General features: G+C 38.3%; 1 protein-coding gene and 1 pseudogene across 2 annotated transcripts; one reads left to right on the top strand and one right to left on the bottom strand.

The window, feature by feature from the left end:
• Positions 1-15,224: 15,224 nt before the first annotated feature.
• LOC142446628 (ribonuclease kappa pseudogene) lies at positions 15,225-15,757 on the bottom strand (annotated as a pseudogene).
• Positions 15,758-34,800: 19,043 nt separating this feature from the next.
• CSTF3 (cleavage stimulation factor subunit 3) lies at positions 34,801-115,388 on the top strand. Of its 2 annotated transcripts, XM_075545926.1 has the most exons (21): positions 34,801-35,001; positions 55,286-55,387; positions 55,511-55,606; positions 83,958-83,990; positions 84,633-84,730; positions 88,865-88,931; positions 89,016-89,050; positions 89,141-89,267; positions 94,270-94,347; positions 98,229-98,391; positions 102,576-102,685; positions 102,969-103,085; positions 103,339-103,413; positions 105,079-105,222; positions 105,759-105,861; positions 108,771-108,840; positions 110,695-110,890; positions 113,306-113,459; positions 114,093-114,187; positions 114,285-114,345; positions 114,706-115,388. In XM_075545926.1, the coding sequence occupies exons 1-21, from the start codon at positions 34,975-34,977 to the stop codon at positions 114,906-114,908; spliced, it is 2,154 nt and encodes a 717-aa protein (XP_075402041.1). In that variant the 5' UTR covers positions 34,801-34,974; the 3' UTR covers positions 114,909-115,388. The 2 variants fall into 2 exon arrangements, with proteins under 2 accessions (XP_075402041.1, XP_075402042.1); XM_075545927.1 differs by lacking the exon at positions 105,079-105,222.
• The last annotated feature ends 4,814 nt before the right edge of the window (positions 115,389-120,202 follow it).

The raw sequence follows: 120,202 nt of genomic DNA on the forward strand, positions 1-120,202 counted from the left end.
CTGGAGTATGCTTCTGCTATCATGGCTTCCTCCGAGGACTCCCGTGTCTTTGTCTGTGCCATAAGGGATACTCAATGATTTTTAAATTTCCTTTCAATTTTACACTTCTTAAACTTGAAACCAGTTGTCAAAGAAGTGAGTTGAGTTTGACCCTAATCATCTCATAGAGCTGAGTTGACCCTAATTCACCATTTGGGGTCACCAGAAAGCAGTAGCAAATAAAAACAAAATAATTTAGTGTAAAAGAAAGTTAGACTAAGGTATATGGAGAATAAAACACAAAGTGGCCTTCGTTGGCTCAGAAATACATATGCTACATCAATTCTTTGTGCCTTGTTAACAAAGTTAACATTAACATTTTATTTCCAAAACATACATCAATCTTTAGTGTGTTTTGCCCTGAATTTATAAAAGGAAGACATCTTAGGATTATATATATTAGAGGGGGGTATTGGAAATGAGATGATCTTCAACGAGATGGATGGACACAGTGGCTGCAACAATGGGCTCAAACATAAGAACAATTGTGAGGATGGCACAATGTTCTGTTGTGCATGGGGTCGCAATGAGTCAGAGCCAACTCAAAGACCCCTAACAACAACATATAAATAGGTGATAGATACACATGGTACAAAATATAAATGGTACAAGACATTATACAACGAAATGTTTCCCTCCATGCCCCTATTCCCCAACCCCTGGGTCTCATGGAGGCAGACGCCCATTTCTTGAGTATGATTATAGAGATCATCTCTGGATATATGCATCAATTACCACTGCCATCGACTGAATTCCAACTCATAGGGACCCTGTGTAGGGTTTCCAAGACTGCAATTCTTCATGGGAGCAGACAGCCTCATCGTTGTCCCATGGAGTAGCTGGCTGGTTTACAGTGAACAGTCCACCACAGTGCCACTTGGGCTCCTTATTAATTAACTAAGATAACTTCATTAGGGTCTAATAAGACCCTTGTTATCCAAGCTTCAACAATAGTCTCAAAGGTTGAGAATAATACTGTTCAGTAGCTAGCATTGGGACTGGGGCGTCCATTACGCATGCTCAGAGGGCTTCTGGCCAGGAGGGGTGGTACACTGGTTGGGCGCTGCACCTGGATTGGCCCACCTGGGCCCAGTGAATTCAATTCAGCCAATGGGGTCGACCAGGGTCATCAACCACGCCTCCCGAGGAATAATTGGAAAAAGGCAGGATCCCGGAGAAGACTGCATGACTTTCCTGAGCAGCTTCTAGGCAGTCTGCACAAGGGGGAGGGTCCCGGTGGGTCCCTGTGTAAACCTGAAACTTCTAACTCTCATAAAACTCACTTGGATCACAAACCAGGCTTCTGCATGAATTCTTTCTCATGTGGAGCCAAGGACCAAGGTATATCTCTCCCCCGAGAGATCTAACAGTACATATTCCCACAGTTGACACAGGATTTACAAGAAGTGGCATTGTGAATCTCAGTGATATCAAAGATTGAATTACGTGCCCAAAATATGTGTCAAGTTAGCTGGGCCATAATTTTCGGTGGTTTAGCTGTTATTGCAGGTGCAATGTGGCAGTTACATCACCATGCAATCACCCCTGCCCACTCCCTGTTATATGATCGGCTGTCATCAATATGTTTTTAGAGGATTGAGGTGGGATGCAACAGCCGTAAGTAGGTCACAGACCTGATGTGCTTGCTATAAGGGAAGTTCCCTTGGGGTGCGGCCCGCGTCACCTTCTGTCTTATAAGAAAGAAAAGGGGACTGACTACCACTAAGAAAGAAGAGCTGGGAGGAGAACTCATCCTTTGGAACGGAGGACCCTGTTCTGAGAGCTTGCTAAACGATGGAGAAAATCAGTGTCTGGACACAGTGATCTCAACGATCGCCGAGCCCATGGTCGCTGAAAGGTGACAAGGATTTCCCCCAGCGCTCAAGAGAGAAAGCATTCCCCTTCAGCTGGTGCCCTGAATGTGGACTTCAGGCCTCCTAAATTGTGAGAGAATACATTTGTTAGAGCCACCCACTTGTGGTATTGCTGTCACATCAACACTAGATAACAAAGACGGTAAATCTTATGGGTATACAGCGCTTGAAGGTGACTTCCAAAAGAGAGGGTGGGGGTGGGGGTTCTCTGGAGAGAATTGTGTTATTCTGTCATCCTCGGGCCCAGAAGAGTCGGGAGCAGTGTTTCTCCTAACCTTAAGCCGAAAGAAAGTCTTCTGAGAGAAACCCTTCTGACTCTGGGTAACATCTACCAGAGTTTGGGGAACATGTTGGCCTGGTGTCTGATGGTCAATGGAAAAATCTAAAATGATAAACTGGGATTTTAAACTTGAAGAGGCAGAGAATGGAGAGAGGCCAGGCTTCTCTGCTATTGAGGTGCCTTGGTCTAAGGGCCAAGTGAACACACAAGCAGAAGCCAGCCTGAAACTGGCAAGATCTGGCGGGTTTTCTAAAGGAACATGAGGCCCCAATGTGGTGTGTATGTTTGGAGTAAACATCAGAAATCAAAGACCGAGGGCTGGAGATATAAGTGACCTGTTGTTAAAAACAAAACAAAACAAAACAAAAACACACACACACACACATCATGAACCGAATCACAAGAATTGCAATGCAAGGTTTCTGGCGAGGGTATTTCTGAGAAAATCTTAAGAGAATTAAAGTCAGAACCTGTATCTGTTACTCATAAAAGCCCCAACAAGATGTACCAATTTTCCTCCAGTAAGATCTTTCCGATTCTTTCCTTTTCGCTCTTCAGCCTTGGAGGAGTTGAACAGCTTAGAGAAGCAGAAGACCAAGGCTAAGAAGCCTTCCACTGCCTCCTCCACCTGTCACCTGAACACACACACACACACACACACACACACACACACACACACACACACACACACACCAATGCTTGAAGCAGAACTCCTGGAGGAAGAGGTGAGCTCCAATTTATAGAGAGATTTGGAATTTCATGTCTCGAACTGAGGCCAGCCCTACAGTCATCTCTGGGAATGAGCTGGAATTTCAATGATTTCACTGGACTTTCCAACTTAATAACAGAAAGGAAGCTACAATTGGACATAAAAATGCTCAGGAGACTTTTCAGTGACCATCAAAATATGGGGTACCTTCCCAAGACTTTATCCAATACTTAAGGAATGGTGAAAAGAAAGAATAAAGTTGCTTTTTATTTATCTCTCATTGAGTGTGATCCATCTAACAGAATTGTGACAGAAGCATATATTCCAGCCATATATACTGTTCCATACTTTCCTTTTTTCTCATAATGTATGTATCTTGGTGGCCGGCCCTTATGGGAATATATATATATATATATATATATATATATATATATATATATATATAGAGAGAGAGAGAGAGAGAGAGAGAGAGATAGATATACTTTAAAAATTTAATAATTAGTTTCTTTTTAACAGTTTCACCAACATACAATTCACACATCATACATTTCAATAGCTCAATCTTCATCCCTTTTAACAGCTGCAGAATAGACCATTCTTAGTGCACAATAATTTATTTGAACATATGAGAGATTTTGGGGTATTGTCAATGTTAGCAGTTCTTCATCTGTAAGAAAAAAAATACATTAATGCTTCTGCTATACAAAAACACAAGTTTTCTAATTATTTCTGTTTCATGTGACTAATCTTTCTGTTTTAGATCTTGGTAGAAAATAATTTCAAACCCTCATTGCTAAGCTTCACTGTCCATTGAATGATTGTCATTAGTGTTTGAAAGCTGAAAGTGAAGGAACAGCAATTATACTTCAGTGTTTTGGAACATCATCCACCTGTTCCAGATGATACTTACTACCTAGGAAACTAGAATGGAAACCCGGCAGCACATGGTTAAGCATGCAACTCCAATGGACAGGTCTGTGGTTTGAAGCCATCCAGTGATTTTGAAAAAGAAAAAAAAAGCCTGACAATATGCTTCTGAAAGGACTACAGCCTGCTAAATCCAATGGTGTACTCTTACTCTGTCACACAGGGTTGCTATGAGTCAGAATTGACTCTATGACATGCAACAACTACAACAAGGTAGAAGTGGATCGATTATTTTTAAAATCACTGCTTAGCAAACACTTTTGTGTTTAGTATCTATTAGGCATAATTCTAAATTCATTATTAATGTTTGCTCGTTTAATCCTCAGAACAGTCTTAGGAAGGAAGTACTATCATATCCCTGCTTTACAGATGAGGAAACTGAGGTCTAAAGAAGTTAAGTAACTTGATCAAGGTTGTATGGCTAGGAAGTGACAGCCCAAGTATTTGAACGTGAGCCATCTGGCTCCAGAGTTCATGATCATAATCAGTACAAAAGGCTGTCACTCTATAGGTGACTACAAATCTATCATATCACTGCAAGATGATGAAGAATTATGGCACACTTTCTTAAAACAGAGCCAACCATCAAAGCCATAACCTTGACCACTATCATTATTAACAAACCAAAAAATTGGTGATGAGTGCACTCTACACGGAAGGTATCACTCTGGTGTTGTGTAGAAAGAGATTAATCTTGTCCTTGAAAGGGCTTAATCGAATTTCTCTGATGAGTCAAGGAAATTGCCATGGGCAGCATTTTATGAAATTACCAGGCCAGCCAGGGTGTGGGGGGGGGGGAGGTGTATAGAGGGAGGAATGGACCTGAAAATTAAGTCCAAATTGGGGTCTAAGATGACAGTTCAAGCTGCTTAGAAATAGAGGAGTTTCTAATATTTGAGGTGGTTCAAAGCATACTGAAGGAAGACTTCAAATCATTACCTGGGTGAGAGCTTATGGGCTGGCCACAGATTGTTACCAAGTAGCATCTTGTATGTATGTGCTGGCCACAGTCCATGAAGGCCAGACCGTTAAAGAGAGAATATCATGCTTGCTCAGCTCAAGACTGGGAAATCCAAGGCTTGAACATACTACCTTCCACTCTAGACCATGCCTTTTCAATAAAATTCGATTGAAATTTATAGACATGATAAGCTTATCTTGATACGAATTCAGCCAAGAAAAGTCTAAGCCAGGAAGGGAAAATTCTGGTGCTTACTGAGGTCACTGTTGCTGCTATTAGGTGCCACTGAGTTGGTTTAAGCTCATTGCAACTCTGTAGGTACAACAGAACAAAACGCTGTCAGTCCTCTGTCATGCTCACAATCCTTGCTGATTTGAACACCTGTTGTCACCACTCCGCAAGTCAAGCTCATTGAGGGCCTTACTCATTTTCACTGACCCTCTACTTTCCCAAGCATTGCGTCCTTCTCCAGGGATTGGTTCCTCCTGAAAAATATGTCCACAATACTGGAGGAAGTCTCACCATCCTCACCCCTAAGGAGCATTCTAGTTATACTTCTTTCAAGACAGATTTGGTTGTTCTTCTGGAAATCCATGGTATATTTAGTATTCTTCACCAAAATCATAATTCACAGGCACCAATTCTTTTTCAGTCTTCCTTATCCATTTTCTAGCTTTTGCATGGAATATGATTGAAGATACCCTCACTTGGGTTAGTCATGCCTTACTTAGTCCTCCAAGTACTCTTTGCTTTGGTGCCCTTTAAAGAGGTCCTGTATAGTGAATTTGTTCAATGCAATACATCATTGAATTTCTTGACTTCTACTCTCCATGGCATTGATTGTAGATTCAAGGAAAATAAATTCCTTGACTATTATCTTTTCTCTTTTTACACAATGTTGTTTATTGATCCCGTTTTGAGGGTTTTGCCTTATTTTGAGGTGTAATCGATCATGGAGGCTGTAGTCTTTGGTCTTCCTCAGTAAGTGATTCAAGTGCTCTTTGCGTCCAGAAAGCCAGGCTGCGTGATCGGAATATCACAGCTTATTCATGAGGCTTTCCCCGGTCCTGGTGCCATGCTCCTCTTGCTCTAGTCCAGCTTCTAAGACTGTTTCCTCAGGATTTAGATTAAATAAATAAGGTGAAAGAACACCACCCTGACACATCTGTCCTGATTTTAAACCACATGGTGTTCTGCTCCCTGTCTGTAAATGAATGTCTCAGGTCAGTGTAGCCAATGGGCGATGCTACTCAATGGCACTTCTGGTGGCAGCAACCCCTTCTTTGGCAGCAGCCCAACATTTTATGGTTTATTTTATGCCACAGTCACTGGGTATGCAGCAAGCAGTCGCTCTGAAAAGTTGTGCTTGCTGAAATGCAGAGAGCTTGAGTTTTGTTCTTTATGTGACCTAAGGGGAAGTCAGGCACAAGAGGATGGCTGGGTCTCCCACAAAGGACATGCTTAAGACAATGGCAGAGACAGCTGGGTGGTAGGCTGTTCAATATTCTGCCTTCTTCAGTGAGTAAACCACCTTCATGCTTATTTTCATAGACACAAAGGAAAGGGGGAAACTAAGAAAGTAGGCCAAACCACAGCTGGTCTTAGGTGAAATGGGGTGGGGTGAGGGATGAGCCCCAGGAAATAGAGCAGATGGTGAGAGTTGTGAGGTGTGGCGGTATGCATACTGTCTCCTTTGGGAGCCCACTCAAAATAAGAAACTGAAGAAAGTGACCTGGAAGTGGGGAAAAACACCTGGCACTTATTTCTTGACAGCCTTGCCCATGAGGTGCCGGGATCACACCCAAGGAAAACATTTTCTTTTGATGTAGCAGTTTCCTTTGTATTATTTATTTATTTTATTTGGGCTCATACAACTTTTATCACAATCCATACCTGCATCCTTTGTGTCAAGCACATTGGTGCATTTGTTGCCACCAGCACACTCAAAACATTTTTTTTCTACTTGAGCCTTTGGTATCAGCACTTCGTTTTTCCCTCCAATTGAGGAAATTAATTTGTCTGATTAAGTAAAATTAGTTCAATGTAAGTCATGACGATGTTGTTGGTGGAATTGTTTCAAGTTCAGTTGATTTATTTACCCCAGTGGACTCTCCAAAGTGGAATATGATTAAATGCCATTGAGTATTTAATCATATTCCACTTTCCTTTGGGTCTTAAAGATTTACAGTCTTGGAAACCCTAAGGAGCAGTACCAGTCTGCCCTGGTTGTTATGAATAAGAATAGATTCAGTGGCAACGCGATTATTTAGCTTGGTTTGGTTTGGTTTGGTTTGGCTTGGCTTGGCATATACTTGCAAGCTTTTCACTAGAAATTCACCAGGAAAGTTCAAACATGGTTTTCTCTGTTTAAAAGGCAGTTGATTTTCAATCGATTTTCTTATTCTGCTACATGTATAAAATGTTTGCCTTCATTTTAATCATGCCCAAAATAAGCTTCTAAAATTAAAGCAATGAAAAGACAGGGAGGGGGAAGGGGGAAAAAAGGTGATAAGATTTGTTAGTTTTACAAATAATAACTCTTGAGATTTATAATTTAAATTGTTTTTAGAATTTACATTTCAGTGTTTTATTCCTGTTGTAATTGGCTCATTTGCTTCCCAAGAACGCTACATATAAAGTTTAGGAAAACAGTATACGCCCACTACCGTGATTGAAAGGAACCCTCGTTGCTTAATGGTTAGAAGAACCCTGGGTTGCTGATCAAAAGTCGGTGAGTCAAACCCAGCAGCCACTTCTCTGGAGGAAAGTGGAAGCCTGCTTCCAGAGACTGAGCGCTTTGGAATCCCTGTCAGATCATTGATGGCAGCAGGTTCCGTAGCTTTGGTTTTGATAACTGTCTTATTCTGTATCAACTTGGAAATATAACACTGGCCAGCACACATTTTGGTGCTTCAGATGTTAGGCTTCTTTCTGGGTATATTTGACCTGCTGATTTCGAAAATGGAACCCGTTCCCCTATAAGGTCTAGTTTTTTGAGATACAGAACATATGCCACATACCACTCTTCACTCTGCTTGCCCATAAAAGTAGGATATTTTAATGTAGTGTTAGCTATCCTGAGCTAGAGAAAGTGCACACTAGATTTACTTTAGGCAGTTTGTGTTGTACTAACTATTTAAGTCAAGTTATAGTTCACATGGTGTCCTTTGATCCAAGATATATTTGAACAGTGCAAATTACATGAACTTGGAATTTTCCCCAACTATCACTTCACCTTTACTAGGAATTAGATAGCAAGCAGTTCCAATTGGTTTTCTTAAAAGGGGCCATAGATAAGAGTTCCTGTACAATAAATAAAGAGCCCTGACAGAGTAGTGGGTTATGTGTTTGACAGCTTAACCACAAGTTCAGCTATTTGAACCCACCAGCTGCTCTGCAAGAGAACGACGAGACTTCCTGCTCCATAAAGATTTACCACCTCAGAAACCCAGGGGAAATTCCATTCTGTCCTATAGGATCACATGAGTTGTAGTAAACTAACTGGTAGTGACTTCAGTACAATAAATATAGATTCCAATGTTCTGGAACCCTAAGCTGTTCTGTCAGAGTTCTAACTCCTTTATTAAAATTAAAATGTTCCAGTCTTGTTATAAGGTGGCATAACTTGTCTGCCTGTGAACAGAAACTCTTAAAAAAAGTTAAAATTTTTCCTATGAAGAATTTTGGCATCAACCACACTTCTGAAATATTTAACATGAATTATCCATTGACTTCTATATATAAAAATGTGTTCTGAAATGTTTACTGCATAATTTGAAGAAGAAAAATTTAGCTCTTCAAAATATTTATGAAAATTTCTATGAAGTCTTACATTTTTAGCACTCGATTTCACTCACTTTCCATACATGTGCCTATTCAATTTTCTACTTTCCATTCTTTTCAAGCTGTATTCTGCTGTGCAGTATTCACCCTGTAGTGTCTAAATATAGACTACACAGCCTCTCAGACCAAAACGAAAAACCTGCTGCTATCTAATCAACTCTAACTCATAGTGACCCTATAGGACAGAAAAGAACTGCCCCTTTGAACCATTGACCTTTTGACTGGCAGTTCAATGTGTAACCAACTAGCCACCATCAGTCCATATAAAGCTTTCCTTGGAAGTCCCTAAATACCTAATTCTTTTTTCAAATACTGTCTTAGCTTTTGTCTCATCCTGTAATTTGCGGTCTTAATTCTTCTCCTATGTAAAACTAGGATGACCAATCTACTTTTCCGAATTAGTGCTCCAAATAACCCCAGGAACAGGCCTTTATAAAAACCAAGACACCAAGAAAAAAAATTTTTTTTATTGAGCTCTGTAAATTTATTGTTTTCAGAGGCAACCACAGTAAGTGATGACAAAATCACTGTGCATTGTTTTGGTATTACATTAATCTATATTGCATCTAACAAATTCAAAGAAATGATAGAGATCTAAAACTAGACTAAAATTCCTAGTAAGGAAAAAATATCTGTAGTTTTTGCCCTTCAATGAATCCCACATGTGTTTATCGGCCAGGCTGGCACAATAAACTATCTCAGTTTTCATCATGAAAAAAAATACTTAGGGCCTCTTTATGTGACAGCTAATTATATTTAAGTAGATTTGTCTGATAAATCTTTGGCTTCAGAGTCATCCAGAAGGTTTTATCCAAAGTCCTTGTAAGGTCACTTCTAGGCACAGTAAGATTTCTGAAGTATTCCTAGATTTCTAAAAAGAAGTTAAATATAGTGTAAAAAGCTGACATACATGCAACTACCTATTTAATTGTTCCTGTTGAAAAAGTCTACATATTCTGTTACCAAAAGTCCCTCTAACTAGAATTTAAAATGGAAATCTAAAAGAAAGCCATCGAAGTTGCTTGGCAATTACCTGTTGGAAGTAGATTTAAATAATATCTTTTCAGCTGCTTAGCACAATATGAATTATTTTTACAAATGAATTCTGCTCAAAATAAGTGTATTATATTAAGGTGCAAATATTCCTTAAGTACCTTCCCCCCTGCCCCCCTTGGATAAATTTACCCTCTCTGACAAAGAAGTTCTAAAATGTGGCAGGTGGGTGATATGTGTAGCCTTACAACCTAAACAAAGTAAACTTAGGAACAGATTTTAAAAAATAGATTGTTTTCTAAGATACTGCTTGCCTACACTAGCCAGCTGAAGGCTTTAAATAATTTAATCCCTGCAACAACTGCCAGCTCCAACTGGAAGCTTTAAACAAGGACTAAATTCACTGAGGACGCCAACAGGTGCAGTCTAATCGTGTTTTCTTGAATCTGCTGCTGATCTATGTTTGTGCATTTGTAGGACACCATATTTTTAAATTCAATAGAACACTCAATAAATTAATCCAGGTGTCCTGGTATTGTTCCATCTTCCTCTAACATATTACCTAAGCCATTCATCTATTTTTCTCCCAGAGAAGACATAGCAGAACGTGGGGTTGTTTGGCATTGCTTTTCTATGCAGCAGCATTCTTACTACAGTTTTAGCTTTGGAAAGCAAATTAACCAATGTTACTTCTTCCAATCAATATTGCTTTCTATCCAACTGATACTTCCTGTGTGAAAATTTACTGAGAACTATTACGGTTGCTCAGATGTTTTTGTCTTTTACGTACATGTAAGCAGTTTAAGAATGCACTTGCCAACAGTCTACTCATATATATTTAGGCCTGTAATCCATGTGGAGTTAATCGTACATAGTATAAAGTAGGGGTTCAACTTCATCCTTTGCATGTGGAAAACCAGTTGTTCCACTTCCATTTGTTGAAGAAACTATTCTTATTGAGTGCTCTTGGCACCGTTGTAAAAATCCAATTGGTCATTGATGTGTGGATTTATGTCTGGACTCTTGAATCTCTTACATTGGTCTATATGTCTATCCTTATCCCAGTAGTACATGGTTTTAATTATTCTAACTTTTAATAAATTTAAAACTCATGAGTCTGCGAACTTTGTTCCTCTTTTTTTTCAAAATTGTTTTTTCTAGGAACACCATTATGACCTCATGCTGATGGGCTCTCCTGTCTGGATGATTCCAGGTGTCTTATCTTGCCCCTGAGAAGACTAATAAGTGGGTCTCTAAAGGATTTGTTTGTTTGGGCTAAGCCGAGTAGTGTGTAGTCCTTTGAAACTGGCTTCTTTCATTTCACATAATGTATATAAGGTTCAACACCCACACTTGTTTGTCAGTTCATTGCACTGTAGCAGCTGTGGTGTTGCCGTGGTCATGGAAGCTATGCCATGAGTATTTCAAATACCAGCATAGTGACCCCTGGTAGACAAGCTTCTGTGGACCTTCCAAACTAAGGACAGGCAGGGAAGAAGGAAGAGGTGTTCCGATCCTGAGAAATTAGCCATTGAAAACCTCATGACTAGCAGCAGACACTATCTGACATGCTGCCAGAAGATGAGCCCCTTAGGTGGAAGGCACTCAAAATATGTTGGGGGAGAGCTGCTTCCTTCAAGCAGCATGGATTTTCATGATGTGAATGGGCCAAAGTTGGGGAGACCTTCATTTCTTGAAAGCATGACTTAAAATGAGAATAGCTGCAAACATCCATTAATAATCAGATGGTGATATGTATGAAAATGAATCTAAGAAAATTGGAAGTAGTGAAAAATTATACGGAACACATCAAGGTCAATATCCTAGGAATTAGTGAGCTGATATGGTCTCTTATTGGCCATTTTGAATTAGCTAATTATATGATTTACTGTGACAGAAGTGCCAAATTCAAGAAGAATGGTATTGTGTTCATCATCAACAATGAATATTTGAAGTACCATGGACTGCCAAAAAAGAACAAACAAGCCTTTCCTGGACCAAGTACAACCAGAATGCTCCTTAGAATTGGGGATAGTGAGATTTTGTCTCATGTACGTGGACACGTTATCAGGAAAGACCAGTCCCTGGAAAAAGACCACATGCTTGGGAAAGTAGAGGGCAGTGAAAGAGAGGCAGGCCCTCAACGAAATGGACTGAGACTGTGGCGGCCACAATGGACTCAAACATAACAGTGTGTGGATGGCACAGGTGTTTCATTCTGTGATGCATGGGTAACTATGAGTTCAAGTCAACTCCAGGGCACCTAACTATAAAACTTAAGACCCATCCATACTGTTTTGCATATCAGTAGTGTGTTCCTTTTCATTATTATGTAGTATTTAACTGTATAAATGTGCCACAGTTCATTCATCCATAGCCAGTTGAAGTACATTCGTTTTCAGCTTTTAGAAATTGTGAATAAGGGTACTATAAATATTTGTGTATAGATTCTTCTATGGACATACATTTTTATTTCATTAGGGAATATACTTACAAGTGAGATTGGTGGGTCATCTGTTAAATGTAATGTTTAACTTTTTAGAAGCAGCCTATTTTCCAAAATGGCTGTCCTATTTTTGCCTGCTCACTAACAATCTAATGGTTCAAACTGTATTTGATGATGTCAGGTTATTATTTTGTAACCATTCTAATAGATGTATATGGGTCACTGCATTGAAATCCACTTGACAGCAATGGGTTTGATTTTGGATTGGTATGGTTGTGTAGTTGTATCTCATCAATGGCTTGAACTTGCATTTCATGTGCTTATTTGCCATCTGTTAATTTTCTTTGCTGAAGCATCTGCTCAAATCTTTTGTCCATTATAAAATTTGATTTTTTTCTTATTGTCAAGTATTTAGAGTTCTTTATATATTCTGGATATACCTCCTTTATCAGATATGTGACTTTTAAGTATCAGTCACCAGTCTGCTACTTGTCTTTTCATTCTCTAACAGTGTCTTCTGAAGAATGAATATTTTTAATTTTGACTATGTCCAATTTTAAAATATTTTCTTTCACAGATTATACTTTAGCATAATATCGAAGAACTCTGACTAACCATAGATCAAAAATACTTTCTGCTAAAAGTTTTATCATTTTATATTTATATCATTGAACTATTTCTTATTTAAGGCATGAAGCAGAGGTCAAGATTCAGTTGTCTATGAATGTCTGACAGTTGTCGCATCACTTGGTGAAAAAGTTAAGCTTTCTCCATTGCAGCACCTCTATACTTTGGTGAAAAAACAGTTGACTGTACTCGATGTGGGTCTATTTCTAGATTCTATTGTGTTCCTTGGTGTGTGTGTCTATCCTTTTGTCAATAATAAACTGTCTTGATAAATCTTGAAATCAGTTAGTGTGTGTTCTCCAACTTTATTCTTTATCCAAATCAATTTTAGAATTGACTTGTCCATATCTATTTAAAATTATTTTGATATTTTGATTGCAATTGCTTTGAAAGCATAGATTGATTAGGGAATAACTGACAGTTTCATATTTCATAGTTTAACAGTCTTAGCAAGCTTTCCTCCATCATTTTCATAGTAGTATCCTATGGTTTAAATACATTCATGATAATGAAACTTAGAATTCATTTATACTTTTTAAAAAGATAACTTAGTAATTAGACATTTAAGTCTATACATACCTTCTGGAAGGCGAGACTGCATGTTACTTATTGAATCCACAGTATATAGAGAATTAAAACTATGGAGTAATACTTGTGTTAGTTTGGTGAACTAGAGAAACAAATTCATAAAGATACTCGTGTATATAAGAAAGAGCTGCATGTACAAGAACAACTGAATATTGAGAAAATATCCCAACCCAGATCAAGTCCATAAGTCCAATATTAGCCCATATGTCTGATACCAATCTAAAAATTCCTCTTCAGAAAGCTGATGGTGCCTGGCTATCAAAAGAGATAGTGACTGGGGTCTTAAAGGCTTGAAGATAAACAAGCGGCCATCTAGCTCAGAAGCAACAAAGTCCACATGGAAGAACACACCAGCCTGTGTGATCGAGTGGTCCCAAAGGGATCAGTTACCAGGCATCAAAGAACAAAAAATCATATCATTGACTGCACACCTCCATGATAGGTTCGCTGAAGACAAATGGGTGCATAAGCAAATGTGGTGAAGAAAGCTGATGGTGCCCGGCTATCAAAAGAGATAGTGTCTGGGGTCTTAAAGGCTTGAAGGTGAACAAGCGGCCATCTAGCTCAGAAGCAAATAAGCCCACATGGAAGAAGCACACCGGCCAGTGCGATCACGAGGTGCCCAAGGGACCAGGTATAAGGCATCATGCAAAAAAAAAAAAAAGATATAAGTGTGTATATGTATATATGTATATGTAAGTATGTATATATATATATATCATATTAAATGAAGGGGGAAGTGCAGAGTGGAGACCCAAGGCCCAAGTGTCGACCAATGGAGATCCCCTCATAGAGGGGTTTAGGAGAGGAGATGGGTTAATTAGGGTGTGAGGTAGTATCGATGAAGAACACAGCTTTCCCCCAGATCCTGGATGCTTCCTCCCCCCAACTACCATGATCCGAATTCTACCTTGCAGGGCTGGATAGGACAGACGCTGTACACTGGTACATATGAGGGTTGGAGGTACAGGGAATCCAGGGTGGATGATACCTTCAGGACCAAGGGTGTGAGGGACGATGCTGGGAGAGTGGAGGGTGAGTGGGTTGGAAAGGGGGAACTGATTACAAGGATCCACATGTGACCTCTTCCCTGGGAGAGGGACAGCAGAGAAGGGGGGAAGGGAGACCCCGAATAGGGCAAGATATGACAAAATAACGATGTATAAATTACCAAGGGCACATGAGGGAGGGGGGAATGGGGAGGGAGGGGAAAAAAAAAAAGAGGACCTGATGCAAGGGGCTTAAGTGGAGAGCAAATGCCTTGAGAATGATTGGGGCAGGGAATGTATGGATGTGCTTTATACAATTGATGTATGTATATGTATGGATTGTGGTAAGAGTTGTATGAGTCCCTAATAAAATGTAAAAGAAGAAAAGAGAAAAAAATGATTAGGGCAAAGACTGTACAGATGTGCTTTATACAATTGATGTATGTATATGTATGAACTGTGAAAAGAATTGTATGAGCCCCAATAAATTGTTAAAATTAAAAAAAATTAAAAAAAAATTCCTCTTCAGACTCACGAAACACATGTAATGATGCTGAATACAGGAAGATCACAGGCCAATGGGGGAAACGTCTTATGGATCCAGTGGCAGTAGAAGTATCTCAGCACTGGCAGGGGTCTCCAGGTGGTTCCTTCAGCTCCAGGGCTCTAGTGTAGCTCCATGTGTCTTGTCAACAAGAATGTTCTCGCAGGGAACATGCATGTATCCCACCTCCAGTGTGCTAGTTATCTCCTTAGCACCTCCAGATGAGGTCATCAAGTTATGGCCTGATTGAAGACTAAACTCCACCCTTTTCCTCTTAAGTCTTGACTTGACAACAGATTGTATAACTACCACAGCCAGACGCTTCATGCCTTTATCCGCCCAGTTTTAGGTATCCAATTTCTATCCCACTTACATCAACCCAGTGCTCTGAGTATATAGTCATATTCTTTTTTTTGAGAGAGAGCAGTTTCTCTTTATTGTGGTATAGGATGAGGCGAGAGCGCCGGGCACTGGGGAGAACAGGGAAACCCAGCCCTGCCGAGGGTGCCCGTGGGTGGGTCTCCGCGGGGGGCGGTCTTCTAGCTGTAGAGCGGAGACAGGGAGTGTGTCCTTCTATCGCACCATGTATTCCTTGCGCTTGTTGAGCCGAACTTGGCAGAAGGAGAAACCTCCTAGGAGTAGGTACAGGCCCGCGGCGATGAAGCAGTTGTAGCTCACTTGCTCATAGAGGTGGTATATTTTCTGGGGGCCGTTCTCAAAATCTTCCTCCGAGAAGGGGACATCCTCAATAAGGACCGCGGAATGGACATTGAAAAAGATGCCGAGCATTATATGATCACTCCCCAGGCGCTGAGGACGATGCCGCAAGCGGCCAGCTTGGGCCCACAGCACAGGAGCGACGCCATCAAGAGGGGGCCGGGGATCGCCTGGACGCGGGCCTCGTGGAGAAGCGGGGACCGAAAGCCCAGGATGCGCGGAGGAGAATCCAGCTGGGCTGGGAGGCTGGCCAGTCATATTCTTTAACATGAACAATCTTCATTCCAGTTGGAACTTTGTGAAGTCCACATCCATAAGCAAAGTCAAATCAGGACAGGCCATCCATAAAGTTAGCAGCAATATGTACCAGTTCACAGGCTCAAATATCTTCTCTTCATCTGGTAGGGTTCTAGTCAACTCAATGTGGGCTGCCTCACTTAGTCTGAAAAGGGTACCCATTGGTCGCCTTGCATTTAGACCATGGGCCCATCACAAATTCTCTACAACCCTATCCCCTAGTGCTAGGTCAAGAAATTCATACCAGTCAGCCCATTCTCGTCTTCTCCTCTAGTTCCTGTAAACCAGGGCCACAGTGTCAGTGGCCAGAATCAACCTGTCTCTTTATTGCTGCATTTCTCCCATTTCCACTCACCAAATGAATCCAGGTGGTCCCCTGGCAAGCATTTCAGCTTGCCCACAGGTTTCTTTAACGTTCAGTCCTAGAGAGTTTTCTTCATGGTTCCAAATTTCTTCCAGCCTCCCGCATAAACCACTCAAAAGTCCAAAGAATTTCTTTTCGTTCTTTAGTTTTCAATCTGTCAACAGTCCATTATGCAAGTCTCTTGGAATGCAAATGTCTTGAGTACTCCAAAGCACTGGGTGGGGCTTATATTTTCAGAGCCTTCTTTGCAGGCATGTCCAAAGCCCATTTAAAGATCAAATTTTTAATGGCGCAAGGAAAGTGGGCTTAAAAGCTATTTTCATACTTTCCAATAACAATTTCTGTCAATCATTACATCAATAACAATAAGCAGAAGAAATCAGAATTAACAAAGTAGAACCAGATACTAAATTCTTAAAACAGTCAAGTTCAATCCTAGAGACACTCATGTATATAAGAAAGAGCTTTATATACAAGAGCAATTTAATACTGAGAAAACATCCCAGCCCAGTCCAGATCAAGTCCATAAGTCCAATATTAGCCCATATGTCTGATACCAATCTATCAGGGGGTTATGGGGCAGCAGAAAGGGGAAAAAAAGAGGTGATACCAAGGGTTCAATATAAAGTAAATGTATAGAAAAGAATGAAGGCAACATATGTACAAACATGCCAGATTCAATTGTATGAGGCCCCAATAAAGTGATTTTTAAAATAATAATTCCAATGAAAATAAAAGTGAATTAGAATAGGAACATAGAATATCGGTATTATGTTAAAAAGTATGAAAACTATCTTTAGTGAGCTCTTAAGTAATTGTGAGATGGTTAAAAGAAAGAAGTAATTGTATTTATTTTTGATATTACATTAAAGTTACAGGTGTCAGTAATGAACTGTAATTCACTCTAATTGACTGGGTTTTCTTTGTGATAACTCGAATCATACCATTATTTTAAAAATAGATGTAGAAAAAAATTCTTTTCAGAAAAAGCTTCATGTAATTTTAGAATATAAAATAAAAATTTAAAAATTAAAATTAAAAAGCACCACATTACTTTTCAGATTGTTTTCAGGTACAAAGACATAGTGTACCTAGCTTGTATATTAATATCTACCTACCCACTCAAAAAACAGAGGAATAAAGAAAGATACTGATTCAAAACTAGACAAAAACCTTCTGGTAGAACTCATTAGATTTTGTTTGGGTCATTTATTAAAACTATGGGTACCTTTGTTTGACTCCAATAGTCAATAGGCTGGGATGTTGGTTAGGATTTGACTTTAAGGGAAAAAATTCATTGCAAAATTAAGTATTTTACTGAAATAAACAAAAAAAGAAGCACTCACAATTTGCTTTATTCTGTATGAATGTTTTTGTTGTTATATGGAGCTAAGCTGATTTTGACTCATAGTGGCTCTATGCAAAGAGAACAGTAAGCAATCCTGCACCATCCTGACGATCATTGTGTTTGAGCCACTTGCTGTAGTCTATCTCATTGAGGGACTTCCTCTTTTTAGCTGACCTTCTGTTTTACCCAAGAGCCCTGGTGGCTCAGTGTGTTATGCACTGGACTACTAACCGTGAACATCCATGGTTCAAACTCGTCAGTTGTTCCAAAGACTGATTCCTTTATATACGTCCAAAGCATGTAGGATGAAGTCTCTATTCTCACCTCTAAAGAGCATCCTGACTGTACTTTTTTAAAGATAGATTTGTTCATTCTTCTGATAGTCTTGCACCTGTTGTATCACTATCCCACATCCTTGATAGCCATTCCCCACACACATTCCCCAGGTTTCAACTTGGATGCATAAGAAAATATGAAGCAATTATCTTGCAGTATAGTATACCTCCCTTGCTTCACCTCCTGGGATTTACTTGCACTTAAAGTCTGGTTGTAGATCTAGAAGCAAAAAATGGGTGGTGGGAAGTGGATCTTGAGGACATAAAATAATGTCCTGTAAGGCATCTGCTTAAGGCAGTGATTCTCAACCTGTGTGTTGCGACCCCTTTGGGGGTTGAACAACCCTTTGACAGGGGTCACCTAAGACCATCAGAAAATATATTACTATTTACATTAAGATTCATAACAGTAGCAAAATTACAGTTATGAAGTAGCAATGAAAATAATTTATGGTTGGAACTGAGTAACTGTAATAAAGGGTTATGAGGAACTGTATTAAAGGGTCTTAGAATGCATCAGTCTGGGTAGACTACAAAAAAAATCCATGGACACACAAATGTGTATAAGAAAGAAATTTATATACAAGAGCAATTGAACATTGAGAAAACATCCTAGTCCAATCCAGTTCAAGTCCATAGTCCGATATTAGCCCATATGTCCGATAACAATCTATAAAGTCCTCTTCAGACTCATGAAACCCAAGCAATGATGCTGAATGTAGATCACAGGTAAGTGGATAGAAAGCTTTTGGATCCAGTGTCATTGGAAACATCTCAGCGCTGGCAGGGGTCACTATATGGCTTCTCTATCTTCAGAGGTCTGGTTGCATCAGGGTAGGTGCACCTGGCTTGTCAGCTGCAAAGCCTCCCAGGGAGTGGCAGAGAGATGTGTCTCCAGCCTCTAATGAGGAAATACAGGATTTCCCAGAATTCTCAGAAGAAAGCCATGCTCACACAGAGGTCTCATTGGCTATGATCTGATTGACAAGCTAGACTCCACCCCTTCACTCTTAATCCTCAAGGTGGTATACTAGGTGATATCTTTCACAAAGACCGTTTAGGCACAGTTGGGCTAATCTGATCAAATGAGGGAGGAAGAGATAATGGGTTTGCAGACAAGGATGTAATAATCTCTTCAGATGAGAGTGAAAGGATTGATTTTGTGGACAAGAATGATTCAACAAAAAGAAAAAAAAAGAATGATTCAACAGAATTTAGGGGCTCAATGACCCTCCCTCATACTGATTATCTGCCCATATGCCCTCATCCCAACTTTCAGGATCACATCTCTTTCCAGTCAATGTTCTCAATTTTACTTCAGACACCATTCAAAGAAGGGGATTCAAATGGTGTGTAATTCAGCCAGTCTTGCTCTAAGACTCTGGGTTTGGTTTTTGGTGGTATCGTTTCTGTGATACAAGAAATAAGGCTTTGTTTCAGGATACAAGCAGCCACTTTCAGGTCTTAGATGGGGCACTTGAGCCATCATTCTGAATCTTTTGACTTATCCCTTACTTTCACCACATTGTCTAGCATAAGTAGGGAGGTGGGAAGTGGGTCTTGAAAACATAAACTTTCTTATATTAAAAGGCTTTAAAATGTTCATAGGAAATTATCTTAATTTCATTTTCTATGAACCCCACCCCATCTATAAACCAGTTTATTAGGACACAATCCAGATATCATACAATTCAATAGTTCAGTTCCATGAATTTTTTGAAGTTCCCTTGTAATTCTCATTCAGACAACATGGAAGAGAAATATCAAATATCTAATCACCCAAAGTCTGTCTCTCACAAATGTTTGACCAACCTGGCAGTATTTTATGTGTTTCTATTGCCACTTCATGGCATGGATTTTCAGTGCCTTTAAAATTTGCCAGACTTGAAAACTAAGTCAGAAACCCCATCCTTATGATTTTGTTCCACTAGAACTACTCTTGGTACCAAATGTCTTAGGCTTGGTTCTCTAGAGGAGCAAAATCAGTGATGTGTGTATACATGCAAATATATGTGGAGAGATTTAGTTGAAGCAAACGGCTTCTGTAGGTGAGGAAGATGGTAAATCTTACATCCATGGGTTAGGCACCAGGCTTCTCTTCACTTATATGGTTGTGGTAGCTGATGAATCCTAAATCAGCAGGTCACACAACAGGTTCCTAGCATCAGGAGGTGGTGAATCTCAAAGTCTGCAGATTAGAAGTCAGGGTGCTGGCTCACCTCCCAAGAACCAGAGTTCAGAAGATGACAAGTTAGATGCAGGATCAAGATCACAAAATGGAAGATGATTACATAATATCTGCCAAGTCTCTGAGAATCATGGCCTAGCCAAGTTGACACATTTTGCCTTAACTATGACCAGGTATATGTTATGACCGAGGAAGTTAGCAAAGCTAAATGAGTCACATTGGGATCCAAACTATGACCTAATAAAAAAAAGAGTCCCAACTAAGCATCACAGAGATAGTAAAGACTTAATTCCTTGGAACTTTACTTTGTCTCTTTTCCACAGAACTTTCTCTTTGTCACTGAAGTATGAAGACATTTGCTACTAAACTTCCATCAGAACTCTTCGTACCAGGGCTAGTACATTCCATCCTTCTCTGTACTATTATTAGTACACAAAGAAATGGCCATCACAGAATTTAAGTATTTGTTGCCTCATAAAAGAAATTTTGAAGTCTTTAGATGAAAGTCACACACAGTAAAGTAGTCACATTGTCCTACGGTGTAGAATATTATTGCACCGCTTTACATATGCTACTGAGGGCCCTTTGTGGGCCAGATTCATATGCTGAAAACAGACATGGCATTTTAAATGATGTAAATTTATGGAGATTGTAGATTCTTCAGTTAGAAAACAAGCACACCCTTTGTACAATTCCCAGGATAAAGAATAATAGTGAAACTCACAGAAGCAAAGTTCTAAAATATTCATTATAGTTACAAGATACCAAGTTGGTTTCAGTGAAAATCTGTTTTTGAAAAAGAAGGAAAGCAAAAACATAGTATTCTTCAAAATGTGGTGTTGAAAAATCACTTTGAATTTCTGGTGGCAAAGGGCATTTAATCAGTCTTAAGGTAAAAGGGGTTCATTGTAAAGGCAACTACAACTATTGGCTTAAATTGTTTAGGATTCCAGGCCAAGGCAGTTCTAGCACAGGTAGTTAGCCCAGTATCCACATTGTCTCTCAATCTGTGTTCTTTCAGCTTCACTCTCTTTGAGTATGGAACGTGTATGATTAGATCATTTTTCAAAATAAACTCCTATATTGGGTAGATTCTGACTCAGGTACCCATCTTTAAAAAATCATGGAACAGGTTTTTTTGTTTGTTTTTAGGACAGTAGAAAACAGTATAAAGTCTGTCTCGTACTAGCCTGATGTTGGTGTCAAGTCACCTCCAACTCACAGAGACACCATGCCCAACAAAACAAGATGCTGCTTGGTTCTGCACCGCTTTCATGATCAGAGTACTAGATCAAACAATAAGCTTTCCATTGGATGATTTTCAGCAGATTTCCAGGGCTTTCTTCCTAGTCTGCCTTGGTCTGGAAGCACTGCTGCATCCTGTAGTGGCATAACTTCCAGTGTCATAGGAGCATGAAAGTCACCGGAGGATGACAAATTGACAGGTGGGGGGTGGCATACTAGCATAGGTCCTACATATTTTTTAAATTTAAAAAGTAGTCCTGCACATCACTCAAAATTGTGTATGCCCAATGACAAATGTTTATGACGGTGGGGCAAATGTTATGCTTATTCTATGGTGGAACATTAAAAAAAAAACAACTTAAAAGTAGTTTTTCAAGATAACATGAGATTTTTTTTCCCCTTCAGTTTTCTTCAATATTGTCACAGTGCTTTGACCAACTTAAGAAAGTTTTTGTTACAATATTTAAGAGTGATTATAGCTTCACAATATCCAGATGTTGTTTAAACGGATTATCTTTCCAAATCATTTTAAAGTCAAATAATAGAGTCAGATTAAATGAGGACATATGAAAGGTTTGAGTTTAATTAGCATTCTAATTCAAGATGAACCAAAAGTCATTCCAGTGAGTTTCATCAAGTACATGGAGAATTCATCGCTTGGAAGTGTTATATATACTTTAAAAATAAAATCCCAGATATAGTTGTGTCCTTCTCACACAGCTTTTAAAAATATTTGCCCATCCCTCTACACAGCAGTCGTCATGTGTTTGTTAACCTTTCTTTTTTAGTAAAATATAAAAAGCAGTCTGAAACATTAGAAAAATGTAGCTGTAAGGATGAGGAGGTGGGGTGTGTTGGTGTATTTATAGCAAGTATGTATGCTACAGTAAGTACAACATACACCCAGTCCTGGCAAACAGCCTTTTATAACAAATTTAAAACATGAGCTTATATGCTTTTGAAACTATAAATAACTGTAGAAAGAGCCAAACAATTTTGAGGGAAAAAAACCCACAATTTGTTGTTTAACAGAATTTATTGCTTTATTATCAGTGATTATTAATGAAGTTTTTTCTGATCCCTAATAAAGGACAGAAAATAAGCAGGAGATATATTTACAACTATTTAGAAAGATGGATCAGGCAGAACATGTGCTATTCAGAGTTCTTGAAGCTCAGAGGCCTGGTGTGTACTGGGTTGTGTTGGGTGGCTAACAGCAAGGTCAGCTGTTCGAATCCACCAGCTGGCCCCACTCGAGAAAGACGAAGCTTTATGCTCTCTTAAAGCTTTATGCTCTCTAGCACCTCAGAAACCCACCCATACGAACAGTTCTACTTTGCCTGTAAGGGTCTCTGAATCAGAATTGGCTGGAAGGCAGTGAGCTTCTGAGAGATTGATCATACTAATTGCTCAGCAATTTAGTAATTGCCAGTTATGTTTCCAATTAAATTCTCAAAAGTGAGTTCTTACATTGTAGGATAAATATATTTGGACTCTAGAATTCGAATTAGTATTTCTAGATAGTCTTTGATAAGGAAGCACAGTTTTACCAAACTTGGTAGAAATTGTATTTGTCTGCCCCCTGGGGGAATCATGGATACATTGCAAGTGGGAAACTAGAGTGGTAAAATGAAGTTATTGGGAAATTTACTTTATATTTTCATTCCATTCCTCCAGGAACGTTTTGAAGTCCCCATATGTGTTAATAGTACAGGTACATATTACTGAACATCCACAATACGTTCAGAACTGAACCTCTGCCCTCTGCAATTGTGTTTGCCCTTGGCCTCTGAGAGCCAGCCCACTTGAATTACTATTTTATCCTTATCACAGGCTTGGCTTGTTGCTATCCACTTTCCCTTGCTACCTCCCAGCTAGCGTTTCCTGCCCAGCCTCACAGGTTTTCAACTTTTCCAGGCCTACCTGCTCCTCCAACTTCTGTGCTGTAGTCCTCAATCTTCCTCCTATCAGCCTGACTGCTCAGCAACAGCCACCACTGTGCCCTGAGGGCAGCCGTCCCACAGTGGCCACAGTGACTGGGAAAGCAGCCCTGGCGACTCTGGAGGCATCTGAGCAATCCCTGCCCGAAGCTAGCTCCTTGAGACCTGGAGCTGCACATGGGTTCTGGGACACCCTCCCTACTGCTCCAGGGCCAGCGGGGGCTGGTACTCGGAGAACTAAAGAGCAGATCTCCTGAAGGCCTCAAGTAGAATGCTTTGAAAATGATGATGGCAACATATGTATAAATGTGCTTGACACAATGGATGGATGGATGGATTGGTGGATGGATGGATGGATTGTGATAAGAGCTATGAGAGCCCCCAATAAAATGATTGAAAAATAATTGGATCCTTAGAAAAAAATATATTAACTGTTTTTGTAGTTGTTGTTTAATGGTATCTAATTTTTCCAACAAGAAATGCAATGCTCATAAAATAATACCTGAAAAAGTAATAAAAAACATATTTCTCCTTCTGAGTATTCTATCTTCTCATCTTATACCTAATGATATCACTTTTACCATCACTCTTTTCTTTTTATTTTCTTACTATCTGTCTCTGGAGAAAGAAAATCTATTGTTTTTTATAGGCAACAGTAATAATTTTAAAAATTATTTTTTGTAATAAAAACATTAATTATACACAGTGATGGCAGTCAAAGCCCTGGAGCTGGAGGAGCCATGTGGAGACCCACACCAGCACTGAGATGCTTCTACTGCCACTGGATCCACAAAACTTTCCACGCACTGGTCTGGGATCTTCCTGCACTCAGCATGATTATGTGGCTGCCTGAGTCTAAAGAGGAATTTATGGACTAGTATCAGACATGTGGACAATTATGAGACTTATGGACTTGATCTAGACTGGGCTGAGATGTTTTCTTAATATACAGTTGCTCTATGACTTGGCAAAATGTTTTTACACATAAAAAACATTAATTAATAGGGCAGAGGCTGTACACTGGTACATATGAGGGCTGGAGGTACAGGGAATCCAGGGTGGATGATACCTTCAGGACCAAGGGTGTGAGGGAGGATGCTGGGAGAGTGGAGGCTGAGTGGGTTGGAAAGGGGGAACTGATTACAAGGATCCACATGTGACCTCTTCCCTGGGAGAGGGATAGCAGAGAAAGGGGGTAAGGGAGACTCCGGATAGGGCAAGATATGACAAAAAACGATATATAAATTACCCAGGGCACATGAGGGAGGGGGGAAAGGGGAGGGAGGGGAAAAAAAAAGAGGACCTGATGCAAGGGGCTTAAGTGGAGAGCAAATGCTTTGAGAATGATTGGGGCAGGGAATGTATGGATGTGCTTTATACAATTGATGTATGTATATGTATGGATTGTGATAAGAGTTCTATGAGTCCCTAATAAAATGTAAAATAAAATAAAATAAAAGTTCAGAAAAAAAACAAACATTAATTATATAAGCTCTGATATTAAAAAGAGAGAGAGATCTCTTTACTTGGTACCTCTTTACATACCCTACCTCCTGGAGGTGTAATGGATTACTCATTGGGCTGCTAAACACAAGGCCCACAGTTCAAAATCACCAGAGACTCTGCAGAAGAAAGATGAGGCTTTCTATTCCTATAAAGAGTTAGTCTTTGAAGAAGCACACCAGTTTGTGTGATTCAAAGACGACAATAACAAAATTTAAATAGAACAAAGGGAAAAATATCAGAGCCTAAATTGTAAGCACCAATTTGTATAAGGTTATAGAGGACAGAGGGAGCCCAACATCATCTGCAGACTGTCTACTTAGATTAAGCTGGTGGCAGAGTCCCACTAGCCATGGGCTAGTAATAGGGATCATTGTCATTGTGATTATACTGGATTGAATCTAATACTTGGTCAGTTAACCTCTCTCTTGACCCAACCTGAAATTCTTCTGGTTGCAAATATTTTCTTGCTAGTTCCATAACAAAAATTTCTTCCCTGGCCTTTTAAATATTCACGGTAGTCTTTTCTTTCTTACTCACTATATGTATTATCTTTGTATTACTATTATTTTATCCTTATCACTTCATTTTGTTTCTGTTGGGTTTTCCAGTTTGTGAAGCACAGAAGTAGTAGATGCATAGAGATAAGAACTGGTACAAGGGTTTATAGAAGAAGTAGGGGGGCGGGGGAGATACAGAGGATGGGGGCAGGGGAGATACAGTGGGAGGGGGCAGGGAGCACTAGAGCTGATGGTGATTATACAACTCATTTTAAAAGTGATTTCACCATGGGGGGGGGAAACGAAGTGTTCTAAAATTGATTGTGGCAATGATTGTACAACTCTTCCTGATAAGACTGAACTATTGAATGGTGTGATATATGGATTAAGTGCCAATAAAACTGTTTTTAAAAAGTTACAGTCTGAGGGAGGGGGGAGCGGGGAGGGAGGGGGAAAAAAAGAGGACCTGATGCAAAGGGCTTAAGTGGAGAGCAAATGCTTTGAGAATGATTGGGGCGGGGAATGTATGGATGTGCTTTATACAATTGATGTATGTATATGTATGGATTGTGATAAGAGTTGTATGAGTCCCTAATAAAATGTAAAAAAAGAAAAGGAAAAAAAAAGAAAAAAAAAAGAAAATGATTAGGGCAAAGAATGTATGGATGTGCTTTATACAATTGATGTATGTATATGTATGGACTGTGATAAGAGTTGTATGAGCCCCTAATAAAACAAACAAACAAAAAGTTACAGTCTTGAAATCCCACAAAAGCACTTTTCTTCTAGCCAAAGGCCACTATAAGTTGGAATTGGAAGAGAGAAGCAAGTCCCAAACCCAGCAGAAAAAATTGCACTAGCCCTGAAGGTTTGAAGATATCCCCTCTTTTCTGAGATTATCTAGGTATTAGCTCTGTAAACAGTTACAGTCTCAGCAGTCCACAGGGGATTTCAGGAAGTCAGCATCGACTCTATGGCATGAGAGTTTTGAGCTTTGAGATCAAGGACCTGCTTGTTATGCTCCTTCTGGATGTTGCCCAAGAGTTCTGGATTCTAGGTGGAGGCCCCTCCACCAGTCTTGGCCTTCATCTCTGCCTTCAGGTCCTTTGGGATGGCAACTATACGCCCTGGACCTTTGGTAGCCTCAATCTCCTAATCCATCTGATTGGCAACCCTTTGCTCCCCGGGCCTCTTTCTTCCATCCCTTGTGCATGGCAACCTCACCCTCCCTCTAGCTTTGGGCAGTGGCCCTATCCCTCTGATTCTGTCGAGTACTGATGAGGTCTACTGTGTGTATCTCCTTTGGCTTGTTTGCTGCCGGAAGAATGCATATAGACGCTGACAGCATTCTTTCCTTTCACTCATTCTCTGGGCCCTTCCATTTAAGCCAGTGGTTCTCAACCTTCCGAACGCCGCAACCCTTCATTATAGTTCCTCATGTTGTGTTGACCCCCCAACCATATAATTCTTTTTGTTGCTACTTCAAAGCTGTAATTTTGCTACTGTTATGAATCAGACAACCCCTGTGAAAGGGTCATTTGAGCTTCAAAGGGGCCGCGACCCACAAGTTGAGAACCGCTGATTTTTCTAAGCTAATGGGTTTCGGGAGGGGTCATTGCTTAGCTCCATCAGTCACAGGCTCACTCTCTATAATAAAAAAAATTGTGTAGCCATGCCCTGAGTGAATATTCTAGAACATGTGTGCTTATTTTGTACAACAGACTTTTTCCAGATCTGTGCATTCTGTTCTCATTTGCACACTTATAAAACTAGAGTCATTATGACTCAGAATTGACTCAATGTCAGTGAGTGGTTGGATTTGTTTTTATTTTTTATAAGGTCTGTCTCTTTCACATTTTACTATAAGTGGCAAGGAGAAACCATTCATTTCCTTAAGGAGCTTGCTTAAAATCCCATCAGCCAAGTAATCTAAGTTTATCACTTAGAAATTCTACCTTCCACCAAACATTTCAGGCAAGCTGTTTATCATTCTATAAAAAATACTGCCTTTCTCCCATTGTCCAATCAATGCTCGTTTCCTTCTAAAGCCTTATCAGAATTATACTTAACATCCACATTTCTAGCAGCATTCTGTTGCTGGCACCATATCTATTTTCTAAGACAATGCTTTCTCTCTAGCTTTCCCGAGTTCTTTCTGCACCCTCACCGAATTTCCTTTGATGTCCACAATTCTACCAGTAGTCTCCTCAAAGCTATCTAGACTTTAACTATAAAGTACCTTAAACTCTTCTAGTCTCCCCATTACCCATTTCCTAAATTGTGTCCACATTTTAGTTATTAGAGTAGCATTTCACTTCTTGCTACCAAATTGTCTTAGTTATCTAGTGCTGCTAAAACAGAAGTATCATAAGTGAGGCTTTAACAAACATAAATCTATTTTCTCACTGTTTAAGAAGCTAGAAGTCTGAATTCTGAGCACCAGCTGCAGGACAAGAATTTCTCTCTTCCAGCTTGGAGAAAGGTCCTTGTCTCTTAATTCTGCTTCCTGGATCCTTGGATTTATCCCTGTGCCTTGCCATCTATTTTACACTATCATAGCTCTGCTCGATTGTTTAATATTTTATTTCAAATAAGAGAGTTGACTTAAGATATGCCCTACATTAATCTTGCCTCATTAACATATCAATGACAACCCATTCCCAAATGGAAAGGTGTCAAAAACAAACAAGGACAATGATAATCCAATTAGAAAATGAGAAAACATCAAATTCTGGAGAGGTGTGGAGAGAATGTAACTTTTATACCCTACTGGGGACTGGTAAACAAGTACAACCATTGTGGAAGGCAATATGGCAGTATCTAAAGCAACTGGGACTAAAAGTCCCACATGACCCAGCAAACCTTCTGCTGGATCTATACCCCAAAGGAGAAAGAGATGTTTGTCACAGCACAATTCACAACAGCAAGAACTTGGAAACAGCCCAAGCACTGATGACAGAACAGGCAAAAAAAACTCTGGTACATGCGCAGAATGGAATACTATGCATTCCTAATTCTATGCATCCCATGATGAAATCATGAAGCACCTCATAAAACGGATGGACTTGGAAACCATTATGCGAAGGGAAGTTAGCCAATCACAAAAGGACACATATTGTATGAGAATATTAGTATAAGGATAAACACTAAGACAAAGCAGGCATCTGTTCTCGGGTCACGTTATCTTCCAATCTTGGAGTCAAGCAATGAATGATGTGCCTGCCTAAATAAAGCTTACGATCTCTATATCACTCCCTTGATTGCGCTTCTTAAAAACCACTTCATCAGAGGAGGCCTCACCTCAGCTGAAGTCAATATTTCATGTTGGGGGAAAACCAATCGGTTCCTGCCATATCACATTGTTCCACTGTCATACCGAATCAATGGACACTCCTATAAGGGCATTCAGAGAATCTTAATGGAAATTCAAGTCCAGAGGGGATTGTGGGGAACATGTCTGTCTCAGGGTGATTTCACTTCTATTGATGGATAAACCAGAAGCCATTGGAAAAAATGTTTAACATTACTTATATAGGACCCCGTCCCCATAGGACCCTACATAATGTTCCTTATCAGACACTTTTAACCAAGTCTCTGCCCACCCCTTGGTGACTCACAGTGCATGCTAAAGACAACAGGGTTTTAGACTTTGTTCTTTCAAGCTGCACAACATCCCTCATAGGCCACCCCAGAAGGATCTGATTTGGAAATTCCATTAATCGAACTAGACTTTACCTGAAACACACCTTGTAGCAGATTAAAGGAACTGAAATGCTCTATTGGACTTAAATGTTCTAGTGTGAGAAGAAGGAGATGAATACTACCCCAAGTTTATGGACTCAAATAGCTTGCTTTGAGAGTACCTAATATTTGACCATTTAAGACTACCAAATATTTACTATTCTCACAGTCCTTTGTATTTTTATGACATGTCTTAGTCTAGCAGGCAGAGTTCTGCCTTAGTGAATAAGCACTATTGAAAATTTTGCCCTATCGCCTACCCTCATTTTTCACAGTGTTCAGTTTTTAATCTGTACAAATCAACAATCCATATATCTTAGACTAAAAAGCATCCTATACATGTATATTTCCTTTACAAAAAATATTTTAAACTATATGCCATTAGCTAAATTAATGTAAATACCATATGATCCATGGGATTATTTACAACATACCTCAATAAAATGATAATGCTGTCTCTAAAGTAGACCACAGACATAAATAAACCATAGATATACAAATGGATTTTGAGTTCACACTTAACCATAAACCCTACTCTAGGAATAATTCGTTTTTATGATGTGACCCTGATAAGCCTTCGTAAAACACTCATAGAAGATGTATTATAGAAAATTGTGGTGAAGAGATCAGTTAGATGGTGTCCAGCTATTGGAAAGAATAGTGTCTGGGGTCTTAAAGGCTTGCCTGGAAAAAAAAGCAACAATCTAAGTGAGCTGTTGGCTAACTTCACATGGAAGCACACCATCCTGTGTGATTCAAAACTGTAAATAATAAAATCCAAGACTGAAGTGGGGAATGGTACTAGAGCTTAAAGTCTGAGCACTCGGTATATAGAAGGCTAGGGATGACAGCGAAAGTCCAAAATCCACTGGCAGGGACCCCAATTGGATTAAGTCTCTGCCAAATCCCCTCTAACCATTGACCATGGGTATAAATAGTCTTGCTAGAGGTGTAGTTATGTTAAAATTTAAACACCTTGTCATTTGTTTTTCCTTTTGACTAATTTAAAATTTGTTCTAGTTTTTATTGTTTTCTTTTGGACAAAGAGTTTTTTTGTGTGTGTTGTTTTGTTGGGGCTGGGGTTTTGTTTTTTTTTTAAATTTTAACAATTTATTGGGGCTCATACAATTCTTTTCACAGTTCATATATATACATACATCAATTGTATAAAGCACATCTGTACAGTCTTTGCCCTAATCATTTTTTTCTCTTTTCTTCTTTTACATTTTATTAGGGACTCATACAACTCTTACCACAATCCATACATATACATACATCAATTGTATAAAGCACAGCCATACATTCCCTGCCCCAATCATTCTCAAGGCATTTGCTCTCCACTTGGGGCTGGGGTTTTTTGTTGATGTTATAGAATGTCTTTTAAAAAAACCATTCAAATAAATAAATAAATAAAAACCATTCATGAGAGAGGGGGAAGCAGGGAGGGAGGGGAAAAATGAGGAGCTGATACCAAGGGCTCAAGTAGAAAGCAAATGTTTTGAGAATGATGATGGCAACAAATGTACCAATGTGCTTGACATAATGGATGTATGTATGGATTGTGATAAGAGTTGTATGAGCCCCCAATAAAATGATTTAAAAAAACCCATCTTAGAATATCTTAAAAACCACCTCACGAGAGGTGGCCTCACTCCAGATGGGGTCAGTTTCTTATTTGTGGGGAGAGGGAGAAGATCAATTAATATAACACTGCCATATAAGAGTGTTCTACAGTCATCAACAGACAATCCGACAAGAATAATTAGTGAACCTAACTGGAAAATAGGATCAAGAGGAGTGGGGGACAAGTCTGTATTGGAGAAGGCAATTACACTTCTGATGGTGGGGAAACTGGGTGGGGCATCCACCATTGAGAAAAATGCTTAACCAAGCACTTTCGACCTAGTTTCTAACCAGCTCCTGGTGAACCATGCAAGATTCTGTCCTTTCTAAGTACTCAACACACAGATCACACTAGAAGGACTCAAATTATAAACTCCAATAACTGTGGGGGGAGGTTAGATGCTTACAGACATCCTCCCTGAGGGCAGTTAGTCACCAGACTACAGGGTAGGCCTCACTCCCTGCTGCTGGGGACAATAAACTATTTCTCCCTGAGGCCTATGACCAAGCGTTCACACCCTACCAATAATGGTCTTATCAGTTGAACCAGGTAACAGGCAAAACTGGCTCTGTGACATCCAAAATTAAGTTGCCATCCTAAATCGAGGATCAGCCCATCTTGCCATATGTATACCCCCAATCCCTCCTCTTCCTATTACGTGGATACCCCTAGATCACCCCCTCCCATTACTGTATTACCTATAGCACAATCCCTTCCTGTGACATATGTCTTCACCTGTAATTAGGGGGCTTGCATGTCCCCAGAGAATATAAAAGCTTGGGCTAGCATTAAATATCTATCTCTCCCTCCCTCCATGTGGACCACCAAGAGGGGCTGAGGTGCACGATACCATGAATTGTGTTTGACTCCATGTATTTCAATACTTCTATCTCTCGTGCTCTCTATAACTTTACTATGATCTTTACTTATTGTCGCTGTGCAATTGCGCCTACCAGACCCATAATGATGTGTTAGGGGCTGGCTTCCCTTGTCAAATAAGCCAATTGGATTTTACCTTAAACTCACTTACAGCAGAACTAAGGAACTGGAATATACCCTTGAACTTGAAGCCAAAATGCCCTTGTAGGAGAAGTAGACAATCACCACCCCAAGGTTAGGGAATTGATGGTCATTGGACTTTGGGTGGGTTTGGACCTAATGCTTTGAGGGTGCTCAATAACTGACAACTCAGGAACATCAAGTTGCTGTTTTCACACTCTGCCTTCTTTTGACCAGTTGATTGTGGTGATCACGTAGCCTTTCTTAATATGATTGCACTATGGGCCTCACCTGGCATTTCAGCTTGAACAGTTTGGTTATATATATATATCTATATATGTCTATATGTATATATATATATATAGATGATTGGACTATGGAATTATATGTTAATTATATCTTAATACAATTATTTTCAAAATAAAATTAGAAAGGAGAACAAAAAAGATTTATAGCCTTGGAAACACTACTGCAGGTCAGTTCTACTCTGTCATACAGGTTGCTATGAGTTGAAACCAACTCCAAGTTTATAGGCTTGCTTTTTTAGTAGGAGTGGTTATGTGCGTATGTGTGTGTGGGGTGGTATTTAGTATGCATACAGTATAACTGCTTGCATAAGCCCTATATGCTTTATTTGTCCTTTCCTTATTTAACAACAGTAAACTCAAGAGTAAACTCCATGTGATTGACACATTCCATTGCTCCATCCCTCTCTAAGGAACATCAATACTTTTCAGGATGTTTCCCCCCTAGTGCACTTCTGTCTTTACAAACCTTCCTTGCTCTGGTTTTTTTCTCCCTAGTGGGATAGTTCCTTACCATCGCAAAGTTTCTTCCTTTTCTTGGCTCTTTCCTGTCCTGTATAATATCATTCAAGAGGCCCCTTAGCAGACAGTCCTGGCAATATGCTTTCAAAAGGTCACAACCTTAAAAACAATTTAGAGCAGTCTATTCTGCATACATAGTTTTGCCAGGATTTAGAATCAAAATATACATATACTATCTGTTTTATGCCTCGCATACTGTTTTGTGTTCTGCTTTTTCAATTAACATCATAGATGCCTTTCCAAATCGGCAAAAGTACATTAACATCATTTTACTGACACTCCATGTCAAGATATCTTCAATCGGTTCCTTATTATTGAGTGGTGCCGTGAAGATCTGTGAATATGAGAATATTATCACTTGCTCATGTAGCTGATTATTGGGGGGGGTAAGAATTAACAGGTGGAAAAATGAATAGACTACAAGGAGACTGAAAAGTATCAGGTATTGTGTTAGGTTTTGCATCAACTTGGCTGGGCCAGGATTCCCAGTGGTTGGGCAGTTAAAGCCTAGTAAAGCCCCTATATGATCTAACACAATGCAATCACCATAATGAGTTCTACGAACAGCTAAACAGCCGAAAGATTAGGGTGGCACCAAACACTCTTACTCAGGTCACAGCCCTGATGCAATTGAAAGGAAATTTCCTCAGGAGTTTGACCTAACATTTGTAGAACACTTGTTAAAATTTTGTTGAATCTGGATCCTGCATCTGGTTCATTGTTGTCTGGATCTTGAGACTTTACACAAGGGGCTGCTTGCTATGTTACCTGCCATTCCTAGGGATCATCCATCAGTGACCAGTCATCTGACATGTTGACCTTGGACTCATGCCCCCCTCCCCCACAGTCACAAGCCTGATTTGCTGACCTTGGATTCATCCTCCTCTGCAGCCATCAGCCTGTGGTTTTTCTGCCATCTTCAAAGCCCTGTAGTTACAGGTGTCAGTTTCTCTATGGAATCCAGCTTAAGAAAGGTATATATGGGAAAGTGAAACATTTTACTTTGCCTATAGGTCACTAAAGGGGCTAAAAGGTGTATTAGATCCTTGAAAGGCAACGCTGTTGGTTGAGATTTGATCTCACTAAACCTCTTTGGCAGCTATTGGTCCAAGCACTTCGGCAATTATTAATGTATTTCAATTGCAGGTATCATTATGATTCCCATTTACAAACAACAAAAACTGAGGGAGAGTTTAAATCCCCTAATGAGAAGTGAACTGACTCTAGAGCGCACGTGTAATGGTGAGATGCCAAGCTTAAAACACGAATCTGACTTCCACACCGCAGGAGATGGTGATGGAATGATAAACACATGCTCGCCTGAGTAGCTACACAGCATTAGACTGAAAAAACAAACAAACAAAACCGCCAACAAAAAAACTACCATCAGTTGATTGCAACTCATAGGACAGGGTAGAACTGCCCGTGCGTTTGAAAGACTCGTTAAGGGAGTAGAAAGGCCTGTCTGAAACTCAGGGAGCGCTTAGTAGTAGCCCAACACAGTAGACGACGCCACAGAAATACTTGAAGGATTTATTTCCCAAAGAGGCTCGACACTGTTCACTAATTGGGCCCAAGCAAGCCCGTTCCGTAGAATCCATTCACAGCGACTCTAAAAAGCTGCAGCGTAGGGTTTCAAAGACTGAAATCTCTTAGGTCTCAACCTGTGGGTCGCGACCCCACTGGGGGGTCGAATGATTCATTAGGGGTCGCAGTAGCAAAATGACAGTGAGGAAGTAGCAACGAAAATAATGTTATGGTTGGGGGGGGGGTGTCTCCACCACACGAGGAGCTGTACGAAAGGGTCGCGACATGAGGAGGGCTGAGAACCACTGTAAAGAAGCCGACTGCCTCCTTTGGAAGCCGACTGATTGCTCCATCGTTCTGACACAGAGCGGCTGACGAGATCCAACCACTCACCTTCCCGTCGGCAGCTGAGCGCTCAACTAAGGCGCCACCAAAGTCAACCCTACTGGCACACAGTCGAGTCTGACTCATAGTGACCTTGAACATGAGGTTTCCGTGGGAACCTAGCAGTCCAACGCTACGGACAATCCCCGCAGGGCGGTCCTACAGCGAGCCATTTTCCTGGGAGCTGAGCTTCACGTGAGCGGAAATAGGCGCGGCAATTAAATTCCAAAAGGCGCGCGAAGACCCTGACAAAACAGTTTCCCGCCTCCTAGCTGGTCACACGCAGCTCGGTGACAACCTCCCCGCCCCAGACCGAGCCGTCAGCTCAGGCGCGGCGCCCAGCCCTGAGTCTGCGCACTGAATTACCCGGAGAGGCCGCCTTACCTCCGCCCATTGCCCCGGAAGTTAATACCGGAGTCACTTCCGCCGCCGCCGCCGCCAGAAGGGGCGCAGCCATTTTAATTCATAGCTGAGTGGGCGGTGGCGATTGGTGTTGGCCGGCTGGCTCCGCTGGGCGAGGGGTCACTTTACTGGTTCGAGGGTGGATTTTAGTTTAATTTTTCTTTTCTAGCTTCGCATCGCGGGCCAGTACGCACGTCCGGACCAGCTGAGGCCATGTCAGGAGACGCAGCCACAGAACAGGTGAGGAAAGAGTGATGGGGCCTCGTGGCGACCTCGTCTCCGCGTCTCTGTTCGTCCGAGCACTCAGCCATGTTCGCCTAAGAAAGGAAACGGGGGTCTAGTGAGCCCCGGAGATGGGGTTCGGAAAAATCGTGGGTATGGAGAGCAGTAGCCGCCTGGGAGACTTGAGTTCTTTTTTAACTCCTCTGCTTCAGGCCATAACAAGCAAATATTTGATCTAGACAATAACTGAAAGGCTCTTTCGTCCCATTTTTAGATTCATGGGCATACTCGAGATGGGATGCCTTCCTGTGGTATCGTTTTTTGGTGTTAGGTGGCGAGAAATTGATTTTCACGTGTACTCGTCGGCTTTGAAAAATCTGACAACGTTCCCTCTACCCTCTCCAAAATAATATTGAGCCCAGGAAAGAGCTGGTGAGAGAACGAATTGGGAGAAGCAATCTTTGAGACGAGAGCATGGTTATGCTGAGGCTTATGGGACTTTTGTGGCTCTCTCCGGCTGCTTTTTCTCCCTTGAATGTCCAGGTTTCGTTTTCCAGCAACACATTTCTGGTTTGATAAATCGGGAACGAGTAGCCTTGTTTCAGCCTCTGTAAATAAAAACATCTGTTTTAGTGCTAGATACATGACATTTCAACCTTTTAAAGGTCAAGGTTTTCAATAAATGTTGTTTGTGTTCAGAATTTTGTAGCATTTTCCATTTTTGAATAGGAAACCGATTTGATGAAAGGTGTCGTGAAATATTTTTCCGATCCTGGTGTTTTTAGATACCTCCTACTCACTCCACCCCCAGCCAAGTGGAACCAACCAGCCGGGAAATTTCAGTTTTCTGGAAGTTCCCATTGCTACAGCAACGAAATACACTTAGGTTTTCATATTTCAAGTTCACAGCTTATATATAACACCTCGGCTGTTGGGGAGACTGATGAAATGAGGCAAGTAGTCTGGGTCACTGTACACTTCATTGTGGTGGGCATGTTTTGCTCATGGACTGGTTTCAGTCCTGAAATCTTCCACAGGATTTGTTTACATGCTGTTAGAAGATCCAAGAGTGCAGTCTTAGAACTGTTAAGTCAAAACTGCGTACAGTTTTTCTGGACTAGTGCTTTTTCATCTGGTAGTCAAGGAATTATAATATGTACCGCTGTTTCGCTAAAAGTTTCCAAAATTCGTAGCTGGTTCTTAGCAAAGCCTTGATAATGATAAGATTTAGCTTCATACTCCCTTTCCCCAAGTAAGGTATTTTTGTAGAGAACACTTAGGTCATATTTGTGCTTCATTTTGCATTGCTTCAAAAGGCACTTAATGCTGAGTACATGTAACATCATTTGATGCTAGATGATCCAGTTAACACTGACTTAACCAGACTCACTGCCAAGGAGTGGTTGCTGTCTCATAGTGCCTGCATAGGACAGGGTAGTACTGCCCTTGTGAGTTTCTGAGACTACAAACTTTTAATGGAGTAGAAAGCCCCATCTTTCTCCTTCGGGAGTGTTTGGTGGTTTTGAATAGCAGACCTTGTGATTGCAACCCAGGGCATAACCTTTAAGCTTTCAGAGATCCTCCTCGTTTAACCAGTGAGGGCTACATTTGATGACTTGATTTGGAGTGGCGGCTACTGGGTCTCTTCGTTGCAAATGTTTGCTTTCTCCTTTGCAATTGGTTACTGGCTTGATAGCTTATTTTTCCCAGTAATCTTTCATGTGGTTGATGAGTCATCTTTTGATAAAGCTTGACTAAAATGAGTTACTCCACTGGAGGTAGCAAATGTTAATTTTTAAGAATATCTATGATTCTGTCTGCTGGCTAATGTTTTCATGAGTTTCTTTGTATTTGGTTTCTTTAAACCAACTATCGTTATTTTATAGTCCTTTTTCTTTTAGATGTTCAGCATGTCCCAAATTTTGACTGAGAGCACCTTTATGGGCATCTGCCTTTTTTCATCAATTTAAGCTCTGGTGGCATAGCAGTTTGAAACCACCTCCTTTAGAGGAAGATGACGCTTTCTACTTCCATGAAGATTTTAGTCTTGGAAACTTAGAGATTCTCTGCCCTATAGGATTACTATGAATCAGAATTGACAGGGCAGTGAAAGAAGAGGTACTTTGAAATCTGATTACCAAGGAGTCATCTTCATAGGGACTGTATTTTGGGTAAGCATTTTGATGATAAGTTTCAAATAGGCAGAAGAAAGGACCAGTACAGCATATCTCCATGTACTTACTGATATGATAGCCCTTCAGTAGTTTTCAGCTCCTGGCTAAACTTGTCCTCAGTGCCTTACTTGCTCATTCCACCCTCATTCCTCATTCCATGAAAGCAAATTCCAGTTAGTGTATTCAACTTTAAGGTAATTAATAAAAACACAAAGAATTTGAAATCTCTATATTCAGTGAGATTTCTTTTTTAAGGATCTAGGTTAAGTTCTTGCCAACCATAACATACCGTGTAAATTAAGGGACCAGTTGTTCTTAAAAGAAAAAAATGGTAATTAAATAGTATTTTAGAGTAATATAGTTGAAAGTATTGTACTTGGCTTATGTAAGATAACTGTTGGTAAGAACTTGAGAATGCCTAAAATGACCTGAAATGATGGAGAGGGAAAAAAAACCCCAGATATTTAGAATCATGGATTTATATACCGTCTGTACTCGAGTATAAGCTGACCCGAATATTAGCCGAGGCACCTCATTTTACCACAAAAACTGCATGGAAGAGGCACACCAGCCTGTGTGATCACCAGGTGTCGATAGGATCAGGTATCAGGCATCAAAGAACAAAAAAATCCTATCATTGTGAATGAGGGGGAGTGCGGAGTGGAGACCCAAAGTCCATCTGTAGGCAACTGGACATCCCCTTACAGAAGGGTCTTGGGGAGGAGTCAGTCAGGGTACAGTATGGCAATGAAACACAACTTTCCGCTAGTTCCTTAATGCTTCCTAAACCCCTTTCCCCCATATCTCAATTCTACCTTAAAAATCCGGCTAGACCATGCTAAAAAGGAAGAAATAAAACCATTTGAAATCATTAATTAATAATTAAAATGGAAAAAAAGTGCTGAAAAACTCTCAGCTTACACATGAGTATATATGGTAAGTGGATTTTTTTAGCCTTTCAGTGATAGTGAAGCTGGAAAAAAATATATCAATTGTTGAATAAATTTAATATATCTTAATTTCTAGCCTAAAGAAATGGATAATTTATTGATTCTGTTGCTTCATTTGCTCTCTGAGAAATGGTTGTAGGCAAGGGTTTCTTTGTTAAGCTTTCTGCTGTTGGGAAGAAGTTCAGTTTTACCATGTAGAGAACTACATACTTCAACTACCATGCAGTGTTCATGAAGATTCTAGAATATTTTATTTATGGTTTTTGCAAATGTAGTGATAATAAAACTGCATGTATAGGCTTGCCTCACAACAAACACATCTGGTTTTTATGTAGAATTAGGCTATATTTTTATTTAGTAATTTTTCTTGCTTAGTTAAGCTTTTAATTTTGTTCTTATAACTCTTAGAGTTACTGTACCGCATACACAGTTCTTAACGCTTCTTGAGTTGAAGGGTATGCCTTATTCATCTTTGTATCTTAAAAGACTAGGAAATACTGCTCTGATTCTAAAAGATGTTAAAACAACTGACTGGAGGACCTGATGCCAAGGCCTTAAGTGGAGAGCAAATGTTTTGAGAATGATGAGGGCGATGAATGTACAGGTGTGCTTTACACAATTGATGTATGTTTGGATTGTGATAAGAGTTGTATGAGCCCCTAATAAAAACATTTTTAAAAAACTGGGTGAATTTTACACATCCTCTAATAAAAATCCCTGGAAGGATTAGGAAGGTCTGTTGTGGTATACTGTGACATTTACTTTAAAAAAAATATATCTGGGTTTTGACCTCTTAATCTTAAGGTTTGGAATTTCCCAGGTGATTACAGTTTTTGCCATCAATGAAGACCACCTGAGGGCATTGCTAGTGAAAGGTCAGGCAGAAAGATTCAACCATGAGATGTCCCCACCTCCACTTCAGGAGGGGGGCTGAAGTTGAGTTCAGCAATCAAATCAATCATGGTTATGTAATGAATAATAAATAAGATCCCGATAATAAGCTTTGGACAGAAGCTTCCTTAGTGAGCTTCCTGGTTGGTGAAAGATTGGTGCAGGAGAGTTGGTAGTGTACTGTTGAAATACTGAACCCAAAAGGATAATGAGACTCTACATACAGCAGGTCAGGAGTGAGGGTGGTGAGGTGACTCCCCTCCCACATAAGCAGGATATGTAGAGATAGAATTAATTGATATGTGTCAGAGAACGTTGCCACATTTGAAGAGGCATCCTATATAGATAGATAGCAGTGGTTCTCAACCTTCTTAATGCCGCAACCCTTTAATACAATTCTTCATGTTGTGGTGACCCCCAACCATAAAATTATTCTTATTGCTACTTCATAACTGTCATTTTGCTACTGTTGTGAATCGGGCGACTCCTATGAAAGGGTCCTTCAACCCCCAAAGGGATTGTGACTCACAGGTTGAGGACCGCTGCTGCTATATAGAGAAACAAAAACAAGCTCACTGCCCTCTAGTCAATGATGACTCAGCGAAACCCTGTAGAACAGAGTAGAACTGCACCTGTGGATTGGTGGGTGATTTCAAACTGCCAATCGTGTAATCAACAAAGTGTAATGTATGTTAGGCTTAAGAGTGGGTGCTTTATTGGATAAGAGAAGGGGAATGAATGTGGATGTGATCTTCACTTGTTAGAAAAACATTCAGTTTATACTAGGATTCTTGTTAGGCCTGTGAACTCCGTTTATGTTCATAGCGACCCTGCAGAGTAGAACTGCCCAATGGAGTTTGGAGGCCTAATGTTTAAACAAGACTCCACTGCCAATTGAAAGGTAGTTCGCATCCTCCGGTTGTCCCACAGTAGAAAGCTATCTATTATGGTAAAAGTTGTCTAAAAAATCCTATGGGGCTGTCATAACTGTCCTATGATCCCTAGGGATCAGAATGGATTCCAGGGAATACAATAGCAATCTTTAAGGAAGTGGAGGCTTATTCTAGAATTAATGAAATCTCACATTATAAACTACTGGACTGTGAAAAGCACAAATCGTTAATGATTCTCAACAAAAAGGGGAGGGGTCACTTACTTTGGTTTCTGTTCAGTATGGGTAAACAGTGGAGAGTGGTTTGAACTCACCTGAGGCACTGATCTGGCGATCTGCTTCCAAAAGGTCATTCATGCCATTGAGATTCACTCCACTGCCACCAGCACAGTATTCTTATTAATGGGTAAAGAAAAGTATGATGAAATGCCCACGATGTTGAAATCTGAAACCTGGCTTATTTTATTACATAACCACTAGAATTTATCATCTGTTCCGTGCTAGTAACCATTTGTACTTATATGATTAATCACTTTTAAAACCAAGTTGAATGGGGGGGGGGGGAAGAAGACCAGAAGAATGTTCATGGGACAACAGGGTTCTCATGTTTTAGATTCTTTTTTTTTTTACCCAAATTCTGTTAACAGCCTTTTTCTATCCACTTTTTTCTGTTTACCTTAAGTGATGTTTAGTATAATCCCTGAGGGCAGGGAAATTGATAATGTCCTTTTTTATGGTATTGTGGTTATGAGTTGGGTTGTGATCCGAAAGATTGCCAGCTTGAAACCACCAGCTGGGCTGAGGGAAAGAGGCTTTCTGCTCCCGTGAGCAATTAGTCTTGAAAACACACAGAAGACTACACCCTGAATAGTCTCTGAGTCGACATTAACTCGGTGCTAGTGAGTTTGTTGTTTGTTTGTTTGGCTTGTCTTTGTTCTCTGATATTTCTTGGGGAAACTATTATAAAGTGTAGCCTATTTGGAAATATTTCTTAAGAAAAATTGATTTGTGTTTATAGAAGGAAGCTTTTGTTTTAATCGGTATAGTAGACAGTTCTGTGTTGAGAGGGATTGCTTTCCTTCACCTGCCATTTACATTTAAGTAGACTTTCATGAATGGTCTGTATTTAGATATTTCTATCTTTAAGGCAATTACCAAAAACATTTTATTGTTGTAATCTTTACTAGTAGTACTCTTAACTCGTTAGTTCCCTGTAGGCAGGACCTAGCATAGTTGTGCTCATCTACCAGCTGTAGGGTTGGCACTGGGCACCCACCTACCAGTGAGCTGCTCTCACACAGCGTGAAAAACCCAAGGAGCAGTTTTACTATACATACATGAATACTACGCTCAACAACAGCCGATGGAGCTTAGTTGTAGATTTGAGTCGGCTTTTGTTTTGTTAGCTAGTAAATACTGGTGTGAGCATTGATCTAAAAGGAAGTTGAGTTCCTTACTCTAGATAAACGGAAAGCCCATAATCAGTAAACGTTGAGTAAATCCAGTAGGACAAAACTGTATGTCCTTGTTGACTGAAGTTTGATTTGGCTTATCTAGTGAATTAATATTTCAACTATTCTTTGGTTAGAAGTCCTAATTTCTTAGTTTACAGTATTTCTTAATATAAAGTTTGTAGCTTTTGGTCTCCTTTGGAATGCGTAAGTAAATCTAACAAGTATGTTTCCTCAAGTTAGTCATGGGACCTCCCCTATGTGTTAACAGTATAACTTCTCCATGGGGTTTCTCTGGGCTATAATCCAAATAGAAGCTACTCTCCAGGTCTTTTCTTCTTCCATGCTGAATGGGCTTGAGCCAAATAAGCACAAACCATTTGTTCTACCCAGGGACCGTAAGAAGAAAAATCAGTATTATTTTGGAACAGTTACATTAAGCCTAGATAGGGTCCCACCCCACCACCCCCTCACAATTTGCATACTTGGTAGATTATTTTAGTCAGAAGAGATGTTTGGAGAAAGGTATGTTGCTTTATATTGCAGAATATGTTTAAATTCATTCATTAAAGATAAAAATCAATTCTGTTGTACTGATAAAAGGAGCACAGAGTGAGGATGATCTGAATCCTAATAGGACATGTATTACAGAAAAGGCTGGCTTTTTAAGCTTATGAGTGGGCTCAGTTGTTACTCTAGTAGCACTTCTGTTTAGCAGAGTCTTAGCATAATGTTAGGATTGCTTACCAGAACATCAGAAGTTTGAAAACCACCAGGCACTCCTCCAGAGACATGAGGCTTTCTACTCTCAAAAATCCACATGGACGTTCTTTTTTATAGGGCCATCATGAGTCAGAACAGACTCCACCCATGGCAGTGATTTTGGTTTTGGCAGATTTAATCTACTTTTGATTTTGAAAAAGGTTAACTACCCAAAAAACTTAAGACTTTCGGATATGTAGTATAGTGCATAGAATTCTCTTAATGCTTGTTTACAAATAAACTAAATTGGAATGACTGAGCCACTTTAATTTCAAGAAAACATAACGTTTGTAAAGGGAGGCGGGAAGTGTTTACAGAACCAGTCAGAATCGTTAGTTTGTCTCAAAATGGAGACTGTGATGTGACCCCGCTGCATCACAGTCACTGCACTGCCACTGAATCAGTTCTAGCTCACAGCAACCCTATGCAGGACAGGGCAGAACTGTTCCATGGGCTCGTGGCCGAAACGTCATGGGAACAGAATTGCCTATCTTTCAACTAATATAGGGCTGGTGGTTTCAAACTGCCGGTGTTTTGGTTAGGAGCTCAGTGTGTAATCCCACTACATCATGCCACAAGGGCTCCTTCATAATGTCTTAGGTACTTTGTAAAAGTATAGCCACACCCCTACTCCACCTCCCAAAAAAGATCTATTACCAGAATTTGTAAGTTAGGCAGAGAAACTTCATTTTAAATAAATATCACGTGATTTTTATATATGTGAAAGTTTGCATAACCACTAAGTTTGGCTACAAAAACCTGAAAAATGTTCATGATTAAAGTGAAGGGGGTGGGCAGACTGCAAATAGGCTTTTGATGGTATCTAAACTGCTTATTTCCCCCTGGTACAATAATGTTTCATAGTGGGAAATGCTCATTACAGAGCCACTGTTGAGATGCATCTCTGCTTTTTTATTGGTCGTGCTGAGGAACTTATCAGTTAAACCCTTTAACCTATAGTCACATTCATTCCCATACTTTTTATGTTTATTGCTTGGTTTAAGCTTTCATTGATTCCAAGCCCCCGTCCCCTTTTTAGGTTAATGTCAGTATATTATGTGCCATTGAGTTGATTTTGACAAAATAATCCTATTGGATTGCGTAAAGCAGCCCCATAGGATTTCGCAGGCTGTAATGTTTCTAAAACCACCAGCTGCTGATATGAAAGATGAGGTTTTCTGCTCCTTAGAAGAGTTATGGTTTGGTAAACTCACAGGGTCGGTTCTACCTTGCCCCTGTAGGGCTGCTGTGAGTCACCAGTGAGTTGAGTGGGTGCACTGAGTGAGCAGTGAACAAGCAGACTACCACATCAATTTTTTTTTTTTCAGAATGGCTGGTGAGTTTGAACTGTAGACCTTTCAGGTAGCAGCCAAGTGCTTACTGTGATACCACAGCTCTTTAATTTCATTATAACCCAGAGTGTTGTTTTAGTTACTGTCAGTCAGTTCCAACTCAGTATGATCCCATGCACAGCTGATAAAAATGCTGCCATCTCCGTGGAGCCAGTGGAAGGGTCTGAGGGCCCGGCTTTAGAGGACAGCACTAAAGCTGCAGCTTGGAGAGGGACATGTCTGAATAGAGCACATGGGAGCAAATGAAGGGAGAGGAAGAGAGAGTGGAACACATCCTGGTCCATCAGGCCTGGAGGACGATATCCCCGCTCAGAGCAGCCAATGCCCAGAGTGGACCATATGGCTGGCCCCACTATGAGACACACTGTCCCTCGCTGACCCATGGCCATACAGAGGACAGCACTGGAGACAGTGTCCGGATTGGCCCGATCTGACCCCACCACACAGAGACAAAACACTAAGGGCATGCTGCAGAGCAGCGGCAGGGAGCAGAGCAGGGAGGTCCTGAGGGAGTGCCAAGGATAGACTACGGGGGCAGAGCGTGGCACCCTATTGGACTCTGCTGGAGGACACTCCTAGAGGTCAACAAACAGACTTTGAACTATTTACAGATTTATTTATTGTCATTGGTTCTTTAGTTGTTGCCGTTTTGTTTCCTTTTGTCGCTTTGTTTTGCTGTGTCTTTTTTTGTATATATTATCTCTGAAGGTCTATTTAGATAAGGTAGGCTGGATGAACAGTCTGGACAGATGGTTCAAGGGGACATGGGAGGAGGGGGAGGGAGAGGTGGGGGAAAGGAGGTGGTGTTGACCAACCCAGGGACAAGGTAACAACAAGTGATCCAAAATCAATGGTAAGGAGGGTATGAAAGGCCTGGTAGGGATTGATAAAGGGCAATGTAACCCAGAGAAATTACTGAAGCCTAAGTGAAGGTTGAGCATGATAGTGGGACAAGAGGAAAGTAAAAGGAAATAGAGGAAAGAACTAGGAGGCAAAGGGCATTTATAGAGGTCTAAATACAGGCATGTACATATATAAATATATTTATATATGATGGGGAAATAGATCTGTGTGCATATATTTATAGGTTTAGTATTAAGGTAGCAGGTGGACATTGGGTCTCCACTCAAGTACTCCCTCAATGCAAGAACACTTTGTTCTATTAAACTGGCATTCCATGATGCTCACCTTCCCGACCTGATTGCTGAAGACAAATGTGTGCATAAGCAAATGTGAAGAAAGCTGATGGTGACCGGCTATCAAAAGATATAGTGTCTGGGGTCTTAAGGACTTGAAGGTAAATGAGCAGCCATCTCGCTCAAAAGCAACAAAGCCCATGTGGAAGAAGCACACCAGCCTGTGTGATCACCAGGTGACGAAGGGATCAGGCATCAAAGAACAAAAAAATCACAACATTGTAAATGAGAGGAAGTGCAAATTGGGGGCCCAAAGGCCATCTGTAGGCAACTGGATATCCCCTTACAGAAGGGTCGCGGGAAGACGACGAGCCAGTCAGGGTGCACTGGCGCAACGATGAAGCACAACTTTCCTGTAGTTCTTAAATGCTTCCTCCACCCTACTATCAAGATCCCAGTTCTTCTACCTTACAAATCCGGCTAGACCAGAGGATGTACACTGATTTATAGTTAGGAACCGGAAACACAGGGAATCCAGGACAAATGATCCCTTCAGGACCAGTGGTGAGAGTAGTGATACCGGAGGGTAGAGGGAAGGTGGAGTAGAAAGGGGGAATCAATTATAAAGATCTATATATAACCTCTTCCCTGGGGGGATGGACAACAGAAAAGTGGATGAAATGAGATGCCAGACAGTGTAAGATATGACAAAATAATGATAATTCATAAATTATCAAGGGTTCCTGAGAGCAGGGAGAGAGGGGAAAATGAGCTGGTACCAAGGGCTTAAGTAGAAAGCAAATGTTTTGAGAATGACAAGGGCAATAAAGATACAAATGTGCTTGACATACAATGACTGTATGTATGGGTTGTTACAAGAATTGTACGAGCCCCCAATAAAAGGATTTTTTTAATGCTGCTATCTTCTTGATTAGTTGCAGGACCACTGTGGTGGTCTGTGTGGTCACTACTAGATTGTGAGACCTTTTTTATTAGCGTATATTTAGAGGTTCTCAACTTTCCTAATGCCGCTACCCTTTGATACAGTTAGTTCCTCATGTTGTGACCCCCCAACCATAAAATTATTTTCATTGCTTCTTCATAACTATAATTTTGTTTTTAGGAATAATGTAAATATCTGATATGCAAGGTGTTTTCATTATTACAAATTGAACATAATTAAAGCATAGTGATAATCACCAAAACTATGTAATTCCATTTAGTGAAATATTTATTTTTAATGACAAATAAGTGCAATTTTGTCTGTGGGTAACAGTCTTCATGCTGGGCATGTCGGCGGACCCGTAGAGGAGCGGTGTTTTGGTTCCTAAGACCATCGAAAATATGTTTTCTTAGGTGACTCCTATGAAAGAGTCGTTTGACCCCACAGGGGTTGTGACCCATAAGTTGAGAACCACTGCTGTATTGTCTGGAAGCACCATTAAACTTGTTCGGCTACATAGCAACACACAAGCCTCTGCTGACGAATCAGTGGTAGCTGTACCTGAGATGCATTGGCTGGAATCAAGCCCTGATCTACAGGAGGACAAGAACTACCCCTAAACCACCATTCCCTTAAATAAAACCTAGCGTAACCGAAACCTCAATTGCCCTGAATTGATTCGTGCTCACGCAGCTTCATGTTTGTCAGAATAGTACTTTGCTCTGCAAGGTTTTCAATGGTTGATTTTAAGGAACTAGTTTGCTAGTTCTTTATTCTGAGGTACCTATGGGTGGACTCCAACCACTAACTTTTTGTTGTTGACCACCTATCTCACATGGATTATTGTAATAGCATAATCTCTCTGCTTTTCTGTTCTTGCCTTTTTTCAGTCTTTGCTGCAAAACAGATAGTAATGTCATTAAAACACATAAGTCAAATCATGTCACTTATACACAAAACCTTGCAATGGCTTCCCACCTCAGAATAAAAAACCACAGGCTCTTATATGCTCTGCCTTTCCTATTTCCTGATTGTTGTCTATACTGATCTCTAAATTAGCAGTTACTCTGTAAGGCCACACTGTCTTAGAGTATTAAGGATAAGATTGATTAAAAATATTTACTAGTTTAGGGTCTGATTAATTTTTTGGAGGTGCTACTTTATCTTCCCTCCAAGTTTTACTTATTTTCATGAAATCAAAAGGAAGTTAAAATTTTAGGCTAACTTGTTTTTTTCAGCCCCAATACCATAGGGAATTGCATATTAATATAAAATTGACTATTTGATAGCCACTAGAAATGTCAGGTATGTGTTTTCTGTTCAACTTTACAACAGAGCCATTTCAGTTGCTCTGTAACCATCTAACTTGGAGTCATAGTCTGTTCTATAAGTAAGGGCTGCCCAGTTGTGGTTTTAAGGAAAGGCAAAAGCTGGCCTCTGGTAAGGTTTCCTGTGTTTTTAGTTCATTTGAAATATACTGCATAAAACAAAGTACACCTCTCTGTCCTTCCTTCCAAGGCTTATATTTGGTTGGTATTCACTAAAATTTCTGTTCAGGATTTTTCATTATGAGAGTATGCTATATTTTCTTCATGGGAGTATATTGAATTGCTATTGCTTATTCTGTTTTGTTTTGAGCCCTGGTGGCGCATTAGGGTAGGCATTGACTGCTAGCCACAAGGTCAGGTGTTCGAACCTACAATGCCCTCCTGGGAGAAAAGATGAGACTGACTAAAAGTTTACAGTCTGAGAAACCCCATATAGGATTGCTATGTGTTAGAATTGACTTGATGGCAGTGGACAAATTCAGTTCATTTAAATGGTTCACAATGTGGTAGAGGGATGGTGGTTGGGGAAGGTGTCTGAGATCAAATGTTTTCATAACACTTAAACATTAATGCCTTTTCACTTACGTTCTGTCAAGAATATATAATGGAGTTTTCCAAAGGCAGATAAACAAATAGTGATAAGTATATAAGAGAGTTTAACTTCAGGGAAATGAAAATAAAAATATCCTCAGACCCACTAAGATGACTACTAAAAAAGATAAGTTAATATGTTTTGGAAAATATGTAGGGGCATTGGGAGTTCTCATGTACTGCTAGTAGGAATATAAAATGATTCAGCTATAGAATGAATTAAACATTATTAAACAGGCTAATCATATGACTCAACCACTCCATTCCTAGGTATATACCCAAGAGAATTGAAGACAAGAGAGGGAGGGGCTTAATGAAAAATAAAATTAAAAGACAGTAGAATTTTTCCTTGAATTATTTTAAGCCACCTTGTGTGTTCACGTGTCTTTACAAACTTGTACGTGTATGTCCAAAGCAGCCTCATTTATAACCACTAAAATAGAAACCACTCTCCCATTAGTTGATGAATACCTAAATGTGGGACAGTCATCCAATAGACTTACTTGTTAATAAAAGAACTGAAATGTTAATGCATGTTACCACATGAAACCTCGGTGGGGGGTTGCTAAATGTAAAAGTACATTGATTTCATTTACATGAAATGCTTGGAATAGACAATTTATAAAGACAAAACGTAGATTTGCATTTGCCTGGGGAATTTTAGGTGGGATGGAAAGGGACTTAATGATACAGGGTTCTTTTGGGGTGATTGTTGCACAACTCTGGATGTACTAAAAACCATTTTTAGAATTTGCGTACTTTCAATGGATAGAGTATATGGCTTGTTAATTACAACTCTAAATCTTTTGCTTAAAAATAAAGCCAAACATGTAATGGAGTTATACTATTTCCATGCTTTTCTTCATAGAAAAAATAAATTGCAGTTAGTATTTTAGCACTACAGGAGTGTCGGAAAACAATGCAGAGAGCAGTGGTAGCCCCTCCACAACATTTTATTTTACACAAAAGAAAGTTTTACATCACTGAGTTTGATTTTTCCCCAATTAAAAAAATCCATGCAAAATAGTATTGTTTATATGTGTGTGTATTCTGTACAGCTTTTTTCATCTTAAAATATTGGACAACTCTTCCCAACTTTTCATAGGTATAGTGTCATTGGTAAAGTGTCAACTATACCATGTCAAACTTTTGTTCTACCTCATATTGGGACTTGGTTCCAGAGCAAAAAGTGGACTTTGATAGAATTTCTCATAGTATTAAGGTGTTGGGATGTATGAGCATAAAGCAGCTGGTTTTTTTTGCAAACATGACCTCATTCCATTTGGGTGTGTGACAAATGGGCCACTGGAAACATGCCATCAATTTTCTTAAAGTGACCTATTTCCCTGCTGTGCCAATGGATTCAGGAAATTCTACCATTTTCATCCACAGTGTAGGCCCAGTTTCCTATGGGTACTAGAAAACTTTGCTTTTCCTTTGCTCCTTAGCAAGGTGGTAGGTAAGTAGGCCAGAAGATAAATGTACTCTGAGGCTACTCACCAGGCTACTCACCTGGTTCATAGTTGTGGCAATGATTTAAATTTTAATGTAGGACTGAAATCTGGCCATAACTAAAGAGTAAACTCTTGGCCATTTTGGTAAGCTTCCTTGTTAATTAGTGCAATTGATTGAGAAACATCTATACATCTTATGAATATTTACAAATTAATAACATCCCTAAGTACCCCCTTACAAAAAACAAACACTTTTTTTTTTTAACAATTTATTGGGGCTGATACAATTCTTTTCACAGTTCATACATATACATACATCAATTGTATAAAGCACATCTGTACAGTCTTTGCCCTAATCATTTTTTTCTCTTTTCTTCTTTTACATTTTATTAGGGACTCCAACAACTCTTACCACAATGCATACATATACATACATCAATTGTATAAAGCACATCCATACATTCCCTGCCCCAATCATTCTCAAGGCATTTGCTCTCCACTTAAGCCCCTTGCATCAGGTCCTCTTTTTTTCCCCCCTCCCTCCCCTTTCCCCCCTCCCTCATATGCCCTTGGTAATTTATACCTCGTTATTTTGTCATATCTTGCCCTATTCGGGGTCTCCCTTCCCCCCTTCTCTGCTGTCCCTCTCCCAGGGAAGAGGTCACATGTGGCTCCTTGTAATCAGTTCCCCCTTTCCAACCCACTCACCCTCCACTCTCCCAGCATCGTCCCTCACGCCCTTGGTCCTGAAGGTATCATCCACCCTGGATTCCCTGTACCTCCAACCCTCATATGTACCAGTGTACAGCGTCTGTTCTATCCAGCCCTGCAAGGTAGAATTCGGATCATGGTAGTTGGGGGGAGGAAGCATCCAGGATCTGGGGGAAAGCTGTGTTCTTCATCGATACTACCTCACACCCTAGTTAACCCATCTCCTCTCCTAAGCCCCTCTATGAGGGGATCTCCATTGGCCGACACTTGGGCCTTGGGTTTCCACTCTGCACTTCCCCCTTCATTTAATATTATATATATATACACATACATATATACATATACACATATATACACATACATATACACACATATCTTTTTTTTTTTTTTTGCATGATGCCTTATATCTGGTCCCTTGGGCACCTCGTGATCGCACTGGCCGGTGTGCTTCTTCCATGTGGGCTTATTTGTTTCTGAGCGAGATGGCCGCTTGTTCACCTTCAAACAAACACTTTACTGCCATCAAGTCAATTCTGACTCAGTGACCTTGGCCAGAGGAAAACATTAGGGATGATGTATAGAAAAACCGGAGCCACGATTATGAAATTCCAACCACTCTATGAGCAGATTAAGTATATGGATTTTTAAAATGGGGTTAATAACCTATTTAAGTAAGGATTTTAAAAGGATAATGAATGAAAAAATAACCATATACTGTAATGCATGACACAAACTTTTTTTTCTGTGGTCAAATGTATATAACAAAATTTGCCACTTAAGTAACTTTTTTTTTTCAGCTATCAAGTTTTTTTTTCTTTTTTTACATTTTATTAGGGACTCATAGAACTCTTATCACAATCCATACATATACATACATCAATTGTATAAAGCACATCCATACATTCCCTGCCCCAATCATTCTCAAAGCATTTGCTCTCCACTTAAGCCCCTTGCTTCAGGTCCTCTTTTTTTTTCCCCTCCCTCCCCTTTCCCCCCTCCCTCATGTGCCCTTGGTAATTTATACATCGTTATTTTGTCATATCTTGCCCTATCCGGAGTCTCCCCTCCCCCCCTTCTCTGCTGTCCCTCTCCCAGGGAAGAGGTCACATGTGGATCCTTGTAGTCAGTTCCCCCCCACTTAAGTAACTTTTTAGTTTATAATTCATCAGTATTAATTGCATTCACCTTGTACAACTATCAGTTCTCCTTTTTCAACAATTGTTTTTCAATATGAAATTCAGCATCCTTTGCAAAACTTCTTAGATCTATGGGAATCTCTCCAGATGTCTAATTTTTGGGCCTACATGAACTTGGATGGAGAAAAATAATCATTTTCACTTATCTCCAAAATTCAACAAGTCTTTCCATTATAAATCTGGTTAAGAAACTACACAGGGAGAAGACGAGCCAGTCAGGGTGCAGTAGTGTAGCAACGATGAAACATACAACTTACCTTTAGTTCCTAAATGCTTCCTCCCCCCTCCCCACTATCATGATCCCAATTATACCTTACAAATCTAGCTAGACCAGAGGATGTACACTGGAAATACAAGGAATCCAGGACAGATGATCCTTTCAGGACCAGTACTGAGAGTAGCAATACCAGGAGGGTGGAGTAGAAAGGGGAATCGATTACAAGGATATACACATACCTCCTCCTTGGGGGATGGACAACAGAAAAGTGGGTGAAGGGAGATGTTGGACAGTGTAAGATATGACCAAATAATAATTTATAAATTATCACGTGTTCATGAAGGAGGGAGAGTGGGGAGGGAGGGGTAAATGAGCTGATACCAAGGGCTCAAGTAGAAAGAAATGCTTTGAGAATAATGGCAACAAAGGTACAAATGTGCTTGACACAGTGGATGTATGTATGGATTGTGATAAGAGTTGTACGAACCCCCAATAAAATTATTTTTTACAAAAGAAACTACATTAGTGCTAGCAGTATCTGACTTTTTTTAACTATCAAATTATTATTTACACCCATTTCTATATTTGACATTAGTCTTTGATGTTTAATATACTAATTAGATATTACTATATAAATTGTGTTTTAAAATTTGGAAAATTGTTTTGTGGAGTCTTCCCTAGGCTGCAAAATGTGTCCCCCAAAAGATGAGGAATCATTGAAGTGCCATGCGTAGACCCACTGGGGGGTTGTAGTGGTACAAGCCCCTCAGCAGAGCTTGAGGGCTGAGAATCACTGAAGGACTGGTGGCTTATTTTATTTAGTAATGATTATGATTATGATTGGCCAAACAGTAGAGGTGATCTCATGAGTTTCTCTGCTCTTTGACCAGTTGTGATATATTCAGCTAATTTGGGGGGTTAATTTTTACTTTCCCTCTCAGATTTATTTGAAGTACAAATTTTTAGAACCGTTAAAGGCAATACAGTATATAGATGAGCTGCTTTTAGTTCCTAATAGAATTTTTAAAGTATATTTTATCACTATTCCTGCAGAGACACAACCACATTACCAGTTTCCTGAGTATTCTATAGAAATTGTTCTATGTTGCTAATTATGGATCTGCCTTGGCTATCCTTCTTGTTGTTTGTTGCCATTGCGTCAGCTCTGGCTTGAGGTAGTCATCTTAATAATTGCTATGTTTGTCCATCTACCTCATGGAGAATTTTCCCATGTTTATGCTGGCCAAACATGATGACCTTTTCTAACAACTGTTTCTTCCTGATGATGTGTCCAAAGTAAGCAAGTTGAAGTCTTGACATCTTCACTTATAAGGAACGTTTGTGGAAATGTCAGTTTGTTGTATTGTGGTGGCGCGGATGTGTTGCGGTAAAGGCTGAGAGCTAGCTAGCAGGGTCATCTGTGGTAGACAGGATTCATCGGAGCTTCCAGCCTAGGTGCCTGTGGAGGAAGGCCTGGCCATTTATTTCCCCAAAATGGCCAATGAACAATCCTGTGGATCACAACAGAATCTGTTTCTTTTTAGTGGCTCAAATTCCATATTTGTTCAGCTAGTCAGACTTCTTAAACTCCTTCATCTTATGCAACTATAAGCACCCTAGCAGCTAACTATCTGTTGCGATGGATCTTTGTGCAGATAGCCAGTAGGATACATTTCTAGAAGGGGAATTCAGGGTCAGTTGGTTTTCAGTTTAATTTCTAGAAGGGGAATTCAGGGTCAGTTGGTTTTCAGTTTAATCTCTCTTGTGTTTGCCCCTGTCAACAGTATTGACAGCTTCACATCCTTAGTAATGCAAAGTTCATTATAAAATGCTTTTTTATTAATTGTATTTCCTTTAGTACAAGTGATTTGTATATGTTGTATTCATTTTCTTTTGAATCACTTATTAATAATTTACTGGTCATATATGCTGAAGATATCATTTGATGGATTATGATATGTTGCTCACACACAAATTTAAACTACATAATTTAATCTTCAAAGACTTCTGAAGAGCCTATTCCATATTAAGATAAACTTTACTATATTTCATTCTTCCTTGTTTTGTTTTTAATTTTTAAAATTTTTTATCCATGTAGAAATTTATTATGGTAGAAAAACTAAAGTGTTTAATGCTAGTTTCCCTTCCCCCACTCCCAGGTGATTATATAATTAACCATTTATTAGGTAATCCTCTAACTGATATGAAGTGGCATCTTTTATACGCTAATTTTTCAAGTATCTTTTTGTTTTGTTTTAAACATTTTATTGGGTGCTTGTACCATTCTTATCACAATTCTTACATATACATGCATTGTGTCAAGCACATTTGTACATTTGTTGCCTTCATCATTCTCAAAAGTATCATTTACTTTTTGACCTCTGGTCCCGCCTTTTATTTTTCTTCTCATTTACAGTATCACCAAAGGTTTAAAATTCTGTATTGCTTTATGTTTTTTTTTTTTAGTGTTATCCACTTTTATTATTATTTTTTAAACTTTTGTAATTTTTTTTTAACAATTTATTGGGGCTGATACAATTCTTTTCACAGTTCATACATATACATACATCAATTGTATAAAGCACGTCTGTACAGTCTTTGCCCTAATCATTTTTTTCTCTTTTCTTCTTTTACATTTTATTAGGGACTCCAACAACTCTTACCACAATCCATACATATACATACATCAATTGTATAAAGCACATCCATACATTCCCTGCCCCAATCATTCTCAAGGCATTTGCTCTCCACTTATGCCCCTTGCATCAGGTCCTCTCCCCCCCCCCCCCTGCTTTATGTTTTAATTGGTGCGGCCAGTAGTCCTTCATAAAACTTTTTATCTCCAATTGTTTTTTGAGCAACTTATTTATGAGACTCTTTTGTATCTCACAATTTTGATGGAAAATCCAAGTATTTTAAAACATTTTTCTATCTAAAAACATGTACACATTGGAAGGATTAGCCAAATATTTTTCCCTTCGGTAGAACTTTTTTCAAGTTTTCCCAATGTGAATATTATCAATGTGACTTGCAAAAAGAGCAAAAATAAAACTGCATAGGACTGCTGTTTGCCCCACTTATTCGAGCATCACATTTTTATTGAATGGCTACTAGAGAAATAATACTTGCATTTATGCCTCGGATGCTACTATTTAGATGGTTTTCTTTTAGATTAAATTTCTATTAATAAATATTCTTACTAAAAAAATACAGGTAAAGGCAGAGCTTATCACATGACCACTGCCTGTTTTTAGCTTATTTTTCATTTATTATTTAATTTCTTTTAGACTTTGTTTTAATTATAAAGTTACATTATTTTTGTTCATTCTGTTATGTCAATAAACTTTTCTTTTTTTGTTTTTGTTTTGTCAATAAACTTTTCATATCCCAATTCATACTATACTTTTGTGGTTCAGGGTGAGTGGTCTATAACAGTGTTTCTCAAAGTTATATTCCCTGAAGGAACGGGAAGTGAAGGGGGTGAAAGGGGTGCTGATAACATTGACGACTGTATAACCCTACTGGAGAGGTGCAAACAGCAGAATTATATGTGAATGAATATATTGGATGGTATAAGATGCAGCCAAAAATTAATTAAATAAGGGTTCCCTATGGGGAAGAAGGATATATAAAGGGGAGCTGATGTCAAGGAGTTCAAGAAGAAAGAAAAAGTTTTGAAACAGGTAGCAATTGTACAATGCTGCTTGATGTGATTGAACGATTGTGGAATGTTACATCTGGAAGAGCTCTCAATAAAATGATTTTTTTTTAAACAGCAGCCAGATAGTAAGGAAATTTGAAAGCATGTAAAAGAAAAACATTTTTTACAGTTTTTTTTCCATGGATAATAATTGTTTTTGCTAACATGTAACATTTATTCTTTATAAGTGAACTATTTATATATCCCACAGGAAAAAAATATTCATGCCCCTAAAATTTAGAATATAGAGGTTCTGAGCCGAGAAAGTTTATGAACTGCTTCTATAGTAGTTTTAGTATAAAAGATAAGGGTGTTGGGTAAAGAAAATAGTGTTTTCCTAAAGAATTTTAAGTATGTTATATTTTGTTTTGTTTTGCAAGTGATTTCTGACAAAGTATACATACATTCCAGACAACATAGGCTTGTTTTGTGACAGTTTATTAAGTTCTGTACTGTGACAATGGTACATCCTGGTGGGACCTTATATTGTACTTACCCTGAGATTTTAAAACAGTAAATTCAGTTTGTTATTTTTTTATTTATTTTTTCCCCAGGCAGCTGAATATGTCCCAGAGAAGGTGAAGAAAGCTGAAAAGAAATTAGAAGAGAATCCATATGACCTTGACGCTTGGAGCATTCTCATTCGAGAGGCACAGGTTTAGTGATAATAGGATTACATTTTGTTCTCTATGGGTCCAATCACACTACTTGGTTCTGCAGTAAATAATAATTTCTTAATCCTAATATTGTAAATGCTGTTTATTGGTTTTTAATTTTAGAATCAACCTATAGACAAAGCACGGAAGACTTATGAACGCCTTGTTGCCCAGTTCCCCAGTTCTGGCAGATTCTGGAAACTGTACATTGAAGCAGAGGTTAATATTTTATTTATTTTATTTTTCTCATATAGCATCTGGTGGGAATGACGTGTACACTATAGTGATAGAAAACAAGTTAGGAATTTAGCACAACTAGGACGAGGAAGGTTGAAGTGTCTCTTGCCTTTATTTTGTAAAATAGGTATGAAGGAGTAATTAAAAATGCATTTTTGCCATTTGGGTCTCATACAAGCTGATGATTGTTGCATTTTGGAGTTGCAACAACATTAAAACGGTTTCAATGGTATTGGAGTGCTTTAGCCTTTTCTTTACTCGTCATGTGTCAATTTATTGCCTCCTGTGTCATTTATTTAGAACTCATTTTTCTTTTTATTCCTACTTACAAACTAATATGGGGTCAAATGACAATACAGAAGTATTACCTTAGTTTCCTAGGGTAATTTGAGTGTCTGATGCAATGAAATATACTTAGGTCAAAATTTTAGATTTTAAATTTGTGAAATGCTTGTTTTTTGTCAATGAATGTAAGCACTTCAATAATTTAACGAAAAGTTTTTCTGTAGGATAAAATTTACATTTTGCCAGGAGTAAGCTCACGTGACTCAAGTCTATGCGACCATAATCTAGTCGGTGAATTAAAAATTTTTTTCCAATTTTTTAATCTTGGCATTTGAAGTCAACTATATTTACTTTTAAAAGAGTAAGAACCCCATTCTTAATAATTATTAGAAGGGTATTTTTCATTTTTGAAGACTGGAATTAGTCAAGAGGATAAAGTGTTAATCTTTTGATAACAATTAACATTGATAATCTCAATAATTTTCAGGAATCGGGAGTGAGATGGGAATAATTGATATCCACATTAAGCTAAAAATGACAGCCATATCTTTTAATACGTATGCATTCTTATTTTGAGTGTTTCGTAATATAAAATCTCAACATAATTAAGTATACTGCAGCCTCGTCCTAACATTCTACTATAGTTTTGAAATTTGATAATAATGTGGGTCTGTTTTGGACCCATTTCGGGGTTATAGTCACAGCAGTACTGAATAGACTCTAACACAACACAGTTTGACCTGTGTTGTGCCCCTCAGAATGGACCCAATGAACAGCAGATTTAGATGGAGGCTACAGTGTACTCTTATTTGTGCTATGGTTTTCCATTGTGTTACTTGGACTGGGGGTGGAGGAGTTTATAACATTTGTATGCAAAATGTATGAGTGAGTGAGTGAGAGAGAGAGAGTGAGTATGTGTGTGTGGTGTGGTGTGTCCATGAAAGATTGTATCATGTGGAGTTTGGTTGTACTTTGACCTGTGACCATATCCTAAATTGCTTATTCTCTGGGATCATTTCTTTCCTCGCTATAAATCATCATAGTCGACCACCAGGAAGTTCACCAGGTAAGTGAATAGGACTGTCTGAAGTACGCTGAAGCCAGTGCTGCTTCGTGTTACTCATGAAAGCAAGGAACCTGGATCACCTGAAATTGGTCTCCGTTCCATTTTTGAATTTACAAACACACTAGCTTTTCTGTGAACGCATCAGAATGAACATAATTGGTACCTAATCGTATAGTGAAGTAATACTTTCTAATTAAAGATTCCTATTAACAGTTTTGTAAGTATTCAGGTATTCATGTGTTTTGTTATGCCATAGTTAAATTGAAGTGGCTTTTAGATACTGTTCTGTAGTTAAAAACACTAAAGAGTCTTACTTCTCCCATAATATCCCTATAGGATATAAGGAGTTTGCTCAAAACAACGGGTTCATGTCATACATTTCAGAGTGGCTACTTTGTGGCCTGGCTTAGTTTAGTTGCTAATGTTTACAGTTCTCACACATCCACAAGTCTATGCATTATGTGTAGAGGATATTATTAAAAACACATATGTTTTTTCTTTTCCTGGGTTAGGAAATACACTGAAATTGAGTGTATTGGTGGCTTCAGAAATGAATGAACTTGTTTGCACTTTAGTGATTTGCTCTTTGTTTTTATTTTTTATAATCTCACATTTTGCATTTTGTGATACTTCTGTGAACTAAAGGTTTTTTGTTTTTTTTGGGGGGGGGGAGTATCCCATCAGGTAATCATTAATATTCCTGGAGAAGATGCACAATCTATATACTTTTAAAATCTGAAGTAATAATGTCTTTACATTGAAAGTAACACAGTGTTTAAATAACATGCTTGCACTTTCAAGAATAAAGTTATTCTAATACATTTTGTTGTAACTCAGTACTTTATGGTGGGAAGACTATCACGTTTCATTTGTTTTATATTTCGTTTAAACCAACTTGTGTGACTCCACATACACTGAGGGATTTTTTTCCTCTAACATCTGTAACAAATGAAGTTTGCTTCCCTAAAGAAAAATTTCTTGTTAAGCCTACTTAAATGCTAAACAACAAAAAGGGAGAGCAGTGGTTTAATTTGTTGTTTCTAAACTTGAAACCAATTAAAAATGAAAATATAATAGTTCTTTGAAGTTCATGACACTGGTCTGGTACCACTTGCCACCATATCAGCTTTTCTCATGTGAGGCAGATAACAGAACCTAGCTACCTATCTAAAATTTAGATTTAAAAGAATGTCATCCTAAATACATCTCTTGTGCTTATCTTTTTGCTATAGCATGGCAGTTGTTGTGGGTAAAATTCTCTTGTTTTCTTGAAAGAGCAATTAAGACTGACACATGTTATAAATATGTAGTTCAAAAATTAGCTAGGCCAAATTAGTGGTATATTTGACATAGACAATAACATTTTGTCTCAGATACATGAAATATATTACTGCTTTACTCGCATCTCTGAAACTACTTCACATGACAACAATGTCAAAAGAGCAAAACAATTGGTGTAAAGTAGTATAGTAAGTTAGAGAGTAAATATAACCACTATGCTATGAAAATACTTTAGTATAATTTTTCATTAAAAGCAACATTCAAATACCCCTTTACCCACTTAATTGGCATGTGGCTGTCTTAAATTCAGTAAAGAAATGTTAATTTAAGAAATGCTGGTTTTTAAACACTACAGTAAAATACTCTAACCAAAGCCTTAGTGCTCTTTTTAAGAATCACTTTTGAGAGTGGTCCTAAGTCACTGAAGTCTTAAGTCCTGGGTTTGCCAGGACAGTTTGCACTTTCCTTTTAATGTCTTGTAAATTGCCCTCCCTTTGAAACAACTGAACCAACATACTCATGCAGTACCATCACCACCTCTTGCTTCAGGAGCAGCTTTTAAATCATTGAAACGGCAGAGAGCTTTTTCTTGTACTAAAATTACTAAAATGTAAGGGTAAATAACAACAGTTTGCATAACAGTAGTTTAACTGCACCTTCCATTTAAAGACACACTTAGGAGTAACTTTGGGACTGCTTGTATTACATTACAAAATAGAGGAAATGTACACATAGTGTTGCCACAATCCGTCTCTTCTGCCCCCTAGTAGTTATGTAGTTTGTCATGTAGATAAAAGTAGGTAGAGGGGTAATCAGTGTGACCGACTAATGTGTAAGCCACCATTTTGTTAGAAGCAGTTTATGTTGAATTAAGCCACATATGAAATTTTCTTACTGAAAGATGATGATGTTTTGTGGGATAGCTGAAGGAAAAACGAAGATGGTAATGCTGCTGATAATAGCAACAATGTATCTTGCTGTGTATTAAAGCTGTACTTCTTTAATAAAAGTATATAGAGAATTGATTGCTTCTTATTTAAAAGTTTTAAAAACATGAAGTCTTTTTACTTGTTTTTTCATTCCTTATAACTAATGGGTTTGAAGTATACATACCTGTTTAAAATAACCTTTCTTGGAAAATGGAAGTGAAATCAGGATGCAACAGGAGCGATCTAAAGTGAAATAAATTTTCCATTGTTAAATAATGTTTTAGTATCTTTAAGTAGCAGTTTAAAGTACTGTATTATAATGTTTTATACATATTGAGTCCTGTGATTTTAATATATAGAAAATGCATTATCAAGTAATAAGAATTTATTTTTTATACTTAAGCATTGTAGCTTTTATAAAAACATCTGTACTCTTATTTTCTTAGAGATCTCTTTTCCTGTTTGTAATAAATGTTGGTCCATGTCTGTGTGGTTATTCAGATTTCATTCTAAAACACAATGTTATTTCTACAGTTTTTTAAATGCATGTGAAATATAGAGTTAAGAGTGTAAGCCCAACAGGAGCTAATTTACAAATACAACTAAGTAGTAATTACAATAATTAAATGCTTTTGAAAAGCAAAGGAAATGGTTGCATGTTTACTATTTATAAAGTAGTAAACTTTTAGTTTAGTTGAATTGTCATCTCTTTTCCTCTCCATTTTTGTGAGAAAGTGCTTAGGTATTGCTGCTTTTACTAACATGACATAAACATTTCTACCTTCTGAGGCCTCTTCATCCAAGCCATTTCGTACTAAACCTGTTTAGGATGTCATCACTTCAATGCCAGAGGTCTTTACAGAAATTCTTATGTAAAATGTATCTTAATTTCACAGAAAATTTTATGCTTGTATTTGCATTTCTCTGCTTTACAAACTCAACTATAATCCTTGATAAACTTTTATTGGAAAAAAGGTGGGGGGTAGTTTTCTTCTACCAAGAGTCAGAAATTTCTTAACCCAGCTTTATATTTGCCTCTTTTGTGTAATAGGTAATATGCTCTGAAAATGTAAAAAAGAAATGGAGATTTGTAGTTTTATACTAAAAGATACACAGTGTAAAATAAGACTATTGACTCATGCAATATAACATTTTTCTGTGTATAGTATTTTGAGTGTATACTTTCTGAAATGACACAGAATCCTTAATACTTATTTTAAATAATTTTTTAGTTCTGTCATCATTGAGATCTTAAAAAATGATTTTGGTATGTGATCCCTCCACTCCTGTATACATCCTAAGATGTGCTCCAGCGTGGGACCCAGGAATAAACATGAACACACTGAAGCCCTTATAGTTGGATGCTATTAGAATCCTCCATATTTGCAAATAGAATTAATTTCAAAGCAAAAGCCTTTTTACCATGCTCAACAACTAAACTGTAGAGGAACCATGTACAAATCAGTTGATGTTTCATAAAACTCAGATGTTTTGTAATATGTTCATTTTTTACATTTAGTGTGTCACAGTTTTCCAAGTTATTTAATAATAAAAAAAACTGAAGTAAATGAAAGCCTGCCTTAAGGCAGTTAAGGAAATGAACAGGTCTGAAATATTACCTATGATTCTAAAAAGTTGCACTTTTAATGTGAATAAGGATGCATTTGTTAGGTTGTATGTAATTTGCTTTATAAATCCGTTTTTATTTGTACTAAAACAGTTGCTTTTAGAAACTGCTTAATAAAAAAGTTGCTTGATATAATGGCATAATAGAATGGAAGCAATAGATACTCTCAAATCAGAATCCACACCATTTTGAAAAAATATATTTGCTTTCAGTGCAACTTATTAAGGGTTTCAACTACGTTTTTTTTAAGCTTCAGGGAAGCATAATATGGGTTACATTTTTGCCAATTTGTATGCTTAGAAATCGCAAAGGAATATTTTCTATTCAAAAGTGTTTTAAGTATAAAGAGGCAGACATGAAAGAATTAAAATGTTATTTTGAAATAATTTAACTGTTCAAAGTAGTGAGGCCCCAAAGTTTAAGTTATGTAATGTTTCAGATTATGTGATATATAAAATTAATTTAGGAATATTTGATTAACCTTTTCATGCTAAATTTTATCAGAATCAGATGAAACTGATGTGCAGTATTCTGTCTAGATATTTGTAGGGGGAATTGGTCTTTTGTGGTAGTGGTGATTTTGTCCTGATATCTTGAAATCTCTTTCATTAACTGAACTGTATAAGTTATTTCAAGTATAGCACAAAGCCAGTGTGGGCATTGTGTCAGAACCAGAATTTTAGAGCCAAATGGTAAGATACATTTGATTACCAAACTAGGCTGGCACTGGCTCGATTCTGAATCATAGTGGCCTTGTAAGATGGTCGAAAGAACATGCCTTGCAGTTTTCAGGCTTACAAATCTTTACAAAAGCAGACTGCCACATTTTGCTTCCACAAAGCAAACTGGTGGTGGGTTTGAACCACCAACCCTTGTCCTAGAGACCAATTGCTTTTAACCACTGCCACAAGGGCACCTTTAATCCACTATTTCCCCTTATTTTATACGTACCATGTTTTACAGCCAAAATTTACAAACAGTAAATTACTGTCCTTCATGGGAATCTTTCGATCACCTTTTCCAATGGGCACCTAAGAGCCTTGGTAGCCCAACAGCTCAGCTGCTAAATAGAGAGGTCAGCAGATGGAATCCACCAACTGTATGGAGAGATGCGGCAGTGGACTTCCATGAAGATTGACAGCTGTGTAAACCCTATGTGGATACATGGTGGGCTGCTAACCGAGAGGTCAGCAAATGGAACCTACTGGTTGCTCAGCGGGAGAAGGAATACACCTTTCTACTCCCAGTTACACAGTCTCAAAAACCCACAGGCGCAGTTTTACTCTGCCTGTAGGGTCACTGTAAATTGGTATGGATTCTGGCAGTGTGTTTGATAGGGTCATTCTGAGTGGGAATTGTTAGGTGTTTTGCTTACTCATTCTCCAGAAGATTAACACATTGAATCTACCTCCTAAATGTTTCTAAAAATAAAAGGCAGATTTGTGAAGTAGCCTTCAGGAAATGATAATGAACCCTATTATCCTTATATCAGAGACCCAATAATACCGCATTTTATATTAAAAACTCTAGGTACAAGGTGGTGGTGTATTTACAAGGCAGTGCTTGCTTTTAGCAATTCCACAGTAGAAAAGTTAGTTGCTGCCATCAACCAGACAACCCGTAAGAAAGTTCAAAGTGTGAGGTGTTAGGGATGGAGGGATTTAGGCTGTGGCTTATAAGAATGAAACTTGTGATAATGTAATGAAGCTTTTGATAATTTCTAACTTCTACCCTTGAGATGTATTTTTAGATTGTTACCTGAGAAATGCACTTAAATACTATTGGTCAACTATAGAGTGGAACTTACTCTTTTAGGGGTGAATGGAGTGTTTTCATAAAGAACCATGCATTGCATGTTATTTTTTTAGCCAGATTTCAATTCATTTTTGGATTTTTCACTAGAACCATTTTAAACAAAATATCTCATTTCCTTTGGTATCCTTAAAATCAAAGATACAGTAACTAAAACAATGGTAATTTAAGAATAGATTTTTGAGGCAGTGTTTACTCAACAAAGAGTTGGCTCATTCTAATTTTAAACTGAGAACCTCACAACTAAGTCTCTTTAGGAAGTATTCTTGTCTAAATACCAAAATGACTAAAATGCTTCATAAAGATATTAAAAACTTTCACGTGAGGTCTTCATCTTGTATAACTCACTGCCGCAACCCTATAGTACACTGGAACTTATGTGCGTTTATTGGGGGGGGGGCAGGAAGGCCCTGTCTTTCTCTAAGTTACTCATAGTTTCCAATTGCTGACCTTGCAGTTAGCTCAGCTCATCCACTACGCCACTAGTTCCTAATTTGGGGGGATATTTCCAGCCAAATCGTTTTCTGGTATTATCTATTTGTCTAATTGCATCTATAACTTCTCTTGGCTATTATGTGGCACTTCATTGAATTTTTGAAAGATTTATAGTGCTTGGATTTGGGAAATAGAAAGTGCTTAAACATCTGACATAGGGTATTAGATTATTTAAACTACTTTGTAGTAAAGTACATCAAGAGGGTTTGTAACAGGGTTACAGACAATTTGTCATTTTTATAATGTATCTTAAACTTTATATTGATTGTTTTCTAGGCACACAACTATATACAGACTTCCAATTACACTTTGCCCAAATGGATTCATTTTTTAAGATTTTGTCACAAACTTTGCAGTTATCTTTTTGTCTGAACCATTAAGTGATTGTGTTCTGTACACTGTGCCCTTTTTGTTCGTATTTTTTATCCAAACAGTTCAATTTTATCAGGAAATTTAACAGTGATAAAATACACAACAGCCTATGTGCTGATTTTGTTACGCGACTAGTGCAGTACACTTCCGCCTACTTGTATTCAGTCTAAGTTTATTAATATTATATAATTTATTGTCAGTGTTCTATAGTCTTTGATGAGGAACATTTCTTAGCCTGAATTTAAGTTTTTTTAGTGCGTCCTTGTTAGACTTATATTTGTTAGATGTACTTCTAAAGTACTTGTATAAACTTGTTTTTGGTTGGATGTGCTTTAGATACAAATTAGAAAGTTGAATCTCCTGAGTTCACACAATAGTTGGGATTTGCTTCTAAGGAAAACAGACAAGTTTTAACAATAGCATAGTGAATTATATACTTTGCAAATAGACTCGATGTACATTTTGCTATGCATAGTTCACGGTTCTGTATGTAGAGAACATTGCATAACCATAATGTCATGTTTTATAATAGCAATTCTAACTGAATAGTTCAATATTTACATTTCAAAAACTTCCTGATCCGATCTGTTAGTAAAAGTCCCTACATTTTTGGTAAATAAGTTCAATTTTTAAGGTTTATGCCTTACCAGTCCTTTCTGCTCTGTCTTGGGCTTAGGTTTTAGTTTACTGTACATATCTCATGCTATTTCTATTCCCATCCATTTGAATCATAGGATTTTATTATTCACAATGTGATATAGGAAAGTTACATGAGTTACTTTAGACAATTGTCTTTAGAACTGCCATAGTGTTGGAATGGAGGTGGGAAGTGTTTTTTTCCCCCTCAATAATAGCAACTTATTTAAACTTAATTTACTTTGAATTTTAATATATTTGCATTCAGGGTAGTGTTAAACTTTTTGTGGATTTTATCCAAAATGCACATGTATCGGAGTTTCTAAGTGTCAGTAGGTTCATTGAATTGTTACATTTATATGTACATATTTGAGTAGATTTAAAATTTTACAGAAACATTACATTTCACTAAGAATGAAAGTATGTAGGCAGTATCTTTGAAGGTAAATGTTTTCCAGTTTTTAGAAATTAAAATACATGGAAAATTTGTATTTTCTGATTGTCTCGCTAGTAATAGCATTTATAAAACAATATTGAATGTATTTTGTTTGTTACTAGTGTTTTAAACAGATTATTTGATTAGTCAGTTTTCACTTTGTTTTTTTTTTTTCAGTTTTCACTTTGAAGTGATTTTGAAGTAGGTATGCACAAAGGCTACCTTAGGATGCAATGGTTAAATGATTCAGCTGCTAATCAAAGGTTCACTTGATCCCATCAGCTTCTCCATTAGATATCTTTTGCAAAGATAGCCTTGGAAACCCTATAAGACAGTGGTTTTCAACCTTCATAATGCCACGACCCTTGAATGCAGTTTCATGTGTGGTGACCCCCCCCAAATCAAAATTATTTTCATTGCTACTTCATAACCGTCATTTTGCTACTCTTATGAATTGGGCTATCCCTCTGAAAGGGTCTTCAACCCTTATAAAGGTCGCAACCCACCGGTTGAGAACCACTGCTATAGGGGTACTCTAGGGTTGCAATGCATTCGAATCAAATAGCTATAGATGTGGTTGGTTGTGTTAAAGTAGGCGGTGTTCTACTTGTTTCAGATCTCCAGTTTTTCTAAGAGGAGTGTACAGCTTGCCTAAAAATGAACAGGTAAACCAGTAGCTGGCGCAGTCAAGTGTTCCATTTCTGGGCATAAGTAAATCACACTACACTAATTACAGAAGCCCTGGTGGCTAGGTGCTTTAGCACTGTGCTTCTAGCCCCAAAGTCACCGCTGAATCCATGAGTTCTGAGTGAGCAAAGACCTGAAGATCACCTCTAAAGATTGCAGCATTTGTGCCAGTATGATTGTCCTGTAAGGTCACTGCATGCACAGAAATACTGTGAGCACCTAAAGTAAAATAGGTTTAGTGGAGTTACGGGAATCATTTAGTAGAAGGTTGATAAGTGACTTTTTTAAACCAAAGAATTTTTTTGTATACTTGTCTATTTTAGTATTACATTGATTAGAATTTTGGAATCTGCCTGAAAAAAGTTCAAAACTGCATGAAGAAAATTTACTTCAGGGGAAATGTCTACAGATCTTTCAGGAAAGGCATGATGAAATAATCCATACAACTTCAACATGTGCTTGCTGTCAAATCTTTAAAGTTCGACTCGCGTTTGTTCTGTGTTATTTTATGTAGCACTTTTAGCTATGTGTTGTTAAGTCCTGCTGTTGTCTCCCAACTACAGTGACCCTACAATAGAAATAGAGACTGCTTGGTTCTGTACCATCTTCACAACTGTGCTGTGTTTGAGTCTGTTGTTAAAGACACTGTTGACAATCTCATTGAGGGTCTTATTTTTGCTGGCCATCTGACCCTCCACCAAAGATAACTGGTTTCCCCTGATAGAATCCAAAAAACATGATCTGAAGTCTCACCTTCATTTCTAAAGAGCACCTGTCTGTACTTCTAGTGCAGGTTGATTTGTTCTTCTGAGCGACTTACTATTCGTCATCAACATAGTTGAAAAGTGTCTGCTATTTCTTGGTCTTCCTTATTCATTGTCCAACTCTCCCATGCATGTGAGGTGATTGGAAGTACCCTGGCTTGAGTCAGGTGCACTTTAGGCCTCAAAGTGCCATTGTTGCTTGTTTGACACTTGCAGTAGATTAACTCCGTGCAGTGCTTCATATGATTTCTGACTGCTGCTTCCATGAGTATTGATGATCGTTACAAGTAAAATGAAATCCATGACAACTCTTCAATATTTCCTGTATTTATCATGTTACATATTGGTCCAGTTATGAGAGTTTTTTTTAATAAAAGTATAATACGTACTGAAAGCTGTAGTCCAATGTCCATCAGTTACATGTCCCACTGCCAGAGGGGATTTTGCCTCAGTGACACTTTTAAAGCAAAGTACAACTGTTGCATAGGGTGTCCCAAGCCCAGTTAGACTCCGAGTGACCCTATGGTACAACAGAAAACGCTACACGCTCATGTCATCTTCACAATTGCTATGTTTGATCCCTTTGTGGCAGCTATTGTGTCGATCTTTCTCAATGTGTGCTTTACGTAAGTCTCTGGTTTTTCTGGCCATTTAAACTTGTAAGAACGTAATCTAAATATTCTTTTCATTCTGCATTGATGTGAGAACAGTAACATCAAGTTTTAGCAATAAGGAGTTTCTTGAAAATGGAGTTTTCTTCAAATAAGGGCGTTAAGAATTGTTGGTCCAAGTTGATAATTTCCATTTTAAAGAAACACCTAACAAACACCTGTGATTTCCATACATCTATTTGACAGAAACATTTTGCTCACTAGAACTCAGTTTCTACATTGAAGTTGGGGTTCTTTAATGAAGGTACAAATACCTTACTGTAGTCCCAGTATGTCCTGGAGAAAAAAACTATAAACATTTTCTTTTGGAATTGCTGATTTGTAAAATCAAAAAAATTTTTTTAGAGGATTGCCTATCTGACTGTTAATGGGATATAGTTTATTTTGAGGTACTGATGGTGTGATCATGACAATATTGTCTATACATTTAGAAAAGGCAGACTTTTCAGAGCAGTGAGAGGATGAGAATTATGAGGGAACTAGTGACTCCTGGTTCTTGGTTTACTTTGTCTACTTTCTGTAATCTTCAAAACATTGAGATATTGTTCAAGTGGAAATTGGATAATAGATTTTTTTTTAAGTTGGTAACTTCAGGGATTTATATCTATATTCTTGGTAATTAGAAAGGGGCTTCAAAATGTTTGGGAAAAATGAAGTAAAACAATGGAATTTTCCTTGACTTACTGAAGCATTCTTATATATGTAATATTCCTTTTTATCAGTATTTATAACAAGGTGGGTGATAAATTTTATTTATTTAAAATAGAAATTTTCTATTTTAATCATTTTTTCTTATAAAATTAAAAATGATGTATTTATTTGGCTATGCCAAGAAATTTGGAAAATAGGTACCAGATGATCCAGACGAATGTAGAAATTATTGAGCAATGTTATTTTACATCAAATGCACATAAAGTTAAGCTAAAGATTTAAAAATGGGATTGTAGCAATACATTGATAAGATATTGATAGAAATTTAACTGAGATTCAGAAGAGGGTGTGGTAAACCAGGAGAACATGGAACCAGAATTGGAGATGGACTTATTTAACAACCTGAAATATGCAGGTGACACAAGCTTGTTAGCTGAAAATAAAGCACTTCTTGTTGGAAGATCAAAGATTATAGCTTTGAGTATAATAGATATACACATACAAATACATTAGAAAACAGCACTGGAGCAATAAGCCACATGGAGAAAAGATTGAAGCTGTCAAATATTTCATTTTACTTGGATGCACAATCAATGCCCTAGGAAATGGTACAAGAAGTCAAAGGACATTCTTCCTGCTCTGGACAACTGCAAAAGACCTATTGAAGACTAAGGAGCACCTGATCCAAACCACCCCATGCACATGCAAAGCTGGACAGTGAGTGAAAAAGACATTGATACCTTTGAATTAAGGATCTGAAGAATATGGTTATATATGTAGACACACAATCGACTGCCAATAAAGGGAAAATTTTTGGAAGCAGTATTGCTGAAATGTTCATTGGAAGCAAAGTTGGTGAAACTTCATCTCATGTACATTAGACATCAAAGAAACTAATCCCTGGAGAGCAACATGCCTGGTAATGTAGCCAACACAGAACAGGATCCCCTTGGTAAAATGGTTTATCTTTGTTTATTGGGTCACTATCAGAATCAACATGACAGTACTTAACAAGTTGTACAATTCGGTGCCATCTTTTACATTTGCCAGGTTTTGTAACCTTTAGCAGTGTTTCAAAAAGTGTTCATAGGCAAAAAATTAGTACTCTTTATGATTTTCAATTAATAAAAATTAATGAACTGAATAGCACGACACCACTTAAAGAACAAAAAAAATTCCTGCTTCTTAATCACTTGGTAAATAACTATGTAAGACTCGTGTCCAGCCAGTGACATGCTTGATGTTTTCCACACACAGACATACTTCTACTATATGAGTTTACTTACGTGTTTTGTCTGCTCTAGTGGTTTTCCAAACAGATGTACTCCTACCATATAAATTTACTTTATTAGCTGTTTTGTCTTGTGATAGTTCTCCTGATAACTACTTTAATTTCTTAGAAGTATTTACAAAGGTATTTGCTACCTTCGCCATGGGCTTTATCTAATGGGCCATGCTGTTTAAGAATCCCCAATCCTAGCATACCAGAACTCTGGATCCAGTCTTTGCAGTGCTGTATTTTTTTGTCATCTTACAATACACTTCGTTTACCTCTCTGCTGCGTTTTGTGCATTGGTGCATCCAAAGAACCTAAAATAATTAAATTTCAATATTAAGGGATTGCCTAATTAAAAGGCATTACTAAATTACCTAGCCTCTTGAAGTACACTTTTAAAATTGGTTGCTTCAGTGCTCTTGAAATAGACAAAACAAAAAAATTAATATGGAAGATAAGTTGGTGGATGTAAAACATTTGGGCCTATGACATTTCTGAGACATTTGTACAAAATTTTTGAATTTTCACATTTTTTTAAAAGTTTGTCAAATTCAAGTGAAATCGGCCATATGTACTCTTATTTCCACAGCTTGTGCACAGTGCTAACATCTGATATGTAGAAATTCATTAAAATCAGAGCATTGCAAATAAAATGCTTGTTTTAATCTACAAACTTTACACAGATTTTTAAAGATACTAACCTCTAACTTTGATTTATTAAAAATGCATAATTCCTTGTGATTTTTGCCCAAACTCTTCACTTTGTAGCATAACAAACAGTAATGATAAACTTAAATTGCTGCATGTATTCAAGGTTTCTCAAAAGAATTAAAATCACTTGGGGATTCTATAAATGAGTTACAGGAAATCTAATGAGCTTTATTTTTTTAGCAAAAAGTTTTGATGAACATTTTTTTTACGTTTTAATTGCTTTTTAGGGTAGTTTGCATGTTTTCCCCTAGTTTTAAAAAAATGAGATGGCAGCTCTTTCAACAATTACTATGGATTCTGGACAGAATTTTAGGAACACCCTAAATGCCTTGAGGAACTCGCAGCCTAGTAAAATTACCAGGCCAAACCTATTTGTGTCTGAGGCACGGTAGTGGGGGTTGGCAAGAAGACAAGGAAATAATTGGAACACTTGGTTTTGCTCTGCAAGCATTTTTCAAACTGGGAGAACTTGAACTGCAGTTTTGAATTCCAGGTTCTAGCAACAAAAGTCAATCTAAAGCTTGCCTAAGGTGGAACGTTTCATCCTCTCCCTGTAATTCTGTGTTCCCTGGAGGGAAAGGAGAACCCGAAGTAATTAAATATTCTTCCCCACTTCAGAAGGTTGTGAAGAAGGTTGTTTTGATTTCAGCAAATTAGTTGAATACCTAAGAAGAACAACAGCCGGCCCTTCTTTGTGTGGCTATGACATGCAAATACACATGTTCTGGGTAGTTCAAAGGAAGTCAAGCTATTAACTGGACTAAATTAATGCTGCCAAAGTGCCTTTTCATAGCTTACTCAGCTTTCTGCAGGTGTGCATCTTCATCTTCGAACACAAAACTTCTAACAAATATAACCGTGCATTGATTATTTGTTTTGGAACAATTGTATGTTTAAGGCCCTGTAAGGTTATAGTCAAATTCAGAAATGACAATCAGATAATAGGGCTTACTAAAGAACTATTTCCCTCTTACACAATATGTGTATATCATGTCTTTTGTACACAAATTGATAATGTTGCCAGTAAATATGTCTTGATAGTCATAATAAACACATCACTGGCTTATGTATGTACTGTACTTCCTATCTAAAAAGTTTATAACTGATTTGGCTCACATATTTTAGTATTACAGCATTGTCTGTTTAATTTTCTTTAGAAAATACTAAGAAGTATATCATGACTCCAAGTGCAGCAAAGCCAGTGCTAGTGATAGCAAAGGACCAAGGAGAAGTACCATTTGGAAGTAAAGCAAGAGTAACACGAATGTAGCCATCTGAATGTTACTGCTGGTGACTTAGATTCACTCAACAATTATGATCAGCCTTTAAAAAAATCGCCATGCTGTGAAAGAATCAGCTGAAGGCTACAAGGCCAGGGGGCCTTTATCAGATATGGAGAAGTTGGTGATTGTGTGGATTGAGGACTAAGCATAAAAGCAAATCCCTCATCACGATGGTGGTCATTGCTATGGCACAAAGAACCATTCGATGCTGTTCAAATAACTACTATTCATAGAATCTATCATGTCTGTCAATCATCTGTGAATATACTTATAATTAGGACATGAAGCCAATTGTAGTATAAACAGTTCTACCAAAACTTAAGATACTAGAACTAATAAGTGAGATTAATACCAGGGTCGACATAGATGAAGAGAATTAGATAACTGATGGAATACAGATAAGGTGGAAAATACAAAAGCACAGTTAAAAGACACAAAGTATAAAAAAGTTCTGGAACTAGAGGACATACAATAGTGCAGAGCACTGTATGAAGAAACAAAGGCCAACAACTTTCCAAATAATGGGCAATATGAACAGTTTGAAATTTCTTGTTGAATCTCAACCTGGATTTTTAAAGAATCCTGATACATGGAATGAGACTGTACAACCCTAAAGGCAAAAAAAAAAAAAAAATACATCCATATATGCAGCCAGAGGAAAACCCATGACCTTTCAAGAAACAGATCAACATTTCTCAAAAGCAGCAGTGAAAGCCAAAGGACAGTGGGATTGCCTTTTCAATTTGTTGAAAGAAAATGACTCTTAAAGATTACTCTTAATGCATTTTTCTTCCACACAGTCATTGCATTCTAATGGTTCTCTTCAGGGAAAAGAATTTACTAGAATTATGATAAATGTCAATGCTAGATACATATTTTTCAGGGATGCAGTGGTTAGGCATTTAGTAAGCTTACTAATTTATAAAGGTATTTGATAAGGTTTATTGGTTTGGTGTTACAACTTGTGATACCAAATGGTTTCTTAAGTAAATTCTTTCACTCAAATTATTGCTCAAGTGTTAATTAAAATCTTTTTGTACAGTGTCTAATATTTTAAAGAACACTAACTTACTGAGAAGTGATTATTTGGGTGTGGAGTTCCCAGTGCTTTATTTCTTTAGTTAGTGTCTATCTGAAGACTGTCCCGCTAAGTAAGTTACATACTTAGGTGTACTGTGCTGTCATCTGTTTAGGGCTTACTGTTCTCTGGAGAATGACTGTTCTATGAGATGTTTAGAAGATTTAAAACTAGTCCTTTGCCTTTGATGTTCATTAAATAACACTACAGCTCCATGTATACAAAGCTATACTTTCTTTTGTATATTTTGATGTTTTTGAAATAGTTTGTTTTGGACATTGATAGGGAAAACTATAAATATATTTAAGCATAAAAGAATCCCAAGAAGATTACGTATAAAGTAGAGAAAAGCTTAAATTTTATTTTTAAGTAATTGGTTCAAAATTGAAAGGTAAAAAGGAACCTACAGTGAGAAGTCACCTAGAATCTCCTTGAGCCACTCCGTTCCTTTCCCAAGTCACAGCTTAGGCCATTGGTCTTGCCAGTGTAGGGATGTGTCCTGCCTGTGATGTGTACTTGTACATTGCATCCTGATTGCAGTTTTTTGCTCAACAGTACACTTTAGAGATCATAGCAGTTTTTGCACATACATAGTATTCCATATATTACTTAATCTGTGCCCCGTTCAAAGGTTCTTTCCAAACTTGTGTTACTACAGTGAATACATGTCATTTCCATTTGTGTGGATCTAACTGGATTAAATTCCTGGAATTGTAATACTAGATCAAAGGATGTGTGTACATTTTAATCTTTGTTTTCAATGTCCCATATTTCCACAAAGGTGGTGACAAATTTAACAACTACAGATTGTCCTTCAAAGAACCCTTTTTCCCAGTCGCTTTACACATTGTGTTATCCATTCTAAATTTTGTCTAGATGGAAATTCTAGTAAGGCTTGTATTTACATTTCCCTTATGGATAAGATTATTAGAATATTTCTTCAAATTGAGCTTCTGTTGATTTTTTTTTTTAAGGTGGGACAGGAACAGTACAAAGATTGAAAATCACATTAAGGAAAACTTAAAACTATAGTGCAGTTTGCTATTTTACAGTTCGTATAATGTTGACAAGATGTATTAGCTTGTTTTTTTCCTATAGTAGAGTAGAAGTAAGATAAATACATTCTAAGATAAAAACTTTTCCCCCCTTTATTGTTATGGTCTTTAAATATTTTCCTTTTAAATAAATGTTTTGTGCTTATGTTTTTACTTGTTATGACAAGTGTTTCCCATTTAAATTAGTCTTGTTTGCAAATTATTTTTCTTCTCTTTTCAGTTTTATATTAAATGTTAGAAGACTTAGATAATGTAATTAGAATAGATTTAAGTAAATTTTATAAGGAAATATTTCCTTCATATATATATATGTTTTGCCTTTAATCTCTTGATTTACCCTAGATTTTCTAGAGCTATTTAGTAAAGTCATATATCAGAAAATAATAGGCATCAAAATCAAGACATCTTTCAAGAATCAAATCTTTTGAAGTAAGGCTTCTATGTAAGGGTTATATGCTACTTATTTTTAAGGGATACAATTGAATGACTTCAACATTTAAATTTATAATACATATCCAATGGCTTCTCTATTTTCTACCTCAGTTTTCCTTGATTTTCTACCATCCACAGTTCTGTTTTTCTAACAGTTTTATTGGCACATTCATACACATACAATTCAGTAGTTCAATTATAAAAATAAGCTGTACAATCAATTGTTTTCTTAGTTGTTATTTGTGTAATTTGTTTTGTGACAAAAATATATACAACAAAACATTTCCTTTTCTTATAATGTTCTCCTTTTTAACTTCCTTTGATTAGATATTCTGTGTTACTCCTATTACTTCTCTCTGTTTCTCTCCATTGTAATAGATTTTCCAGAAACCTTTGCTTGTCTGTATTCTCTACTTATGAGAATATATACTTAAAGCCTTAGGCATATATAAACTTTTAAATGATGATTCTCAAACACACTTTAATTCCACTTTCTTATTGAAAACCAGTTGTTAATTGCTACTGATTTAATTGAATGAAACTTTGGTCCCATGTCATTCTCACAGTCATTGGTGTGTTTGAGGCTATTGGTACAGCCGTCATCTCAGTCCATCATATTGAGCGTTTTCCGAGTTTTCCTGATCCTCTGCTTTAGCAAACATTGTATCTTCTAGGATTTGTCTTTCCTGATGACATGTAAAAGTGAAGAAGTCTCATTATTTTAGCTTCTAAGGATCATCCTGGCTGTATTTCCTTCAAGACTAAAATGGTTGTTCATTCTTGTAGCACTCATATAGTCAGTGTTCTTTGCCAACACTACAATTTGAATACATCAAATTGTCCAGTTTTTACATGCATGAAGCAATTGAGAACATTGCTTGCTTGAGCCAGACATGTTGTCAAAATTACATCTTTGCTTTTTAAGCATTAAATGGCTAATTCTGGATCCAAATAGAATGAAATGGTTGACAACTTCAGTTTCTTTCACTATGTATCATGATGTTTCCTGCCCTAGTTGAGATTTTTTATTCCTAAATGTTAAAAGAGAAGCCTAATGGGAGACTAGTGTTTGACTCCCATCAGAAATGTTTCAAGGTATCTCCAGTTTTGGCAAGCAAAGCGTTGTTATTCGGAGACTTCAAGATGTTAATGAGCCTTCCTCCAATCCTGATGCTCCATTCTTCCTGCAGTTCACTGTTGCAGATTATTTGTTTAGCATACAGATTGAATAAGTGAGGTGAAAGAATACAACCTTGCTCAACACTTTTCCAGATTTTAAAACACACAGGATTCATATGAACTCAATTGTGTTCTGAAATTCCCTGTTATGTGTTCCATAATTCTAATAACCAGTCAAATCCCTGCACATGATCAATAAAACACAGGTAAATGTTTTTTCACATATTCTCTGCTTTTAGCCGAGATCCATCATTGGTGATATTTTTATTTCTATGTCCTTTTCTGAATTTGGCTTGGACATCTGGCATTCCTTATCGAATTATGGCTTCAACTGTTATTATTATTTTTTAATTACCTAAGAATTTGTTAGCCTGTGATGTCATGTTAGATTCTTGGGAGCTCATTCCTATTCACAATGATCCTGTGTCCAACAGAAGGAAACACTGCTCTGTCCCCACAAATGTTACGTTTGAGCCCATTGTTGCCACCAAAGGGCAATCCATCTCCTTGATCTTTTTCAGTTGTTAGTGATATTCTTCAATTTTCACATTCCATCTGAATATATTTCTTTGGAAGGGCAGAAGTATGGATCTCTGTCAGTTGCTTTACTACGTAACTTCCAATTTTTTTAAAATGTTCTTTGAATTTTGTGAAGGTTTACAGAGCAGATCATCAGTTTCACACTCAGCAGTTCTTACACATTGTTTCAACATGTCTACTGTAGTCCCTCTTCCTTTCTCTCCCTTTCCTTCTTTCCTTAGCCTCTAAACTTTCACATGGCTAACTACTGCCCATTTAATCTTACACAGGTGTTCATTTTACCGCAGGAATGTGTTCAGTTACAGACCTGAAACAGGACTAAGGACCATAGTTTCTGGGACCCTACCGGTCTCCAGCCAGAATGCCTTGTCTCTTCTGGTTTTGAGTTTTTTCCCCATTCCAATATTCTTGACATAGATACGTGCTTTCAGTGTTGCATGTATGGAAACATCCTAGAAGGTTTTATTTCGGCAGTGCTTGAAGTATAACGTAGCTGGAATATCTCCTGCAGTATCAGTGGTTCTTGATGATATATTTCTAAAATGGTCAAATAGCAACTAGTTCTTTTTGGTATAGTGACTGTTTTCCTTCCCTCTTTTGATATTTTTTGCCCCTCAAATACCAATCATGTTCTTCCTGGTGGGTTTTCTATTGCCAGAACTTTGTATATTACCTTATACTACTTGGTCTTTTCATGCCACCCTATGAAATCTTCTGTTTAGCTCTTTTTATCATTTTGTTTGATTTAGTTACTCTGAGCTTAAAAGTTTCAGTGTCTTTTCAGGTAACTAGCTATTTTGTTCTTTCATGTCACTTCAATGGCTTTTTACTTTATTTATAATACTGTTTATAAGTTCCCTCAAAGCAGTTAGTGTTCAGTATGTCCAATCTATTGTTTTGATAGTCATTAAATTCAGACGGGATGTTTTGTAGGTTCTGGGTTTGTTTTGATTTTCTTCATCTTCATTCTGAACTAGCATATAAGTAATTGATTGATAGTGTGATTCGAAGAGAGCCCCTGACTTTGATTTGACTGATGGAATTGTATTTCTTCATTTCTTTCAATAGAGGTCAACAGCATTATCACAAATAAACTGATATAATCAATTCTATTTCTGTGTAATCCATCTGATGAGATCAAAGTGTATCAGTAGTGTTAAGCATCTCCAATGAGTATGTCAGTTTCACAGAATTATTGGCTAGTACTTCTGCCAATTCTGTATCTATATATATCATTTTTTGAAAATTATTATATTATTTACTTTTCCTTATGTATCATTGAGATGGTTATTCATAATTCAGGTATAAATTGTTTATTATTCAGATCTCTTTATAGCAATCACAACATTTCCTGGGATTATTTCTGCCCCTATGGGAAATACGTGTTATTTTCCCCTTCACTTCCTGATTTCATCCTCTACTCCACCTCCAAGCCCAGGCCAGTGTTACCTCGCTTAAAATGACAGCAATAACCTCATAGCTATTCTTATAGTTTGCCTCGTTCCAATAAACTAAGAAGCCCAACTGTGCCTGCTCCACATCCTCATGACAGAGTGAAGTCTTCCTTTGTCCACGCAGCACTGCCATTCTTCTGCCAGCAAGACCCCAGTGCCACCAGTTCTGTGTATCAGATTTAACTTTCCTTGACTTTTTAGATGCTCTGTAATCAGCCTTTAATCTAACTAACCAAACTGTTCTAGTACATACTCTTTCTTTCCTGCGGGTAGCTTCACTACAAAAAGCACTTTGTTTTCATTTACTTTTTAAAAATATATTTCTTTTGTTTAATCGTTGGGATTTAATGCATACATATATCATTCTGTATTTTAATCATGCCAAACAGAAGTGTAGAGTTGTTACCACAATCACTTTCTAAACATTCTTTACATGAACTCCTCAACATGGCCTCTCTGTTACCCACCACCACTGTATCCCCTCCCCCATACATAGAGCGCTTTTCCAGTGCTTGTTATGCCATTGATTTATCAAACCCGTTTTCCGTGGCCTGGAGCACAGCTGCTCTCTGAAGCTTCTCTTAGTCACGCTGGTTCACATGGGGCTCCCTTTTCTTGAATTGCATAGGGCATGGAGCATATATAAAATTACTTTATCATACATTTTTAAATTTCCCCATATTCCAATAATTTCTTATGTTCTTTCTTGATGTAGGCTCCTTAATAGGGTCCTAGGCCAAAGTCCCACATCCAATTGGTAAGTCCTAAGCACATAACTACATTTTTTTCCCATGAAAATATAAGATGAATGAATACCTGATTTGGTTAGAACAAGGAATCAAAGTTATCTCTATGACACATTTAAGTACGTGAAGTGCTTAATATTTGGCTGACAATAAGTATTAGCCAGTTTGTCAAATTAGTACATATCTATAGGTATACATTTGCCTAGAATTGTTAAGAGAATTAAGAATTACACTATATTTTTTGTAGGAAAATAAGATGTATGGATGAGCAAATAAATTGCCTATAATCTTATTACCAAGATACAAAGAAGAGTCAGACTTCTAAACTTTTGTTTACCTGTTTGACTGCCTCGACTAAACTATACGCTCCCAAAGAGTAGGCACTTGGTTTTATCCATCACCCTGTGTGTAAGGAGCCCTGGAGGCACAGTGGCTAAGCATTCTACTGCAAATCGCGAGTCAGGAGCTTCAATCCCACTAAGCTCTTATGTCCTAGGGAACCACCGTTAGTCCGATTTACTCGATGGCAGTGGACAGTAATGCTATCAGTGAGTCTGCCTTGCAGCAGGAACACAATTTTTTGTTGAATAAAAGAATGAATGTATTTGATTATACCTCTTTGCTTATCTCTACCTTAAAATTTTGGCTAGCTGACATGTATGTACCTCAGTGATTTACAGAGACATTGCCAACATTTTCCTTCAAAGTACTTACTTTTCTGTAACATCAAAGGCCCTTTAGGGAACAGGTAGACAGCAACAGAAGTGTAGATGAAAAAGTATATAAAAAGGTGAATGGAAAATGGCATTCATTTTTAGGTAGGGCTTCATTTGCTTTTGTGTTTAAGGATTGTTATAAACTCTGGATGATTAAAATGAGTTGAGTCAGTTTCTGCATCTCAAGCTCAATTTGTCTTAGATCCCACAACACATTCTGTACTTGATAGAAAATATGTGAGGAACAAATTGGGAATGTGTGGTTGCATCTCTCTGATTACAATTATTGTCAGCAACTTTAAATTTTTTGACATGTGCTGACAGATAGGACTTTGGCCTGCCTCTATTCTAGCCTAGAACCTTCATAAAACTACAAGCACTCACTTATGTCACAGTGGTAGGCACTTTTTTTTCCCATTAGATTATCTTTGTTTTCCTCCATGGAATTGTGCAAATTTGGGTAATTTATCAAATATGTTTTTAATAATTTTAAACTAATTGTATATTTACCAATGATTCTTAAATTGGATGGTGTTAAATAAAAGCAACACTTTTTAACTTGTTATGGGATTTGATTTTTTTCAAAGGAATGTTTTAGGAAAAATAATTCCATTTGAAGAAATCAGTCAAGATGTTATTGATGGGTAAGGATTAACTTTTCTAATGAAAAACTTCTTTTATAGGCATTTACCAACATTTCAAAAAATGTTCAATGACATTAATAAGCTGGGTAGGAACAACTTACTCTTTTGTGAACAATTATACACTATGGTTTCATTAGACCTCTACATAACAATATTCCAAATTAAAAGGCCTGGCTAATCCAGACTGTTAACAACACAGACTACTACAGATAATAAGTCCCCGCCCCTTTTTTTTCTCTGTAGCATCTTTTCATATCTTGGTAAAATTCCCAATGATATAATAATTATATAAAAAATAATTATATAACAAATTTTTATGACAAATGTGTATATAAGAACTATTAGTGTTAAAGCTCACACTTTTGGGGAGGGCGGATAGAGTAGCTGATACCAAGGGCTCAATAGAAAGTAAAAGAATGATGGCAACATCTGTACAAATATGCCTGAAGCAATTGATGTATGGATTGTAATAAGAATTGTAAGAGCCCTCAATAAAATAATTAAAAAGCTCACCCTTTATTTCTCAAATACTTTCTTAAATTAAAAATATATAGTCATTTTATAGAAAACTTTAAAAACAATAATTCAACCACACTTACATATGAAGTAGTCATATAGCTATTTTTAAGATTCCTGGCCATTTAAAATAGCATAACATTACTTTTAGTAGTTTAAAATATAAATTATAGGAGGTGAAAAATTATTGCCATATGATGGGTTTTTACTGAAGATAATTTTATTAATGACAATGATCTGAGAGATGTCAAAACAAAATTCGAAGCACTATCAAAAGATTTTATTTTATAAATTCAAACCAATTTGTTATTAGACAAAGATTTCGCCATACAAATATATAAAATATGTATAAAAAGAAACTAAAGTCTGCTAAATATATTTCAGGAAATTTATGGTGAAGATGTTGTAATATAAAATTAGTAAGCAATACCTAGAATTATGCTCTTTTAAAAAATGTACACATGTGCTAGACACAATGGAAATATGTATAGATTGTGGTAAGAGTTGTATGAGCTCCCAATAAAATGATTTTTAAAAGATAAAGAATTATGCCCTTTTAAAGATGAAAAAAAGCATTATTGTTCAGATGACTGAAAGCAGTGCATTAGTCTCACGTGAGTAAGGCCTCCAGCAAAAGTGCTGTCTGACGGATGCAGTCACGACTCTCTGTTTTGCAATGTCGTAATGCTAAGTTTATACTTTTAGTTCTTAGTCTATTAGTTGGCAGGGCATGATTAGCACCTGAAATGTTCCAAATGCTTTATATTAAAATTTTGGGACAATCATTTCAAGTAAGTGTTATCCTTCCCAGATTGTAGTTGGGTATGAGATTTTGGCCACCAAAGTGCCACTAATGCTACCCTATAATTGAATTAATGAATGACAAGCAATGTCCAGTAGCAAAGATCAGAGTCTCTTCCTGCAGTAGGCAGGATTGTTGTTCTCCATATATATATAGAACTCATACCAGCTAAAGCAGTGAATAATTCATTTGATGTCTGTAAATAAAGGACAATCTTTTGTATAGGAAGAAAAAGATTTTGTACAGTTTTTTGTTGTATATTTCTTACATATGTATATCAAACCCATCAAGTCTACTATTGCTGATAATGACCTTATAGGATAGAGTAGGACTGTCCCAAAGGGTTCTCAAGGATATAAATCTTTACAGAAGCAGATTACTACATCTTTGTCCTGTGAAACATTGTGTCAGAACTGCCCATCTTTCAGATTAGCAACTGGGCACTTTAACCATTGTGCCAACAGTCTCTTCACATGCATTTGGTGACATAATTTAGACTTACATCTGTCAATAAAATCTTATATAAGAAGTACCAAACCCATTGCCATCAAGTGGACTCTGACTCAGGATCTAGAAGAACTCAGGATTTCCAAAGTGAAATTTTTATGGAAGCAGCATGCCTCACCTTTGTCCTGCATAGGAGCTGGTGGTTTCAAGCTGTCAACCGTGTGGTTACCTGGCATTACTTAATGTACAATACCACTATGGGCCCTTATATAAAGTACAGCCCTCTTCCCCCACCCCCACCTTTATTCCCCTCTCCATGACTGTCACCCACCAAGATTAAGTTAACAACTATATGTATGTTCCAGTTTTCCTCCATGCTCATAAAGTTGTATACAAGCATATATACGCAGGAATACAAAGAATTTAGTTTTTCAATAATAGATTTTACTGAACATATTTTTGGTGATCTTATTTCATTCAATAAGTTCTTGTGAGTCCCTCCAATTTACCTCGATAGCTCTAATTTATTCTATTGTGGTAAACATATACATAATAAAACATTTGTCATTTTATCATTTTTACATGTAAGATCCAATGACATGATTTTCAGCGTGTTGTACAACCATCTCTGTTTCCAGATTTCTCCATCACCCTTCACCTCCCTGGCTGTAATCCCAAGTGTGACTCAGGGTAAATGTTACTGTCAGAAGCAGTAACCCCATCCACACTCAGGATTGCACTGCAGAGAAGTCCTTTAATAGAAACTTAGTTTTCCTGAAGTAGTAATTTCCCCTTTCCTCCTTTCTGCCCCTGGAAATCATGAATAAATCTTGGTTCTGCACATTTGCCTTTTTTGATATTTCATAAGTAGTACCATACCGTATTGTTCCTGTTATGAGTGACATTTCACTCAACACAATGTTCTCAAGATTCACCCATGTTTTAGCATGTTTTGGGGGTTCATGCTACATCACGGTTGAGTATGATTGTATGTATATACCACCGTTTTTCATCCATTTGTCTCATTGAATATTTAGGTTATTTCTACTTTTCTACTGTTGTCAATAGTGCTACAGTGAACATTGGTATACATGTATCTGTGTATTCTTTCAAATCTTTGAATTATTTTGAGTATATCGCTAGGATTGGAATTGTTAAAGGTGATTTTATGTTTCAACTTTTTAATAAATATTCTTTATGGATGAATATTCCATGATGTAGAAGCACCATAATTTATGGAATTATTTCTCTAATTTATTGAACATTCACTTTGTTAACTGTTTTTGCTGCTAAAAGCATGTAGTACATGACTGTAGGCTGCCTATACTATATATATCCTGATTTGTTTATCCTGGTGATTTTATTTTATATGAACCATCTCATGACTGGAACTACTGTATTATGAGATGTGCATCTCTATGCAGCTAAGAATTTCTAATAAAAATCATAACCATTCACATTTCTTCTAGCGGTGTGTGGCATCCCTTTCCTGCATCCCTTTAGTAATGTTAACACCTTTTTAAGCATTTACCATTCTGTTAGGTATAAAATGGTGTCTGTTATTTTCTGTTTTTGAAGTTAGCACATTGGGATTTTCTCTTCTGGGAATTGTCTATTTATGTGCTTTCCCAACTTTCGCAATGGGTAACTTTGAGTTTCCAAACCAATTTTAAGAAGTTTCTATATAATCTTGTCACCTCCTTCTAGAAAGCTTATGACTTGCACTCATCTTGGCAATTCTCAACCCAGCCTATTTACCTTTACTGAGCCAAGCAGCAGAATGCAAGTAGGCTTCAGGCTCTGGGTCTAAAAGAAGCGTCTAATGGAAAGGAGTAGGAGGATGTGGACCCATAGAAATGCTTGAGTACCCTCTACTGCCTGCCTGCCTCAAAGGAACATTGATATTAGCCTGTCCTCCAAGAAACAGGGAAGGAATGAGCCAGCTGAGTCCTCCCTACTCTCGAGCAGAGATTTCTTTCTCAATGTTGGCAGAGGAGTGGAGCATCCTTTTTGCTGCCTATCCCTGCTAAACAGTTTTCAAGGTAGAAAAAGAGTAAACTCCTATAAGAACTGTTTACACTGTGCTTCAGTGAACAGACCAAATATATAGAACATCCTGAAACTCAGCAACTAAAAATAAAAGCAAAAACTAAAAAATAAAAGGCCCCAGTAAAGTCTAACTGCTGAAAGAGAACAACTTGAACAAAACAGTGAACATAAGATGCAAAGTTCTGTTTTTTTGTTTGTTTTTTAAGTGTCTCTGGAGGCCAAACTCAATATTTTGAACCAAATAATAGCAATAGGTGAATTGAGGAGTGGTCATATGGAGAATGCAATTAGATCTTGAAGAATTTAGTGGAAGAAATATTTCATAGCCTTGAGGAAAATATCAAAGACAGGTAAAGCTCAGATTTTGAGGCTAGAAGCCGATCCTAACATGAACAATAGCTGTTCTTAAAGAAGAAAAAGGAATAGACGGAAGAGGGGCATTCACTTTGAAAAGATGTCGTTTTTAAATCTAATACCCTAATCAGTAAGTTGAAAGGCATGCTGAGCTGCAGACAGAATTACTAATTATGTTATCTGATGATGACAATAATAAGTGACAATAACAGAATGCTCGTCCTGTGCCACACAGTGTTTTAAGAACTTCGTGTTATTAACTTTCTGAGCCCGCACAATAGCCTTGTGAAATAGGTAGTATTATCAGAGAAAGGCAACAGATGTTGAGTGGCATAGCCAGGATGTGAAGTCAAGATGCCCTATTCCAGAGTACCGATGGCACTGACTCCAAAAGCAGAGGCCTATGCTCAAGCATTTCCATGAAAATATATGAACTCCAGAGGTCAGGAGTAATCTTACAAGTTCCGGAGGAAAGATCAAATTGCCATTAACGGGGAAAGCTCCCATCATGGTTCACTTTTGCAGCACCTTAACGCAGAAAACAGGGAAAGCACTCTGAAGAGAAAAGGACCGTGGTCTAGATTTCTCTAATAATCAAGCTCGTTACTTGCCAGGGTGAATCAAATTTGCTTGTACACTACAATTAAGCAACCGAAAACACTCACCACCTGATGGAAATACTCAAGAAAAGGAAAGGAAAACAATGGTATCTAACCTTGATCTTTGAACAGTATTCCTCCCACCTAGAGTAACTATATGCTTTATCCTTCAGGTTAACTTTCTCTAGCAAATCTTTTCAAACTTCCTAAGTTTCACGTTCCTCCTAAAAATTTTCACTACACTCTTTCCCTCATTTCAGCATTTGCCATAGTTTCTAACAACACCCTTTTGTATATAATGCTCACTATGATTGTTAATTCTATGAGAGTAGGGACAGGTTGTGCCTGTTTCACTATGGTAACTCTAGGGCCTAGCCCAGGTGCCTGGAATATAGTGGATTGACTTACTGACTGAATATGTGTCCTCAAAACTCTCAAACATGCCTTACTGTCCTACGTAGATCATTGTAGGTAGTGGCTTTTGAGGAAAATAAAGCTTTACATTTGTCTTTAGTGGATACACAATGGCCTTTTCAGGTAGCCCTTGTATATATTTCTATATCTGTGTCATGGCTATTTAATAACGATTTAAACACACCGAATAGGGTTTCAACAGAAACGAGTGCATGCCAGTTAATAGGCGAGTTTGCAAGATTGATCAAAAATCTTTTTCAGAGACAGAATTTTGTGTTTGGTAATCTAAAACTGATGATAAACCTCTATTCTTTGTTTCTTTGCAGATTAAAGCTAAAAATTATGACAAGGTTGAAAAGGTAGGATTTAAATATTCTTTATACTAAATGTTGAAGCTGAACTTGGTAGATGCCAACAAGTAGGTTCCAACTCTATAGGATTTTAGGGTCCCTATGTCCAAGAGAGGGAAACACCACCCAGACCTGCGCCATCCTCACAACTGTTATGTGTGAGCCCGGCGTGGCTTAACATGGGAGCGGAAGTCAATGCAAGCAAACAGAGTAAAGGTGTTACACCGAGGGGAAGTAAGGGTCATGATTCCTCACCTTGGTATTCAGACATTGCATCTCCTGCCTTGGAGCACATCTGTCCCTTCCTTACCAGAAGTTCGTTGTACTATTGTACAACATTTTTGTATATTTGAAATTATTTTCAAAGAAAAATGAGGTAAAGGGAATAATTATACTCCACTCACCAAAATAGCAAGAATGATTTTGACTAAACTGAAAGGAGGGCATTATTTGCCCTTGATGGGGGCGGGGCTTCAAAAGTCCATGGAAAAGTTTCAATATTTTTTAATTCCATTTTCCATGACCTTTAGAAATCCCCTTGAATTTATAAAATGGTAAATTCGTGAAAAGAGTGATTTCTTTTTTAATATTTAATTTTATCCATGTACAAATGAGTTTTAACTATGAATTCTAATATTCTTTTGTTTATAGTTATTTCAGAGATGCCTTATGAAGGTTTTACACATTGATTTATGGAAATGTTACCTTTCATATGTCCGAGAAACAAAAGGAAAACTACCAAGTTACAAGTAAGTTAAATCAGAATCTTGAGAATGCAAGTTACCTCCAGACAATGAGGGTGGCTCCAAAAAGCATCTGGAAAATGGAATTAAAAATAATGGAAATGTCCACCAACTTTTTGAAGCCCCTCTTGTAGTCAATCCCACATGAGCTCATGCCTTTTCTTAACTCTTGCTGGGAAGAAATATTAGGGTAGGAAAACCCAGGATATTCTCCAAGAAATCAATAGACATCGAAAATATGCTTCAGAGAAATCCACTGGCATTAGCTTTACTCCAGAAAATGGTATCACCAAAGGACCTCCAGCACAAAATTAGCATCTGTTTTGTTAGTCCGGAGACCTCTCTTAGCGGGGTACACTGCCATTTGTTACTCGAGTATTCTAAGATATCCTTTACAGACCTCTGTTACACAGTTGTCCTGGTCACCATACTTAAATCCACCTGCCTACCTAAATAGTGAACCTTTCTCAATGCTGTTTATTTACTTATTTTAATAGTTTGTATTTTTGTTTAAAGTTTACACAGCAAATTAGGTCCCCACCTAACAGTTTCTATACATACTATTCAGTGACCTTGATTACTTTTTTATACATTGTTATTTCTGTTGCTATTAATCTAGTTCCTTGTTCCCACCTCTCCCTTACCTTCTCATATTTAATTTCTAGTAAGTAATGATCTTATGATCTCTAGATAAATTTTTAGTGCTCTCAAGGTATGCATTTATGCAAATATATTAATATATAACAATAAGGATATAGTTCTATGTACATATATTTGTATGTTAAGTATTTAGGTAACACACAGACATTGGGCCTCTACTCAAGTCCTCCTTCAATGCAAGAAAACTTTGTTCTAATAACCTGGAAGTCTGTGATGCTCACCTTCCTGACACCATCACTGAAGATAAAATGGGTACATAAGCAAATGTGACTTAAAAAGCGGATGGTGCCTGGCTTTCTAAGATATAGCATATGGGGGTCTTAAAGGCTTGAAAATAAACAAGCAATCATCTAGCAGGGAAGCAACAAAGCCCACATGGAAGAAGCACACCACCTGTGTGATCACGAGGTGTCGACGGGATAAAGTATCAGGCATCATAAAACCCAAAACAATCATATATGGATGTGAACGAGGGGGGTCAGAGTGGAGACCCAAAGTCCATCTATAGACAGTTAGACATCCCCTTACAGAAGGGTTACAAGGAAGGGACAGGTCAGCCACGGTGCAGTATAGCGCCGACAAAACACACAACATTCCTCTAGTTCTTTAATGCACCCCCCCCACTATCATAACCCCAGTTCTACCTTACAAATCCAGGTAGACCAGAGCTTGTATACTGAAACAGAGAAGCGCTCCCAACACATGGAATCCAGTACTGATAAAACCCTCAGTAACAGTAATGGGAGTAGTGGTGCCATGAGGTTGGGAGTGAGAAAGGGAACCAATCACAATGATTGACATAACACACACGCACCCTCGGGGAACACACAACAGAAACATGGGTGAAGGGATACAGCAGACAGTGTAAGATGTGAGAATAATAATTTAGCAAGGGTTCTCAAGGGTGGAAGAGGGGGGAAAAAAGCAGAGCTGATACCAAGGGCTCAAGCAGAAAGAAAATGTTTTGAAAATGATGATAGTAACATATGTACAAATGTACTTGATACAATGGATGTATGGCTTGTTGTAAGAGCCCCAATAAAATGATTTATTCTAAAAACAAATGCAAGTCATCTTCAGACATGTGATTCTCATTGCCATTGAGTCAATTCTGATACATACTGACCCCATAGGAAGAATTGAACCGCCCCTGTAGGTTTCTGAGACTGACTCTTAACAGGAGTAGAAACCTCATCTTTCTCCCAAGGAGTTGCTGGTGCTTTCCAGCTGCTGACTTTTCAGTTAGCAGCCCAATGCAGAACTACTACACCAGCAGACATAGGCTTCTAGAAGTTCGTGGAACATTAGAGTGGGGGGCGGGGGGAACCAGTACTCAGAGGTCTCATTTTTTCTTTTATGTAAAAGGTAGCTTGCACGTGTGGTTTTAGTATATAGCGGAAAGAGTATTTCAGGGTAGTAGTCTCAGAGGTTCTGCTAGGCTCTCCCTGTTCAGAAAGTGGGGCCTTTCCCAGCAATTTGAGTTTCCTATATTTTTCTCCCCTTCTATCATTTATTGTGACTCTTATCCACTGCCAAAAAATCCATTGTCATCAAGTCAATTACAACTCACAGTGACCCTGTAGAACAATGTAAAACTACCCCATTAGGTTTTCAAAACTTTAAATCTTTACAAAAGCTTCATCATGCTTCTGCAGACCTGCTAGTGGTTTCGAACTGCTGATGTGGTTAGCATCCCAACATGTAACCCACTACCCTACAATTAATAAAGGTAACCAGGCAACATCGAGTTCTTCTGGTCTTAGGCTAGGAGAGGTCATAGTTCTTCTTGGTTGACATTGGACTAATTTGAGAGCAGCCACTCCTTGGAAGAAAGATGAGGCTCTCTGCTTCTGTAAAAATTTATAGTGTCAGAAAAAGCCCTATGAGTCAGAATCAACTTGATAGCAGTGGGATTTTGGGGGGGTGTTTAGTGTTTAGTCCTATAGCATAATTTCCTCTTCATTTCTTTCTCTTTTGCTCCATAAATGTAGGGATCAATAGTTGTATCTTAGATGACCACTCAAAATCTTTTAGGACTCCAGATACTATCTACCAACCTAGGGTGTAGTACATAAACTATGAATTATGACAAGTGTCTGAGTTGTCCCACAGACTATGGTCCTAGCCTCTAAACACAGTAAACCAGTCCCAATAAGGTATTTGGTTATGTCTAGAAAGCATCTGTATTTGTGCCTCCTTTGTGCTTATATGAATATATATGCAATACACCCCATACATACACACATATATATATATGCCTACAGATATGCCTGTGCATGCACCTCTATATACACATATCTTGCTATGCATATATATGCATACATATATACTTATGTGACCACACACATAGTTTTTGAGTGTTAATTGCTTTTGATGCAATATTGCATGTGTTAGAGCATTTATCAAAAATGTCCTTATTCCTATGTGTTTCTTAGGTGTCATCATTTAATTTGATCAAGTTCACCCACATTTAGTATTGCTTTTTCCATCACACATATAGCAAGTGCTTACCTCCCTCCCCATGTCATCACTGATAATCACCAATGAATATTGATTTCTATATATCCCTATTGTTTTATAAAAAATTGCTACTTGTCTTTTTGGTTTTCTTGATTTCACTCAGCATAATGTCCTCCAGATTCACATACACTCTATTAGCAAAACTTATCATTATTTTTATAATTATATAGTATTTCATTGTATTTACCAAAATTTATTTATCTATTCATCCATTCATGGCACTTAGTTAGTTCCATGTTTATGTTATTATGAAAATACTACAGTGAACACAGTTACGCAATTGTCTCCATGTCATTCTGATTGGATATCTAGATAGCATACCAAGAATGAGATTGCTAAATCATAAGGTAATTCTGTTTCTAGTTTTCAAGGATGGGCCATATTCCACAGAAATGGTACAATTTTACAGTCCTCCCAGCAATAGATAAGGGTTCCAGTCTTCCAGTGTTCACCAATATTTCTTGTCTGTTTTCTTAACCAGTCCCATTTATGTAGGTGTGAGCCTGATACTTTTTTATATAACGCAAACAGGTGAGCACTGATTGTCATAATCCATATTATACTTTTATTGTATTATCTTTAGTGGTCTTATACTGAAAGGACAAACTATTTTCCCCTAACTTTCCCCCCTTAATTAGAGCACTGGATATTTCCATAATTGAATCTTATGAAAGATAAGATTAAGTAACTTAAATGATATAAAGATAAGTAAGACATAGGCCTTATTTTTGATAAAGTCCCATGTAGGAGGGAAAGGAACAAAAACACTTAAACTCATGACACTGATGGGCTAAACATGGAATAATGTCTTTCTCAACTTTCAAAAATATCTTCATATTTTTGTTGTTAGAAGAAGTTCCTCTTGATCATATGATCAGAAGTTATGGTTATGTTTTAGTTGTAGATACATTTTAGCTGCAAATTTGTTTTCATAAAACATCTTTCACCACTTCATTTCAGAGAAAAAATGGCTCAAGCATATGACTTTGCACTGGATAAAATTGGAATGGAAATTATGTCTTACCAGGTAGAGTTACATTTTTAATATATATTCAATACTCAATAGACTTGAAAATAGCCCCAAATATTAACATTTTGTTTTATTTCTTAGATTTGGGTAGACTACATCAACTTCTTAAAAGGCGTGTAAGTATTGTCCTTTTGTTTTTTATGTAAAAAGTTTATTTAACTATAAATTAAATAATATAATTAATGGCAATCCATGTCTAATCTCAGGGAAGCCGTTGGATCCTATGCCGAAAATCAGAGGATAACAGCTGTCCGAAGGGTTTATCAACGAGGTTGTGTTAATCCAATGATCAATATTGAACAACTCTGGAGAGATTATAACAAGTATGAAGAGGTAAATTTAGATCAGAAGTAATTTATTTTATAAACACATAGCTATTTTTTTATCCATGGTGAATTCAAATCTCTCTAGCCATCACACCAGAACTATTTCTAATTTTTTTAAGGTTTTGATACACATTAGTGCTATTTTTCAAAGTAGTCTAAGAGAAAAACAATTCATACAAAACTCTTATTCACTAGTGAACCACATTTACACAGACACACACATACACTTTGTCATTTACCAGGTCTGGAGGATACCTTTATAGAATTGTTTTTGCAGTAGTAATCAATTGCAATGCACCTGTTTCCCCTAGTTACAGAAATGGGATTGCTGTTCTTGTCATTGAATCAGTTCTGCCTTTTGGATACCCCATGTGTATAAAGTTGAAGTACTCTGAAGAGTTTTAAAGAAGCAGATTAGAAGTCTGCCAAGACTGTCTTGCAAAGTGTCTCTGAGGAGCTTCAAGCTACCAACTTTTGGGCTAGCAGACAAGAGCATTTTTGCCACCCAGGGACTCCAGAAATATGATTATTGGCTTGCATTTATTAATTGCAGGTTGTATTTTCTTTCCATTGGCATTATGCTTTAACCCACTGAGTTATTTAGCCCATATAAACAAACTTACATGCCACATAAGTTCTATCATTAAAAGGATATTCCTCATGTCTATTACAATTGAGATGAATTCTTCTATTGTTAGCTACAATCATCTACTGATATAAATTAGATCCAGTTGTTGATGGCACTCGTCAGTCCAACTATATCCATTCTGATTTTCTTCTTGCTGAACTGCCTGTCAAATTACAAACAGAAGGTGTTTATCACCAACATTATTTTTTTCTTGCAGTTCTATCAGTTTTACCTCGTATACTGATGCTCTGTTGTTACATGCATATACATTCAAGACTGTTACGTATATTTGAAATGAATTCTTTTTAATTATGTAATGTCCCTCTCTGTCTTTGATGATGTCCAAAATTAATATCACTAATCTAGCTTTCGTTTAATTACTATTAGCATATTATATCACTCATCATTCTTATTTTTAATCTGTCTGTGTCTTTATATTTGAAGTAGGGTTTTTTTGTGTTTTTTTAAATCATTTTACTTGGGACTCTTGCAGCTCTTATCATAATCCATACATACAGCCATTGTGTCAAGCACATTTGTACATGTTGCCATCATCATTTTAAAAACATTTTCTTTCTACTTGAGCCCTTGCTATCAGCTTATTTCTCCGCCTCTCCCACCTTCCCTTCCTCATGAACCCTTGATAATTTATAAATTGTTATTTTTTTATGTCTCAACACTGACTGCTGTCTTCTTTCATCCACTTTTCTGTTGTCCCTCCCCTTGGGAGGAGGGAAGTAGGATTTTTTTTTAGCAATTCAAGTTTTATTGGCTTATAATTCACATCATACAATTTAATAGTTCAATCACATCAAGAAAAGTTGTACAATAAAAAAAATAACAAGAGTTGTACAGTCACCACCACACTGTTTTAGAACATGCTCTTCATTCTTGCGCTCACCGTTATTAACTTCTCATTTCGTCTCAACCTCCCCTGCCATACCTCCAAGGGACCATTAGTCCAGTTACTGTCTCTATAAATTTACCTACCCTGTGTTTCATATGCAGAAAAACAAGCAAAAGACACTAATAACAAAATAAAACACAAACACTTCAACCAAAAAGAAAAAAGAAAATGATAAAAACCAGAATAAACTTAAATAAGGGAGTTCAAATGATAGTGTGCTAAATTTTAACCTACCTGTATCTGCAACAACCCAGGAAATAAGTTTCTTATACACAACATATGAGATTGCTTTTAGAAGTTCATAGAAAAATTCGGTGTAATCTTTTAATTGAATGTTTAACAGTTTTATTGGCACTCCATCCACATACACAATTCAGTAGTTCAAAACTGAATTTGTCCATGACCTTTCTGAAGGCCTCTCATATTGCTGGGCTTGTGTTTTATTTATTCTTCCACTGCCTTTTGTCATATTTTGAGTCCACTTTCTTTTTTTTTTTTTTTTTGAGTCCACTTTCAAATAACACTATACCACTTCACAATTGTATAGATAGCTTACAGCAAAGTGTTCCCAATTCCTTCTCCCTTCCCTTATCTTATTACTAGCATTCATTGATTGATTGATTGATTGATATGCTGTAGTCAACCAATATATTGTTTTTCTTATTTGACCAAATTGATCAGGTAAGAATAACAAAAATAAAAGATTTTGTTTTTCCTTCATTTATTCTTTCTCTAATGCTCTTCCTTTCTTTATATAGATTCAAGTTTTTGACCTATATAATTTCTCTTCTCTCTGAGGAACTTCTTTTAACATTTCTTGCAAGGCAGGTCTACTGGTGACAAATTCCCTCCATTTTTGTTTGTCTGAGGAAGTTTTTATTTCTCCTTCACTTTTGAAGAATAATTTTTCTGGATACTGAATTCTAGGTTAGTGGGTTTTTCACTTTTCTTTTTTTCTGAGAAGTCTGATGTAATTTTCATTCTTGTTCCTCTTTGGGTAAGATTATTTCCTCCACTGGATTCTTTCAAGATTTTCATTTTCTGCCATTTGCATATGCTTTAGGAATAGGTTGTTTTCACTTATCTTGTTTATTTATATTTTAATTTTATTTATCAGAGTGTTCTCTAAGCTTCATGGAGCTAAAATTTGATATTTTCATACATTTTAGAAAATTCTCAGCCATTATGACTTCAAATATTCTTTATTTCTTTCACTTTGTATTTACATGACATATATAATATGCCTTTTGTAAATTGCTGTACAGTTCTTACATATTCTGTACCAATTTCCCCACCATCTTTTTCTTTTTGCTTTCAGGTGAAAAGTTTGTATCTTCACACTCATTGATTCTTTCCTTGAGTGTGTCTGGTCTTCTACGAGCCCATCAAGGGCATTCTTTCATTCTGTTACCTTTTTTTAAAATTTTTCTAGCATTTTCTTTTGGTTCTTAGAGTTTCCATCTCTCTCTTCCATTAGCAATCTGTTCTTGCGTGTTGTCTATTTTTTCTTTTAGAACCATTAGCATATTTATTAATGTTCCTGTAAACCCTGGTCTGATCATTCTAAACCCTCTGTTAGAAGTGAATTTAATTTTGTTGCCTTGTGTATCTCTTCAGAGTGTGGTTTTTGCCTTTTAGAATCCCTTATATATTTTGTTGAAAGCAAAACAAGATATATTGGGTAAAAAACAACAACTAAGGCTAATAGACCTTTAATGTGAGGTTTAATGTTTTTCTGTGTTAAACTGTGAACGATTTGCTGTGAACGATTTCCTGTAGTTTTTGTCTCATCTGTTGTCATTGGATTTCTTTAGAAATGTCTTCATAATAGTTTGAGTTATCTACATCTTTCGATTTGAATCCCTTATTATATAGGAAACTTATGGATGTGATGATAAGGTATGGAGAAAGGGATATGTCCTATAATTCTGTGGGGTCGCCATCATAATATGTAATAACTAGATAGGTTACTGAACTGTAACCTCACACACATGAACACTGGTTCTGAAACTATTCTTGGGATTTAAAAAATTATTGAGGACCCGAGAGGGTTGTTTTATGTTATTGTTATTAGTCGTGGTGTTTTGAATGTGGCTTATATCTGTCAATATATAATATATTGGAAGTTATTATCACCTGAAATACCCTGAAGTGGTACAGCCAATTTACCCACTCCCAAGTCAGAGGAAGGAACAATTTTCATTGAGAAAAGTGTACAGCAAAGAGGCAACGGCAGTGTGAAACAGATAGTCTGCCGTGTCCTGTTGGAATCTGAATCTATATAGAAACTATACCTTTAATTTTGCAATTTACACTTTGGGGGGTCTTACTTGGGGAGTACTTAAACTCAGCTTTCAGAGTAACCAAGGAAAACAACAGTTGACCATGAACAGCAAACAACAATAAGGTGCTTTAAGTCTACAGCCAGTCTCAGGATGCCTTTGTGGATTAAGCAGGGCCTAGCTTTTAATCACAGTCAGGTAAAAGGGTACACAAAAGAAGATTCTTGGCATTGTCTGGAACTTTTAAGTAACATTCCCTCAGTCAACCGGCTTTTGAACAATGTTGCAAATTATAAAAATTCCATAGAGACTGCTGTAAGTAAATACCTTAGGCTAACTATTTTGTATGGGGGGATTTTCTAACCTTATTAGGTAAAACAACTTGGGTGACAATAGAACTAAAGCATTTTCAACTTGGTTATTCATTTATTTAAAGGGAGAAAATATAAGATGCTGAGATTTTAATGTAACTTACATTTTATTTTGATAACTTAAAAAATCTATTTTCAAAACAAGAAACAGTTCAAAACAAGATTGACATTGTTTAATATGATTGCAAATCTCCTTAATTCCAAATTTAATGGAAGACAGGTATATTTTCATATTTCTTCTATATGTAGTCTGTAATGACACTGAATAGAAGATAGTCTCTGGGAAATTCCACTATCTTTGTATGAAAGAAACAAAGGGGGGGGGGGAAGAAGAAGCAAAGGATCTTAGGGACCAGAAATCCTTAGACTATCCTATTCAAACTGCTAGGCTTAAAAAATAAATTAAAAAAAACAAAACAAAAAACACCTGCTAGCTTAACTGGTAGTATTTATTTTTTCACACTGAACTTTTTTGTTAAGCTATTCAGTCATAGTTGTTAGGAAATAGGCTTTTAAGAGTTGAGGTATGGCTATTTTGTCTACATTATTCTTTATTAGTTGAATTTTGTTTGAAATAATTCTTTTAAAATAATTTTCTATCTTTAAAAATTCCCACTATATATAAATTTACTGCTAAATCGTGATAAGACATAAGCAAGTTCCCCTTGATCTCTGAAGTTCACACTACTACTTAAGCTTTATTTTACTAATCAAAAATATTTCAAAATAAAATGAATAAGGTAGCTATATTCTGCTAGGTACACACATTGCATTTAATTTTAAGTAATGTACGTTTCCCCTTGTTTTGTTTTTCCCATTAGGGTATCAATATTCATTTAGCTAAAAAAATGATTGAAGATCGAAGCAGAGATTACATGAATGCTAGGCGTGTAGCAAAGGTATGGAATGCCATCAGTCCATTTACTTTAATGAGTTTTATTTATGGGAGAGTCTTTTCTGTATGGTGTTACTCATTTTTACAAAACAATTTTGTCATATAATTAATTCATATACCATACAAGGCAGTTGTTTAAATATATTAAAGAGTTATATAATCATTAGTACTATTAATTTTAGAACATTTAGAACATTTCCTTCATTTTGTATCTATTATTATTTCCTTAAACTCTTCCCTGCCCAAACCCAAAGACTATAAATTTAGTTACTCTCTCGAGAGATTTACCCACCTATTCTAGATCTCACATAAAGAAAATCAGTAAAATATAGTTCTTGACTACAAAGACGGAATTGGCTATCCACTTGAGAGGAAGTAGCTGCTGAAAACTGTATGTATGACATGAAAACACTGTCCGATATTGAAGGCTTAGTGAATAGAAGTAGAACAATGTCAGAGATAGTCCCAGAGGACAGGCCTCACTGGTCAGAGCCATTTGAAATATAAGTGCAGAGGAGCTGATTGCTCAAAGTCGAGTCGACAACAGAGATGTGCGTGGAGTAAGCTGGTGGGGGAGCACCTCCGGGACCCTCATTTGCTCATCAGGCACAACTCAAAATGAGAAGAAACAGCTGCAAAATCTGCTAATCAGCAGAACTTGGAAAATTGGAACTCATCAAAACAAAAATGAAGCACATAAAGATTGATATTCCAGGTGTTCGTGAAATGAAATAGACTGGTATTGGGTTGGCCATTTTGAATCAGAAAATCATATGGTTTATCGTGTTGGGAATGACATATTCAAAAGGAATGGATTGCATTCGTTGTGAAATGGACATTTCAAGATCTCTTGAAGTACAGTGCTGTCTGTGATAGGATTCTATTGAGCTCTCTTCAAAGACATCCAGTCCATACAATTATTATTCACATTTATGCACAGCCACTAATGCTAGTGATGCATCGATTCAGTCAGAAATTGATCAGATATGCAACCAAGATGCATTGATATTTGCCATTGGAAAGAGAGTTGGAAACAAAAGAGAAAGAGCAGTTGTTGGAAAAGATGGTCCTAGTGGTAAAAATTAAGGTGAAGATCACATGATCTCATAGCAAATACCTTTTTTCAATAACATAAAAGATGATTGTACACAGACTTCTCCATATGGGATACACAGAAGCCACATTGAACACGTCTGTGTGAAGAGACAAAGGAAAGATCAGTGTCATCTGATAAAATCAAGGGCTGACTGTAACTTAGACCATCCATTGCGCATTTGTAAATCCATGCTGAAACTGAAGAAATTGAAAAGTCTATAAAAGGCAAAATATAGCCTTGAGTCTCTCCCACCAGAATTTCAAGACCATCTCAAGAACGGATTTGCTGCACGAAACACTAATGACAGAAGATTTGCTGAGCTGTGGGAGGACATCAAAAATATCATTCATGAAGAAAGCAAAAAGCCATCAAAAAGTATGATAGATGTGGTGGTGATTGTACAATTCCCCTCGATAATGATTGAAAGATTGAACTACTCAATTGTATGGTATATAAATTATGTACCAACAAAATTGTTGAAAAAAATGAAATAAGAGAAAAAGGAAAGATCAAAGTGTATGTCAGAAGAGACTCTGAAACTTAATCTTAGAATAGCTAAGGAAAATGGAAGAAATAATGAAATCAAAGAGCTGAACAGAAAATTTCAGAGGGCAGCTCAAGAAGACAAAATCAAATACAATGAAATATGCAAAGACCTAGAATTAGAAAACCAAACAGGAAGAACACACTCAACATATCTTAAACTGAGAGAACTCTGAAAAAAATGTAAGCCCCAAGTTGCAATATTGAAAGATTCAAATTTAAGCCCCAAGTTGCATATGGAATGATGCAGGAAGTATCAAAAGAAGATGGAAATAACACAGAGTCACTCTATACCAAAAGAACTAGTTGACATTTCAACATTTTAGGAGGTAGCATGTGAGCATCTCCTTCAAAAGATGTTCAATTTGCACTGGGAGCTAGGCTCCAGGAATTGATGGAATGTCTATTGAAATGTTTCAACAAGCTGGTAAAGCACTCAAGAACGTACATATTTTTGCCAGGCATATGGAAGGCAGCTACTTGACCAACTGCTTGGAAGAGATCCCTATTTGTACCCATTCCAAAGAAAAGTGACCCAACAGAATTAAAAAATTATAGAACAATATCATTGATAGCACAATCAAGCAAATTTTGCTGAAGATTATTCAACAGCAGTTGTAGCAGTGCTTTGACAGGGAGCTACCAGAGGTTCAGGCTAGAGCAGAAGAGGACATGGAACAAGGACTATCGTTGCCCGTGTCAGATGGATCTTGGCTGAAAGCTGAGAATACCAGATGTTTACTTATGTTTTATTGACTGTGCCAAGGCATTTGAATGTATGGATTGATAATGAGAAGAACAGGAATTCCAGAACATTTCATTTTGTGTGCTCCTGCGGAACTTGTACATGGATCAAAAAGCAGTTGTGTGAACAGAACAAGGGAATACTGCCTGGTTTAAAGTCAGGAAAGGTGTGAATCAGAGATATATCCTCTCACCATAGTTACTCAATCTGTATGCTGACAAACATCAGAAAAGCTGGATTAAATAAAGAAGAATGCAGCGTCAGGATTGGACGGAGGCTTCTTAACCTTTGATAAGGACATGACACAGCCCTGCTTGCTGGCAGTGAGGAGGACTTGAAGTTCTTGCTGATGAAGATCAAGGACTTCAGCCTTCACTCTGGACTCGGACTCAACGTAAAGCAAACCGCAGTCCTCACAACTGGAATCATAGGTAACATGATCAATGGAGAAGAGGTTGAAGTTGTCAAGGAGTTCTTCTTGCTTGGTTCCACAGTCAGTGTTCATGGAAGCAGCAGTCAAGAGAATAAAAACCATATTGCATTGGTTAAATCTGGTGCACAAGACCTCTTTAGAGTATTGAAAAGCAAGGAGGTTATTTTGACTAAGGTCACCCAACCCAAACCATAGTATTTTCAATCACCGCCTGTGCATGGAGAGTTGGAAACTGGATAAGGAACACTGAAGAACATTTGAACTGTGAGGTTGGAAAATAATATTGAAAAGACCATGGAGTGCCCAAAGGACAAACCTGTCTTAAAAGCAGTATGGCCAGAACGTTCCTTACAGGCCAGGACAGCGAGATTTCGTTTCATGAACTTTGAGCAACCAGTCCCCAGAGAAGGACATCATGCTTAGTAAAGAAGAGGGACAGCAAAAGAGAGGAAGGCCTTAAAGAGATGGGTTGCCACAGCAGCTCCAACCAGGGGGCTCAAACGTAGGAACAGTGGTGAGGATGATGTTGGACCGGTCGTGTTTTTCCTGTTGTGCACAGGGTCGCTGTGGGTCGGAAACAGCTGGCTGACACTTAACAACAACTAGGACAGCTCATGATACTTCTACCATTAGCAATCTTAACTAAGGATAATTAAGTACCGGGGCTGAGTAGATGACGCATGTGAACTTAAATTCCTCTTAACACATACATTAAAGGACAAATAGAATAAGTCAAATTTGGGAGAAAGTGTGTTTCAAAAATATAAAAAGGATGAAGAGATCGTTCCTACCTCAGATGAAAGAAGTGATTCTTATCCTTGTATCATATCTGTACATCTGAATACTGTACTACTGTGATTTAATAATATAACCCTTAGAAACAGATTTTTAATATAGGTAATTCCTCAGTTTACCTGCATCTCATTCTTAAATAGTTTTTAAGTAATTTTAACAAAGTGGTATTTGCAAAGAATGGGCATTTCAAACCAAGTAGTCCAGACTGAACAATTCCATCCCATAATCTTGTTTTTTCTACTCACCATACCATTCTAAATGCTTATTGTTTAGGAATATGAGACAGTAATGAAAGGTTTGGACCGCAATGCCCCCTCCGTGCCTCCTCAGAATACTCCTCAAGAAGCTCAGCAAGTAGACATGTGGAAAAAGTATATACAGTGGGAAAAGAGCAACCCTCTGCGTACAGAGGATCAGACCCTTATAACAAAAAGAGGTAACAAGTTTAGCGCTCGTGAGACAAGTATATATGTGTATGTCCTACTAGCTCCTGCCATCCCATAGGTCACTGAGGCTCTGGTTTTTCCCTTTAATTTTTTTATCTTTGATTCTTCGTATTAGGTCATTTCTATAGGTGTATATTCATGATCACTGACCCCTTTTTTTTTTTGTGGGTATATATTGGGCTGCTAACCACAAGGTCAACAGTTTGAAATCACCCGTTGCTCCACGGGAGAAGGATGGGGCTTTCCTCTTTACTCTCTGGGCCTTTCTACCCTGCCCCCTAAGGCTGCTCTGAGTTGGGATTGACTTGATGGCAGTGAGTTGTTTGTTTTTAATTTGCTGTTAAGACATCTCATCAGTTTTTCACTTCAGATATATTTTCCTGTTCTAGAGCATCAATAATAGAATTATTTTATTTTTTACAATTCACTTTTATAATGGTCCACATATTCATGATAGCCATCTTTTTCCTTTATGTTCTTGAACATATTTGTAACAGTTGCTCTAAAGTCCTTGTCTGCTAATTCTGACATCTGGCCCTCTTATGGTTGATTTCTTTTGACAGCTTTTCCCTTCATTATGGATTACAGTGTTCTGTTTTGTCACATATCTAGACATTTAATTTTTTTCTTCTGCGTACTCTCCAAATACACAAATGATGTTACAGAAATTCTGGACTTTGTTATTTTACTCTTCACAGTGTTGAGGTTTATTTTAGTTGGAAGCTCAATAACTGACAGGTCACCTGGAGCTTGTAGAGAATTGGTGTTATATTGTTAGGACGGATTTGTTTCATTTTTCTCTAATCTTACAATAAATTTCTTAGTCCTAGGCCATATTTTTTTTTTACTCCCAAGGGACAACCTTTTGTAAATTTTAATGGAAAGGTTGAAAAGTGCTCAAACCTGTTAACTAGACAGAACCCAAATTCTAGAGTTGGTTTCTCCTTTTTAATGAGCAGCCCCTGAAGTCTCTTTCAACCTTTTTGCAGCTCTGTTTTCCACTGGATTTTTGTATCCTTTCTTGTCACTTTGCATTTAAAAGACAGCCAAGGATTTGATGGACTGCCAGATACTCAGCTCTGGTCTATGGGTCTTTTCTGTTGGAGACAGCCCTTTAACTTGGCAGCTGCTGTTTTAAGTAGTAGTTCAGGATGCCAGCCTCTGATATCTGCAGATAGCTCTGCAGCCTTTGATTTTAATCCTAGCTTCCCCCCAAACCGCACGGACTTGGATGGACTTGTATTTGTTCGTAGGTCATCCATAAATACTTGTCCCAAACTGGGTGGAAACAGTATGTGTCTCTCACAGTGGAAGAGGCTCAAGGTCTAGATTAGCATGCTGGCTCTAAAGGACAGGGCAGGAAACTTTTTCTGCCAAAGACTATTTGGATACTCAAAACACCATTCACAGACTGTACAAAATTATCAACCTAAAAATTAGCCTGCTCTATTTGATTGAACATTTTATTAACTTGCCTGATGTGATGGGTAGGACTGCTTCTCTTTGCTGAGGCCTGTGACATTAGCTGCTCTGGCTGATTTCTCAGGCCTTACTGACCCAGCACTAGAGGGGTATTTTCTCTCTATTGGCTTTGGAAGGATAGCACTGTCTCCTTTAGCCTCTGCTCTTAGGCTTCTATTTTTCCCCATGTCTGCTTTTCTCATTTGCTTGTTTAAATCTCTTTTATATATCAGAAGAGGCATACTTAAGATATACCCTACACTAATCCTGTTTCATTAATATAACAGAAAGCCCATTCCTAAATGAGACTGCATCTACAGGCATGAAAGTTAGGATTTACGAGGGTAAATAAGAGTTTTGTTAATAGGGTTCATACCTGCATTGGTTGATTCCAAACAAAATTTATTAAGGTATGTTTCTGTGATCAGTAGATGATGGCATATATATTTTCTCAGTAATACACTTGTCTTGGCCTAATTCCAAACCTCCAAACTCAATGTCTTCAAGCCAATCCCAACTCCTGGCAACCCTGCACGGCAGAATAGAACTGCCCCTCAAGGGTCTTAGACTATAACACGGTAGGAAAGAAGAAACCCTAGTTTTGTTCATGCAGAGCTTCTTGGTGGGTTTGAACAGCTGGCTTAGCAGCTAGCAGTGCATAACCACGATGCCGCCAGGGCTCCTTTGGTCTGGTTAGGGTGCCTTTGAGAAAAAGATTTAAGGAACACAGGGCCTTCCAAGGGGATCTGCTGAGCTAGTTCAATTCAGGGCCGAGAGGTCAGCTCAGAAGTTGAGGAAGGCCGGCTTTGTTTGGTTTTAGAATTCCAAAGGAGTAATCTTGATATATATTCCCATAGAAACTTATTAGGAAGATGATTTAAGAAAACTGAAACTGCATTGGTGAGCAAAAGGCCAGGAAAGTTGTACCAATGTATCACAGAATTCTTCAGGGAAGCGTTAAAGAGATGGAAAATCACCTTCAGAAGCGTTTAGACCTAGGTAGGCGGGGGATATATTGAGGAACAATAGCTTTGCATTTTGATATTTTTGTTTAATAAAGGTTTTATTTTTGTAGCAAAACTTTTTAAAATCTAAACTTCAAAGCTCAAACTGAAAAAGCACTTTTTGGTGTTTTTTTTTTCATAAACATTTTATTGTGAATTGGGTGAAAACTTACAGAGCAGGTCATCGGTTTTACATTCAACAATTCCTACACATTTTATTTCATTGATTACAGTCCTCTCCCTATAACGCAATTTATCTCACATCCTCTCTGTGTTTCCTGTTTCCATCCTTCCTTTAATTGTTTTACTTCCAATAGTAGAAGAGGTTCAGTTCCAGAACTATAGGGTGACTAAGGGCCATTGCCTCAGTGTCCCATCTGTCTCTTTCTGATCAGTAAGAATGGTCTCTTTTGATTTTGAGTTTTGTTCTACCCTTTTCTCCCACTCTATTCCGTGTTAATATGATCCCTGTCAGAGCAATTGGTAGTGGTATCTCATCACTATTTAGTTCTGGTTCCAGGATCATGAAGACCTATGTTCTCATGGTCCATCTACCATTAACTAATTACTTCCCTATGTCTTCAGTTTTCATCATTATTCTTTCCTCCGAGCAATACCTAGTGGTTTCTCACAAGCTTTTAAGCCCCCAGTTGCTACTCACCAAAGTAGGGTGTAGAATACTGTCTTTGTGGACCATGTTATACTAATTGACCTTGATGTCCCCTGAGACCTAATCCTGAGCTTCCAAGTTCAGTGGCTCATTCCCTTAAGGTATTTGGTTATATCTAAGAAGTTTGCATAATATTGGCCTCTGTATATTCCACCACTTGCATGGATATATTTGCTACAAAAGTAAATTCTCAGACACAGCTATCCTGTGTCAAACTTAAGAATATTTGTGGGTGTACTTCCACTGTCCCTCCACACCCATTCATTCAGCCTAGGTATCTATCTGCATCTTTTCAGAGGTCAACAGTGTTGCAGGACAGATTCTCTGTGGACTTTAACTCTTGCACTCTTTCCAGTGCCTTCCCTGCTTCCATCATTTTTGTTTTCTTTTTGTGGCTATACTTTTTTGATTAACATAAGCTTGTGAGGCACACAGATTTGGGGAGATAAAAGTTCAATCCATAATGTTATCAGGCCAATTAACTAGAATGTCCCACCAAAGCATGACTCTAAGCCTCCAAGGACCCATGGGAATTCCCCCACCCAATTCCTCAATACTGCTTCCTTTGCCTATGCTATTCCGTATCTGTCCTTGCCTCCTGTCCCACGTTTCTCTCATCTGACCCTGTTTGTCTCATTTAGGCTTTACTGTAAATAGTGGATCCTTAGTGAACATTGTCTTGGGTGCTGTAGCTCTTAAGTTTTAAGAGTATGCTATAACTCTGTCATGCTGTGTAGCCCTTTTGTTATTCTTGTCTCGCCATGTACTGTAGACTTCTCGGGTACAGAAGTCTTATTCATAGCTATATCCAATAGTGCCTTTATATTCCCAAGCATATAGTTGGTTCTTAATCAGTATTAATGAATGATGGATTCTAGGGTAGATAGTGGTGCTAGAAATCACTAGTTCTCATTTCTGATCATCACTCATTGTTTAGTACCTTGCTGTGGCTAAACATTTAGTTGTAATATTTTTACTGATCGTTTTACAAATCCATATTTATTTTACTCAACTGTCGCTTGTAAATGTTTTCTTCTAGTTATGTTTGCATATGAACAGTGCCTGCTTGTTCTGGGACATCACCCTGATATTTGGTATGAAGCTGCACAATATCTTGAGCAGTCAAGTAAACTGCTGGCAGAGAAAGGGGTAAGTATTTCCTCTTCCCTTTAAGAGTGGGTATTTTTTAATGATTTAAAGTGATGAATCATTGATTTTTATAGAAGTTAAAATCATGGAAAAAGCCAAAAAAATGGAAAAAGCTTTGAAATATTTTAGAAGAAATTCGCATGTTTATTAATATGTACACATACAAAACTTAACATATCTCAGATACACATCAACAAATACAATAGATGTAATTTTATTATCTTTCCTTGCAACTATATTGAAATAACTGAGGTAGTGCTTTCCTTAAATTTTTTTCTCCTAGGATATGAATAATGCCAAATTGTTTAGTGATGAAGCTGCTAACATCTATGAAAGAGCCATTAGCACTTTACTAAAGAAGAATATGCTGCTCTATTTTGCATATGCAGATTATGAAGAGGTGAGTGCAATGTCTTTAACTTATTTACAATTCGTTATTTTAACACAGGAGTGAATTTAGTTTCTGGCTGCTTCTGAACCAGGCATATTGTGTGCATTAGAGATAATGCAGACTGAGTACTGATGAGGGCTCAGCGGTGCTATAATTATGCTCGCAGCAGGAGCCTTTGTGGAGCGCAGACTCTGCATTCCTACAGCTCCAGTCCTGCTTGTTTGTGAGCCTATTTCTCTTCCATCCTTCTCTACCACTTTAGAGTCGCATGAAGTATGAGAAGGTTCACAGTATATATAACAGACTTCTGGCAATTGAAGATATTGACCCTACCTTGGTGAGTAGCCTTTTAGAGTCTTCCCTACCTTTACAGTCAGACTTTTAAACAGTTGAGTTCCATTCAGTAAAAGTCACTCCTGTTGGTGTACAGTTCTGTGATTCTTTATAAGTCATGTGAGCACCATCACAATTGCAATACAAATCCGCTCCATCATCACCCGCTGCTGAAGCCCTCAGGTGGCATATAAGAGTGACCACTTTTGTCCTGAAACCCTGGGTAATTGTTGATCTGTTTCCTGCTGGACTTTTCTTTTTTAATCCACTTTTCACCACATAATTGTTGTCTAATACATATTTTTTTGTAAATAAATGGGGACAGGAGAAACCAGCATCTCAGAAGGACTAGACAGGAACTCTCTTTACCCTGCCTTCTGCTCCATCGTGTGCTTGTCAGCGCCGAGTGCCTGCGAAGTGCAGTGCTGCCCTCAGTCGGAGGGGGCAGACCAACAGGTGGACTCCAGATCCTCTCCAGGCCATTTAGAGCGACCCGGGGTTTTTCCTGTTTCGATTGGGATTCTACTTAATGTATTATTTGTCTCATTGGTTCAGCAAATAGTTTTGTGTTGTCTACGATGCTATTTCTCCAGCAATAGACTAACAAATTGAAAACAAAAAACACCTCTTCCTCAAATAACTGATAGTTAGAATCATAATTTGTGTTAGTCCAGGTTGACCAGAGATGCTCATATAGGTATAAGAGAGAGCTTTATTATCAAAGAGCAATTGCATTCATTCTTAATATCCTCAAGTTGACATGAAATTATATCACTACCACCACATCAACTGTCCTGATTTTCACAAAATGTTGGAGTTTTCTGGGAAACGGGATGTTAGATTTTAAAATCTTGGCAGCTCTGGGCAGACCAAGATGAGTGTTATCCTCTAGGAACTTGCAGGCTCTTCTTGTTTTGGACACTCTATAGGTACTGCGTGTAATACAGCTCATAAGTAGTTTGTTAGTCAAATAAATAATGAATCAGAAAATTATATTATGTAGTCTTCTCTCACGGCCATCCAGTCAATGCTGACGCATAGCAACTCCTGTGGGTTCCTGAGACTGTAACTGTTCACGGGAGCAGAAAGCCCAGTCTTTCTCCTCCAGAGAGCTGCTGGTGGTTTCACACTGCCCACCATGTGGATTGCAGCCCACAGCATAATCACTACACCAGCAGGGCTCCTATGATGTCACCTCTGTGGGCTTTTAAACAGGACACCAAGAAAATGTGAAGTAAAACCTGTATTGTTAAACATGCTTTCATTGAATAAAACATTGAGCTTTCTAGATGTTGGCATTTATTAGTCGAGAGTTTTCCAGTATTTTTTTCTCCTTTGAATTTATTTTTTTGTGTTTTAGAATTAGCCAGTGGCGATACCTACTCTGTTTAAATAAATGCAAATTAACAATGAAGTATATACTTAAAATGGTGAATATTATATAAATCATAGTTCAATAAAAAATAAAACAACAAAAAACTAATTTGCCCATAACCTTACCTCCAGAGTGACTCTAAACCAGGCACTCCTATTTTCTAATTTCTTGGGGATTCAAGATTGCTTTCTTAGAGTGTAGTAATAAAGTAAGCCTGCTTGAACTGCAAGAAAGATCATATTCTGTCTAATAGATAGACTCCACACAGGTGAAAAGTGATCACTGTTTGCACAGGTGTATATCCAATATATGAAATTTGCGAGAAGAGCAGAAGGGATAAAATCTGGACGAATGATATTTAAAAAAGCAAGAGAAGACCCCCGAACCCGCCACCATGTCTATGTTACTGCAGCACTCATGGAGTATTACTGCAGTAAGGTAAATACTGAGACACAAACACAAATAACGTAAATCACTTTCTTCATCTGAGATACACTGCTTAAATGAAAAGTTAGTCTAGTTTGTCCTTAGACTTTATTCTTCCCTTTTGTAAAGAAAAATCTCAGTGTCTATGTGAAATTATATGGTACTTCACATCCTCAATGGCTGCTAATGTTTGCCTATATAAACTCCATATTTTTAACCCTCGTGAATATTTTTTAATAGTGGTAAAATATATATATCAAATACATAACATTTCACATTACAACCAATTTAATGGTTACAATTCAGCAATGTTAAGTATTACGTAGCTCATCCTTATCTATCCATTTCCAAATTTTTCCATCACAATTAATAAAAACTAAGTTCCTATTAAATAATAATTCACTTCCCCCCCCTCCAACCCACTCCTGGAAACCACTAAGCCCTGAATAGTTTTTAATTTTAGCTTAGTTTACTTAATTTGGTTTTAATTCACTGTAATTACTATGTAGCCTATCATTGACATCAATATTTACTCTTTTTACTTCTAGGACAAATCTGTGGCCTTTAAGATTTTTGAGCTAGGGCTCAAGAAATATGGAGACATTCCAGAATATGTCCTGGCCTATATTGATTATCTCTCTCACCTTAATGGTAAGTAGACACTAAAATCTAGAACAGTTACTTAATATTGTGTTAATATAATTCTCTTAAATTATATAGCTGAGTTTTTTTCCTTCTCAAATGTTTCACGCTGTTATCACACCAGCGTGGAACACTTGGTAGGCACCCAAGAAATATTGTGGCCTAGCAACCACACTTTACACTGCGTTCACGTAGATGTTTCCTGACTCTGAAGAACAAGCTTTCCTACATCATCCATCAGCAGTGAGACTCAGAGTTCATGTCCATCTCTGCTGGCTCCTGGCACAGCACACTCCTCCCCCCGAGGTGGACAAACACAACAACAGTCTCTAGCCACCGAAACTGAAAAATAGCTATGGAGTAAAGAAAATGCTTGTGAGCTACTTGGGAAAGTATTTTTAAAAGAAACACTATGTTAGCTTCTTTATTCTGTTTTAATAAGAATTCCTTTATTGAGCTCCTACTCTATCAGGAACCATGCTAAGTCATTAATATAGACATTATATGTATAATTTAGTCTAGCTACCCAGAGTCGGGGAAAGATAATTTCTTCACCAATGATCTGGTGTCAATGTTGATTTAGTGAAAGGTACACAATTATGTGCCATGGAAAAGATGATTGAATTAGATATCAAAAGTGTGTCAATGATTTTGATAGTGCTTCAGGAAAATATAGCATTCTGTATACTTAAATAGTATAAAAGAATGAAACTTAAAAAATGTGGTTTTGTATTTCAGCTTAGTGACTCTACACTCTGGAAAAAGGCTTAACTTCAAAAAGTGAGATAGTAGGGCATGAGAAATTTAAAATATTAAATCAATATTCCCCACCAATTTGATTATTTTAGAGCAGCTACTAGTATGCCTACTTGTACTGATATTCTGCTAATTATATTTGATGTCAGCTTTATTTTCTAAAATCAATAATTAGCCTAGAGAGTTCCTTTTTTATGCATTCACCCCTCCAGCCTCATTTATCCTGTACCTTCCGGTTACTAAGATAGGGGGGTACAGGTGAATAGGTTCCATTCTACCCTCTGTCTGATGAGGATATCAGATGTGTACATAGAATTGTACCATCATTTAGTGTTCATTATAGCATGATATCTGAGTTAGGCAGACTAGCTGTGTAATCCTAAGAATGGTCTACAGAGTGGTCTTCAATAGAGTATCTATCTCAAAGAATTGTAGAGATAAATTAGTTTTTGAATGTGTTTAACTCATGGAATGTAATCAATATTCCATAATTGTTAACTATTAATGATGATCATCACCATGGGAGGATGTGCTGAATATTGCCATCAAGCCCTCAGTCGAGTGCTTTGGGCGCACAGTAAAGGGTGTATCATGAAGTGCTAGTGCGGTGCAGTACAGTCACGGTCGCAACTGGAGTATGGAGCGCTTGGGGCGGGCCAGTCCAAGTTGACATGTGATATACGTTAAATTGCATTCTAGATTCCAAAGACTTATTTTTTTAAAGAAGCTAATTGAAATGCTGATATTAAATAATTTGGACATATTACACAGTCTATTAAACTTTTAAATTTTATTCTTAAATGTAGCCAGCAAAAAAGTTTACATTCCATATGCGGCTTCTCTTACAATTCCATTGGACAGTGTTGTTCTAGAGGGTGTCATAAAAAAGGGAACATGGACTATATCTTGGCAAATGAACAATAGTTAGCCAAGTAGGATAGCCAGTGAACCAGATAGGCAGAGAGTGTAGGTAGCATATACACCAGCAATGGAAAAATTATGTGGAATGCCAAAAATTATGTCTGAAGCTAAACTTGGGATAAACCAAAAGGCATAAAGATGTAAGTTTTACTTATGATTTTTTAAAGTACAGTATGTGAAACTGATGTTAAATCTGTGAATATCATGCCATCTTCTTGGGTTAATTTGTGTATATCATAAAACTGAATCAGTACCTTGAGTCAATGAAATCCAGTCACTCATTGGATTCTTTTCTCTGTTTTCTACATAATAAATTTTGCTCTATATCTAGTTATTTATTTATATATAATTTATACATGTTAAGTTCATCCATTTTTAGGGTATAAGTCAATCCATTTTAGCTTCCTAAATTTACACAAATCTCTTTGAGTTTAGTAAGAAGTGTTATTTTCTCAATTCCAGCTACAAGAAAACCTCCCAGGACTTTTAAGACTTATCCATCTCTCGCCACCATTCTTAATTCATTTTCTACTTGCATATTTACCTAGCAGGCACCCTAGATATGATCTTTTTTTTTTAATAATGTTTGTATAAGAAGTTAGAGTAGTTGAGGATACATGGGCCCAGGGCTTCCAAAGACAAGACTCAACTTATCTAATTTGAGCTTTCCTCCTTCGTATTCAATCCATTGTAAAAATATCAAGAGTTTGACAATTATGATGTGAGCAGATTTATAATTTTTCAAGGCAAGTAGAATAAAACAAAACAAAAACCTCACTTCCTGGAGTTCATTCCGACTCACAGTGATGTGTGAGGACAGAATGGCCGCGGGGGTTCCAAGGCGATGAAGCTGTGGAGAAGACGGCTTTGCCTGTGATGTGCCTGGTAGACTCACACAGCGGCCTTCCACCAAGCAGCTGAGCACTTAAGCGCTCGGCCACAGCGACTGGCAAATGTGAGCCGCTGCGATAGAGTATTTTCCCTCATCAAAAAGTGCAGACTGAACGAGAAAGAAAAAGTCTCTGAGTCTCTTCACAGTCGTTATTCGATAGCAGGCCCAGGTCAAAAACTAAATCTTTTTCATCTCAATTTCCTCATCTAGAAAAATTGGCTGTGGTAGTCGTTACCTTTCTGCATAGACTTCCTAATCAGATTAAGCGAGATAGTGCATGTGCAAACACATTGTTGAATTGTAAACATGAACTTGTTTTTAATGTTTTCAATTACTTTTAATATCCTAGAGGACAACAATACCCGAGTTTTGTTTGAACGAGTTTTAACCTCCGGAAGCCTTCCTCCTGAGAAGTCTGGGTAAGCACTCTGGAGACTTGTCAGCTCCGGCTTTACCACTGGGTTGTGATCTACCATATAGCTTCACACATTCATCTCTGAGATTGGTCTGTGGGATGAATGTCTGAGTACGGCATTCAAGAGAAATTACTCTTGGCTTGAGACTTACTTAAAAAATATCAACTTGCAATATTTCCATACCCGTGTGATTATCATTTTTTATTAAAAGATCATTTTACTGGGGACCCTTACAACTCTGGTTACAAGCCATACATCACTTGCATCAGGCGAATTTGTACCTATGTTGCCTTCGTTCTTTTCTAGACATTTACTTTCTATTGAGCCCTTGGTATCAGCTTGTAGGATTATTTTTTATATTTTGAATAGTAATTCAAATGGTTTTGACAGATACTATAGCAATTTATTATTTAATAAATCCTTCTAGTTACAATTCCTAGAAACTTATATGAACAATTTATAAGAGTTCTGAAACTTTTACCTTCCTTACTCAAGAGCATTTTTACCTTCCCTTACTTAAGTCTCAGAGGCCTGTAGTGGTTACGCATTGGGTTGTGACCTGCATGGTCAGCAGTTCGAATGCACCAGCAGCTCCGAGGGAGAAAGATCGGGCTTTCTACTCCCATCAACAGTGACAGTCTCAGAAACCTTCAGAGGGGTCACTATGAGTCAGCACTGACTCAGTATGTTTAACTGATTAAAGTTTGACTTTATTTTATGACCTTAGTTTATGGTTTGGTCAGACAGGGAGACATTGTGAAGGCACAGGGTGAACAGTTATGGGCTCAGATGCTGGCTCAACCTCGTAGGCCTCGGGCAGATTTCATAGCCTTTCCACTCCTTGTTTCTCACTGAGTGACAATGCTTATGAAACAGATGAGGATTCATCAGTGCTTATATTGTTAGCTTGACGAGTAATATAATAGAGGGCAAGTATAACAGATTTTTAAATGTTTTTATCCATATATTATTGGGTAAAGAATGCATCCTATAACTCAAACCACTAAACCAGGGGTGGGATTTTTTTTTTTTTGCCACTGGCTATTTTTAACATAATTCCTGGGCTATACAAAATTATCAACTTAAACATTAGCCTACTACAGGTGATCAAACATTTAATTGATGCTTTGGAGTTGTGACCTGGTCTTGGTGATTGTACAGGCCTTATCCAGCCCTCAGACTGGACCTTCCCGCCCCTCCACTAACCCAGATGATGCAGCCACATTCCAGAACGAACAGCTCAGTGCCACTGACCCAATTCCGACTCATAATGACCCTGCAGGACAGAGTAGTACTCACTCGGTGGATTTCTAAGACTATAAATCTTCATGGGGTAGAAAGCCTCATCTTTCTCCTCAAGAGCAGCTGTTGGTTTCGAACTGTTGACCTAGTGGTTAACAGCCCAACGTATAACCCCACTACACCACCAGGACTCCTTTGAACCTGTTATCCTGGAAAAATTGGAAAGCTGCTTTGGTTCCTTTTCCAAGTCTCCTACCCAGAGTTTACCCTCGCTCATGTCCCTTCCTGACCCAGAGAGATGTGTAGCTTTGCTAAATAAAATTTTAATGAGAAGTGCCGCTTAAATACTGAAGTAGTATTCAAGGTGAAGTATTAGGATGTTTATAGTTCACTTTAAAATATTTCAGCAAAAGGGAGATGACACAAATATGGCAAACTTTTAACAATTACTCAGTCTAGATAATGGTATCGTTTATTATATAATGTTCCAAGGTTTGGAAATCTTTTTAACAAAAGCTTCTAGAATTAAAATAAAAAGGACCTTAAAGGTTTTTTTGTGGGCCCTCACCCCTAATCTAGAATCACTGAATATATACTCTGTTTATTTTCTTACAGAGAAATCTGGGCCAGGTTTCTGTCTTTTGAAAGTAATATTGGTGATCTGGCTAGTATTCTCAAGGTGGAGAAAAGACGGTTTACAGCATTCAAGGAAGAATATGAAGGCAAAGAAACAGCTCTACTGGTAGACAGATACAAGTTCATGGACTTGTATCCCTGCTCTGCCAGTGAACTCAAAGCACTGGGCTATAAGGTACGTACTTAACAGCCAGGTGTGAGGTCCTTACACTTAGTGTTCTCAAGTAGTTCATGTAGAGCCTGCAACCTAGAGCAAAACTTAATCTCGTTGTATGAGTCAATCTCACTGCCATCGACTGATTTCAAATCATAGCAACCGTGTGGGCCAGACTAAAACTGCCCCTGTGGGTTTCTGAGACGGAGCTCCTTGAAGAGTAAAAGCCTCTTTCTCCCTTGGAGTGACTGGCGGTTTGGAACTGCTGGCTGACCTGTGGTTGGTGGCCTAACATGTAACCACTAAGCTACCAGGGCTCCCAGTTGTATGGGGAAACAAAAAAATTGGAAAATTGAATGAAAAAATCGTGGAATTCTCCTATGAACTTTTTGGAACCCTCTTTTAGAACGGATTTGTAGAAGGCAAGGGCTTCTCCTTTGTTTTTGAAACATTAAATATCAAAAGTAGCTAAACAATGAGGGAATGAAAGTTAATAAATGCTTTTATTCTTGCCCTATAATTGTCATTTTCTTGATTCTTATGGGGTGGGTGTGAGTAGCAGTGGAAAAAAGGAAGTGAAACAAAAAATCTGAACATCTTAGATATTACATTTCTTTACTAGTCTTTCCTGTAACGTGGGTGAATTGGCCATCTTAAACCAAGTGTAGCTCCTGCTATGTATCGTGTATGCATCTAATGATGAAGATTCGGAAAGCTTGTCCATTGTATACAGTTCCTTGAGGGCTGTGAGTCTAGGCCTAGAGGGCAGATTCATGATTTTGCAGCCTTAGAAATAGCCCTTGCTGAGAAAACCTTCATTCTATCATGTATTGATTTTTCTTTGTTGTGTGAACCAAACCAACCAAGATGGAAACACAGGGAACTCAGATACACATGTGTCTCAGGTGGACCTTTGGACCAAACAGCATTAGGACAATCCTGTCATCACATGGCCTGGACTTTGCTTTGTGTCTGAACCAGTTTTAAATGTTTGAAGACAAACTACCCATAATTGAGCTTTTCATCAACACAGACCAGCTATGTGGCAGTCCCCAATTCCCACTCAGAACCAAGAGGGCTGGCCCTCAGGGATGAGCAGTTTCTGTTTTTTTGTGAAAAGTGAATGGCATTTTAACACTACTTTGTCCAATTGTTTGAAAAATCTATTTCGGTGTTTTTTAGATGAATCAAAGTGGAAATGACATAAAAATACTTGCATTCCAATTTGTACGTATAGTCATTGTAGACAGGTACAAAATAAGCATGGGAGGGAAACAGAGAAAAGGCATTCCCCAATAGGCCTGCAGTTAGACCAGCTCTTATAGCAGCCGGCTGCACCCACTGCCTTGGAGGGAATGCTGAAAGGTGAGATGCTCCCTGCTGCTGGCACAGGGGCTCTTCTGTAGGCAGGTGGGCACTGGGTTGCCTAGACAATCCCAGAAGAGGTCTTCTGGGAGTAGACCTCTGTCAAATGTTTGATAGAGCTCTCCCTGCCGTGGGTCCAAAGCCTCCCTGTTGGCATAGTTGGCTATGCATTGGGTGAAACTACCGGCGCTCCTCAGGAGAAAGGTGAGGTTTTCTACTCCTGTAAAATAGTCCATCTTGGAAACTCACAGGGGAATTTCTACCCTGTCCGAGAGGGTTGCTGTGAGTCAGCATTGACTCGATGGCAGCGAGTTTGGTGTAGCCTCTAGAGAATTGTTCCAGCCCTGGCAAAGCATTGCTAAGAATACCATGTATGGGACTTGAGCAAGGTCAGAGGGGGCTGAGTTCCAATCTTCTACTTACTAGGTACGTGACTGTGGAAAAATCAGAAGCTCTTTGGGCTTCAGAAGTTCTATAAAGTGGAGATGCTACTATTTACCTCATCAAAGAGGGGAGGAGTTAGAAGTACTTTATAGTGGATATTCCATAAATTGTTCCTTTTCCCCTGACAGTAATTTAGAATTCACCTAAAGTAGCAAAATCATTTTGACTAAGGTAACGGAAGATTAATCGTGTTTTCACTTTTGTGGACTAGGACCCCACTCACGCCAGATTCTTATTTAAAGAAACTGAAAGCTAATGGAAGAATGCCTAAATTTGGAGTTTTTCTTCCAAATTACTCCACTCTCTACTCAGTGCATATAGCTTTATGGCTTGACCCACTCACTCTTGTACTTACCCTCTGAATGTTCTCACTGGCCACACTGGGTCTTAGCTGGCTTTGGGGGAGGACTGTAGAACAGTTGGCCAATGATTTGTAAGTCTTTGCCGTCTTTAGAGCTTTTCTTGCTGAATCTTTAGCCATCTTTACTATCATTAAAATTCTTGCTTATGCCTGTCCATGTTCTTGCTGTATTGTAATCCTTGTATTCACACCCTATCACAAGATTGTAGAATTGCACATTTTAGACCCCTTTTGAAATTTGGGATTCTTCTGTTTGGCATTTTTAGGATGTCTCCCGTGCTAAACTAGCAGCTATAATTCCAGACCCAGTTGTAGCTCCCTCCATCGTGCCTGTTCTGAAAGATGAAGTGGACAGAAAACCTGAATACCCTAAGCCAGACACTCAGCAGATGATTCCGTTTCAGCCGCGACATTTAGCACGTAAGTCATGCATTCTGACCTAGCAACCGAGACTAAGTTGATTGAAATCCAGTGGTGTGGAGCAAAGTAACATGACCTTTTCATAGCAGGTTAATTATTAGACCTTGGATCAATATGACAATTGGCTTGACTGTGATCTTTGAACTGAGATGAACTAAAAACCTCTTAAGTTCAGTGATCCAGATCTGGTAACCGATTTAGCAGTTCCCCTTAAAAGTTTCCACAAATGCTGCTACGTATATTGCCAATAGAGCTGAACTTCCTTCAGATTTACTAATGCACTGTAGCCCCCTGGATCCACTTTGACCAAGACCCTAAAAATTAAATGTATTGGTTGAATAACTTTAGACAGGCTTACTGAACAGATGACATGGGCTCAGAAATAGTCTATGACAAAAATTGGCTTTAGTTCCACCACTGGATTGTCTTATGCAAAGTAACTTGTCTGCTTCACCCCTGTGGCCATATGGTGGAGGCTGCTTTTACTATGTCACCCACTCGAATTTGGATGAAGCAGGTAAGCAAAATAATGTAGACATGGAAGGCATCTATGTGCCAGACTGTACAGTTTACACGAACAGAAGCCTATCTGTCCCCAGTGACTCGGTACCTCCCCGCCCCCCTCTGTCACAGCTCCAGGCCTACATCCGGTCCCTGGTGGAGTGTTCCCAGTACCACCGGCAGCAGTGGTCCTAATGAAGCTCCTCCCTCCTCCCATCTGTTTCCAGGTTGGTTCACTAGTGTCTCTAGCATTGAGAAATATAAATGTCTGCTACTTTAACTTGTCAGACAAGGAGGGATTAAAATGTATTTATATCAAAACAGGGTCCTTTTGTCCAAGTGGATGAACTGATGGAAATTTTCCGAAGATGCAAGATACCAAATAGTAAGTACTAAAAATTCCATCTTCGGGGTGGAATTCACATCACTGGCTCGCAGGGAGGAAAGACTTATTCTTTGCCACTGAAGTCCAATGCCTTTGGCAGATAAGAGGCTTATTCCTATTTTCGCTCCATCAAGTAAAATGTCATAAAAGCTTTTCTAGTCCTAAGGATATGCACTATCAGATTTAGCTTAGGAAAATCATTAAACTCTCCCTTTGATTATTGAGGGCAAGTGTACTAGACTGTCTGTTGCTACAGCAGACTTGGAAATGAACTGTCAAGTTTACCAACTAGACCCCCAGATTCCTTCACAGCAGAACTGTCCACAGCCTCACGCAGTCCTTCCTGTTGTGTTTGCACAGCTGTGGAAGAAGCGGTGAGGATCATTACCGGTGGCGCTCCGGAGCTGACGGTGGAGGGCAATGGCCCCGTAGAAAATAACGCTGTCCTCACGAAGGCTGTCAAAAGGCCCAATGAGGATTCCGATGAAGACGAAGAAAAGGGAGCCGTTGTCCCCCCTGTTCATGACATTTACAGAGCACGGCAGCAGAAGCGGATCCGGTGAAGCAGGCTCAAAACCCGCCTCTGCAAGAACACTCGGACCCAGGATTCCTCTCTTGCCTCTTAAGTCATATGTTTATGAGACAACGCTTTGTTACAAGGATCTTTGAAACAAAGTCGTATTGTCATTGGTGCCTCTATCATATGGTTCTTGAGAAACAAACAAACCTGTGTGAATTTTAGAGTATGGAACAGACCTCAGCGCAAATCCACAAAACAAGGTTTTCACGAACGTGAGAACAGTCCAAGCGGGCAGAGCCGCAGTCTGCTCCCTCGTCAAGGGTGTCTGTCTGTGTATGTGCCTCTTGAAGATTTGTGAGTTTTCAACAGTTTTATTTTAAAAACTGTATGGCTTATGATTGTAAAGCGTTTTATCACATTTTCTGAAAAAAGTTGTTCTCAGTTTGCTTATGTAGAGTCCTGCCTTATTGTGTGTTTGTTTTATTTATGGCAGAAATGTAAGGAATCTGTTTTGTAGTTTAAAATTTTAAAAGCAGATCTTTTAAAAAAATAAAAAGATCTCATAAAAATGCCGTGCCTTTCTTTTATTCAGAATTTATTTACAGTAGCCACTTACTTTATTCCTTCCAGCCAGTATCATAATACAAGGACCCCTCATTTGTATTTATGTACAAAGGTCTTGTCCTGGTACTAAATGGAAATGAGGGATCCATTATTCAGATGCACATTAAATATTTTAGAAATCCTTGATTAAATCTGGAGTCAGAGAGGCGTATTGTCATCTTGCATCTTTAAAGCAGACTCACGCGTCAGCTTTAGCACACATCCCTGTTTGCACATCGCCGTGTGGCAGCTGTGCGGAGGTCCTACGTGCTCTAACGAGCACACGCACGTAATCCCGACCCGCTGCCGTCGAGAGGAACCCTCCACGACAGCTCAGCACTGCCCCAGGGGCTTTCCCCCACTGTGCATCTCTGCAGGACTAACAAATCTCATCTTTCTCCCTAGAGAAAGGCGGGGTCAAACTGCTGACCTGCGCGTAGCAGTACAATGTGTAACACCCACAACCAGAGTATCAGTGAAAAGAATGAAAAAAAACGCCACTGTCAGTCTACTGACCTCAGTCAGTAATTAGAAATGTATGGGGTAGTTTTCTAAACCTCAGTATGCTTGCAGTTAATATGCAAGCACTGAAGTCATTCGCCTAGTAGCAAATTGAAACTCACGGGGTTCAGAACTCAATCCATTGTTAATGGTGCCTTTAAGAGTGTGAGCTGGGCAGGTGCATGCAATTCTCATTTAGCTTCACGTTAGTGCAGAAACAGGTGAAGGTTGGTTGGAATGAAGAATTTGTTGCAAACAGCGGTTGGATCAGTCCTTTCACGGTGAGTGAAGCCCAAGCACCCCCAACTCACTGCCATCCAGTCCACGCGGACTCATGGGAACCCTTACAGGACAGCGTAAAACTGCTTGCCAGCCACTTCAGTGAGGTGGTTTATGCTGGGGAATCTCGGGAACACCAGTCAATTCCCCAAAGGCAATGACTCAAGGTGTTACACCAGCGGGCTCTGGACCGGCAGTTTGTGAGGAGCCACTAAGGGCTAGGCATCACGCCGTGACGAAGAGGCAGTGATGCCGTCCAAGACTCGGCAGGGAAAGGAAGCCTTGAATTTGCACGCCTCCTGACTTGGCCCTGTGCCCGTCTCCGGCTAACTGGACTTTGTCCTAGATCCTCTGGATGCATTAAAACGCTGACCTACAGAACTTTCATGGGTTCTGAGTCCTAACAAATGATCAAGCCTTAGCGTGGCTGAGCGGGTTTGTAGCCTGAGTCTATCGTGACTGTGGTCCCAGGAACCCCAGATTTGCAACTGCGGTCTAAAGTACGACATAGCCTTGTGGAAACTGTTGCCTCTGAACTTGCACTCTGGCTAACTGAAAACACTTCTCTGTACTGAAAACTTCCAAAGCCTTGAAAGATAACTCCTAACAAAGAATTCAATGTAAAGATGCCCTGGTGACGCAATGGCTGAGCGCTCAGCCGCTAGCCCAAAGGTGAGCAGCTGAAGCCCATCAGCTGTTGCGTGGGAGAAAGATGTGGCAATCTGCATGTCACAACGACAGCCTCAGGAACCTACAGGGCCAGGTCGAGGCGTCAATGGGATCACTGTCAGTCAGCGTCCCGCCACAACAATGGGGGTGGTGTTTGGCTTAAATAAATTTAAGTGTCATTTTACTGACTTCAGTAAAATCTTGCGTATTCAACAAAAGTGACAGCTTACTAGGTCTGGGGACTAGATGTCAAGAAAAACCATTAAGTTTGCAATTACATGATATTCTCTCCCCTGTTCGCACTGGCCAGTTTCTCTTTGAAGGCAAAGGGGGGAAAGAACAACTCAAGATGAGCCCAGCGCACAGCAACCATCCTGCGGGACACCTACGGGGTACAGATAAAGCAAAACTTTTTCAGTGGTTAGACTAAATTAGGGAAGTGAAATTTGACTACTGCTACTAACTCTGGACACATCTGATTTCAAAGCCAAATCAATTACACTCCATCAAATCAGGCCAAAATATGAGGTCTGGTCCTTGGGTTCAGAAAGCTTGGTGTAAGACAGGCATGACAAAAACCCACGTTTGAAGAGGACGGTGTAAAATTCTGACTGTTTAGGTTCATGACGCTGACCTCTTGGACGCTGGCCGTTCCTGACAGTGTCAGTGAAGACACTGCAGGCTGAGTTTACTGGGTGAGAAGGAGGTCACCTCCCATCAGGAGCTATGTTGAATGCTATAAATTTTTTAAATTATCCATGAAAATGTTTAGATAATTCAAAACCTAACACAAATGCAATTGCAAATAACATTGTGGTTGTTTCAATCATGTCTTAAAATGAGATCACCCACTGCCATTGAGTGGATTCTGACTCACAGTGACCCCAGCTACCCGGAGGCTACTGAGGCTGACCGTCTGCTCGAGCACACAGCCTCATTTTTCTTCCTCTTGCAGTTCGCCAGTTCAGGGCTTCTCTCCCAGGACCACCAGGGCTCCTTTTAGATAAGATCTAGTACCTTTAAATGTAACTTTCATAACCTACCCCTCATTCATTCGTTCAACCCGATCCGTATACGTTCCTGTAACAGGGTTGACGCAGGAGAGGTGGATGGCAGGAGGTAGGGAATCGAGTGAAGAAAGGAAAAGCAGCCGGGGGCAGGATGAGACCTCTTCACGTTTGTAAAATGTCCTCAGTGGGGAGATTGGGCCCCCACGGTGAAAGCTGGAACAGATGTGCACCCACGGGTGGAGGGTTGAATGCTGTCCTTTATTATGAATATAGCAGTTTACAGCCCTGCTCATGCTCAAAGCATTACTATCCATATTCACATTTAATCCTCACAGTAATGATGGCGGGAATGAGTCATGATCCAGTTTAGCAGATGAAGACACTGAGGGCTGAGGGAGTGTAGTGTCCGTCTGTCCGTCCATCCTGTAAAGGCAGCACTCAAGCCCTCATCGTTCTCTACAGCAGGGGCCGTTTGCACAATGCCGTCAATCAGTCATTACGGTACACACGCGAGGCTTCTCGTCTGTACGTGCTGGGCTCCGATTTGCCCAGCTAGTACACAACAGAGGTGCGGTCACAGCCCTGCTTTACTGTCAGCTGCTCGTCCTACCTGCCTCCAGACCGAGAACACGGTGTTACACAGACCCGAACCAGCACTGGAGCCAACAAGCACAACAGCTGCTCTCTCCCGAGCAACACCTCTCCCCTGCTCCCCGGGGCCCTACAGCTCTAGAGAAATGAGAACAGGCCCTCGTCAGAAACAGGCCTGCGGGAAGAATCAATTCACAAGTGGTGGCCAATATATGCTCATATATGCCTATTATGTCCAATCTTTGAGAACTTTCCCAGGGATAAAAAAACACTTGTCTAATATATTTATTCAGACATGACAGGCATGTGGTTCTTACCGAAGTATGTTTACAATTTCTTATATAGTTTCATAAACAGACTTAACCCAATTAACCAACACTTGCTAAAAAACAACCGAGGAGCAGTGATTCCTAAGACTGAAATACATCGAGAGGCTTGGTCGCATGGCCGACCTCACCGAGGCCCTCGGTTTTATCCCCCCCAAGTCAACAACTGCCAAATAACCTTAGCAATTTCATGAAGAGACTCTATCGCTACAAACCTGTGAGGGAGTGGAGTCACATCAGGCAAGTATTCAATATCGCAAACCAATTCCATTCTGGTGAAGGATAACATACTTCAAAGGCCATTATTCCATTTTGGAGTAAGAGAGGGAGAAGGCATAAATAGATGCTTAATAAACGCTTCCTGGGTGGCCAAATGAACTTTCCAGGCCCTTAGTAATGATCCTATGGGGTTCCAGGAAGGAAATTATCTCAAAGTCAATTCAATATGAACACTGTGGTTCTGAACTTTGCCACCATCATCCTTGGCTCCTGCCATGTGCAGAATTCCACCAGCAGACAGCAAGGTAGTGGGGAGCCAAGAGAGTTTTGAAGTTCCTTGTAACCTGGGCATCAAAACCCCAAACTGCACTGGGTCAATCTGGAACTCCTGGGGGTGCTATTCTGAGTCAGGAGAGTTACTGAGAGTTTATGTATTTGCAGGTTACACTCCCTCACTCATTCTTGGAGGAGGGAAAAGCTCAAGGCAGGCAAACTAGCACTGCCCTCCAGTGCTCGGATCTTCTCAGGCCACATGCTACCCTGCGCAGTTACCTCTACCTCGAGGACCAATCCAAAAGTCGCCTTGAATCCACTACAGAAGACACATTGTGTGCAGCTGCTCTTGGTTTCTTGCCCCAGAGTAACACACGACCAGAAGACACACTGGCTCTCCCTCCCTGCCCCCAACCTTCCTTAACTTCACTGTACCATCATAAAATTAGAATTCATTTTAATAACTGATCTGTTTACATCTGATTTCAACCTGAACTCCTTTAGTCAGATCCAAGTCCTCTGTCTAAACACTGGGAACATCAAGAACCTTAAAAACACCCCAGCCGCCCTCTGGCGGCAGCCTGCCTCTTTAAGTATGCTGGGAGAGGTTCTTGAAGTCAGCTACCAAAAACCAGTCTCTCGCTGTGCTTATTTCCCAACACAGAAGGGGCAGACACCCTCCTCCTGGCAGTGAGTGAAAGGCAGCCTGTCCCACTGGCTGACCCAGGGTCGCTGCTGGCCTTACCTTTCTGACAGGGCTTCCAAGTTATGCAGCATGCATTCCTGGTCACAAGTGCACAAGGCCATCACAGCACGGCTCGGCGCATTCGCCGCAACATAACCATCCACACCTGCAAGTGCTCACG

Source organism: Tenrec ecaudatus, chromosome 4, assembly GCF_050624435.1.
Source record: "Tenrec ecaudatus isolate mTenEca1 chromosome 4, mTenEca1.hap1, whole genome shotgun sequence".
NCBI lineage: Eukaryota > Metazoa > Chordata > Mammalia > Afrosoricida > Tenrecidae > Tenrec > Tenrec ecaudatus.

Excerpts from the sequence above, each read along its gene's own strand:
- CSTF3 (XM_075545926.1), top strand. The coding sequence starts at position 34,975 with ATGTCAGGAGACGCAGCCACAGAACAG. Across the intron at positions 55,388-55,510 it reads TTCTCATTCGAGAGGCACAG|AATCAACCTATAGACAAAGC; the intron begins GTTTAGTGATAA and ends TTTTAATTTTAG. Across the intron at positions 103,414-105,078 it reads AAGATATTGACCCTACCTTG|GTGTATATCCAATATATGAA; the intron begins GTGAGTAGCCTT and ends CTGTTTGCACAG.